General features: G+C 40.3%; 1 protein-coding gene across 1 annotated transcript; it reads right to left on the bottom strand.

Annotated features, from left to right (window-relative positions):
* Nucleotides 1–42,101: 42,101 nt before the first annotated feature.
* On the bottom strand, nucleotides 42,102–99,340 carry CLVS2 (clavesin 2). Its single transcript, XM_054822436.1, has 5 exons — nucleotides 97,886–99,340; nucleotides 87,669–87,843; nucleotides 53,474–53,584; nucleotides 50,823–51,043; nucleotides 42,102–46,343 (listed from the first exon to the last, which is right to left on the bottom strand). Exons 1-5 carry the CDS (start codon nucleotides 98,272–98,274, stop codon nucleotides 46,256–46,258), a joined length of 984 nt encoding a protein of 327 aa, XP_054678411.1. The 5' UTR covers nucleotides 98,275–99,340; the 3' UTR covers nucleotides 42,102–46,255.
* Nucleotides 99,341–134,703: the final 35,363 nt, after the last annotated feature.

Here is a 134,703-nt window from a genome sequence, read left to right as displayed (position 1 = left end):
AACTGAATTAGTTCTCCCCATATACAATTTTAATGACACATCCTTGCCAAAATCGACCTTGCACACTGTCCTACTATTTTAATTAGACTTACCTGGAGTGATGTTTCCCAGAAGATTAATAACAAAAGCATTTTTTTAAAATGGTTTGTGCATTTCCAAGATACAGAAAGAAAGTTAGCATCATTGCACATATGAGAACCTAAGGAAGGCGAAGGTGAAGATATTTGTTTGAGATCATAAAGGACAGCAGCATTAATAATGTCATAATGAGCAAATAAATAGACACAAAAATGAGCATTGATCTGCAGCAGTTGAATTAATTAATCCCCCGTGTCCCTACGTGATAGTAGTTCCCTTCCACACTCTGGTAATTTTCTTTATCCCAGAATGTCCAGACAAACCCTTATGGAGTCCCACAGTGTCATGAGCTCTCCCCTTTCCACCTGCCACATGGCACACTCCTCATTTTTTCAGCAAAGAGGCAGGTCAAGATGCTGCCTGTTGAAGATGTAATGATGTGCACTACCACTTGGATGGCTTACCACTGTTCCCATTTCCACATGATTTCTTGCAAGAGAAGCACCAATATGGGCACCTTTCCTCTACCTAGGCACCACTTCATGTGACATTTGCTAGAAGAAAGTCAATTTAAAACTAACTCCTCTGCCAAACTTGGTTGAAATTTACCTAACAATTCACAAATGTAAAAAGAAAACAGACATGAACAGACATAAAGTCTGATCAGCTCATTTCTTTAAGAAACTGGTCTCAATAAAGTGTTCACACAACTCTGTTTCATGGAAGGCTTTCCAGTAGCTAAGTTCTGTCTATGAAAATTGCAGACCTGTGGTTCAGTAATGATTCTGCACCAAACTGGACAGTTTTGCTGACATAATATATTACTGTCACTGTTACCTCATTGCTTTCACATTGTCTGTCTTCTGTGCATAGCTCTCTTTGGATTAGAATATTTTGTCAAAAACTAATGTAATACTAGGTTAAGTTCAGATATAACTTGGCTTGAGCTATGACACGGCACATGTTTCCCATCAGAATGGTTTAAATTTTTAATTCCTTAAGGAGGGTGACCTCTACTTTCCTGTACATTATTGAAGTGGAAATGCCTTATCCTTTGACTTGCTGCCATTTATTTTGGGCATTTGGTAAGTTTCCAATTTCCAATTGCATTAATTCATATCACCTTTACATTCTCTTCCTTTAGTCAATTAATAACAAATAGATTCCAACTCTCTAATTTAGGATAACAAAGCCAACTCTGCTATTTATCAAAGGAGCCTTTCACCTCAGAAATTTTCTTGAGACAATTCCTGTTGATGGGTGTTTTTAACAATATCTCATTTCCCTTCTTTCCTCCCATTATTTTCCTGCACCTTATTTAGCAGAGTGGCAAACTGACAGTTTGTAGAAACATGCAGCCATTCACTATATTGCTACAGCTGTTGATCTGACCTGAAAAAGCAGATCGAGAGGTCACCTTCATTTTCAGAAGCTCCATGAATCATGCTGAAAGAGCTGAATAACAAGCTCTCATCCTATTTGGACATGAGACAGTTTTAATGTCCCATATAGTATGTCTTCTCAAATAAAGCATGGAGCCTAGCAGGGAATTTTTTTAATGAACTATTAGATTTTGAAAACTCTGCCAGTCTAAGACTGGAACAGACAAAGCCAGTGATGGAGAAAGACATAATGTATCTATAGAGACACTGCTGGTCCAAAATTGGGTATATGTGTTTCACTGATAAACACAGCAGTTCCTTCTTCATTAGAATCCTAATGGCAGACATGTCCCAGGCTTACTAAGTAACAACTGTGATTGTCTTTCCTAATTTAACTTAATCTTCTGAGTGCTGGAAAGAACTGCTTCTATGGAGAAGACTCTTTATGTCACTTTTTCTTCAATAAACTTTGGTTTTGAAACTACTCCAATGTCAAATTTAAATCCAGTTCAAAAATTATTTATGGAGTCTGTGAATAAAATGAAAAAGATAAACTGAAAACATACAAGGAGATATTAAGTTCTTTAAGGAAAGGATTCTGAAATAACTTCAGATTATAGCACAGGAAGCTCTGGACTCAGGGCAATATGTAACATTATCATTCTGAGTTCAGATATCATATTAAAGATCAATGAGTAGACAGTATATAAAAGTAGCACTATTTGATTGTTAACAAAATAGATAAGTTTTCCTTCTTATAGGAACACGTGAATACTAGATTTAAAAGTCCATACCAAAATCATCTATTATTCTAATAAAGACAAATTTTAGATATGACTCCTGCAGGCTAGTTCAATGGAGTTTTGGTAGCATGGAAGTGGCATAACCCCACTGCAATAACTGGAGAAACAAAGTTTCTATATCTCATAATTCAAGGGCCAATGTTTTCAAACTAAAACCATTTTTAGTCGTTTTAGAAAAACTCCACTGACTTTAGTCAAGTTACTAATTACTTTTGCCACCCCATATAAAGGTGAGATCATATCCAACATCTACAAATGCTGAAAGGTATTGGCGCTGTGTAATCAGCATCAGAGGCATAGTATTTGCCCAAACGAGCAACTCTTTCCTATCTATAGAATGTCAGAGAAACAATACCAACAGAAGTGGTATTATTTGCAAGGTACAATATTGTATCACTAGAACAGAAGCCTGTTCTCTTCTTAAGAATGAAGAAATTGATATCAGCATTATTTTGATGTTATACTTTGTGGTAGGTAATTGGTGAAAATCAGCAAAGCTGGCTGATCAGCCATCATCTGATGTTTAGAAGATTATTTTCATTCCATTTGGAATGAAAGCATTTGAACATGCTCACCAAACAGATTTATCCCACAATGATTTTAATCAGATTGAAAATGTCAGCATTTGGGAGGGTAATAGTTCTCTTTGATTCCTCTTCTTTCTAGGTTGTCCCTCTCCCTCTTTCTGCCTGCCCTTTTTCTACAGTCTCTGGAAATAACAAGATAGCCTCCTTGGATTAAAAAAACTCCTTTTCTCATCAAGAGCTTTGTCAAATTCAATGATTCTCATGAAATATAGGAACAAAATAATTCATTTAAAGGATAACTATTGTAACTTTAAAATAATAGATAATTTCTCTAGATAGATTCTTCTAATCTTCTACTTGCTGAGACAGGATTTAAACTGAAGGACTTGGGGGGTGGGGTCTAAAATGGCAATCCTCATGCCATCGCATCCATCTGGGGAATAAGCCAGGCCAACCAGAGCAGTGACAAATGTTCCTTAGCTGTTTCCCAAGGTGAGAACCAGAAAGCCAACCACCTCAAGGGTGTGTATGGCTCTTGCACCCCCCCAGGGAAACCTGCATGCTCGATTACCTCGCTGAAATGCCTGTACACTAACACGTGCAGCACAGGGAATAAACAGGAAGAACTCGAGATCTGTGTGCGGTTGCAGGACCATGATCTCCTTGCAGTTACAGACACATGGTGGGATAGCTTGCATGACTGGAATGTTGTCATGGACGGCTACATACTTTTTAGGAAAGGCAGGCCAGCAAGGTGAGGTGGTGGAGTTGCTCTTTATGTGAGAGAACAACTGGAACGTATCAAGCTCTGCCTAGTGGTGGATGAAGAACAAGTCAAGAGCTTATGGGTCAGAATTAAGGGGCAGGCTAATATGGGTGACACTGTTGTGAGTGTTTACTACAGGCCACCTGATCAGGAGGAAGAAGTCGATGAAGCCTTCTACAGACAGCTGGAAGTAACCTCATGATCACAGGTCCTGGTAGTCATGGGGGACTTAAACCACCCTGATATTTCCTGGAAAGGTAACACAGCCAGACACGCACAGTCCAGGATGTTCCTGCAGAGCATTGATGATAACTTTTTGACACAGGTGGTGGAGGAGCCAACAAGGAGAGGGGTGCTGCTGGGCCTTGTACTAACAAACAAAGGAGGACTGGTTGAGGATCTGAAGGTTGGGGGCAACCTTGGCTGCAGTCACCATGAGATGGTGGAGTTTGGGATCTTGCATGGAAGAAGCAGGGCAATAGGTAGGACTGCAACCCTGGAATTCAGCAGATCTAACTTTGGCCTCTTCAAAGACCTGCTTGGAAGAATCCCATGGGTTAGGGTTCTAGAAAGCAGGGAGGGTGAAGAGAGCTGGTCAATATTCAAGCACCACTTCCTCCAAGCTCAAGATCCATGCATCCCTATGAGTGAGAAATCAAGCAAAGGAGGCAGAAGACCTGCAGGGATGAGCAAGGAGCTTCTGGAAAAACTCAAAGGGAAGAAGGAAGTTTACAGAATGTGGAAAAAGGGACTGGCCACTTGGGAGGAATATAGGAATGTTGTCAGAATATGCAGGAATGCAATGAGGAAGGCTAAGGCCCACTTGGAATTAAATCTGGCAAGGGATGTCAAGGACAACAAGAAGGGCTTCTTCAAGTATAATTCCTGAAACCAAACAAAATTTTTGCAATCCAAAAGGGATTCAATAGCATTGTGTAATTGTCCCCAGGATAAATCTCAAAAAGCAGGGCTAAAGCACAAAATCTGTTCTCTCATAAGGTTACTTTTCTTAGATTTTTACGCCATGAAAAGACTCCCAGCTGTGCCATATCATTGCTACTTTTTAGAAAGGTCCTGTATAGTATATAATATTTCATATATAATAAAGAAATGTTTATGTGGCATGCTGCCTTCTAAGATTTCTCAAATACTGTGCTGCCTGTGACTCTACCAGATTGGTTTCTTAACTGATATCTCTGCTTATGAAACATTAGAATAAATCACACTGTGAATTTCAATTTCGAGTTCCAGATATGAGTGACTGAATGATAGCTTTTTTCCTAGGAGCATGCAATTGTTTTAACATGTGGTGTATTTAAATCAGTAGTCAGCTTATCCAAACAGGAAAGATACTTACTTGATTTTATGTCTGATTTCTTCAGTGTTAAGGAGACTTTTTCTTACAAATTTTCCTGCAGTAGTAGAAAGGACTTTGATGGAACCTAAAAAGAAACTGTAATTGTCTTTCATGTGGGAAAAAGATTTTTTTTGTAACCCATTGGAAATCAGTGTGCCAGGATGGGGAGTACATTTCAAGAAGGTACAGGAGAAAGTTCTTCAGCAAAATTAATTTAATTGCCAAAGAACATCATCAAGGACAAAATAACTAGAACTGTAATAATGAATTTTTTATAAGACCTAATAAAGAATAATATTATCAATTCAGGGAGGATAGGAAAGAACTAGATGGTCTTCAAGACTGAGATAACAGGGAGGGATGAAACTGAGGGCTACAGAGTAGAAGGTTGTTCACAGAGGGACTATGACCTAATAGTTAATCGTTTCAAAATGAAAGAACATGAGAATGAGGATTAATGCTTGAGGGACTGATGATCTGTATGATGCAGCTATGAGAATATACACACAAAAACTATCTAGGCAAAAATACTGATGCAGCTCCCTGCAGATGAAAGAGCAAGTTATAAAGCAAATATTATACTTTTTTTGGTAACACTCTACCCCTTGTAGGAAAGAAAAGGGTTCAACTTCTGGATTCATATTTTGACACCATTGTTTCTCCTAACATCAACATCTGTTGTTTATCTGAAATACTAAGTGACCTAACTGGAATACATCTTTGTTTCAGATTTAAAATTATGACAGTAAATAACATATGTCCCAAAATACATTGCCTACTCTACTAAAACCTAACTATCGTTTGCTGGAAAGTCACCCAAATTTGTTTGTGTGATTAAGATTTCAGCTCCTGGGGGCAGGGCAATTTGGTCATTGAAATAAATTGCTAGAAAAGTATTTCTGTCACCCCAGTCACATCATTCAAGTCAATTTCCCCTTAGCAGATTTTCAGAACATCTTTCCTAACAGTTCAGTTATTAGGTATAATGAAATCCAAATCCAATCTGAGTTCTCTAAGATATGAACCTGTCCTTTTCCACTTCCTGAAACTAGAGAAAATATTTTCAAAATGAGAGAAAACAGCACCTTATTCAGACCAAAAAGACACACTACATTTGTCACAGTCTCCCTTAAAAGTGTCCATTAAAATTGCTAAGCCTGCTGAGAAAAGAGAATGAAAGTTAACTTAAATAATTAAACATACCTAGGGCATCTCACCTATGTGCTGCACTGGCTTGCAAAGTAGTTATTTGTGAAGAGCCTTTCACAAGTGAAAACTGGGGTCATTGTGTCCTCTGTTGAAAAATAAATAATTCAACAAGTAATGTCCTGGCTACATTGTAAAAAACTTCCATTCAAACAGTGGAGAAACAGGGACACATCAGCTGTGAACAGAGTCTTTTTTCTTTTCTGATGAGAGAAGAAAAAAAACCAAGCACATTTAATCCAGCGAGACCTTTTCAGGATTTTAGTAAGGATCTTCCTCTGTTTTATTGTCTCCCAGAATGTGTTAGACATATGACATTACCTGAAAAAAACCCCTCTTTCCACTTGCCTCATGAAAACTCATAAATTCTCTATAAATCATTCAACATTCAAACTATTCAGTGCTGCTTCCTGGCATCAAACTATCAACTCTTAACCTCCAGCTCCTCAGCTTCTTGTGGAGTCTTTTTATGCAACCTTATTCGTAGCAATAGCAAAAGCAGGTGAAATGACCCATTGTCTCTAGCGTCAAGGCTCAAGATAGCAGATTATTCTGTACCTTCTAGCTACTTAGTATTTAGGTGGGGAACGAGACACCTTTAGCTCGAGAGAAGCATAGGTGTCTGTCAGTAGCAATATTCTGGAAGAAAAATGAAGGCACAGGGTAGGCAAGACTGCAAAAGAGAATGATGTTTGGTTCCTGCCAAGTGACCAGTTCACTCTTTCTGCATCAGTGATTCCTTCTCCAGCCCAAAGCATGAAAGAAGATGGTGAGTGGAATGTTAGCATTGGCATCTGGCCTGCATGAGATGCACAAGGCTCTAAACGAGAACATCCAGTGCTTGGGTCTAGTGAGTGAAAATCGTATGAAGAGCATACTACTAAGGTCCTTTTGGGCAAAGGGTCTGGTAAAATCCTGCTCACTCACATTTATCTAAAACTCCACATTTTCAGTCCCTAATGCATCAGGCCCAGGGCAAGAAACCAAGGGAGACAGAGAGAGAGATCTCGCTGTTGTTATCCCTGCATCAAAGCACTTACATGCCGAGCATCAGGACAATAGAGGAAAGGTTGTTTAATCTATGTCTTTATATGCATTGGTGGTTACATCTGATTTTGTTTCATAACTAATCAAAGGAATAAAGAAGTATTTTTTACAATTTAAGCTCAGATCCTGTTCCACATTGCTAACAAAAGGAAGAGAGCACACAAGTCCATACAATTTCCTTAAGGCTTACCAGTGATTTGCCAGTAGGAAACTGTATTGTCTGAAACACTATTTGTAACAGTTCTGACATTTTAATTACATCGTTACTCTCTCGTTACTTCTGAGCTGCTGAACTTCTGCACAAAATTTGAGAGAAAGGAGTTGTAAATCTGAAACTTGGCTCCTAACGATTTTTTTTCTCTAGGAGCTGTTTACATTCTTTGTTCTGTGAAGACCATGTGGTTAGTCCAGCACTGGATCTTCAGCATAAAACCAGACATTTTCTGAGGATAAAGTGTCATCAGGAAAGCTGTAGTGTGGAAAAGAATTAGCATATTTCCTTAACTTTGCTCAGTGTTATATCTAAATCTGTGAGATCACAAAGGAGGCATGAACCTCTAGATATTTTATAATATTTTGGATCTTAAATTATAACTTCTCATGGAAATTCCATCCCAGACAAGTCAAGTAGGAATCTTTTAGCTAAGCAAAATACATCAGTTTGATTCAAACCATTTTATGTGGTGAAATGAGCGTTTTCTCAATGAAGATTGAACTGTAAAAGATATAAAGAAGAAGCCATGCACAAAACTTCTTTCAGTGTTAAACACTCAGACTTCTGAAGACAATGAAATCATGAGGAGGACAACTGCTTAGCAACTGTCCATAGGTAACTGAAATTGAAAGAAGGTGACATCGGTAACCTTAACTGAATAAGGATCTGAAACAGGCCTTCCAAAGGTCATATGGTGAGAGGGGAAAAAAATCCTAACTAGTTTTAAGATGGAGTTTGATATGTTTATGAAAAGGATTTTATGCTGTAGTTATCCCCATGATGCCAGGACACTGAACTCAGTAATTACAATGACACTTTCTGTCCCAGTTTCATATGAATTCTGACACTCCAAATGCTCGGACAAGGTATTTGTGCAACCCCTTCATTTGTCCTGACACTATTTCAAAGCTTCTGGGGCTGTAACTATCCTCCAGGAGTTTGGAGAGATGTGTGAAAGTGAAAGTGCATCGGGTAGCAGTTCGGCACAGGAGAGAGTTTGTGCTTCATTTAACCTGTCCATCACCCCACTGGCCTCTGGAAGGCAGGACCCTGCCAAGCTGGCTGCTGACCGCACTGTCCTCTGTGGGCAATTGGGTTGTTCAGAGGCAAGGGGTGGAATGTGTCTCCTTCCGACCACAGCAATAACAGATTGCCCTGAGGAGAGAGGAGATGCTTTAGTAAAGCTGGTCCCGGGCCAACAAATTAAACAAAATCCTATTTAGCTCCTACTGTGTAGATGGTACAAATACAGAAACATTAGTGTGTGAACTCCAGAAAGATATGCTCTTAATGAGCAGAGACTCGAATTCTGTTACACTTTCAACCTCCAGATGGTTGTAAAGTATAGCCCTTAGTAAAATTCATTGCAAAGTCTGAACTGAAAATAATAGCTACCAAATCCATGACTTAAAGAAATGACCCCAACTACATAACTAAATGAGAGTGAAAGACAAGGAAGGAAACTAGATCCCTTGCTCTATAATATCTCTCTGATTTTTTAATACCAGCAGTGAACTAACCTAATTCCTACTTGCCACTTCTGAGTCAAAAGTAGCAGTATTATCTTTGCCATCTGTTCCTGCTGTTTCCCATAGCCAGCGCTTTGATTCCTTTCAAATCAAACATCAGCCAGCCAGCCCTTGGCCCCAAACCCACCCTCATCTCAATAATAGATGCAGTTGCTGTGTTTTGGATGGATACAGCTGAAGGTCATGGGCTGGACCACTCTTATGCCAGACCCATGTTCAGAGCAGACAAAGGAAATCCCGATACACCTCATCCACAGAAATGGAAGATGCACCATGTCCTTGCTGAAGTTCTCCTCAAGCAAAATATGCAAAGACTAGATAAATTAAGACGGAGGCTCTGAGAAAAACAAGCACTTCTTACAGCTGTTACAAAATTTATATGTTTGTTAGAGATTTTTTCAATTACATAGCTGTACAGTAGGCTAATATATTAGAAGAAAATATCTGGCTTTCAAAATTGTCAAAACTGTCTTGATCTTTTCTAACAAAAACCTTACATTTTTCTGCTTTGAAATAATTTTGGTTTTCAATTAGGCTAAACATAGACAACTTAAGCACAACCAATTTTTGTAGATCTCGGTGAAAAATTTAAAAAAAATGGAAAATATATTTTATTTGAAGTAAAGACATTTTGGTCTTCCATTTTGCAAAGCCTTAGATTTTGATGCTTTGTTCTAATTTAAAGTAGATTTTTTTTTTCCTTCAGTAAATCCATTTTCAAGTAAATTGAGGGAAACTTTCTTCCTCATTTCCTCCCCAGATTGTCCTTGCAGCTGCAATTCAGAAAGTATTTGTGTATAAGACTCCATTCGTGTATTATTCAGGTTATGGCTACTGGGACAACCTTGTTCCAGATTCCAAGTTACTGAAAGATGTATTATTTTATTACCCAGTCAGGGACTTTTACTGAGATGCATGCTTCAATTTCTTTTTCAGTCTTTGAGAAAGGCTCCTACATTGTGTGCAAACCTGGAAGAAAACAAACAGCATGTTATCAAAATAAATCTCACTCAGCTGAAAAAGGCTGAATAGAGGTTAATCCAATTACTTAATGGTTGTCTCCTTTTGCCTTTTCCTTCAGGCAGCCGTGCTTTTACATGTTCTGCTTCCCTCTCCTAACATGATTCTTTAGAGTTCTTTCCTTCACAAAGGAAAAAATACTTCATTGTGCTCTCTAAATAAAATCTTTCTCCATTATGGAGGAATAGAAATATGCTCAAAAAATTGTACATGTACTGTTGAAATTACTCATTTACAATGAGAAAATTACAATATTTAATTTTCATCTAGAGAGAATAGGCCATTGCTCTTAAATCTGTTTGACTTATTCTTGAGGTAGAACTCTTACTGAATTAAACACATAGTAGGAATAGCACTGAAAATTTGATCTATAACATTAATTGATTTGATTGATAACATTAATGTTTGACTCCAGTAAATACAAGACTCCAGAGAAAACAGAATAAATAGCAGTAGGAGTCAAATAAATATGTTTAATAGAACTCTAATGAGAATAAAATTTAATGAACTGCATGGATATGTTTTCAACATTCCTGCTTCAGGGAAATTGAATGTGCTAACTCCTGCGAGCATCATCCCTCTGGGAGTTTAATGCACAACCAGTAAGCTGCACAAAATAATAACTGACCTACAAGGAGGGAGGGCAGCAACTGAACAGGGAATGAGATGGCTGGGACAATTAATCTTTGGCATCCACTTGTAGTTTGTGGAATAATTATTCTGCTGCATTTGGGACATGCCAAAATGTTCATACCTAGAGTCCCCAAAACAAGACCTCCTGTGCAGATGGTCAGCACTCCTCTGTCACCCTCTCAGCCAGAGCCATCATAGTCCATCCTTGGTAGTGCCCCTTCGCACTAACTGAGGTGAGCACTATTTATTCCCCAGTATTCTTCTCTCCCTGCAAGAAAATTGCAATCTTTGTGCTATAGACATTGTCCAGGACAGCTTCTGCTTGATACCATATTCATACACTAAAATTAATACTCTTTATTGCTAATATGCTAAATTTCCCCATGTGTTTTTACTGTCATTCACTCAGTGCGCAAAATTTTAAGTTATAACAATGGGACTAAGAATTCAGAAAACTAATTAAAAAAAAAAAGTCTCTGTAAGATTTGGGGAGATGAACTGGATGACTAAACCACAATGTGGGTGAATGAATCACTTGCCATACCAAAAACTAGCTCAAAGTTGTGGTCAACAATTCAAATTTCAACAAAGATAAATTTTAGTCCCTCAGGGCAGAAAAAACCCATGCAACAGTACAAGCTAGTGACTGTCTGGCTAGATAATGCTTCTGCAAAAATAACATGGGTATTACGGTAGGAAAAGAGTTAAACATGAGGCAGCAGTGCATCCTTGCAGTGATGAAGGCTAACAGCAGGCTGTGCTGCATTAACAGGAGTACAGTAAGCAGGTTGGGGAGAATGATTATCCCGCTCTGCTTGGCATTGGTGAGGAGGTACGTGGTGCCCTGGCTCCAGTTTTGCCACATGACCTGCAGACAGGCCAGAGGAGGGCCAGTAGCATGGTTAGGGGCTCGCAGGACATGGGGGGAGGCTGAGGGAACAGGGATTTTTCAGCCTGGAGAGGGGAAGGCTAAGAGTGAAGACTAACTGGGATCTTCCACAGCCTTAAGTGAGGTTGCAGAAAAGGCAAAACCAGGTTCTTCTCAGAGCTGCAATGGTCACAAGTTCCAGCAAGAGAAAAAAATTCACCATCAGAGTGGTAAGTATCATAACAGGCGCCCAGAGAGGCTGTGGAAGCTCCATCCTCAGAGATTTTCAAAATTTCACTAGCCCAGTCAGTTCCAGAGCAAAATGATATAGCTTTGACAACAGTTCAGCTCTGTGCAGGAGGTTGGACCAGATCACCTGCAGAGCTCCCTTCCAACCAGAACTGCCCTGTGATTCCCCCAGCCTAAATCCCAGCTCTGGTCCCCTGCTCTGTGTAGCATTAAGTAATGCAGAGTCAGTTCCTACCATAGTTAATCAGCAAGATGGTCATCCAAAGCTGGGCTATATAGCTTCCTATTCATTGCACAGAGGTTGTGAAATGCATAAAATGACAGATGTTTCTTCAAGGATTTAGCAAGGGTGATTTACCCATTTACCCAAGGTCATGCAAGTCTATGGGAGATCCGGAAAATGAACTAAACACAGGTTTCCAACCAGCTCACTGATTAATCAGCTATCCGCTTGCACTATGGTAGCTGCAGCTTCTACAGAAACAGGCCTGTTGAAGTGATGCCTTCCATCTGCACACCAATTGTTTTTACATGGACCAATAGTAATTAAAAACTTAAATCTTCAGTAAACTGAAAACTTTACAAAAGAAACCCTGATGTTATGCCCAATCCTTCCTTCTCTTTGAGTATGTATTTATGTTCTTGACTAAAGGTCAGCAGAGTAACAATAATGCATTCGTATCCCCTTCAGCAGATATCTGTTATTTTGATTCAGCAAATCACTATGATCTTAACTGTAGACAAAAGACCCTGACCAAGTAACAGAGAACTAGAGATAAAAATGATGGGTTGTTTTTGAATGAAAGGAGCAATATAATAATAATTAAAGTATTTTCTATTTCTGTCTTTCTTTATATGCAAAAGCATCATGATTCATGATCTGCCTCATTAATGCTTAATTAAAACCCTCTTGCAGATTCACATTGATTTGTAGATTATTTTTTTTAAGCCCCTTACATTGCATCAAATATTATGGACTTATTTTTTAAAAAGGGTGAAATGTATTACTGGAGAAATGATGCATCTGATGTAACAGATAAGAAAATCTTTGCTATAGAAACATATCTTGTGAAGGAGATCAGAAAGAAATCTTGTCTATACCGAACTTGGATCCAGAGTGCTGCTTAATAGTCTAGGTGCATTATCGGATTTTTCCTTGGTTTTTTAAACCCTAAGATATTAGCTAGGGCAAGAGGCAGACTATAAGATATGACGAGCCAGTGGTTTGATCTGATACAGCAATCCTATGTTACTGTGGTGAAAAAATAAACAAAACATACACACGTAAGGATCGTCTTCTGAAATGAAATATGTTCCTCAAAACATTGACACACTTGTACAGTTCCAATGCGATATGTTGATGTGTTGAAGAAAAATCACAAGGCCCACGTCAAAAATTATTAAGGAGTGCTCATCATTTTATAGCTACAGAGGGAAATAAGATAGGAGACAAGAGCAGCCTTCCCATTAACAATTTTGCATTGAGACCAGGTTAGCCATGTCTGTCATTTCACTTCTCCCTGTCAGTTCAAATGTAAAGTACTGAACATACAATTAGCAATATGTGTAAGCTGTCCCTAAAAACCTGATTGTCTTTCAGTTTTATTTGACCCATTTACTTACAAAAGGGATGAATAAAATGCCAGAAATCTTTCTGCAAGTTCATTGTGAGAGAAAATTCCTTAATCTGCACAGACTTCTCTGCAGTGGAGAAAATCATTGCTGGCAGGGCATGCTAATGTATTTCAAAGAACACCTCCATGACCTGCAGTAACAGTCAGGGTTTAAAGATAACTTGTGGTCTGTACAGGCGAATTTGAGTTTGTAGAGCCACCCACAAACCTTCTAGAGTAGGAGGGTGGAAGAGGAGATTCACATGACTAAGTGGATATCTTTGCTGCAAAGGATACCTTTCTCATCAACAGAGAAATTGTCTGCATTGTCAAAGAGGACAGGGACAATTTATAAAGCAAGCATCTGAAAGAGGATAGATGAATTGTAGTTTTCTCCATTGTCTGTTGAGCAAGTCTGCATTAACTAGTCCATGCATATATCCCTTCCCTCTTCCTCTGTGACACCACTTCCACTACTGATAGTGCTAGTCCAAAAGTAATTCTGGTAAATATTGTAACTGAATTTTTTCTTTTCTTTTTTTTAGTATTCTATATCTTTACACTGCTGTTCAATGGCTGAGAAAACTGATGCTAGTGGTATATTTCCTATCGCTCACATATAGTTGCTCAAATCTAGATGAGGTAGAGTTAAGTGATCACTAGCTATCTAATGCTTTTTTTTTTTTTTTTGTAATATTGCCCATTATTGTTACCAGTGGTGCAACTGAACTTTTTGTTTGTTTGTTTGTTTGTTTTGTATGAGAAAGGCCAACTTTCTTAAAATGTAAGGCAAAGACATTTCTGGGAAAGACTTATCAGGTGGTTGCATGAGTAGTAGCCCATAGTGAAAAGAAGTCATGGAAGTCCTCTAGCATTTAGAGGCAAAAAAGCATCCCAATACACAAAGTAAAGACCTCCACAACCTTTTCAGAATCAACTTCTTTACAGTCCACCGAAAACATCCATGTGCTGCTGTCTACACAGATATCCTCGTAAAGGTGTATCCACCTGAGTGAAATACTCAATGGTCATTTTATTGCCAGATAAATATTTGGAGTTTCTTAATTTCTCAGATCTCAAATTAAAAACCCTGAGTGAATTTTTCCTTACACGAGTGACTACCTCTTTTGATGCAGAGAAACAGATCCCATCCTTCCTTCGATAACAAAACCTTCGTTTGACCATTCCAGAAGGGACAGATATTTTACTATTCACATGGAGAGGACCATAAAGGAAGTTTCAGTCACAGAATTATTGGATTTGTTGGCTTTACGTGTTTCAGATAGATTGATTTTTCCTTCCTAATATAGATAATTCTGGCATCAACATATGCGGTCTTGTCCCTAAATTCATCTTGTGAATCTTGAGGGGTGTGGTCTGAAATCAGTAAAAATGTGGGAATACTACAGTTAGTGATGGTAAAGAGTACTAATACGCTCTGCCAGGTTATTATTAGGGTCACAGGCAGCTCAGGCTGGAGGGAGCTGGGGAGGTCCCTGCTCCGTCCCTGCCGCAGCAGGCTCAGCGCCGAGGTCAGACCGGGCTGCTCAGGGCTGTGCCCCCTCGGGGCTGGGAACCCCCCAGGATGGAGCTGGCACAGCTTCCCCGGGCAGCCTGCCCTTCGGTCCCATTGGCATCACAGAGAAAAATATGTTTTCAATTGCTGTAGAAGTGAAAGAAGACAATGCAAAGAAAGACCTGACCTTGTCTTTCCACATCATCAAATTTCCTAGATCTGCTGCAGTACCTGTACAACAGTGTTACTCCACCACAACATATAACTGTGGTGGGAATAAATAACTGTGAAAAAAAGGTAAAAACCATTAAGGAGAATGCTTGTTTGAATATAAGCAGGTTATATAATATATATCCACACACTTCTGTAGAAGAGAAATTTTTAATCTAAATGCAATGTTCAAGTATCAAAAATAAGGACAACAGATAGTCATCACCTTCAGGGGAAAGAAACATTTCTTTCTCATTGCTGGTTTTGAGATGCATGAAGCAATGTCATATCACACTTCAACTTCCCATACGATATTCTATGAAATCCCAAGCTTCATTATCATATACTCCATGTCGGGACTCACTCTACTTCTCCAGTCCAAAAGGAGATGACAGAGGTTGTGATGACAGTAAGTCCCAACTTCACTGCAAATAAGAATGTAAGCTTTTTTCTGGCCTGAGGGCGACCAAATCCTACTGACAATAAAAAGTCAACATGAGATTAAGGATAAGTGTACAGACGTCAAAGCCACTATAATTTTCTGCTGTTTTAACTATAGAAAAAGCATAGCATTGACAAAATATTATTTTCAGTACACTCAGTCTTCAAATGTGATTTGCAGGATGGCCTTTGATGATAGGTTTGTTTCGTGCCTATTTTCTACTTTATACCTGCAACCAGAAAACAATAGATCACCAGTAAATGTATAAAAATCCTCCCAGTTTAAGTCTTAGAGCTATGATTTCCAGACCTGGCCTTCTAACTGGATTAGGTTAGATGATCATAGCAAAGTCACAAATCCCTCCTGCTGTAGAGTCTTTGAGGTTTCTTTCCTGTCATATTAAATCATAGCAGGGAAATTTAAAAGATATTTGAATGAATGTCCTTCAGCAATATTACCTTTGAGTAATTTTATGAGTATTATTTCTGAGCCTTTAAAGTTATCATTTCACAATATTTTTTTAGTTCATTCTGCAAATGAATATTTCATGTATATGCTTCAGGTTAATACAGTATTTTGTCTGTTTAGTTATCAAAACCAAAATTCTACACACAAAACAATTTAAAAGTTATTGCCCTTAATAAACTACTGTCAAGTTATTATTCCAAAGACAATCTTTGGTTTTATAATCACTATGTCCAATGAAAAAAGAATCTAAATGCATTTAAAAAAAAAAAAATCCATAGCCACTGACAAAACAAAGGAATTCTAACAAGAACCAGTAGCAGTTTGTTTTGTCCTTTCCTGAGAGCAGGTGGTGTAAATGCGTACAGGCATATTTCTGAAACATCTCCTGATATCAGAACATGCAGCTCTCCCGTGATTAAATTCTTAATCAGATCTGCAAGACATCTTTTATCAGCTTTGAAATAATTTATTTTATGTGACTTGGAACCAGTCATAGTTTCCTCAATTCCAGAGAAACATATATTACTTTACCAGAACAATTCTACATCACTGGGGTTAAAATGAAAGAGTGGAGTTACATTCCTGGCAAAGAAAGAGGCTTGTTTAAAGCAGCCAGTGACAGTGCTTGCAAGATATTAGGTTGTAGAGTTATTTATTATAAAGCACTTTTTGTACAGACCAGCCAATTCCAGCAGTTCAAAAACAATGAGCCAGTTTTCAAAAAACATCATTATCTTTAAAATTGTAAGATTTATTTTATCTAATTTAATCGAGACTTCAGTAATCATGCTGTCTGTCCACCAGTCTGTCAGAGTCACTTCTGGGCACTAACAAATATTAACCCAATTTTTACAGAGGTACTGAGCCCCCACAAAGTTCCCACAAGCGCAATGAAAGCCACCAGTGGTGCAGCTGGTGGTGGAAAGGTAGGGGCGCGTGGGTGCCTCTGTATCTTGCCCAACAGCAGCAGCAGCCAGTGAGTCACCATCTCCACAGCTGTGTGAATCAACTGACGCTTGCGCGAGCAGCATTACAAAGAGACGGGTAAAGAGAATGAGGTTCTTGGGGAAGATTGGTAATCTTTTGCTGTGTGAGAAAAATGAAGTTCCTATTCTGACCGACTGAAGAGGGTTTGTAGGAGAATGGGAAGTATCATGGCAGGGGGCATAGAGTAGTTGCAGGTAGTTGGGATTATGATGGTGGAGAGGCAAGAAATGCTGTGCAAGAATCCACAGGCTGCTGGGCTTCCTCGGTTCCACTGTTCACAGAATGATTTGTTTTAAGAATGGGGTTTACTGTTAAATCCTTCTTGTGTTGTGTCCTCAGGCTACCTTTGAGTCAGTTATTTCAGCGTTTCTCTGCAGGTAGGAACTTACTTTATTTTTTTTCATTGACAGGTTAGGTTGTCACAGTACTGGAAGACAGAGCTTAGAAAACACACACCCCCCCCACCCCCACCCCCCCCCCCAAAAAAAAACCCAAAACAAAACAAAAACACACAGCTTGAAATAAGTGATAAAAATCAATAAATAATAGAAAACAGAACTGGAAGGGATCTTGAGTAGGCAAGATAAGCTGTGCCTAAACTATTGCCAACAGATTTTCACCTGTCTTATTTTTTAAAACTCTCCAATACTAGAAATGCAAAAACTTTCCTGGGTGCCCTGTTCCAGTGCTTCACTATCTTTACATCAACCTTACCAACGCTTCCTGCAGCACTGTCATTGCTCATGCACTACTTGAGAATGGCAGGAAACTTCTCACCAACAAGGACTAGATGATCATTGTAGGTCCCTTCCAACTGAAATATTCTAACAATTTAGAGAAAGAGAGGAGCTATGTTCCTTAGCCATCATACAGAGGACAATGATCTTTTCCATTTACCCTAACTTTTGATTACACTGGGAGGAAAAGACCTCACAAAGCCATCCTATCAATGAAACATTTTTACAGAAACATGACTCCAGCAACATTAATGCAGAAAAGAAACAGCCTTGTATCAAGTTCTTACCATCACTTATACAGCTACAGAAATAATACAAATGTGATGTGCAAATATTCTTATCAGCTACTGTTAAGTAAAATATTTTTTAAGGAGAAGATCTGTATTGCTTCACTTTAATCTTGGAAGAATACTCATTGAAAAAGCTTTAAAATTTAAGTCCATCATATTTTCTATCTATTCTGGACAGATGCTACTGGACACCCTTCTGTAGAAAACTATGTAAAGGCTCATTCAGAGACACCTTCAAGATGCCACCTACCTACAGCTTCCCAGCCTACTTCTTTTCACTGCCTACTATTAAGAATTTTTAGAGGTCTCATGCAATGCCATGTCTTCTTTGACTATCAAGAAATATAACTCAGGATTTGGCCACGGGCATATATATACATATGAGAGATTGAGACACAAGAGCGAAAATTTAATTCATAGCAATAACATCTGAAGAAATTCCTTGTTAAAATATTAGAAGGAAAGCAGCATCTGCATGTGTTTTCATAAGACATAGAGCAATTTTGTTCTGTAGATCTTCCTTAAACAATCAAGATTGCTGCAAGTGGAACTGAAATGCATCTACTAAGACATCATTTCACTGTGAATCTCTGAGGTTTGAATATTTGTCCTTCTGCAGTACTCTGAAAGCAAAACCATCATTTACATGTAATTACTTGGTGAGGCACTGGAACAGGTTGCCCGGAGAGGCTGTGGCTGCCCCCTCCCTGGAAGTGTTCAAGGCCAGGTTGGATGAGGCTTTGGGCAACGTGGTCTAGTGGAGGGTGTCCCTGCCCATGGCAGAAGGGGTGAACTAGATGGTCTTTGAGGTCCCTTCCAACCCAAACCATTCTATGATTCTATGATTCTATGATGATTCTACTTTAGCCCAGGGAATGTATGCACTTATAAGGAAAAATACTGATAGCTGTAAACAGGTCTTATGGCAGCATTCACATACCAAATAAAATGATCTCTCTAATGGAAATTATGCAACTGAGTTTTCAGTATCAGTATGTTTTGTTTTATATTTTGAAGAGAGTGCTTGTGTGAATGCATGCCTGATCATTTAATACTGCAGAGGTCCTCAGAGTTTTAAAAAGCAGCTAGAATAATATGGTTATGACTTTGAGTCTGAATTTGCAAAGACCAGTGATCTTTTCTGTAATCAACATAAATGGCAAATGTGTTTGACCTCCCTTCCCCTCTCCCAAAGGAATCTGCAGCCCCAGCTGAGTTGCCGGTACAGGACCCTGGCTTGTGCCGGGCTTTGCCGCACAGAAATCCTTTGGAGACCAGGAGTCTTACTAACACCTGCTTGATCTGACTGCACAACAGCCTTCGGTAAGGCAAACCTCTGCATAGCACCGCTAGTTTTCACTGACTCATATCCTTCTCAAAGGTTGATCCTCACAGCTCGTTCCATGCAGCGTGGTGGTCAGCAGGCCGTGGCTCTGGGAGCTCAGGTGAGATCCCAGGCTGACAGGTACTGACTGTTGCCTGATTCCAGCAGACAGAGCTCGTCTTTGTCACTTCTAGAGAAACCTCCTGCTGCAGACTCAGAGGCTGCTAACATAACCTTCCTCGCCACTCCCTGCCATGTCTGGCACTCTGGTCCCTGGATGCCAGCCCCCCCCCCGAGCAAGTCCCCAGGAGGTGGACACCTCCGAGCTGCCAGCACGCACCAACCCATGCTTGCTGACTGTCGCTGTTGGAGCAGACTGCCTCTGTTTGCTGCTTTCACCCAGATTCATTTCACTCCCCAATACCATGCAGGCTTTGCTGTAAGACGAAGCAAAGCCTTATTTATCAGAGTTGAAGGTAATAAATTCAGAATTATACCTACAGAATTGCAAACGCTGGTGATATACATTGTTATTCTCAACAGTAAGGGGCTTCCTGCCTTTTCCTGGGTGTTTCATACAAGGCCCTTAGGTATGTTGACCTGAGAAGCTGATGTTCCTTTTTCACGAAATATTGACACAGTCAAGTAACCCCTGCCAAGTTGTGAGGGATTTCTCTCTTTTCTCCAGATACACCAAGTTTGGCTTCTAGCTTCAATTCAGGGTCATGCCAATGGCTCACATTTGGTACTACTACTGTGGTTTAGATGTTCCCCGCTGTGCCATCCCCATCTACACTAGCCAGGTGCAGACACAGCGCTCACCTGGCCCAGCCACTGCTGCTGTGGGAAGGGTGGGGAAAGACTGAGGCAGGTGATAAAGGGCTCTTGATTCCCACTGTAAAGGTAGGCTGGCTCGTGTGCATTGCTAGATGTTTTCAGGTCTATAAGATCTGACCATGAATCTTCATTATTGTTTTTACGAAATCTTCATTAAAATAATCAGAATTATTAAAACCAAGTAATATTCATTAAAAGTATAACTCATGTCTATTTTATTAGAACTTTGGCTTTTGGTGTTCTGCCAGCTTTTTGCTTGAAACTGCACATGGCTTTTATGGATATAAATTTCAGGAAAGATGGAAGACTCTGTCTGTATGGGCAGCCACTTGTGTGCCCTCCCCAGTACCTGTTTTCAGCTTTCAGGTTTCTGGATCAAAGAGCCAAAAGGAGCTCCCATCCAAAGTGCAGCATATGAGTCTGGGGGTTTTGTACCATATCAGCAGTTGCCTCCCAGAAATACTCAGAGCATGAAGTCAGGATAAGAAATGATGAAAAATAGACTGAAACTCATTTTGCTCTTGAGAGACCTTGCAAATTATCCAACCCTGACAGCTCTGACTGCTTGGATTAGCCAACTTTCAGAGGAGAAAAGCCTTCATGACTGTTTCTCTCTTGGGCACTGAAATTACCTCCAGCCTCTCCTCAGGGTCCTCTCCTCCAAAGGGACAAGCACATTAAGCCACTAAGCCACTGTTTTCCTGGAAAAACCCACTGAATAAAGAGGCCAGAGGAAGAACAGGAACTGTAGGTAGCTGTGAAACTACACACTGCTGAGTTATTAAAATTTTTCAATCTTGTTTTTGTAAAAGCCTAAGCAATTACTAAAAATGCATAATTTTAAACGCAACCATAAAATAACAGAATTATACAAAGAAAAGTTGAAAGCAACCCTGAGAATATCAGTTAGCCCAACTCTGGCAGGATCAATTATCACTGTGTCATTCAGAAAAGACATATGGCTAAATTGTTTTTAATATGTCCAGCAACTGAGATTTTACAGCCTCTGTCTGCTCATACAATGCAAAGCCATATTTTTGGCTAACACCATCACTTTCTGTTACAGGTAGGAAGTGTTTCCTAATATCTAACTGGATCTTTTCTTGCTGAAAAGAAAGCCTATTACTGTTTCTTTATCTACCAAAGACTTGAAAAATAGTTTATTCTCTCATTCTTTGTAGCAGACTTCTGTACACCTAAAGCCTGTTACTTTGTCCCAACCATTTCCCATTCTGTGTCTTACCAAGGTCCATTTTTTTCAATATTTCCCCAAAGGCCATCTTTTCTAGAGATTCTCCTGGACTTTGTCTGGTCACTTCGCATCTTTCTCAAAGCATAACGACCACAGCAACCTAGCTTGCCAATACAGGTCTGAGAGGAGTGTGGGCTCCACAGCTGTGAGCTGCATTTCTGAGTATACATCCCAGGCACGATGTTCACAGCTGTACAACCTTACTAACTTCTGTTCAGCTTATAGTCCTCCATATACTCCACATTCTGTCTCAAAGACCTGATGTTTCATCCTATTTCTGTTTTGCCATTTATTCCTATCTGTATCACCATTAAGCTTCATCTTGTTTTTTCAGACCAAATTGTCAATATCTGTCAACATACCTGCAGTCTTTCTTCCCTATTCTATTTAAGTATTAACCAGAGACTTTTGGCATACACTTTTCACTGTCAACCACCAAGCAAGTGGGTTATCTTGCATATACAAGGTAATACTTCTTCCCTTCTCCTTTGTTTGTCCTTCTTGAACATACTAGACAGATTTATGTTCATCTTCTAGTCATATGAGTTATCCCATCTCTGTTAGGCCAGTTACTTCACAACAGCAATGACATTACATTCTTGTATTAATATATAGATGCCTATATAGTATCTAGGAACCTTTGATGGGCTGACCAGCTATTCCCATTTTTATTCCTTCTAAAAAAAAAAAATCTTAGTGACTTAGTGGCTACTAAGAATAATCTTTTGTATCTAGATCTTTTTTTCTTACATTTAGCTAGCATCTTGTCAGCTATCACTGCTGATCCAGGCTAGTATCCCTCCTTCCTAGGACAGCAAGAGAACATTTTAGGATAATCTAGGCTGGCAAGCTAATTCCCCATTTTTGTGAGGTGAATGCCATTTTGTCAGTGGATCATTGAACTTCATTTCCTGATGAAAGGACCAAAGCTCATGCTCTTGATGAACCTTAAAGTAGTCAAAATTTGAGTTTCAGTTACAAAGAAAGTAATTACACATGCAAATATGTCAATTACTTATGGAAATTATAGGTTACATGACTACCTGTTCATTTGCATGCACAATTACCCAAACTGAATAAGAAACCATGACAAATTTAATGTGCCAATTGGCTGTGCAATCAGGCATTCAGCTAACTCACACCTAATTGGGCAAACCTCATTTTGAAAATTTTTTTCCTAGTTTTCTGCTTATCTTTAAGAATTCGGGTGAAGGCCCTGCAACACTTCTTTCATAGTTATAAAACGGAACAAAGGGAAATTGCATTTGTCCACAAAGAACAGGCACAGCAGCACTGCCTATAAGCTTTTGCTTTTTTTTTTTTTTTTTTTTAAGTTTTGTCTGCAAACTATAGAAGGTCCCATCAGGCCACAATGTCGGTGTCATCATTAATCAGTTTACAGACTCCATTCCACAGCAATCTATTATACTTTTGTGAAGTGCTGGTTTTGGCTGGGATAGAGTTAATTTTCTTCATAGTAGCTAGTACGGGGCTATGCTTTGGATTTGTGCTGGAAACAGTGTTGATAACACAGAGATGTTTTCGTTACTGCTGAGCAGTGCTCACACAGAGCCAAGACCTTTGCTGCTCCTCACACCACCCTACCAGCGAGTAGGGGCTGGGGGTGCACAAGGAGTTGGGAGGGGACACAGCTGGGACAGCTGACCCCAAGTGACCAAAGGGATATCCCACACCATATGATGTCAGGCTCAGAATATAAGGGGCTGGGGGAAGAGGAAGGAAGAGCGGGACCTTTGGAGCGATGGCGTTTGCCTTTCCAAGTAATGGTTAAGCGTGATGGAGCCCTGCTCTCCTGGAGATGTCTGAACACCTGCCTGCCGGCGGGGAGTGGTGAATGAATTTCTTGGTTTGTTTTGCTTGTGTGCGCAGCTTTTGCTTTACCTGTTGAACTGCCTTTATCTCAACCCATGAGTTTTCTCACTTTTACTCTTACAATTCCCTCCTCCATCCCACTGGGGAGAGTGAACAAGTGGCTGCGTGGGGCTTAGTTGCCAGCTGGAGTTAAACCACAGCAGACACCAATAGCACCAAGATGCAGAGTTTATGACTGACTTTTCTTTTAGTCCTCGGACTCATAGATTGTATTATATACACATAGTGCTTGTGCAGCATGAAGCTATGTTTTTAAGAAGGATGGCATTTAATTCACTGGGGACCAGATTTTCAGTGGCAGGCAAACACAGATGTTTGTGGATGCCTGATTTACGTGCATAAATGTCAGCTGGGTAATCACATATCAGGTATCTGCACACATACATACTCATATTCTGAGTGGCTGTGCACACAGGCAAAAAACCGATGTAAGTATACAGATCCACTTCTAAGTCAGAGATGGGCTAATACTTGGGTTGCGGTACTAGCTCCCACTTGCAGGTTAGTCACAGCTACACTGGCTGCAAATAGCTGAAGAAGGATATCATGATAAAGTGTGAAAAGATTTCAGAAGAAATTTGGAATCAATAAATGCAAAATAAATCCCATGAAGAGAAGTAACTGCAATTCTCTAGGTGCAGCAGCAGGCTTTCAATAAGATTTTATGACTCAGAAATGAGACTTTGGATATACGGTGAACAATTCTCTGCAAATGTTAGCCCAATACTCAACAGCAGTCACAAAAACAATTAGCATATGCAGAACTATTAGGAAAGGGAAGAAAACTACATAAAGTCACTGAATAAAACCTTTGTACATTTACATCTCAAATGCTGTGTGCAATTCTGGCCACCAGATATCAGAAATCATATAGCAGATATCAGAAACTGGCAAAGTAGAATCAGAAGAAGCACTTAGAAATGTGACAAGGACTATCAAGGATTGTCAGAAACACGTGATGGCCTCCGAGGACAAATTACATACAGTAGACCCCTAAAATTTAGAAAGACATAATCAACATTTATAATTTTTTTAATTTAAAAAAAAAGCAATGGAAAACATAAATAGGGAACAATGATATATTATTTTTCATAATATATAAAATAAAGGGCATACAATGAAAATTTAGGCAGCAGGTTTAACACAAACAAAAGGAAGCAAAGTTTTATGCAGTACACAGATTGTGGAGCCTTTTGCCACAAGATGATTTGGATAGCACAAATATTAATAGGTCCAGAGATTTTTTTAATAAATCATGAAAGATCCGCTAAGGTATTCTAAAATAAGATGTTGGAGATGTGACTCTGCTTCAGTAAACTCCTAAGCCAGAGTGCCAGAAGGGCAAAGAGTACATCAGGAGAGGTGGCACTCTGCCCTTCCTGTTTATTGTAGTCTTTTCCTAAGCATGAAGTGTTGTTCACTGTCAGAAACAGACACTAGTCTAGGTGCACCTTTGACTTTACCCCATATGGCTATATTTATATTTATAATACATCTATTGATCCTTTCCTTGGGAACTTCTTCCTAATTGCCTTTTTCCTGTCTTGTGTGCTGGTCTCATTTTCATCTTAGTCTTTGTTCTCATTCTTATTGAACTGCAACATAATTTTTTCAGACCATTTCTCCAATTTGTCAAGATCATTATATTTAAATCCATTTCCTCCCATCTTCTCTAGTAACAATGATTACCTGAAGGAATGGCTGATGACAGTAACTCTAAATCTTTCAACACCTGCACAGTTAAATTACCCTAAAGCTCATAAAACTGACTGATGCCACATACAAGCAAATTATGGTATTTTAAAATTGTGATATATATATCTGGATAGATCTGGAAAGACAGAATATTATGGTCCCCAAAAGTCTACATGATTTTCCTTGCATGCTGTTATTTTGCATAATATCACTATTAGTATGGAACATCCTAAGAGTTGTTTCTGACCCATTAATATTTATAAGATTTGTACAGCTACTGTTCTCAGCTTATAGGCACCTGTTGAAGTAAGACAAATTAAAAAAGAAAAAAAATGTTTAATATGATATTAGTTTGAATGATCTCATATTATGCTTTCAAGGTAGATTTTCCTTCTATTACCAAATGCTAATACTTAGAGCCACAAAAGCACTGATGTACTGAAAGCCTAGCCTTCAGCTGAAGACCCCGGAGTTTATTATTTTCACTTCTGGCAGTAGGGCTGGGAAGGGAAAGGGCTGCTAAGTGCAATATACTGTTGCTCCCTCTGAAGAGGAAAAGTATATTAGCAGAGTGCCATGCTAAAATGGCAGCTTGTCCAGTGGAAACCTACATTTACCAGGATCGGATTGAGGCAGAGCGTGTGCATATCAGTAGGCAACAGTCTGTGCAGATATCTTTTCAGGTACCTAAAAATGGGTTGCACAAAAGCTGAGTTGGGAGACATCTAAACTAATCATTCCAAAACAGAGATGGAAGGAGTGGAGGGAAGAATTTGGACACTTTATTCTGTGTTGCACCTCTTTCCATTAAGAAAGTTGATTGTCTCCTCCTGAATCTGCCATATCTCTCTCAGAAGATAAGGAAGAGCCAGTGCTTTTTTAAAAAGTAGGTCTGGAGCAGAGGGGTCGCACTGCTACCCAAGCTCAGTACTGCTTATCAAGCACGGTATTCATGGAGGAAACCGCCAGCAAGAAAGGAGCAAGAACAGGTATCTTCATTCCTTTCCACTGAAGATGCTACATCTGATACTAATTCACTTTTCATGAATTTACCTGCAAGTAGGCTGCACCTGGGTTACAGTTCAAGCTCCCAGTCTTAAATTGCCTCGGTGAAATTAGCCCTTAGGAAATATTTAAGTACTTTTCTCTTTAGAAGATGTTTTGATTCAGATTCTTTAACTTAGCCCCCAGGATGACTGTATCTATAGTTTTCTTTGATGAGATATCTAACTTGTTTGACAAAAGTAATTGGTAACTTTTGCCTTTTATAAGGTGTTTGATTTAGTACCACATGTGAGTCTTATTATAAAATTAGTATCTTATAAACCAGAAGAGAACACATTAAATGGATTAAGAACCCACATTGGCAGATGCCCAAATGCAGCTGTCAATGGAGTCATATTGAAGTGAGGAATATTCTAACAGGATGATTCCTTTGCAGGGATTAATTCAATAATGTTTTTTTAATGCTCTCAAATAATACACAGTATCACTGCTGGTAAAATGTGTGCATGACACATAGATTGCCAGAATGGCAGACGATAATGATGAAGACATCCAACTTGTCAGTCTGGGCCCACTCAAACAAATGATATTTTAAATGCCAAGTATCTCTAGACCAAAGCATCTGGACCATGCCTGTGAAATTAAATACCGCATATGGAACAGGGACTCGGTGAGAACCACACAGGATGAGCAACTGAGCACGAGCTTCCAGAGTGATGATAAGTTGAAATGGGGGTAATGAAGTCACTGTAAGTATGTAAATAATGGAGTAGAGGTTGGGACTAGAGTGTACTTCTGTATGTGACACTGATGAGGTCAGCACCCAAATGCTAGTGGAGATATTTCCAAGAATTGTCACTGTCTTCACACACAAGGAGCAACCTTGTTCACTGCTTGTTGCTCATCGCCGCCTATTCTGCCTTTGTGTAACATCCATTGGATAAAGCATATAAGTTGTTTCAGGAGCAGGAGAGTGCCGTAGCCATTGGGCAGGACAGTATCCCCATGCTTGCAGCCCCTTTCCCTCTGCCCCTGTTCCTTCGTGTTTGGTATCAGCGCTGCTCAATGCCCTGCGCCCAGGTCAGAGCAGCAGCGAGTGCCCATCTGACTCACACCCCATATCCACGCTTCCCCACAGCCTGATCTAGTGTACAAAACAGAGATGGGACATGTGTGAGCCCTCACGCCAAAGCTTAGTCTCCTCATTGTTAGGAGCATTTGTTGCAAATACTCTGTTATGCAAAGAGTGGGCAGGAAAACCAGTTGTGTTTTCAAGACCTTCTTGGTTTTTTGAAAGAAAGGGTGAGGATCATTCCCATCAGCAGATAGGGGATGTGCTCAGTCTCCTAACCATTTCATGGCTGTACAGTGAGGCAAAAAATACACAGCATTTAGTCAACAGGACTTGATGTGCCTATTACATGACAACTGGAAAAGCATTCTTTATTCTAGTCAAAATACATGCAAGCATTTACCTCACCAACGGGGCCTGATATATGGCTGCATGTTTCTGGACTTTTGGACAGAAATAAATCAGTTAAACATATATTTTTTCAGTAAGATAATTGTTTTTCAAACCCACCACATTACTGACAACTTTAAAAGAAATATTTATGTTTACATAGAAAAAAACAATAAGTTAAAAGTTTATTATAAATCTTCAAATAAGCTTTCTAACAATAAGAAAGTTAGATCCACAAGGTTTCTCTTTGTTTACTATAAACAAAATAAATGACACATTACAGATTTATGCTGTAAAGAAAAGTTCCTCTTCCTCAACATGTTATTTTCCTCAGATTACATAGCTGAAATAAGCGTATATAACCTATTATTGTTGATTAAGAATATAACAAGTTATTAAATATATATCTACTGTTTAATGTCCTTGGAGTCGCAGCACTGCTGAAAATTAACCTTGCAAGCTCCTTAGGAAATATAGAAATGTCTAATAAGGTTTTTGATGTTAAAACTTCCCAATTAACTAGTTTAGACTGCTTAGACTAACATTTCAGACTCATGCATAAAAACATCACAAGATAAATTAATCTCATTACTCTACTAATAGGAACCCTTTCACCCACTAAATTAAAATACATACTTATGCCCAAGGTCCAAATACTGTCTTGAAAACTTTTAGGTACTTGCCCAAAAGTATATCTCCTTTCTGCTTGCATACATAGTGTTTAAAAGAGTCTTAGTAAATATCTTCAAAAATATTAAAGTATCAAATTTTGACAAATATATTAATGTGGTCAGTACTAATATCCTCCCTTATATGCTTGGATCTGACAGGAAGGTTACTTCAGGTCATCCCTATATCAGAAAAAAAATCTGACTCCTGACCAGCCCAGGTGTGAGAGCAGACAGACACATGCCTTTGCGCTAAGCACACACTCTTGTCCTCCTCCTAAAGCAGGCAGGAGAAGAGAAGAACCTTCTCTGCCCAGCTGGAGGGGGCCCTGTATTCACATGCAAGGAGAAAGAGGAGTGCATGCAGGCTATGATCACAGTAAATCTAAAGAGATGTCAGGACATAAAATGTCCATTGTTCTTTAAAACAAACATTTGGAGTTGTCCTCTATAGCCGCCCAGCTCTTCAAGGAGCTCCATGCCGTCCAAGCTGGAGACTCGAGCTCTAGCCTGCTCTTCTCCCAAATCCTTTTTTGGAGAGACAATACAAGAGGCCATGGGCTGAAGAGAATGACTTTAATGTCATGGGGGATGGGGAAGATAATACAGACCCTCTCAAAGGAGGGTCTGAAGCCACAAGTTCATCTCAAGCTGTGCTGTTATAAATTTCTTCCTCCTCTTATATTCACAGCTGAATTTTTATTTATGAATAATGTGCTCAGTACTCTAGCATGAAACCGAGCTAGCTCCTAAACATACCAAGTTTGTTCCCTGTAATCCCAGAGGAAAACTATGATTAATCTACAATGTCTTTATGCAAGAATTTAAACACAGTAGGAGTACAGCTAATTAATGTCTTTTAAAGATGCCAGCCATCCTAAATCATTGGTAAATACAAGTCCAGGAGATCAGACTGCTGCAGAACTTATCAGTGAGGTGCAATAGATTGCTATGATTAACGGTTTCTAATGGATTCCCATGGAACAAGTGATTGATTTCCAATGAAAAAGCCTTGGATTCACAATAGGGAAGCTACCACCTCCTTCTGTTTAAGAAGAAGGTCTGAAATTTATAAACTAGTTTGTGTACAGCATTATCTTCTCCTGCTGTGAATTCTTTAAATTACCTTTTAACCACTACTGACACCATTTATTTTTTGTTCATTAGCCTTAGGTGGCCCTACCAGTGTATTCTCATAATGAACCAAGAAAATATTGTTCAAACCTGTATAGTAATCATTGTTACCATCCACCCCTCCACGGAAATGTGACAGGAGATAATGGTACAATGTGTTCTCAGAAGTATAGACGATTGCATGGCCGGAGCCAGAAGAATGTAGTATACCGATGTACATGAGGGTAAGAGCTATTTGATCTGTTACAAGCTCAGGCAGTTCATGAAAAGGCAGAGAGGAGGGTTTTTCAAATTGCTAAGAGTAGCAAGCTGCCATTCTGACATAAACTCAGACCTCAGAAAGTCCTGATTCCTAATGCAATAGATACTGTCTGGCCAGGATCCCAAATCTTCTGATGCTACTCTCAGTTATTCTGAAAAATAGCCAAATCCAAATACATCACCAATACACAGGCTTTGGAGATGCAGCCTGTCTCTTTTTGAAGGAGACTCATACGCATCTTGGTCCATCTCCAGATTCCTGTGTCTGACTGCACAGCTAGCAGTGGCTCTGGTTGCTTTCAACACCCCATGGCAAAGGGTGGGTATGTGCTTACAGACATGTTAAATGTAAAGGTAAAGCTCCAACTCACACACCGAGATAAGTATCCTAATTCTTTCAATGCTTTTCTGTCATTTCTTTTCTCACTTCCCTTTTGCTCTTTGTCTCCTGCAAGAGGCACATACAAGGATAGCTGTCCTTTTAAATTAGAGAACAAATGAGTACCAAAATAATTTTCTGCTGACCAATGCAAGGGGGAAATAATAATCCTTCCTGTGCAGAATGGTGGGCCAAGAATCAGAGCAACATCTCCATTCCCTGTCCACACGTGAGTCAATGTTCAGCCAGTGCTCAAACTCACAAAGTCATTGCTCAGAGCAAAGGTCTGAGTTATTGATACTATCCAACCAAATTACAGTACTGCCCATTCTGAAGATTTCCTGCACTTTATGAAAAATAAAGAGTAATCTCTATGGTTTTGGTTAGGTCTGGGGGTTTTTATTATTTTTAAGGAAAGAAGAAAAACTTCAAACTATGGTACGCACCCATCCCAAAAACTAGTTTAATGTTCAATGTGTGCTGAATGCAATAAGAGGCACTCTTTGTTAAGATCCACTGCAATGTCTTTTATTGATCCATCACCATGCAGATCAGTTGTTCTGGAAGCCTGAGCTTACATACCTCACACTTCTGAGGACTTGAATATTCACCGTAATAAAGATTAACTTGGAAAGGCTTTATGCCATAACACTGTACATTCCTTTTGCCTTGCCTCTGGAAAGAGTAGCCTGAGCACATTTCAGTACTTATAGCATGAGTCAACATGTCTTCTGTGAAGGAGAGGGCCAGACGTGTGTGCAACCGTGCCTCTTTGAAGATGAAGGCCCTGATTAAATATATTTTATTAAGCTATCATTTTCCTTTGGAGACCTACCTTTTCATCACAAATAAAAGGTGACAAAGGGCCTTCTCCTGTTGTTTAATAATTTATAAAGGAAACATTCTCTTCTCCTCTGTGCTGCCTCTGTGCAGTATGTATGTTGTTTCAGTTTCCCATTATACCTCCCTTGCCAGTCATACCAACAGTTTCCCAAAGCTAAGATTTCTGCTTTGGGATGTGATGAGGATGATTTGCCTCAGAAGTGACTCTTGCTCTTTATTCACTGGGGTGTATGGAGCTAGGTCACATATAGCTGAAGTTTGGTCAAATGAATCCCACCCATTTTTACTCAAATAATAATTGTCAGCTGGTTTTATTGTACGTTCTCTTTCACGTAAGTATCTAGTAGCTGTATCTTTGCATCAAAAGGTCACACCATGACAGCAAGTAGTTCCCTTCAGATTAACAATGCAAAACATAACATTTGGAGCATAGATCTTATGAAAAACCCTGTCTCTGAATATCTGCAGAGAAGGAAACTCCACAACCTCTCTGGGCAGCCTGTTCCAGTGCTCGGTCATCCTCACAGTGAAGAAGTTTTTCCTCATATTGAGATGGAACTTCCTGTGTTCCAGTTTGTGCCCGTTGCCCCTTGTCCTGTCGCTGGGCACCACTGAAAAGAGTCTGGCCCCATCCTCTTGACATCCACCCTTTAGATATTTATAAGCATTGATCAGATCCCCTCTCAGCCTTCTCTTCTCCAGACTAAACAGACCCAGCTCTCCCAGCCTTTCCTCATATGAGGGATGCTCCAGTCCCCTCATCATCCTCGTAGCCCTCCGCTGGACTCCTCTCCCACCCTGCCTGCCTCATCACGCAGATGCAGCGATGATGTCTGATGCTGGTGTACAGTAAGGAATCAAAACAAGGTAACATTAATCATCTGTGCTCTGAAATTATGGACCTCACTAGCTGTCATGGAGGTAATAAAGCTGAGGGATGAGTTGCTTAAATTTATATAGCAGGTGCAAGCATTAACTAAATTTTTCAGAAGACTAGTCTTACATTTTAAGATTGGACTTAATGATCTGATTATTTTTTTAGTTCGGTAAATCAGCAAGTAAGTGACTTATAGTGTCCTCTTATTCTCTTTAATCTTATTTGAGGGAATCAGCGAAGGAACCAATATATATGTTCTATCTATGATTTATTTTGACAGAAGTCAAGCAACAGAGCAGCTTCAATCTAAGAGTTTCTCTTCCATGAAGAATTGTGGTAGTTTGGCATTTGAGTTTATTCTGACACAGAAACAAATATGGCCTGAGAGGAAAACACGACATGAGACTTGCTTCAAAAAATGTAATGTTAAAAATTCTGACTCATAATCACTTTAACATTAATAACAGAATAGTGGTTTTGATTTAAAAAAAAAAATAATTGCTTTAACCGTTTTAGTTACATGTTATAAACTGTCATAAAATCGATATTAAAATCAAACCCATCTTGAGAAGCAAAATCAAAGACGAATCATTTTAATCAAAATGTTCTTGCAAATAAAGACTGCAAACTGTAACATTAAAATCAATGCCAGTAATGCTACAAGCCTCTGATAGTTTTCCTCACAAAATAAAAAGTTCCTTTGGGAAACTCTATCAGCTTGGAAAAGCTGACAGCTTTATTCTCTGCCTTCCTAAAATTAGTTCTCTGATGGCATCAATACTTTTCTCCCTAGGGTGCAGTAGTTTTGTTCAGTGAGGCTATGTGGCAAAAATCCCACAGAAACTAAAACACATATCAAGTACCACGTATGAAGAAGAGGTTTGTGTATCTCAAATCCAAACCAAGGAGCTGTGCTGTATCTGGCCTCTATGGCCCCTCATTATTTAGTGACTTCAGCCCGTAACACAAACTGACTTCTGCAATCTGAAACCCACAAATGTCACTGCAAACAAGCAGCGGTGAAAGGCGGCAGGTAGGCGCCTCTTCATTATGTGGCATCCAACAAACGCAGCTCTCCCTGATAGGCATTCGTAATAGATAAATTCTTATCTGGGGTTCAAAAATAAATAAATAAATGAAACCAAACCAAAACAGCAGTCATCTTATTAGTGCATATTTTTTTGCACAAGGGAAAGATAATGAGAAGGTAAAACTAATTATTTCCAGGGGAAAATATTCAAGCTAAACCATGCTATTTGCATTTTATTGTCTCTGCAGAGGTGTAAATTGCTGTCATCTTGGGCTTTATATTGCACTGATAAGGTGCTTCTAGGAAAGGGAAACTAGGCAGAAAATTGGCATCATTACGCATTTCTGAGATGCTTATTTTTAATCATTACAAACAACCGATCTTTGAATAAGAAACTGGGGGGGATTAAACAGTCAAAAATAAATGTCTGCAGCTGCCGGGTTATGAAAACATCATTTGATGAATTAACTTGAAATGGAAAAAAGGATTCATCTCCCCACCTTCCCAAAAAACCCCTAACACAAAAACCACCTCGGCATCAATAAAATTAGAAGACAAGTAACTGGCAATAAATGAAGACTAAAGAAATTCTTATATAGTAGATCCATCTGCTTCCTTTCATAATGCAGGGACATTAGCAGGGAATTTTAAAGGCAATGAGCTTTAGAGAACTTAAGGGAAGAAGCAATGGTAATAGGTCACATTCCCACTTTCCCTGAAAACCTCCATAAGATCCTCCACAAAAACAAGTGGCGGAGGGTGTTACTCACAGGAGTTATGACTTTAGGTCAATCTCAGTTAATACCTGAATTTTAATTAATTCACACTGCACTGCAGTCGCCTCTGCATTTTACTAAAGGCTTATAACAAGGCAGTTTTCTCATAGTGAGGAATTAACAGTAGGCTAAATCCACTTTTCTATAGCATGGTCTCATATTAATTCAGCTGATTTACATGCATTACAAGCAGATATAGTCACTTTCCCCTTTAATTCTGGAGCTCAAAGACAATCATACCCTAAAGTGACTGCAAGCCATACCTCTTGAAGACACTACGTACCTGACAGGTGTCTTTGCAAGGGTTTTTCCAAACGCTCTCTTCAGTGCTGCTGATTCCGTTGAGGGTGAAGAGGCCTTGCAGAGACATCTGGACAGACTGGAGAACTGGGCAATCACCAACCGCATGAGGTTTAACAAGGGCAAGTGCCGGATTCTGCACCTGGGAGGGGGCAACCCTGGCTATACATACAGACTGGGCGATGAGACGCTGGAGACCAGCCATGCTGAAAGGGACTTGGGGGTCTTGGCTGCCAGCAAGTTGAACATGAGTCAACAGTGTGCCCAGGCTGCCAGGAAAGCCAACCGTATCCTGGGGTGCATCAAGCACAGCATTGCTAGCTGGTCTAGGGGAGTCATTGTCCCACTCCACACTGTGCTGGTGTGGCCTCACCTCAAGTACTGCATGCAGTTTTGGGCACCACAGTACAAAAAGGACATAAAACTATTGGAGAGTGTCCAAAGGAGAGCAACAAAGATGGTGAAGGGTCTAGAGGGGAAGACGTATGAGGAGAGGCTGAGGTCCCTTGGTTTGTTCAGCCTCAAGAAGAGGAGACTGAGGGGAGACCTCATCATGGCCTACAGCTTCCTCACGAGGGGGAGCGAAGGGGCAGGAGCTGATCTCCTTCCTCTGGTGACCAGTGATAGAACCCGAGGGAAAGGCATGAAGCTGCAATGGTTGGATGTCAGGAAAAGGTTCTTCACAGAGGCTGTGGTTGGGCACTGGAACAGGCTCCCCAGGGAAGTGGTCACAGCCCCGAGCTTGACTGAGTTCAAGAAGCATCTGGACAATGCTCTCAGTCATATGCTCTGATTCGGCTGGTCCTGTGTGGAGCCAGGAGTTGGACTCAATGATCCTCTGGGTCCCTTCCAACTCAGGATACTTTTTGATTCTACGATTCTATGATTTATTTGATGACTGAGTTTAGTTTATAATTTTTTTTCAAACTACACTGTATATCAAATGTTTTTAATGGCATTATAATGAGTAAGAAGCTACTATGGTTTAACATGCTTGTACAGGGGTGCATCACTCTGACGTACCACATGGGCTGAGATCCGTGGCTACAGTGTTTTTAAAGAAGAAAAGTGACATGTATGAGAAATTAAATAAAGAAAGATCAGTTTAAGCTGTGGTATGCCAGTTCCATGTTTCTTTTCTGTTTGTTTTTTTGGTAGGGTGTTTGTTTTTTTTTTATTTCTGCAAACAACATGCTTTATTTCTCCTTGAGGTCTTTGCTATATGAGCATTAAAAGGATCTAATAATGATAAAGTAAAGCCTTAATAGCAAAAAAAAATCCAACTGATAGTATGATGCACAGTTATACTTCAAACTTTATTCTGAGCACTTCAAGATTTCAGGGTATTTTCTTGGGGTTTGGTAGCTTGATCTGAACTGTAAAATTTTATATGCATTAAAAAAAGAGAAAGAATTGTAAAGCTTTTTAATATGTTGTCATTTTTCACCGTTGTGTTAATTTAGAAACTAATTAAAAGCTTCATAATTCATATTCAGTTTTTTAAATTTTCAGTTCAGACATTGAACTAAAAGAAAAATTGGATTGCTTTTTCTTTTTCTCATTAGGATCAGCATTTTGACAGCTTCTTCATCAGGGTTAGCCTTTATGCAGTGATCCTAGGAACTGGATACAGTAATATCAGTCTGATTCTCACTTTGTTGCTTCACGAGGAAGAAATTGCATGTCTGATAAAAAAATCTATTTACTTCCAGAATTTGAAATGAAAAATGTTGCTATCTAGTAATACGATTAGCTGTTTCCTCTAGCGTTGCCACTGCTGGAAATAAAATTTAAGCAATGATATTTCATTAATTTTTTTTTCATTAATAATTTTTGTCTGTAAATTTAGGAAGAGGCAAGGTATTAAATTTTTCACAGAAGACAAAATTTTAAAAGTTTTAGCTCTGAATAGAAGAGAATGGTAGTGTAAAAAAGCCTATTATTTCCATTTTGAAGTGTGGCACATTTTTGCTACATATGCACTTTCTCAGCTGCTAATCTCCAGAGTTTTCCACAGTTAAGTTGATGGATGAAGGGAAAGAACATTGCTTGACAGCCTGGTAATCTATCCAGAGGGGAAGGGACACTGTCAGTCATGGTTCAGGTACTGGAAGGGCTTTTGACCAGCCAACCATCTGTATTCGTCTAGAAGGCCAATGTCAAGACGCATGCATGCAATGAGACAAAATACTTTATTTTCTACTGCCACAGAGAAGTTTCAGCTTGTGAACACTTACTATGTCTATATTATGCTCAACAGACACAGAGTTGTGTAAACCCCACCAGCACTATTGAAATTAATAGCACCGCTCCCAATTTCACTATCCACTCCTGTATCCTACAGTATTACAGTGCTATTGTAGGCTGTGTCAATGTTGTGGTAGCATGATAAGTAATTAATTCCCCAGACTAGTCTCCTGTACTCCTGCACGTCCTCCAGACCATGCCTCCACACTGGCGGGAGTTACATTGACACTGTCCTTTTGGCTGGAAGTCGTGTATGACCTCCTGCCCGTACAGAAACACCCATGCCTGACAGCAAGGGCTTGCTCTGCTTGCCATCAGGGAGTGAAAAGCATCGCTCTCCTCTGCCCGTGTACCTATTTTCACGGTACTACACATCTAAACTGTTTGTATAGCCCTATCTTAGGTCCCCATTGCACCCTGGTTCCCTCAGACCAAAGGCAAGTCTGGTGCTCCTTCTCCCATCCTCCAGCCCACAGCCTGGTCGCCTCTGGTAGGAGCTGAAGGTGCTGGAGTCACACATGAGCTGCAGGATGCTCCAGTCACCTCCCACCTCGGGGCCGGGCAGCCTGGGCATGTCACACTGTGCTGCCACATGTCAACACAGATGTGAGCTTTGAGGCCTCTGTCTTTTTCCCAAAGATAACTGGCATTGGTGAAAGGGCTCCAAAATGGGAAGTGGAGGGAGACAAGCAGACACGCATGCATACACGCACGCATACACGCATGCATGCACGCTGGGATCACATTGTTTTCAGGGGAAAGCAGCCTAGCAACATACAAACGGATAGTGGTTGTAACTCAAAGCACTGTAGTGAGGTATTGCAGCAAATCACACTGGCTTACAGGGGCTTTAATTCTGCTCAGTAAGAGGGATGTGAGTCAGGGATTTCAAAGGGGGCAGACAGCTGTATTGACATCTTTCTCATTACAGTTGTAATGATGAAATGCACCCTTGTGCAGCAATGGCTTATGTACTGTATACAACAATGCAGCGCCTGGGAGCTGAAGACTGCATTCCCACGTAGATGAGAAACCATCAATATTTCTTCAACATGGTAATGGGGAAATCCGTACTTCTTGGGAAGTTATATCTTGCAGAATTGGCATAAGGAATGCATCTGAATATACCACTGAGATTATGTGTGAAACAGAAAGATGCTGCAGTCTGTTGGGTTTTTTTTAATCTGTGTAAACTAAAGATATGGAAAATGTACAGAAAATGTGAATAAGTGTCCTTGTGCCTAAAGTAAGGAATACTACAGAAAGGACATTGGAGAAGCACATAAACATATGACTATCATTTACTGGGTCTCTCCCTCCCAAGAAAAATAAAACCTAGAATGAAATATGGTCATTCTACAGGCACCGCTTCAACATCACATAGCCTGCTCTGCCCTACCCTGGTTCCTCTCTCCTGAGAACAGCAAAATTTCCCTGAAGAAAAGGACATCTCTGTGAGGAGCTAATATCACTTCTCCCTGACGTGGCATGAAAAGAAAAGTCAACGAACGGGAGATGATGCCAGGGAGCACAGTACAGAAGTTAAGAGACAGGATAGTAGGAATTATCTTTGAGGGGAAAATGAGCTTTCCTCGTGCTGCATCTCTGCATGATCTTCATCTGTGAGGACATTCACGACCTGCAGACTTCCAAAAAGTGACAGCTCACAAGTATTGTAAACATGGAATATGTTAGCTCTCTAAAACTTACTGTTGGGCAGAAAGAGATGTTCAGTGTTACCAGGAAAAAAAAACTTACATGCTGATATACCACTCGAGTTATATCTCATTTTTCTTTCAAAACCTTGATAAAAATCAAATACATTTCATCCAATTAAAATATGTCCTCCATATGTATTTTACCACAAGCAAGTCAGACAAACACTCCCATATACAAACACAAAAATATATATGTATTTTAATTTTCATTTGGTCATATTTTATTTAACAGAATGTCATTCTTCCTCGGTCACCAACAATGATTTAAAGTAGTAGTACTCTCCAAAGCAGCCCATTGATCACAGAGAACTGATGATATTTAAATATACAATATAAAGAGTGACATGTTTCACAAAGTTGCTTAATCTTCAGATTTTAGGTTGGAACACAACAGACCAAAAGTAACCATCTTACTAGGTCCAATAATAAAATTCAAACTGACAACAAGTTGTGAAAAGAGAGTAGTTATTGAAAATATACATAGAGAGAACATGATTGATAGACTTGTCCTGGCTTTACAAATCTCAGACCCCCTGAGTCCTAACAGTACTAAACTGAGAAACAAACAAACAAATTTTATCCTGAGGATACAAGCACTGTTTGCAAATTACTCCTGTAATTTCATTTTTGAATTTTTGATATGGTGCTATAGTATTTTCCATAAGGCTCCAAAGTAGATTGTTGTGTGCGAAAAAAAATTATTCAGTGGTTACTGCTATGCAAGTAGTACAGATCACAAGAGCCTTAAGGCACAGATAGCCAATCTAGCAATTTTGGATGTCGCCACGACTAGCTGTTAATCATTATTCTCATAACAGAGTTGTATTAATAGATTATGTGAGTGCTTTTACATTTGCATGAGTGCAGAATCAACAGAGTTAGTGTGAGTTGTGCACAACTTTCACTGGGACAGGAGTACTTCCATAATCTGCTGTTGCTAAAATCTTGGGGCGGGAGTCCCTATCTGAAGAGTGATAATTAACAGTCAGGGGAAGGTAACATCTTAAATCACAAGAGCTGTCTCAGATGAGTGCCTATCTACACCTGTGCGGACTCCTCGCAAGAGTCTTTTTTGTATTCCTCTATGATGGGGTCAGCTGTTGCTCTCATTTTCTATTTCACCCTCTTACCAGAAATTTCTGTAAGGGAAATATTTAAAATAATGGTCCTCAAGCTCTAGTCTGCAGGGTGTTGGGTTTTTTAATAGTTTTCTCCAGTTATTCATAGAATAAAGTACGTACAGAAGACAGGATGTTGAATGCAAGGGGATAGAAGAAAGGATGCAGAGCTGGGAAAGTTTTGTAGGATACATTGCACACAACAGTCCATAGGGTGAAAGAGCTAGAGAACCAAACGATTTAAGAGAGACATTACTGTCAAGCTGAATGCTAGTTAACTGCAAAGCATTTTGATTTTTTTTTTAATAATGTCAGTTATTTTATATGTGCCCTTCTGAACATAGTCATAGTTTTAGAATCACATGTTCTACTATTTAAGTCCTTCTGCCACTGATGCGTGAAAGATGCACACGAACCTTAGGGAAAACCTATTTAAAGGAAAGTGATTATACACTAAGTCCCATCAAGGATACAATGCAACCAAATTCTGAAACTCTTTAAGTTATCATAATCTTAGGCATTACTTGTAACAATCACCAATTTAATATTTTTAGACATTCAGCGTAATGCTTAAAGTTGTCGGTTTCCTTTAAATCATCTCCACTCTGGGTGACTAATGGTTGCACTTAACATCACCCGCAGAACTGCTTGAAGACACAGGACACAGATCACCAGCTACAGCTGGAAGGCTGGATAATTAGCACAAGACACCGAGGCGCGCAGGGGAGGTTCCCGCACCGCTTACACTCAGCCTCCTACACAGAGGAGGTGCTCATACTGATGTCAGGGCAAGACAGGCTTTAATCCGAGCAAGCGCTGAATTCTCCCATGAAATTCTCTCTGCAGCAGGGACTTGCAGAGTACATCCCTTCTTTCTCTTCCCACGGACAGGTTGGTGAACATTAGCTTTCCAGCTCCTGCATGCTACGCGATACCTGCAGCCCAGGGCCTGCCGTGGAAACAGCAGCACCAGAGGCAGTTCAGGCCTGACATATACATCAGGATTAAATATATCGAAACCAAGTTTGTGTTGGAAAGAGAGAAAGATGTTCTCTCTCCGTTCTGGTGACAGATGTGTGGTGGGGTTTGTTATATTACAGAGCAAGTGAAAGCCTCCCTCACCATTACATTAAAATGATTGACCAGTTCACTCCAATTCCCCGTTGTTTTCTCCATAGGCCTCCCGCCTTTCCTTACGGGTGCGCGGCTCCTTTCCTTCTCTCCCTGCATGAGTTCTTCAGCCAGGCGGGACACGGCATATCACATATTCCTTCGTGTACCAGGCCTGAGCCAGCCCAGGACCCATCTCCAGGTGAGGATCTGGTGGCATGCACTGATCCATTAAACCATGTTCACAAGCTTAGCTACTGCACCTACAATTTTGCATGGTGACTCAAGCATTTTCTAAAGATTTAGGAAACTCTACCATGGCCATACAAGGCAGACCATGTGAAAAACGGAAACTCTGCTCTTAAAGTAGATGAGGGACACAAGATAGGCTACTGATTCACTTCTTGGAATGTTTATCCAAGTTCACACACATCATATTTGCCATTCATATGGCCTTCCACTGCAGGCTTGCTTCTGGTTTTTAAGTATTGTGTTTTACCATCTTCTATTATATTTTCCCTTACTTTTTTCTCCCCTTAAATTTTTATTAACCAAGGGATCTGATTTGAGATGCCTGCCTTTAGGCACTGCTGTGTGTTGCTGATGATGCGACAGCCTCTTTAGGGAAGCACAGCAGCATTTCCATATCAAATACAAATCCTAATTAACCCCCGCCATTTGGCTGCTGCAAATTGACAGATATGCCAATTCTCTGGAAGTGAATTCTCTGCTAACAGCAAAAGGAAGCTTTGTCACACCTTTTTTAGAGAGGACTTGCTGTAAGTGACTGATTCAGAAACAACAGAGCTGGCTGACTACGGTCCCCCTAGACAAAATACTTTGGCCATGTTTTAACAAAAATGTGCGCCATAAGGAAGCGTCAGCATCTTCCCTTGGAGGTCTCTCTATTTTGCCTTTGTGCAGTGCTTCCCCTCCATTTGGATTCTGCAGCGATACCGTCAACTCAGATTTTGAGCTCGCTGTGGAAACCTCTCTTTTGTCTCTCTTTTTAAACTCGGCTGTGAGTCTGACCTGTCTGTTATCAAAGCAGTTTACACACACAAAACACTGGAGAGAATGAGTGACAAAGTAGTGGGAGCTTGTGACCTATGTTTCAACTTCACCGCTGCCCAGCATACCACAAGTTGCTATTTTTTAACAACAAAATCACTTTGCAAATTGTGCAATCCAACAGGGGTCAATGCCATTTTGTGGCAACAGACCCTTATGAAGGGAACAAATAAAGATCCCAAAAGCTGATAGGAAAAACTTCCCACACAACTGAAAGCTGAAATACAGACTGAAGGGTATGTCCAAGTCAAGGTGCTAAATACAGACCCTTGAGACAGGATCATTCAAGGTTACGAGGCATTACAGGTTGTGGGGTCCTATCTATCCAGCTTGCACTTTCATTTGTGGTCACTTAAGCATGCATCTAAATAAAATGTCAATGTTCCTCGTACAGTTAATGGGAAACAAGTATCTTTCAAGGACCTCAAAAGGATATCCGTCCTAACCAAGTTCAGAATTCTTTACTGGGCAGCCAGGATTTCCTTTTGGGGATCTTCAGAGTATACTGCCTCTTTCCATCAATTATACAGGGAAGAAAGGCATTTCATTTGGGGGACATACTCCCTTTTTACCATTTCCTCAGCAGAAATGGTAAAATGTACATTCAGATTTAACTCCACAGGAAAGCAGATCGCCCCTGGTGTGTAAAGGTCTCATGGTAAAACATTTATGTAGGTTTCTAAAGAACCTAGGCATGACTAAATGAACAACCAGACATTCTTCTCCCACAAAATAGGGACATATTTTCTCTCCTGCAGTTCAAATCACACTGAGTGATCAAAGTGTCATCTTTGCCATATATAAACACAACGTGAATGTCTTCCATTGAGATTTTAATGTCTCTAACTGGCTGTGTTTCTCGTTTGCTACCTGAGAAATGGGATAACTATTATTTTCTTGATTTCATAGTATGCTTTGAACTTTGTGGACAAAAGTACTATTCTCAGCATCACAAATATTTGCAAAATGCTTTTCTTTAGAAGGACATGATACAGCTAGCCATGTGATTAAGTGATTTTTCAGTACAATCCTTTGAGACCTTTGTGCCAGCCTTTCACATTGATATTTATCTTCCAAATTCGTCCTGGTAACCAATGCTGTCAATAGCTCAGCAGGATATTCCTCATAGGCAAATAAAGATTATCAAAACCAAACCAAGTGCCTCTCCTCAAATCCCATTTTAATATTCTAAACAAAATCCTGAAGCCTGATTTTGAATTTTTCTCTCTTCCATGCTCTTCCAAACATGAGATTTCCAAAAATCTTGACGAATACATACACTGATAATAACAGAAACAATGTAATAACAGGAACATGACCAAGGCTTATTGCAAAGTGTTTCCCAGGTAATTCTAAATGGTAGTTCTTGCGATGCTTGGCAAACTTTTTAATTTCCAGACAGAACAGGTAAATAATAAAAGACATGAACAAAATACTGTCAGGTTACAATTTTGTCAGGTAATGTGCTTAGGCTTTGCTGTGAGTGTGATTAAATAATACAAAGAGCATTCCATGCAATGTACTGAGCTAAACCAATTCCTTAAGAGAGACATTAAAGCAAAACTCCTTCACATAACAATGACCTCTTGAGATCTCTTCTATTTTCTTTCATTCCGTGTTTAGTTTATGTACGTCTCTACAAATCTTTTGTGACTAGGCATAGCATGTTTGTAGAGTGCAAAACGTATTTTTAAATATGCTATACAGTAAATCTACATTTCTGTAAAGACATCTTAAAGCTATTTTACAACTAATAACTATTGGGAGCCTGTGTATTTGTCGGAGCTTAGTGGGACTGATTACCTCTCTTTAGAAAGCCAAGCGACTGTTGACATCTCTGATTACAGGAGGAAGGCTTTGGGCATGGAAGTTTCCATAACTTTTCAATAGATTTTTAAACGTTCATTTCATGGAAGAGACATCATGTAAAACGACATTTTTAGATCTTGCCAAAGGCCTGAAACTATCATTTTTTTACATTTTTTTTCCTCCCCTTTTTTCACCTAGTTGCTTGGACAGGTGTATCCAGTTTTTCCACTAAGTTCCTCATATTGCAGGATTATTTTTTATTTATATGCATATTGGCATGCATAATTACAACAAGGTTTATTCTACCCAATATACAACAAAGGTAAGAAATTAAGAGGAATTCCTCCCAAATATTTGAATTCTATTTTTAGCACTTCAATTCTGCTATAAAAATTAGACATCAATTCCTATGATAATAAAGATTGGAAAAAGTTTTCAGTCCAAATTTAATCTATTAAAAATTGACCTACCTATAAAGATTTTCTACAAGAAGCAAGGGAAAGGTGGAAACCCTTTATGTACCCTGATGTGTAAAAGAGAAATGCCTTCAAAGAATACTGAGAGCATGTAAAGGATAATTATTTTTCTCACTCATTTTCACATTCTTATCCAACCAATGTCACAACTGCAGTTACCACTGCCAGACTTTGCTTGAGCGAAATAAAAGCTGCAGCCAAGAAGACCTGTAGCCCAATTCTTTAACAGTGAGGATCTTATTGAAAAAGTAGTTTTGTTCTTGGTGAAAGATGAGGTCCCAGTTACACAAAATTATAATATATCCTACTTTCACTTTCTGGAAAGAATATATTAATACTCACTAACTTGAAGCTGAAATCAGGCATCAGAAAACATCACATAAATTACAGCTCAGTGCATAAATAAAGGATTTGCAAACAAAACAAATTCATAAGCTGCAAAACAAATTTTAAGCTTCATACAGTTAAGCAGATACACTTTCCTACAAAGATGCTCTGTGGGGATGTAAGAGGCATTTGCATTTTCTGACCAGACAGCTGGTGTACTCTAAAATCAGCGTTGTGCTGGTTTACACCAAGGTTTGGCCCATGCATCCAGAAGCATCCATGAAGATTTTGATCACCACTGTGTCACAGATTGCATACATATGGAATACTGACTAAATCTGAAGCCCTTACAAGGAGAAAATTTCTACTGATGTTTGAGTTTTATCTAATAAGGATTTAAAAATCAGTTTGATGGTAATATACTATTCCATTAACCATAAGTGTGGGCATATATAACATACATTCAAATGTGGCACTTTTATACAAACCCTAGAGACATATCTCACCTATCCAGCATGATGTTACAAGGTACGTGAAAAATAAGACTGAATAAAATAGTATATAAAAATTCATCAATCTTTCAAATCTCTCAAACCATAGAAGTAGTATTACAACAGTTTCTACTACTGAAAACTTGTAGGACAGACTGAAAAGATGTTCAGGCACCGTATCTGTTCTCTTTGTATTTCATAACATGTATCATGAAAATAGAATTAGGAGAGCAGAAAGTTGATGACTTGTTCAGACAAGTTTCTGCAATGCGATGGCATGCTGGGGCATACAGTATTTATCAGCGCTGCTAATGAACTGCGAAGTGGGAAAGCTTTATCTATCTGCTGCCTGGGCTAATCAAGAGTGATGCTAGAAGAGACAGGCTTGTCTCAGCCCTGAGAAATGCCAAAGCTGCTACCACAGGAGTTACAGCTAAACTCTGACACAACACGCTTCCAAGATTGCACTCTCCACTCTCTCTTAACTCATCCCAGCCTACTAAGTCTTACAGCTGCAATCATCCCGGGCGAAGAGAGGTGACCTGCAACCGGTGACTTTGAAACTTCAGTGACCACTGGAGTGATGGAAGAAATTCTTTAAACTTGGTGCTTGGGAGGCAGGGTTGCTGTGAGCTATCTCTTCCTCTGTGGTCAGTGCATTCTTAACTAATCCCTGCCTTGCCTGGACATGCTCTTGCAATACCTCTAACTATTCAGATGTCTTGGTGGACACCCTGTGTCTTCTCTGATTGCAGAGTTAAGTCCTAATAAGAAATGACATTGTTGCCTCAGCATACAACATGCTGCACACATATCAGCCAGCACACAACAAAAAAGACACAGCCCCTGCATTTCAGCTGATTGACCCAATCCCTAGCGAAACCTGTTGCCCCTTTGAGGTAAAATGTATTTATCTATTATGGCACATGTTCAATATATACAGTTACACTACAACCAAACCAAAAGTGTCCTAAACACATAGGCTGAGATGTTTGACTACAACTTATTCATATTAATCCTTGCTTGGAGTGGGATGCTGTTGTTCTATGGAAAGTTTTACTATATTAATAATGACATTGTCTCAATATACAATCTATAATATATCTAAGTACATCGAATAGGTATGATTTCTTGTATAAACCTTCAATTAAATATACCTGTCTAACAATGCCACCTTGTATGCTTGTCAGAGATTGGTAAAAATATATATATATATCCAGTCTCCCACTGCACAGGATCCAGTGATTAACTTTTAATCGCTGCTGCCAGCCTCTATTTTCAAATACCGGTTGTTACACTGTATTTAGAGGACTATTTTCTCATTCCAAGGGAGAACAGAGTTCTGGAAAAATTCTTGACGTGCACCCAAAATGCAAGAGAAGTAACTCCAATGTGTCCCACATGACAACACCCAGACTAGGGTAACAAGCCAGGTTACTTGCGAACTGTAAATGAAAAGTTAAGGAAGAAACCTCACAGATCCATACAGCCAAACAACAAAGCTGTCAAAGAGTTGGTTCCAGCTCATCTGTTATCGTTTTCACAATGCTACATGGTTTATGCTAAATCACAATCCTAAGCCACAACATTATTTGGGAAATCAGTTCCTACAGTTAGGAAATATTTGACTGATTACAGCATCTCCAAGTTCTTACATTCCCTCTTTATCTTTGCACTCTACATGAGCATCGCAGAGAGAAAACAAAACAGCAGTCAATACACTAGCTGCAATATGGCTTCCTATGGTAAGGACAACATTTAATTTGCTTTGATATTTTTCCTTGTCCAGTATGTGTTTCTCTGTGTGTATGTGTGTGCATGTGTGAGCGCGCACATGTTTTCTTCTCTTTTCTACGGTGCACTTCACTGACATATTTAATAGTCACTCATTTCCATAGCATTTGTTTACCATAACTTACAAAGTCAAATTGGAGGATTATATTGTATTTACAAACAAGTTGGCACTTACAGAATAAATTATTGATTCCTCTTTATTTTTTATTTCATTTTATTTTCCTTTTTCCTCCTCTTCTTTTTCACCCCAGGGCATCCAGAATTCAGGCAGAATAGTAAAACCTGCTGCCTGCTGCCATTATGCTACATTAACATGAGTAAATAGGATTCCAGCTGGTACCCTCTTTCCCAATGGTTTGCTTGCTGCTGAGAGGCAGTGCCTTCCACCTCAGTTCATGTCCGATTCTCAGGAACTGTTAGTCAAGTGATAGCAAAGGCTGCATGTTTTCTTCCTCATTCTTATCCATGCGTTTCAGCACCCCAGGATCCACAACCGACTGAGACCTGCAGAGGGATAACATGTTTATTTGACATTTCTAGATCAAGACAAATGAGGGTAAACCTCAGCTTTCTTTTGTTTGTTTTCATTTCTGCTAGGGCTTAAAAATAATGATACAGCATTACCCAAGCATCTGGTCATTGCAAATGGTCAGAAAATACCCTCACGGAGTGATTACACAGCTTTAAAGGGCTGGTTTGTGGATACAGGAGCAAAAGGTGGAATAAAGTGGTGCATCCTCAGCACACAACAGAGGGCAAACTAAGCTGTCTTTTGTACTGACTCAAGCACTGATCCTTTCTATCAGAAGGTTACATGGCACCAGGCTGGTAAAGGAGGTACAATTCGGCCACCCAGCTGGCTAATGGCACACTGCAATTAGTGGCACGTGTTAGCTGGAAGCGCAAGTTGCTCCTTTTCTGAATAGCACTTAAATGCAACAGCATGAGCTCCTAAGCCAACCCTAGGGCATCCTGCCATGGCCAGCAGGATTTCTGGAGCAGTGGACACATCTGTCAAACTCACTTATCAGCTCAACTAAACGGAGCAGAGAAGGATGGTGAGGGCAAATTCAATGATGATCGTAACATTTCTCCAGATTCTCTGATTCAGCACAGAAGCGTAACACTGGTACTGGGACCCTGCAACAGCCACGTGTGAGGGAAAAAGAGGAAACCCCAACCTCCAGTAAAATCAAAATTCTCCATTAACAACAAAGTCCAAAGTGTTAAGATGCAGTCTTACATCACCTATGTCTCAGCTTGCCTAAAAGCAGACACTTCTGGGATACAGTAAAAGCAACCCTTGTTTGATGTTCCCTTTAGTAAGATGAATCTCATGCTAGAAATGCCTATTTCTCTTCCTTTCTCTAAAGATTTGAGCATATGTACATCTACAATGTAGGTATCTATTTTTGGTCAGTGGAAGCACACTGTGACTGCAGCGTTGCTACAGATTTGCCCATTTGGAGGGCTACAGCACAGAGAAAAACATTTACAAATTCTGACCTCTCCTACAGAGTCAATCCCCCACTCTTATAAACCGGCATCATCCACTGAAATCAATGAATGAGGCTGCTGGCAGGACACAATTTGGTCTTTCTCAAAAAAATCTAAAGAAAACCTTCAAAAACACAAGAAAAAACATCTGAGTTAAAGCCTAGGAGAAAATTTTAAATACAAGGATATTATCTAATAATACCACATTCTCTTACGAATGCTAAAATCAAGAAAATTAGCTTTAAAAATCTGACGATCTCTCTTGTGATGAACATAATGAAAAAATTTTAATTAAAACTGTACAATAACCCTCATCTAGAACACAGGTCAGTTCCTCAGGCAGAAAACTAAACCACTGAATTAAAAATGCTTTTTTAAAATATTCACAAGGTACCGTGCCAGTGCAAAGCTGGTTGAAAATTTGCTGGCGGGAAGCTGTACTCCTGGAAAATCAAGTTCATCAAGATAAAAAGTGCTGTGGAAGCATACTAATTTCAAAAGATTCCCAACTGAATGTAAGTACTAATAGGAGACTGAGCATTTTCCTAGGCTGCCAATGTCTGAGCAGCCAAGGTTTCCAGTTCTCACCTGGGGAACTGAAGGGGAGCTGGAAAGCCTGCAAACCTGGTCTCAAAGTCCCAGCGAGGCAGTTTTGGTTGCAAATTCCCAGGGCCCCCAAACTGCCAGCACCAAGGCAGATGTGAAAATGAAACTGCACAAACCCTGATCTATAGCTTGTAAGCTCAGGAGCCTAATTGCCTTAAAGAAGGAGAAATCGTTTTCATTCTGTTTTAAATCAACATTTACTGTCATGCTTCATTCCTTTCAGCAGCAATGCATGAATGAAGGTATGCAAAAGGAAAAATATTTGTGTAAGTCTATAGCACCTTCTATCTACATCTCTCAAATAACTTTACGGACGTTACTGAACAAATTCTCATGACACACAGTAGGACAGGGCTGTGCTGCAAAGCCCCATCGCAGAGGTGAGGAACCAAAGCCACACACAGATACTTTGCAAAGCTGATCAACACAGACATCTGCCCTGGGGGGTTAGCTGAAAACAGGATGCACATCCCTGCAGCTCCAGCTGGGTGCCTCAGCCCTGACAGCCACGGATGGACGCATCAAAAGTTCAAGGAGATCTGGAGGAACACCACTGGTTCACATAGGGGCAAAAATGAATAACAAAGAAGTGAATTCTAGGCAGAATTTTGGTTTAGGAAGGATATTCTTTCAGAGCAATAAACTAATTTTAAAATGGCATGCCAAATTAAACAAGATAATTGTTGCAGATCTGCTAGACGCTTGTGAAATTTGTTCCAAGAAGTTAAGCACTTTTTGTTGATCTACTATCGTGGGTTTTTATATGTTAAAAACCTTCTTCTGGACTAACATACCACACTGAATATGGTTTTAAACTGAGAGAAAAAAATCCATCAGGTACCAAAGTCAAGTTAAATCTAATTTTTAATGAAATAGAGTTTATTTTTTTTACCCTAACTTTTCTATTTCTGTTTTAACACAGTCTGTGCACTTAATACATCAAAGTCCTGGGACTTTCTGTCCATCTTACTACCATTCCCTTCTACTTGGTACTAGCACAGTAAGTCCACTTAGTACTTTTTATATCCAACAGCAGGGAAGGAGGATTCCAGCAGGTGCTGCATGAAAGCTGGTGCTACATGCTAACTGAAAAAGGATGCGAAGAAGGGGAGGACATTTCAGCTCAATATTATGTAGCTACAATTTTCAACATGCTTATTTCCTGCGGTGTGTCTCCTACTGTGTCAGCTAACCCAGACTGAAAGAATGTCAATTTGAAGTTTACACTGAAGTTTAATTCTGCATGAAGGATTTTTCAAGCACAAGTTAAATGAGAAGAAAGTAGGTAAGCATGAGAAAGCATCCTTCGAGAAAGAATCTGGTCAATCCACTGCTTTCCCATTTAATAATGATGTACTTGCTCATGATAGTCTGGAAAAGTCTGCTCCAGAGGGTCTTGTCATAGGCCTTCTCATGGTTTTTCATTGCATCCTTGGATGAAGCTATTTAATCTCGTGGCTTCATTTTGCAACAGTAAGACATATGCATTTCAGCTCCTAAATCCTACCCTTCTCTCCAAGACAGCATCTCTATTGTCTCATAATTCTTATATTATGTGCAAAACATACCTAAATGTGTTGCTCACTTTTCTCCTTCCCCTGGCTCTTTGCTGTCCCATTTTCTCCACTACTTGTGTTAATTGCATCTTTGTCATATGGCTTCAGGACCTATTTTAACTTCTCCTTATCCTAGTTCATTCCCATCCACTCTCTTGCTATTTCCCACTTTCAATGCATTGTAGGTTTTTTTCAACATGAAATCCTTAAACTTCACTGCTTTTTTTCTTTTTTATTCCTGTGGCAATCTCCTGTTGTCTCCTCTCTATTTCCCCAAAAATATCTCCCTTTCAAACCACGCTGTCCTCCTCCCCAATCCATGCAACATTTTCCAACCAAAATCATCTTCCTGGCTAAGGAGTCTGAAAATATTTTATCCTGTTTGATCTGCTTCAAGAGTCTCTCTCCTTTTTTGCATCAAATGCTATCTATCTCCTGAAACTGAATTCTCAGCTTAGCATATTCTGACTTAATTTTAATTACTTTATATATTGTTTTCTGCCCTTTTTGTTCTCCTCTGATTCATTGCTAGGCCTAGCCCTTATGAGCTGCGCTCTGACTTTTGCTGTCCTGCTCAACCTTTTCCATCATCCTGCTCTAACCTTTCCCCTTTCTCTTCTACTGCCCTGGCAAGGTTGGACCAGGTTTACCCCTCCCAAGTGAATTACCTCACTGCTTCCATCGTTACTGGAGAGGTAACTAACCTCTCCCTATACTTCACTGTCTTTTAAATGGTAAAATGCAGCAAGCAATTACACTGTATCTTCTCAAAGAGAAGAATATCAGAATGCCAGGACGTTTACCAGACTCGAGTATAATGATTGGTGCTGATTTTTGTCCTGGTTCTCATCATTACATTTTCTCATGTCACATGCGGTCACTGTGACTGACAGTTCAGATGCTGTAAATGTCCTGGCACCGACAGGCTGGTGGATACCAGGCACTGGGTTATGAGATGAAGGAAGGTAAGAGTTATCACCATCCAGCTGGACAATTGGCCCCAATTTACCCTCTGCACCAAGGCTCACTCCAGCTAGCACTGTCTCTCTAATACAGACTGTAGGCTGGGGTGGGATATCAGCTTATTCCAAACACAGTACTGTATACGCCAGCTCTATGGCACCGCAGAAATAATTAGCTGCACTGAGCTTGCAACTCACATAGGTACTAATCAACATTATGGTCTATAAACAACAGCGATCATGGGAAAAAAAATGGTCCTCATATAATAAATTGAGGGAACTACCTGCAGCTTCATAAAAGAGAAAAAAGGTAAATGTTAACCCTATGGCAATACTAGAAGACCACAGTTCATTTAACCCACCTTTTCATGGATTTGGGAGAGAGGTCCTTTTCTATATCCTTTGCAGGAGCGTTGTAGGAGTCCGCATTGCATTCACTGTCATCATCATATTCATGGTCAAGCAGTGTTCTTGCCCACGTCCCCATGTCATAGGGCGGCAACATTCCTCCAAACTCTGAAGGCAGGATCTCAGGGTGTATTAGCTGATGCAGGCTGTTGAGGTTATTACCATGCAGGAATATCTGTATGTACACATGCAGGTAAAAACAAAGCAGTACCACAAAAATTGTCAAAGCCCAAACTACATCATCATTATTAGAAGATATTGTACAGTTTCAATATTCTGGCCACGTTGGGCTAACAGAGATGGCCACCAAGGCACACATCGTCTCTGCCTTAAGCATGGTCATGCTATGTTCATAAACCTACAAAGTAATTAAAGCATAAATGACTTCTTAAAAAGTTTGCAGGACAAGGGGCCTAAGGAGGGTAAGAACTGATGTCTGGTAACTAGATGGACTGAAGATTATACAGACAGACTGCCTATCTCTTGTTGTTTGCTCTTCCTTATCCTGTGAATTAAAATAAGTGAATAGATTAAGAACATAATAAGTAAAACTAATATTCACCGTATACATTAAGGAATATATATTGACTTTCATCATCCAGCCATGAGTCCTATAAATAAGATAAATAGTGCAGTGTAATGAAAACTCTACTGGAAAGATTTTCTTCCTTAATACAGTGGTACTAGTAACTACCATCCATACTTGACAATATATGAAGTAAGTAATAAGAGTAAAATAATTTCTGTGACAACAATGAAGGACTAGTTGATGGACTGTTTGAAATTTTCCATCAATGTTTTGGTAGACAGATTTTCATATAAGCTTTACATTTATATATATGTATATTAATATGACATATATGTATATGAATACTTGTGTTTATGTTTAACCTTATTGTTTCTCCTCAGAGATCTGGAATGTGTGATGAGCACTAGAAGCACAGCACCTGTGGATTTGGACATCCTTCTCGCACAGATCCTAGGGACCTGCAGACCTTCCACTGTGAGGAAATGCCTGCTCTTGGGAATGCCTACACAGATAGCTCACAGCAGCTATTTCTAGACAAGCAAGTAAGATGGGCCAGGATTCACTCTTTGGGACTAGGAGCGAGTGCCATGGCATAGTTCACATTCATATGGTTAAACTCCTTTCATCTCCAGAACAAGCTCACCTCATCCATACTGCTCATTGGTCTGTGCCATTCCCAAATTGCTACTGGGCAACGTCTAAGAAAGCACCAGCTGGCACCAGTCAGTGCCCTGCCAGAAAGTGCCCGTACAATTAAACAGTAGGAACGGCAGTGCTCAGTCCTTTTTAAGTGACTAGCACAGAAGCAGATAAAAAGGGTTGGGTACTGCCGTTCCTACTGTTTAATTGTACAGGCACTTTCTGGCAGGGCACTAAGTTTTGGACTCTACATTGATATTTAATGACCTGAGTGCTTCTTATAGGTATTCAGTATTGGCAAAAGCAGTTGTAAAAAGTCAGCGTTTCTGAAAATATATGCCACTGATTCAGGTGTCTCAATAAAAATGTAGATGCTAACTGATAAGCATCCATGTTCAACTGCCTTGTCACTTATTTTTAATGCTGTAACACAGCCATGAGCTATACTTTACTCCCTGGTTATGCATACACAGCACTTGACTTAAAAAGGCCTCAAACATATCTGGCACTATAATACTCTTTGTTGAAGCTGCAGTCAATGGAGTGCAACCGAATCCTGCAAAATGGGTTTTCATTTGCATATTTATAACAGATATTACATAAAGGCTTTGTGATCTATAGTTCAAAATCTGTGAATACCGCAGACCTCTCAAGCACAATCTGTCAGTAAAAATCAGCTAAACAGCAAGGATCATTGTGGCCTTGTAGACTGTGTTTGAGGAGAGAAAATACAGAGTTGCCTAGAGACCTGATCCCACTGAAAAAAAAAAAAAAGATCATCACATTCTTTGTAGTGGCTTTGTACATGATGCTGATTGTGTTTTCCTGGATGACAAATTTCCTGTTACAGAAATAATATCATTCTATGTGCTATCACCACCAAGCTCTAATTTAATTGCACGGATGCAAATGCTACAAATTCAGCAACATCTCAGAGACTGCTCGTACTTATGCACAGATGCACGCACACAAATTTCCTTTCATTGGCTTTCATTGAAATCAGTATTTGCAAACTACTATATACCAGCTGCATACTGTAGTTCATGCTAATGTCAAGGAAATCACACTAGCAAAGGACCTTGTACTCAATACTTTTGTTCTTAAAAGCAAGACACAAATAATTTTAACAGAAATTGAATATAATTGAATTGAATAGAATCTTAATAGAAACTGTAATATTGGCAAAATTTTTATATAACATAGGAGAAAGCATATGCTTACATATTAAAATACACTTAAATGCACTGCTTGACTGTGTCCTTAAAGGATAACGCTGTATAAGTTTCTAAACCAGTTAAAGATACTCTTTACAATGCAGATGTATTTAAATACTTTCCACAAATAGCAAGCTGATATACTGTGTATATCTATTTTATTAGAGTATGACACATCTGCTGACTACAACTGCCAGGTAATGTACAATTAACAGAAGAATACCCTTTTTCGTGTCTTCTCCTTTAAAAAGGGCCGTATAACCGTGTAGAGGGCATGGATATACCACGGCTGATTGACAAAATGTATTCCTCCAAACCGAGCTGGAAAACTGTCCTGTATGTGACAAAACAAATACATACAATATGAGTTGACTCAACAGAAGTTGCACATGCATCAAATCATTATTTTTATGCTGAATGCTTTCAATTTAATAATAAACCTTAAACAAGAAGAAATGTTCTTTAAAACTGTGTCCTCTCAGTTGAGTTCCAACCTTCCACACCAAGCAGCAACACGCCCTGGACAGAACGATGAAGCAGCATGCTGAGACAGCTATGGTATTCAAATAAAGGCATGGCATTTCTAACCTCCAGAAATGCTTTTAATATTTATGATTTGCCCATAATCCATCTATGCAATATATTTTTCTTTTTTCCATGTCTATAGATTTAATTCATTTTTAATAGTAACCATCTCAACTGTTCCAGTGTCATTGAAGAGCACTAGAAATGTCCCTCTTGTTTCCGCCTCAAAAAGAAAGTGTAAATCTAAACTGCTATTCGAAATGTCTCCAATATTATTCATATTTCATAAAACTGAGAATGCATTAAACATTATGCATAAACTGTTATGCAATATCCACGACAGTAATTCTTGTCACATAGTCAGAGGCCTTCTGGGAGCTTAAATGTAAGGATAGCATATCTGTATTGAAGCAATTACTTTTCTTTTTTCTTACTGAAAAACACCAGGAGCAGACAACTCACTAGGAAAGATTCTGATCTGCATTTTCAATTTCTAAGTCGAGAGAATACGCCAGAGGATTTGGCAGTTTGAAGAGGGCAGCCACGCTGTCCTAGAATACTATCACCAAATTCATCAGGTGTCCTTGTTTTGTCTTTGCCTGGTTGATCATTCGCTCAGACAATGCAATAAGCTGCTGTCGTCTCTATGTTGCCTAGAGTTGCAGTACTGAGCAAGGAAGCAAGAGGTGTAAACAGGCATGTAAACTGACGCATGTCCCCTTTTGGTTTCATGGGTTATGTCATGTCAGAACCTTCTCACTGTTTAGGTATACAGACTTATTAAATGAACGGCTTTCATTTGAACCTTATTCAACAGGTGGTCCACTCTAGTGAGCCGTGGTAGTCATTTAGATCAAAACCAGATTCCTCACAGCAGCAGCAATTCCAATCTCTGGCTTGACAATACAAACAAGTACATGCTACACATCCTCCTCCTGTGTGGATGCAGTAAAGGCAACTTCAGGTGTGTGTCAGAGGGATCAGAGGCTCAAAGGAAAGCAATCAAATTATTAGACGGGGCACTCTGCAAATGGACATATTTTGTCCTTTCTGGAGACAAGACAGCAGTCCATATAGAAGCGTCCACAGTCTAGGTATAATCCATAAGGCACCATTTGAAGCATATTGATTTGAGGTCATACAGCATACAGTAAAACAATGGCCAAGAAAAAAAATCATCTATCTATCTATCAACCAACTGTCAAATAAGGAAGGCAGGAACTATAGGAAGGAAATCTTTAATGAAATGTTTCCAGGTAGGAATATACTTTGAAAAAGTGCATGTGACAAGTATCCTCCTCAGCTCTGTGAATGGATACAGAGCTGTGAGAATAATGAAGCCAGAAGAAGTCACTTGTTCCTCTCAAAAATACAATTCAAATACTGGTGGGCACTCCTAACCCAGGGGGTCTTTACATCAGGGTGCCACCTGCCTCCAAATTGCAACATGTCTGTAGATTACCAGACGAAATATTTCCCATCAAGGAGGCAATGCATTAACAATAATCTTCAGGGAGGATGACAGCTACAACACACACCACTAACATCTGGCTGGCCACAGCACAACAGTCAATGCAATTAACAGTCTATTTTACAGATTTTCTCCAGAAACATTTGATTAACAACAGGCTTGAAACAAAACAATCTTATTGAAAGACTGTGCTACAGAAGCCTCATCTTGCTAAATGCCCAGTTCCTGTCAGCGCTGACTAAATGTCAGACAGGATGGTTGATAATTTGACATGTAATTCACCCTGTTCAATATCGTAAATCCCCAAACACCATTTTGAGAACACAACCTCTGATGTACAGAAGGTAGTAAATTATGTCCCTATCACGGCAATCCAATGAATCCATTACGAAGGATAAATCATTGGATGACATCTTAACCTTTAGTTGCAGGAAAAAACATTCATCTACAGAAGGTTGTGTTTATTTGGTTTATCATGGGCTGCCGCTCCAGCAAAGACCTGTGCAGCATGCTGTGTACCATGCACAGAAGAGCATACACTGGAGCTGCAGAAGACATCTTTTGCTAGTTTCATCTAGATGTCTTTGAAGATATCTTCAGAGTTAACTCTGGAATGGTAACTGTGTCAAGCCTCGCAAGGGTCAAACACTTTTTCTAATGTAGGCACCACAGAAGACAGCAAAGCAAACCAGCCATTCCTGGCTGCATGCCTTCTTGCATGCTTTTATATTTTATAAGCTTTTAAAATAATACAAATGCTCCAAAACTTACACACACCAAGTTATGAAATGTTTGCTCTTTATTGCTCAAAAAATGTCTCCCACAGAAACTGAGGATAATTTGTGAATGAGAAGATCTCAACAGACAAACAGCCATGCACACACACAGATTCAGAGCAGAGCGCCAAAGGTATTTGTATTCTGCCGTAGGCTCAGAATGGATGACTTGTCAATACTTGGTTATTTATAAAGATACTAAATTTCCAGCAGATAAAAGGAGTATCTTTAGAAAGTACCACTTTGACACTTCCACTATCTTTTTCTGCATCTTGGAATCCATTTACATGGAAGGTCATGAATATATGTGGAATGATCCTCAAATAGGAGACACCACTTGATATTAAAAGCCAGTTTGTCTCGGTATTTTTCAACAAGTCTAGAGGCGTTTTCCAGAACTGACTAAAGAAGTTGGGTACTTAACAATTTCTGTGAATGAACTGAGGTGCCCAAATGCAGGAGCACTTCCTAAGGTGTAATTAGGAACCCTCAAAATTTGGGCCTGGAAAGAGAAAGGGTGATTTGGTCAGAATGATCCTGCATTGTACACAGTGCTGGGACTAGAATTCAAAAGCTGCCAAATGCAGATCCAAAACCCAATCTCAACAGCACCTGGTTAGAAAATAAAAAAGTGGAATAAGCAACTACAGCTGCTGGAGAAACAGGTGTCAGAAGGTTGTCTGGTTCTTCTCAGACGTATCTGTCTTCCGCATAGGGATTTGCCAGACAGATGGCCATCCTACACAAACAGCAGGTAGGAATTTCTTCCAAGTCATTGATTCTTGTGGGTTTTTAAGTAGATTAAGTCACAAGCGTGGTGGCAGTCACAACTGCCTCTGTAGACATATTGCACTTCAACAGAAAAGCCTATAACCCATGAATCACATGAATTCTAAGTAAGAGGAATCCCACGCCAGAAAACAGTAAGAAGTGGAGATCAGCCATGAGGTGAGCTGTGCATTTGACTGGAAAAGTAATAAATCTGATGGAGTATTACCAAACCACTAAAAAGAACTAATTATATATACACAGTGCGTGTATTTTTTTATCATTCACAATAACCTCTCTTTATGCAGCAGAACACAACCTAAGCGTGCCTGTGATGAACACAGTTTGGAACATGTCCACACCACAGACACAGGCAAACAGGTAGTTACTATTAGGGACCACAGTCCTTGTGATATAAGGCTCACAAGTGGCAATTAATAGTGGGCTGCCAAGGAAGAGGCAGACCCCTACACTACTGTTTGCAGGACAGGATGACTACCAGTGCCTGGCAGTTAAGTGACCTCTCCTCTAACATCTATAAGTCAGCGTTGGAGAATGAACCCAAGCAAATCGATTCACCAGGTTTCCATCTCTGATTACGTGGTTCTGCTCACTCACAGCACAGCAGTTTTACCTCTCTGACACACATAATTTATATGACCTGTCTCCACAAGCTTCCTCTCCAAGGACCCAGCTGGTGTTGCCTGCTACCGCACTTTTTAGCAGATGCTAAAAAGCCAGGTTTCAACTTGCTGGGCACCACATCCCACCCTGTGCCAGGCTCAGTTATCACCTGAGCCAGCTCTCAGGGTCCTGCTCTCCACTGTGGCCAGCAGAAACTCTTACAGCACCTCTAATAACAGCAAAACCAGTATATGACATTTTCAACAGCACCTAAGAGAGAAAAGTGCCAAATTCCTACTGGAAATCAGTGTGAGTTTTCTTAGTGCTGTCAGACCTCTTATATAGAGATAATAATAACCCACCCTTTTCATTGTTACCAAATGTGAAAAACTAAAGTACTTCTTAAAGCCCACAGCATTCTTCACTCCTTGGGTATCGTGTCTACATTTAAACTTCTGAAGTCTACTTTTAAAGAACTAGCCCCCCTCAGCAGAAATCAGTACTGGAGTCAAATCTGTTTGCACAGCTCTTAGAAATGCCGTCTTAGAAACTGCAGGGAGGGCTGTGTGCCCCCAGATGCATTGTCGGCCCAGCCACATCAGGGCCTCACAACCGTGCTGCACATCACCTGCAAATCGCCCGTCTGGACACACCTTGCCACATACTAACGCTGTGAGAGTGCTTGGGCACGTATGCTCTGGGCTCATGTTTGAGGGTTTGCTGTTCTCATGGGCAGTGAAACCGGTTCTGTGGACCGTCTAGTGGCATCCCTCAAAGGACTGTCTGCACAAATATCATGAACACACTCACACGCGTTACTTAAGGCTGCGCTTGAGTGCTGTGGTGAATTCAGGCTGTAGCATCTCCAGGCAACAAGAGGCTACAGAGTCAAAACCGTGAAAACTGTGTCTTCATAACAAAAATTACAAGTTCAAAGATAGCATGTTAAATTATTAGTATCTTAAATGTCACTTAAGAGTTATTCCTAAAGATAATAAATTCAGGTCTCCTCCAGCTATTCCAAAAGTCACTTCAGGGGAAAAAAAAAAAAAAAAGAAATCATTATGAAGAACCAAAATAGTATCTTTGTAATGGAAGGCTCCACTAGAAAGACACTGAAACATTCTGTCTGATGCAAGATGCAGCATGACTAAACTTAATTTTTAGCATGTTAAAGAGGAAACTATGGAAAATCACAGAAAGAAAAGGCTCTGATTAGAGGGAATATTTCACTTCCTTAGTACTTCTAGAGTTCAATTACCAGAGGAACCAAAAGCCTCTGCCATCCACATCAGGAAAGAAAACCCAAGTCTTGCTCCCAAACTGTAGCTTTCACTGAATGTATGGAAGAAAAAGGCGTTCCTAATACCAAACTTCCTGCAAGCATCCATCCATGACAAGGGTAATTGCAATGTCTCAAAACAAAGTAATTTGTGTGTCAAGACAAGGCATGATCTTAGACTGGGACCCTATCCAGTGGTATGGTTGGCTGACAGAGACTGAAAAGTGAATCTGTGGAGGCTAAAAGAATTTGGATTGTTTCGTTTATGAAAAAAAATACTGGAAGGCAGATGTTATCTACAAACACACTAGGGAGAATAAACAACAGGTAAGGAAAGACCCTTTCAAAACAAAGGGCAACGCTGACACCCAAACAAATAAGAAAAAGCTCGCCATGAACACAGCTAGACTGGAAAGTGGTAGACAGTTTTGAATCATCAAACATCCAACAACTTTGGGGAGGAATAAGCCACCTAACTCATTTTTGAGACAAAGATTACCAAATTATGACGAAGCTAAGCTTCAGGTTGTCTGTAACAACAGGAGACTTCACCTCTGTGTTAAAGCTCTTTAAGGTTCCGATGCAAAAACATTTTCACGTTTCAATGGTGGTGAAATTTTGCTTGATCCCTGGAATAGCTGTGTTAATGATTTCCTTCTGTAAGACTATGACATTTTTCTCTCCTAGCTTGAGCTTTTCATAGAATCATAGAATCACAGAATGGTTTGGGTTGGAAGGGACCTCAAAGACCATCTAGTTCCAACCCCCCTGCCATGGGCAGGGACACCCTCCACTAGACCACGTTGCCCAAAGCCCCATCCAACCTGGCCTTGAACACTTCCAGGGAGGGGGCAGCCACAGCTTCTCTGGGCAACCTGTTCCAGTGCCTCACCACCCTCACAGTAAAGAATTTCTTCATTTTTATTAAACAATGCTGAATCATTTCTAATACAAACAAAAAGTGCCCAAATAAATTTTTGTTACTGTGTTCAACCAAAAGAGCACTACCTAAAGGCAAATTAACATCATTCAGTGACATTCCTACAAAATAAGATCTAATTATCTAGAACTGGATGTTGTCATTTTGCTAAGAAGCTTCCAGTGAAGCAATTTGACTTTTGGCAATCCTCCTTTTCATTTCTATTAGTCATTTTATCTTACAGCTCATATAGAAATATGTTAAATTGAATGAAATGAGAAGAGGGAGAGATGGTATCCATCCAGTGAGAATATTGCTCTTTTTATTGAAGTATCTGTTTTAATTTCAAGTAATCTTCTATCTTTCATTTCAATATGCTACTCATAAAAATTATATATTGGTTAAATTAATTAGGTGGATAGGGATTTAAAAGCCATCTGACCACATGTGTCTGCATGTTTATATATAAATATAATAAAATAAAAAAATCTACATAGATTTTATGCTTCCACTAGTTGGATAAAGGGCTCAGATCTCTCTCATTTTTTTAATTAGATGGGCTTGATAAAGGAAATATTTTGTATGAAATCTCTCATGTTCATTTGAAATTACTTTATTTTTGCAAATTAACTTCAAGAGGTTTTGGCATAATTTTTTTCTAAAGTTTTAATTAGAAATTGTGTGAAATTCTTTTAGCAATTTTTGCTTGTTTTGACAGGGACTTGGGGTTTGGGGTATTTCTTTCCCTTGGCTCATTCGTTTAGTTTGAAGCTGGAAAAATGAAGGCTTTAATTTTAAAGAGGAAATGAAAAATGCTGTATTCCAAGGACAATTCTGTCTTCCACTACCAACACTGTCTCTTTTTTAATTCTAAGTAATGCTTCATTTGGAATGTGACATATTAAAAAGGAGGGGGGGGGAACCCAAAACTTTTTCACAGCATGATGCTGTTTTCCAAATTGGCAAAGCCAGAAAAACAGTAAGAAAGATGGTAGAATTAGGTTCTTCTATAGTGTTTTCTTTTCCTGTGATGAAAATCATTCTTTACAATAGACAATTATCAGGTGATGATTTCTTCTGGGGAAATTCCCATAGGGGGGAAAAAAAAAATCCATTTTCCAGGCAGCTTGTGAATGTCTTATTAGATTAAGATTACAGACAAATGGAAAAAACACTATACTGCAAACTGTTGTGCATAAATATAGTAACAATACTTTCATAATGCTGATGGAATAAAAATAATGTGGGAAATTACTATTCATTAAAATGCCATACTCAAATTCCTGAAGGCAGAAGTCTTTGGCCGGGGATTGTATAGGAGGAGATGAAATGCCACACCAGCATCTCAGCTTGTACCACCCTCGTCCTGAAGTCACCCTCTTTTAGTCAGTGAGGTCATCCTGATGCCCAAACAGCTCTTGGTCTCTGCCGAGACCACTGACCACAGATTACTGTCATGATGCTTTTCATCATGCAGAAAGCCTCCCACAGCCCTGAGGCCATTTCAAAGAAGAGGATCAGTAGTTACCAGAGTGCCCCTCCCCACCTCCCCCCACGACCACTTCCAAATGTGAGTAGACTAAATAGCACCTTACCCAGAATTGCCTTAGGGGAGCTACACTACTTTGTTCTGTTTTATTCAACCAAAATGAGATCTCTTGTGCTAGTTCACATTTCCCTCACAGCAGAAGGAAGGAAGGGAAACCTTAGGATAATGTTAAACAGGGACTGAAAGAAACAATGACAAGGCAGAAACCACAGAAATAAGATAAAAGTGAAGAGCAGAGGAAAACAGGAGTGATTAAATTAAAAATAATTCAGGGATGAATGTAGCAAAATTCCTATGATGCACAAGAGAAAAACATATTTATCATGTTCCTTTTCTAGCCCCTCTTCAAAACTGGCACAGACAGGCAGGGAAAGAGAAATGTAAATTATTCTTGCATGGAGGACCCATATTTTACAGTCACGTATCAGGACTGATTTTGCAGACCTAAACTAAAATAGGGCAAGTAAATACCAAATCTTAAGCCTTCCATATAATTTCTGCATATCATCCCAACTGATAATTTCCCAGAAGAACCAGAGCCAACCTATGGATTTTTAATTCTGGATTGGCTTCAGCCAAAATTTGCAAGAAGCTACATCAAACTGACTGTCTTTAATTGTACATCAGTATACCTATATAGGCAACGGGGTGCACAGGTCTGCAGTTGGATAGGGTGAACAGAGATACTGCACAGAGGCAAAAATGCAAGTTTCCTTGTTGTGCTAGTTTCCAAATACCATTGTATAGTTTTGCAGTGCCAATAAGTTACTGAGTTAAAAGATACCAATTCTCCAGCCAGAATACTCTCTTTTTTCCCTGGAATTGCAGAACTTCTAATTTTACAATTTTATTATGTAAAGCTCCTCCAAAAATGCAACTCTCGGTTTCAGACAGGGTGCATTAAAATTGGATTACCATTTTATCAGTTTCAATTTACAATAATACAATAGACTGAAAACTATAGTGATTCAAGAGCTATTTCATGAGCCAAATGTTTCCTCATACTATGAGGAATCAATCTCCATCACTGCAGTAGGCACTAAGAGCAGTAATCATTTTAGCCATCCAATTTTAATCTGTCACTCTATGCAAATGAGAGTCCTGAGAACTGAATGGAACTATAAAATTGGAGGAATAGTGATTTAAGAAAAATCAGCTGAGGACAGACACTGAGATCTAGAATGAAGCATAATTAAGCTTTAAATTAGTGGAGAAATTGAATAACTGACTTGAGATTCATTAATAAGTATTATATTTTATTAAAAGTAGAGGTATCATGAACTATGCAGCATACAAATTTTCAAGAGGTCAGTTCCCGGTAGTACAAAACTATTTCCAGTTCGAAAAAGTGTTCAAATGTCTTTGTCATAGTACGGAATGGAGATTTATTTCAGCCTTTCAGCTTCGAGAAAACTTCAGCCTGAACTGCTCAGCTACACTTTATCTTTACAAAGGTGCTTGAACCATACGGTTTCCTACGAGGTAACTCCACCTCAGCTTCTCTTTTCTTCTGCACTCCTGAACAACTGCTGGTGGTACACACATGTAAAATGCTCCTGGGAGCCCAAGGATTTTCAATATTGTTTGAGGGAGAACTGTCATTATGGTTATTACTACAGAGGGTCGTAAATCACTGTTGTTGAATTCTAACTTCAGACATCAATCCCCTGTCTTTTTAAAGCCATATAAGCATGGCTCTCTGTGTTAGCTGCTACGGAGGAAACCCTGCCCATAAAAAACAGAGCTTTACAACAACTGGGCAAATAAATAATGATTTGTTTTATCAAACATATCTAGAACAAAGCTAATATGTTTATTGTGCTATCAGTATGTGCCAGTAATGAAGAAATGTGATGGTAGGGTCTATCCTAAAATCACACTTTTGGAACTCTTGAAAATTCATATCCAAGGAGTTGGAAGCTCAAAATCAGAAATGCAGATCTCTTCTTGCTAAGACAAAAGTGGAACCCATGCGAATCTCTTCTCAGCAAGAGAAAATAACGGTAGCCTCAGTCCACGTTACATGGATACCCACAGAGAAAAAGAACTGAATTCTGAAACCATCTGGAGCGCCAGGTCCAGTGCTGGGCTCCCCAGTACAAAGCGGACAGAGACACACTAGAGTGAGTTCAGCAAAGGGCCATGAAGATGACTAAGGGACTGGAGCATCTCTCACATAAGCAGAGGCTGAGACAGCTGGGACCGTCCAGCATGGAGGAGAGAAAACCTCACTCCTCCATGGATCAGGGAGATCATGGGGGATCTTATCAATGTATATATATAAATACCTGAAGGGAGGGTATGAGAAGCTGGAGCCAGGCTCTTTTCAGTGGTGCCCAGTCACAGGACCAGAGGCAGTGGGTGCAAATCAAAACACAGGAGAGTCCTTTTGAACATAAGGAAACCATGTAAGAGTGCAGTTCTGAATAAGTCAGACACTGATGAAAAATACAAAATAACTAAGGTTACATGAGGTCTTTTCAGCTGATATTTTCCAAAAACACTTCACTTCCCAAAGCTGTGCTATTTTTGAAGTTCATCATCAGCCAAAGCAACTAATGTGATGACAGACTTCGCAAACTAAATAAAAAAACTGATTTGCAGGTAGATGCTAATATTTACCCTATGTAATGTACTCAAGCTGCTTGGCTTGCTTGAGATCGCTCATCTTTTCATCAGAAGAGACTGCTGAAAATGTGCACAACTTATTCCACCTAAACAAAGGCTTACCTTACTTGAAAACACTGAAGCTTCATGCATCATACTCCCTGAACCAGGATTTACAAAACGTAGCCGTTGCCAAGCTGTTTGCACAACACTGAACAGGCACCATTTCCAAAGGCTGGGAAGGAGAGGCTGCCCCAGTTCTGGCTCAATGCCCACCTGCGAGCCCAGCTTTTCGGAAATGTCACAGAGGGCAACGCAGGCAGCTCGTAGCCCAGGGAAAGCCTGCAACACTCAGATTAACTCCACTCGTTAGCAAAACCTCTAGGAAAGAAGTTCAATTTCCATTTTGAGATTGACTGTTTATTGCTACGCTCTTAGCTCTACCAACCTAATAAAGGATGGTTGCATCTGAAACTACGTCTTTTTTCCAAATATAGCATTGTTTAACAAAAGATATTTCTTTTAAATAATACTAAGAATGTAACATCTTCAAATGTTTGTAACTACAGTTTGTAAAATGTTTATTGCTCTACTGTTAAAACTGTTAAAATTGTAGCATCTGAAGTTCAATGCAGTATACTAAAACAGCATAACCTGTTTTTTATAGATGGCTTAAGAATGTGCACAAAAAGGTCCTACCTCCTTCTCCTTCCTTTCCACTTCTCTGACTTTGCCACCTTCTGATTTGCAGCCCTCTTCTACAGCATGGCTTATATTTTCTGCTTTCTTATATTACTGTCACTCCAATGTTGGTGGTTGACGCTAACAGGAGAATTAAATCCCCAGTACAGGGACGATGACATATGGTATGCCTGAACGGACTTAATGGAAGGGAGAGACACCCTGTTGGCTGTCGCTTGCTTCCCATCCATTAGCACCACACACTGCACCAAGCCATGCCATCCGGCACATACATGCTATCAGTCAAACAACCGCGCAACCATCATCCACTTGTCATTCATGCTGCAGCTGCAAATGCCCCTGCTGTGACCACCATGCGTACCTCAAAAGGAGCCTGAAAATACAGAACACTCACTTCAGTGAGACGATCATTAAACATTAAACCTTAAGCAAGCTTCTACCTCCGCTTAACTGAACAGTCAAGAGTCATTCCTCAGCAACTAAGAAAAGTGACGTATGACAAGCTGCAGCAAAATCAGAGCCAATGCTAATGTAAGTAGACATGCCCTTTTCCAAGCTGTCCATTCGCAAGGGGATGCGGTTGTTGAGGGTATCTGGAGAGCATGTCACAAAGCTCTTGCACCTCTGCAAAAAAATAGTTTGAGCAAGCAAAATCTTCTGTTAGGTACTAAGAGGTGTGGGGCCACAGCAAGAGAAAAATACAGACCCAAAGAGTACAACATTTGCTAAACATAAGGTATTTTCAATTGCCAATGAACAGAATGGCATCGAAATCTAAAAAGAATGTGTCAAATAGAGTGTGTCTGTGTCTGTGTATAAAAATCATTACGCCTCAAACATCAAATTAATCTCTTAAATAATTTATTACCATGGATAATTTGTCCATTTCCAGTAGCCTATTCACTTTAATTTAAAATAGATTTAAGAGCTCAGACTATCAGCGTAGGACAAAAAAAGGAAGGCATTTCCTATCTAGGAACCAGAATCAGTTCTTTGTGTCCTACTGGTAGATCAATTATGTAGTAGAGCTGCCGCTGCTTGACTTTTAATCCACATTAGTTCACAGACCTTGAGCAAATTTGATGTTACCATATTAAAAAGGGAAAGCACTAGAATAAGCTATACAGAAAAAAAAAAAAAAAAAAGGAAAACAGATCAAGCAAGGGGCCAATTAATCAGCCAAATGCCGGCAATGAAAAGACAGACTGCCTACTGCCAGCACGTAGGGAAATAAGAAATGCACAGATAATTCATTTAAATTCCTTTAAATGTAATAAATCCCACTTGGAATAACCAAAAGATCATTTTTAATATGTTGCAATGTTACTCTTCTTTTTGGCAATTCAGGCAAAGAAATCTGCTGATGTGTATGTATGTGTACATTGTAGTACTATAGATCTATAATACCTGTTCTCATCCTGAATGAACCACATTTTAAGCCACATTCTAGATATCAGACACCAGCTGTATGCTTAGCCATTTAAAGATCCTGGCTGTGTATTTACTGAAATAGATAATTTAAAGCAGTACTCCAGTCAGCTTTGCTCATTTTGGAGCCCGACTGATAAATCTTCACACATAGCCGAAGCATTAAAGTCTTCCATTTTCTGAACCCAAATTCCTGCATCATCATACCCACTACAGCCTTTCAGAACTAAAATTAAAAGCAGCATGAATATTTAAGTGTTTTGTGGTAAGAATGCAGCAGCTAAATCTGCCAGTATACAAAACGCAAAGGCAACCTTAGAATTTGAGTTCACTGAAATACAGGATGGAGGGGAAGAAGGTAGATGTGGAAAAAAAAAAAGGGAAAAAAATTATCTCAAAATGCTTGCTAGCTATTACTACTGCCCTAGGAGATGTAGTTTGAGTGTTCTAAGGTTCCATTTCCTCACAAAGACAATGTTATTTGGTTGAAATATTTTTCCTACGACGCACAGTAGTCTCTCCTGGACACAGGAACAGATACAGCCTAGAGGTAAATGGGGACGTGAGGTGTCTGAATGCTCCACTCAAAACTGGCAGCCTTCCCTAACTGAAACATTTCAGTTTTGACCCATTTGTCTACAGAGAAAAAAAAACTCTAGAAGGGAGACGATTTCTTTTAGTCTTAATGGAAAATCTGCGACTCTTCTTAGACAGGCTGCAGTGTCAAAAGTTATGTTTCTGCCTAAATTTTTAAAAGAACTACAATTCCCCCGTTTTTGTGCCTATGAATGCAGCACCTTGGAGCTATACTAACAGATACCACTCTGTTATTTGCCGTGATCATACAAAATGCAAGCTTACGCCAGGATCAGAAATTGAATTTCATGCAGATCCAATGTAGAGAGTTACGTGATGAAATAAATTACAGGCAAGCACTATCCATGTGTCCCAAGACATCCTCAGTATTCACACAGATTGCTTTGTTATTTTGAGCTGTCAAACTGCTGGAAACTTCCTTGCCCCGTTCTGTGACTGTGACAGACCTCGCCTGCAAAGCCAAGCCATGCAGGTTCATCTCCAGGTGGAAGCCGCAGTGCCGCACAACGGTGGTTGGCACCTCAGTAACTGGTTCCCCTGCTTTGAACTCAGCTCTGCCCCAAAGCTCTAGCAGAATTGAACAGGCTTGCTGTGCTCACTGCAGCTGCCAGCTTTCAGCAGAAAAAAAAGCAACTGAGGTCTTGACCACTTCTGGTTGCATAAAGTCCCATGGTGCCATTGTAGAAGTATTAACCCCAATGTATTGGACAAGTAATAACTCGAGTAATCTCATTCTGCCTATCTAAATTCTCTCTATACTTTCAAATGACTCCAGTATTTTTACTGCTGCATTCAGCTGCCTCAAAGTGTCACCAAGCATTGAAAAACACCAGGCATGACAATTTATTCGATGCAATATGTGGTTGTGTCATCACTACAAACACTTAACACTGAAAAGATCCATGAAAGTTAATAGCAAGTGGGTCTGCTCAGCTCAACTCTGTGACATTCCAGTCCTGCCCCACCAGTCTGCAAAGGTGAGTGCAAAGATCTCTAAAGCAATGTTCTTCATATACAGCTCGCTCACATGAGCTCACTGGGGACTTGCACTGGTTTGACTACTTCAGGTGTACTTCACAATCTCTGTCTATGGAGACAGGCCTTGCTCTATTAAAATGCACCAGAGGAAATACCAAGATACACAAAATAATGTTTTACAAAACCCACGCAGCATCTATACTGGGCATTTAACAGTACCCAGAAGCATTCATGGAGGAGAAACTCAATTATCTATACCGTGAAACTGTTAGAGCAAGTCAAAGCCACCTAGCACTCTTCCAAACATTTTGGAAGGTAGCACAAATCAGGCATCATTTCCAAAAATCCTCTTTGGATGTAGTTATCTGTTAGGATAGCAAAACTTTAACAGCCAGGATGTAGCCACTCCAGCACTAGGAAGCAGCCCTGGGCATGTCTAGTTTGTTAGTACAGACATAGTTGTTCTCTCTTAGAGACATTCTCCACCGGCAGCTGCCCATTATAAAACAGCAAGAAACCCATGAAAATATGAAGTCATTTTAAATTATGTCTCATGCAAAGCAAACATATTCACTTTCAAATGTGAGCTACAGACCTTTTAAATTCTATTGATTACACAGATTAAACCTTTTAAATACCACTAATTAAACAGAGTGGCTACTCAAGCACTATGAAGTCTATTGTGTAAATACGTATTAAGGAGTCCTCGGAGCTGTTTCCATCCACTGTAGTGATCTCTACTGAATAGCTTTTTTTAAGAAAATTAGTATCACACAAATGCTTCTGCTAATTTTGTCTGTTGTTTAAACTTCTGTTGTCCACATTCTGTATAGTCTGAAATACACGGTAGAAATGGCTGCAAGATATAAACAATTCTCTAAGCAAAATACTTGACAATTATTACTCCTTATCCATCAGGTCTTCACATCCCAGTTCCTTTTCTACAGGACTGAGCGATGTACTGCATATTTAAGGCAAGCGTTAAGTAAGAAAGTTCTGTCCATATTCCCATTAACTCAGTACGTAACTCAAAGGTTTCAATCTTAAAAGACTGAGATCAATAACGAAATTGATACCTGGGGCAAGCGAGGAAGCAGAAAGAGCCCAGCTCTGAACATCAGCTGCAAGTGAGGGACACCAGTGCTTAATGCCCAGCAGATCTGGTGAGAGCACGCAGGGGTTTTGGAGAACCTCAGCTACAGCAGCATCACTAACTGCTTCCGAGGAGCTAGACTCTGCATCAGATGAGAATCAGACCCAGTCTGATTACACAATTAACAAATACAAAGTAAATAATAATCCACACATAGGGTTGTAAATGTTGACACCAATAGTTATTTCTGATAGTCTTAAAGAGTAACTCATCTGGGCTGTAAGATTCTCCTTTTTCAAAGCAATGTACCTGTCTGAAAACAGTTCTCCACTACTGAGTATCTACTGAATGCTTTTTCTGTATAAGAGGCTTCATAAGCATAATAATAAAAACAATTTATCCTCTATCATTAGCAGGGTGAACAGCATGGCCCCGATGGGAATAGGAGCTAGGCTCACAGAGAAGCTGAACTCGTAGTAAATAAATAATGTGATCAAGACCTTTTCATGGTTTTGTATTTCACAGAAGGAAATTCAATTTACAAGTATTTTATTTTTTGGAATAAAGCTCTCCCTCATTGTGGTTTTTGACACAAAAGTAAATACAGATGTAGATGTGCTTACAAAAAATTAAATTATCTTTTCTAAAGTGCTATTGTTAAACAAGTGGTGACAGATTAATATAACCCAGCATCAATGCAAAAAGCTTGCAATGTACATTCCACTAGAGCACCATGTTTATAAACTAAAAGTAATGTGGCATGATTAGCAGGCTGTATATAGTTTTATATAGTCCACATAAAATATGATTCTTCCCTGATCTGTATCTATCATACTGGGGTGTGTTTTTCAGTACTACATAAAGCAGTAAAAATTACAGATGCTATTTACTATCAAGGCATGTGGACAAGTAAGTGCATCATCTAGCATTGCTGCAGATGAAAAGTATTCACGGTGAAGATCATACCGCGTTGCCCAGGACATGGCTCACAGCCAGGTAGAGCAGATATTTTTTCTTCAGATGTGGGATCTGAAATAATGCCCGAAGCAAGAATCAAACCGGAAGCCAGAATTTTGAAATTCAAGCAAGTAACTCTCTGTCCAACCTGGCATGCCTAGCTTTGTTTAAATCCACATCAAATTGACACCAGCTCTGGTGATCTCCATGGACAGGCGACCGCCGCCAGCTCTCCAAAGCTGCAGAGCTTCAGGGGCGCAGGAGGCTGCACCAGAGCTCGCAGGAGCCTGCAGATGGGCGTAGGGGAAGAGAAAGCATAAAGACACAGAAAGACATCAGCATTACGGACGGGAAAGTGCGGACCCCCTGCACTGGAGCACCTTGTCTAGCTTAAGAGGATGAAAAGGGTGGCAGAGGTTTGGATCGGTTTTGGTGAAAGGCACCTGCACGCTCACTGCAGGTAACCTTTGAGCCTTTTCAACAAGGATGGACAGCGGTGTTCATTACATTAAATGTGTTAACTAGAAATGTGAACTAACTAGAATGTTAAAACTAATTAGAGATGTTTAAAAGATGGATTTGACTCGCTGTTATGTAATAGTAAGGGAAGCAAGATCTATTTTAGGGCTCTGAAAATGAGGGCAAAACAAACGGCACCCACAAACATGAACCTCTACCCCCAACTCACACTCCACAGCCGGGCCTCACCTATCCCCGATACGATCACCTATTAGAATCATAGAATCATCATAGAATGGTTTGGGTTGGAAGGGACCTCAAAGACCATCTAGTTCCAACCTCCCTGCCATGGGCAGGGACACCCTCCACTAGACCACATTGCCCAAAGCCCCATCCAACCTGGCCTTGAACACTTCAAGGGATGGGGCAGCCACAGCCTCTCTGGGCAACCTGTTCCAGTGCCTCACCGCCCTCACAGTAAAGAATTTCTTTCTAACATTTAATCTAAATCGACCCTCCTTCAGCTTACTACCTGGGAAACAAACCAGAGATTTGACTTTTCAGCACCAACTCCCCTAATTGTACTCCTGATGACATTTTCTTGCAGTGATGGCTCCTATTTTTACCCCTCCTTCTCCTTTTCTTTAGCACATAAACACATTACAGTATCTTTCACTGTGAAATAACTCACTGTTCATCCCATTCTATTTTATTGTTAATGCTCAAGAAATAGGACGCTCTCAGTTGTTGCATTACTGTCATGGTTTAACGCCATGTAGTAATAGCACCACGCAGCCTCTTGCCCACCCTTCTCCCCGCCTCCCGCCCCCCCACAGTGGGATGGGGAGGAGAATGAAAAAAAAACCCTCATGAGTTGAGATAAAGACAGTTTAATAGGATAACAAAGGAAGATCATCATCATCAATCATCATCGTCATGATGCACAAATGCAATTGCTCACCACGTGTGAAAGAAAAAAAAACCCCAATGCCCAGTCTGTTTCTCAGCTGTGATCCCACCTCCCAGCCAGCTTCCCCAGTTCTGTCCGGAGCATGACGTTCTATGGCAGGGAATATCCCTCTGGCCAGGCTGGGCCAGCTGTCCTGGCTGTGCTCTCCCAGCTTCTTCTGCACCTGGCAGGGCGTGGGAAGCTGAAAAGCCCTTGACTTGGTGTAGACACTACGACTACATAGCAACAACTAAAACCATCAGTGTGTTATCAACATTACTAAATCCAAAACATACACTAAATCCAAAACACATCACTGTACGAGCTACTAGAAAGAAAATTAACTCTATCCCAGCCAAAACCAGGACAATTACCCATTTTCTCTGCCTCCTCCCCAGTCTCCCCGTTCCATGCAAACTGTCCTCCCCAGCTCTCAAATGCTGTAGGTCACCTTTCACCACCCCAAAGACTTCAGCCCTTACTTCCCCTGTTCTCTTCCCACTGAACATCATCCCTGGAGCGGTCCCTTCACTTACGTGCATTTCACTGTCATCCCTGTGCCGAAACGCACATCCCTCCACTTGTTCTGCCTGCCACAGCCAAGCCTCACTCATCACATTACTTGGCTGAAAGCTCATTAATAGCATTGAGCTCAAATTCTCCCAGTTTTTATTTTCTGTAGTGTTACAGCGAGGCCCAAAAAGCACTCAGCTAGTAAACTCACATCCTTGGGAATACCTGTAAAGTCCTGTTCTCCTCTAACACCATGGCTCCCACTGCAAGATCAACACTTACTGAGTCTTCCCACACATAGTGTTATGGGGAACCCGACCCCTTTATCTTTACTAGTCTACTGGCACACTTTCGTTGCCTAAAAATTGTTCAGTTTAAGGGTTGGGGTTTTTTTGATCAATTTGGTTTTGATGAGGCCAGGGCTGTGAATTTAACTCCATGTTGAAAGGATCAAACCCAAAAGAGAAAGCACAAGAACGTGTCTTCCACCAGTAAAAGCAGAGAAGGAAACCAGGCTGACACTATTTGGGTGACCAGAATTGCAGTCTATGTGAATCCAGACTGAATCTGACTGAATCCACTTTTTAGTTTTTATTGTTTGTTCAAAAAAAAAATCAAACTTCTGAACAAGGAGGGGTGAGAAGCAAGCAACACCTAGCCGAATGTGATACACTAATAGCAAAAGCAATCATTTTGAAACAGTCTGCTTTGCAGCAAGACATGTCTCCTGCAATACAATACGTGAATCAAAGATTATGCCTGGGGTTTGCTGCGGAACATGGAACAAAACAAGTTTTCCTAAAGCAACCTCCCCATCAGCCCGCGACTGCCAAATACAAAGCTGAACAGCATGCCAGGGCTCCGCTCGCTCCATCCGGCCTTACCTCAGGAAGAGGGACAGATGGTGCCAGTGACTCAGAAGAACTCCAAAAGGCTCCCATCTCACAGCAATAACCTATGTCCCAGCCCTGTGACAGTCTGTCATCCATGCAAATGGTATTTTTCAAGGACATAAGCGTGGACTTGATGCTGGTAGGAAAACACGACAGAGTGCTCTCACAGACAGCTTCTTGCTTTGCGACCTGGGCACAGATAATTCTATTCTGCAGTTTCACCAGCGTGCTCCTACGCATAAGAAGGCAGGGCCTTGGGAAACAATGCTTGGCAACATGAATTACAGCTTAGTGTACTATTTTTGACTAAGTTAAAATTGTCAAAAAACTTTCCAGGAAGGAAAAGCCTCAGGGAAAGCAGAAAAGCTTTGTGAGCAAGTCTTCATGACTTTAAAGGAAATCAATCCCAACTTTAAAATCTGTAAAAAAAAAAAAAAAACAAACCACCAACCAAAAGCAAACCCAGAACAACACACACAAAAAAAACCCCTTCCAGATTCTGCTTTTCTATTTTCTGTTTTTTTTCAATTAATGTATTTTTTCAAAATAAAACAAAGCAGTTGTAGCTCTGTTCCCTACTGCCTCTTTAAAATCTTTTCCATTTCCAAAGTGTAAAATTATGGCTTTCCCATTTCTAGTGTAGGAAAACAAATATGAAATTGGAATTGTACTTCTTTTCCCAAAAAGTAGCCACACCACAGAATGAGCAAACACAGAGAAGCACTGGCTCAACACCTAGTTCCACCCAGGGGCCAGAACTGATTGAGGACAAGGAAACAGGGAACAAAGCTTTGGGTTGGTAGACCAAGACCTGGGTGGAAACAAACTGTTGAGAAGACCCAGGCCAGTAACAGCTACAGTGATGGTATTCTTAGAGCCATAATGCTGTAATGACATAAGCATGTTAAGGTTCATGGGGAAAAAGAGTTTTCTCTTAGCAGACCAAATAGCACAGAATGACACAGTTACATATTGACCCAAACTGCTATTTTGGGGGATTGTTCCAAAATGAAAGCTTTAGATGGCACATTATGCCCTAAATAGTGACACAGATGATACTTCCACTCTTCCAATCTCAGTTCAGCGCACCAAAGGCCCAAAGGGTTTAGAGTCACAGAAACTTAAGCCAAATGTAGCTAGAAAAAGAGCTGCTAAACTTGGCACCCTTACCTCCATTCTCAAACACTGTGCATAACAGAGCCGAGCCATTCATCATACTCAGGCCCTAGTCTCATATTTGTTTTTCACAGAATCATAGAATGGTTTGGGTTGGAAAGGACCTCAAAGATCATCTAGTTCCAACCCCCCTGCCATGGGCAGGGACACCCTCCACTAGACCACATTGCCCAAAGCCCCATCCAACCTGGCCTTGAACACTTCCAGGGAGGGGGCAGCCACAGCTTCTCTGGGCAACCTGTTCCAGTGCCTCACCAGCCTCACAGTAAAGAATTTCTTTCTAACATCTAATCTAAATCGACCCTCCTTCAGCTTAAACCCATTACCCCTTGTCCTGTCACTACACTCCCTGATAAACAGTCCCTCACCAGCTTTCCTGTAGGCCCCCTTCAGGTACTGGAAGGCTGCTATAAGGCTGCTATATTTTGACCTCTCTCAAGCCCCACACATCTCACCTCTGTTTACAACCTGTAAATTCTTTTTTCATGGTGTTGCTTAGACGATGTATGTGGCTGAGAGCGTGTGCTCACCAATACAGGAAATTCTTTTTTTCCAAAAACACAGAGGCATGACTTTTTTCTTTTTTTTTTTTTTTTTCAGAGAAGACATTGATGCTGCAAATGTATGGGGTTTTTTCATCTCAGTCCTCATGTCTGCTTTCCTAGCCTGTGATTTAATGAAAGATTAAAGACTAGCTTATGAAAGTTCACCACGGCATCTGCTGTTGTCATTGGGAACTGGATTCCCAATTGGGGCTTAATGAAAGATGAAGACCATATTGATAATTGACAATATTTCTGACATTATTCATCTAGCTAATTAAGCCACAACTCCATGCCACTACATACGCCCAAAACTGAATGAACAGAAAATAAGTTTAGCTATTGGTGTTATATAAATTATATACAGAAATTAACTCTTCATGGAAAGTACAGATTATTTACTCCTGTGCCATTCAGCAGTAGAAAAACAGAATTATTCATGCAGCTACTTAATGATGCCATGCCTTTGATTATCCTACTGGAAAAAAAAAATGTGCATTCTTCCTCAGAAAATAAACCTAAGCACTGTATCCCACATGCCATAAAATGAAGCAATGTTTTTATCCATCTAATTCTAAGCACATTTAAGCATTGAAGGAAAGGAGACACACGTTACTAGCTTGGACAGCTTTGCATGTATGGCACAAGTAGCGATTCTCCCACTAGCTGTGTCTGCTATCTTTTTCAGAAGAGGTAAAAGTCTTGCATATGTACAAACACAAGAACAAAAAGCCCATTTAAAGTCACCAAAGTGTATGTGTGTTCCTCTTTTGGCTCTTTCTGAGGCAAGTTACTGCTAAAATGCCTTTATGGGAGCTTATTGTTTGCTCCATCCTCCCACAGCAACCCAAAAGCAGGGTATTGAAAGGCAGTCAGCCCTATGGCACGGAGATACACCCAGTAATGGAGAACACCTGCCACGAAACCAAAATTCTCGGGGATGGAGCATGGGAGGTTGTACAGGGCTTTAGCAGATATCATGAGGAAAAAATGCAGTTAGAGGAGGAAGCAGGACTGTGCCTGAGTTCTGAACGCACAGCCAAGAGGCTGAGCAGTTCTGCTACACAGCATGGCTGCCATCCTCAGGGAGGGACATCAGCGCTCATTACAAAAAAAACATAAGGTTGTCAAAGGGGAGCCCTTAAAAGAAGACATTTACAGTCATGTAAATTAAAGTAAAACAATTCATCAAGAAAATTTAATGGGACAGAATATCAACAGGATGGAGAAGAAAATATATAGTAAAGCTCACCTTGCCAGTTAAGATGCTGCTCAGTCTGATTTCATTCCTACAACTTAAAGTAAGAACACACATGGTCCAAGCTGTTCCCATGGATCGTTGAATGGATTCATTCTTAATTGGCTTTCCAGGCAGCTCTCTTTAAAGGCTTGAGTGCTACTTTCATTTGATACTGCATTGATTTTCTCTGAAGTTTCCTCCTATCATGGCTACCCTGATCAATTAGTGTGCTATAAATAGAGTGGTCAGATTCCTTTCAGCGGTCTCATTAAATTGCACCCCTGCTGAATTTCTGTGGAGAACAGAATTCAATCACACTGATAGCAATAGTATGAAGATGCCCTCAGGTTTTCCAGTGAAAATCAATTGCTCAATATTCCTAACAAAAAGCTTTGAAAAGCATGATCCAATGGAGCTCAGCTAATGCCCAAAACATATGTCAAACCTTGCTTGCAATTCTGCATCTCTAAAACCCCCAATGATAAAGGATGGGAAAATAAGTGGTTAAGGGGCTCAGCCAGTTCCACACTGATATATAAACCCTCACCAATCATGACTATTTGACTGCATCCCCTCATAACGTAAATATGTTGCTGGAGGTATGCAGTTAACCCATGTAATTCTTCTGGAAAGTGGAGTAAGGATTCAAGGAGGAACACAGTTGCAAGGCACATTTGGTCTGTCAAAGTCACCAGGTAATGGTGGTGAGCTTACTGACTAAAGTTAGAGGAGACTTATAATATTTGGTGGTATGACATAGGCTAATTAGTGCAGGTGCATGTCAGCTATGACTTCAAAAATGTTAATCTTTATTTTGTAATAGTATGGCAGTACAGCTTTTAAAAATTTGTTTTAGAAATGACTTTTATTCAATGAGATTGGAAACAGCCATAAAATAGGAAACAGAATTGTCTACTTTGAAACATTTCAAAATCTAATCTGAAGGGCAGCTTTTAGATATCCACTCTGCCCTACACCCTGCCCTATCCCTTCACAATTATCCCATCTTCTCCTAGCAAACTTTCTGTACTCTTTCCTCCTCTGCTAAGCACTAGCCTTCAAAATCTTTTCCATCTTCTTCTCAGAGTAAAGCTACATTTTCACCATAGACTCCCCTGCAAGCTGAAAATCCCTACTGCAAATGCTGGACTTCTAATTGCTGCAATTGAATTACTGAATGCATCCACTGTTTCTACATGCTCTCACTGGTGTCTAGAGTATACTCTGGGTTTTTTGTATGCAGGTCTGAAGGATCCATTGGAGACCTCAGAGGACTGGCTGTACCTTGCAAAGAATTTGCAAGAAGAACGCTGGAGAACTACCAGTACTTGATGATTTATCCTGTATCCTCCATACTTAGCATAGTGGCTTTCAGCCAGAAGATGCAGTGCTCTAAATGATACTTTCAGTCAAATAGCTTCGTGCAGGATGACGGCACCTCCCAACAAGCTCAGAAGATTTTGAGGGTAGTAAGGCACATTCAGTGCAATATCAGGTAAGAATTAATGACAACTGCAGTTTAAAAATACCTTTAGGGAGGCCCTCTCCTGAATCACAGCAGAACCACTTTGTCCTTCCAGAAAATGTTTTCACTGGGGAAGTGCAAAGGGTTCAAATCCAGTTCTTCTCAGATGGACAGCCCTCCCCAAAATTATTCTAACAGATACAACAGATGCTTAAGAACCAACATAAAAGAGCAAGAAATTAACAAATATACTTGAAAATACAATCTTCAATCACTGATTAAAGATTGCATTTTCCAGTGCCACTGTGTGGTATTGGAGTCAGTCCCATAAAATAAGGGGGCTGAACACACATTTTAGAGTCAGAACTCAAGTCCGTACTGTGAGGGACAACATAAAATGTAACCCATGAGAACCAGCAAGCACCCCGACATAGCCAGAACTATTCTGGGCAAGATGCTGACATGAGACTTTCTCAGAGTCAGGTGCTGGAGTTATATTCAATTTTTTGGTTTGAATGTACACCCAAATTTCCACCAATAGGATGATATGTGCAGCCTCCTCAGATTTCAGCCCATATCCATGTTTGGATATTCATTACATATAGATAAAACATTAGTGCTTGATCCTTTTTATTACAGAAGACACTGGAAAAGATGATAAGCGCTATTTTCCACATAAGAAGAAGTTAGAAATGTTCTTTAAGAACTTATGCTGATCTTTGCAAAATGTGCAGGAAATGACTGGAAAAATGCATTTTTCCTGGGGTTTTGAGGTGGCTTTTTTGGGGGGGAAAAAAAAAAAGTATTATCCAAGTTGGAATATGATATTATAGAAAGTGTTCGTATTTAATTTTTCCTTAAGAAATATAATTTTCTTTATATGTTATAAATCTAAAATTTCAATTCCTGAACTACTTTAAATTACCAGAGTAGCACTTATATAAACATAGTTATGCCTATTAAAACATATGAGAATTGAATTGTCTTAATTTTTTTACGAAACATGAAATGAGAGAAACCATCACCAGCCATATAATTTCACATTTTTATGGCTCTTCTCCCTAGAGAAGTTTCCCACGTTTGTTTTTCAACATTAGTGAAATATCACAGCCGTGTTTTTCCTGCATGGCAATCACTCATAACCAAAGTCAAAATTTTGCTCATAACCAAAGTCAAATTGGATTCATAAAAATAATTGTCATAGGAGCTGAACACTTGCTAAGGAACATAAACAAAAACCACAAAACATTACAGTGTGTTATTTTGCAGAACGGGCACTGAAGGCTTAGCTGGTATCACAGGGTCTGTGCAAAGGCAGTATGTACTGAAGAGAGTAAGATAAGGCCAACTGTGTGCGCTAATAAGATCACAGAGGGTTTATGAGCATCACAGAAAACAAAGGTAAGACTGATTTCAGAAAATAATTCCAAAAATGATCCAGCATATCCTTATGAGGTAAACCTGAAAGATGTGTATATAAAATGGATTGATAATTTGGACAGGCAATTTGGACAATATCAAAAAAGGTAAATTTAAGCTCCCCAGTTAAAGAGGATCCCACTGATTTTCACATCTCACCATCTCCAGTGGCAAACAAGACAGGAAAAATGTCTCCAGGTCCTGATTCCAGATCATTGCTGTTGCAGATAGATACTCCATCAAACAATTCCTTTCTTTGGGTTACTGGGAGTATCACACAAATTCCTGCTTTGGACCCAACAGCATATGATGAAATAGCAAAGGGTATAGGAGGTGACATTTTGAAACAGAAAAATTAGGATTGATGCCGAGAGGAAATCTGAAGAGCAAGCAGTCATAGAAAGGTTTCCAAAGAATGTGCCAGACCTGCATTTGAGACTTTAAATTAAACTGTGTGAAGTACTAGAAAATATAATGCACGAGATAATCTTGCCTTAGCAGGAAGGTGAACTATGATCTTAAAACATGTCTTCTGTCTCTGATGTTACGATTTAGAAAAAAATAGTTTTATTTCTGAATGACCTTACAAGGAAGAATACTATTTATTCCCTTCATGGCCTTAAGATACTGAAGCAAAGGGAAATATTTAGACCTTGACTGAGAAAAATCACTTCCAGAAATAATTATATATTTTGAAGCTGAGAAATGGTCATAACCATATAGTTGTTGAACTGTGGCCTACCAGAGACAACAGAAAGTCAATCACAGTGCCAAGAGTTAATTTCCTACACCGAGCTTGTGCTACAAGCCCTTCTTTTCTCATGCTGGTGCCACTCATCTTAGCATAATAGTTTTTCAGCTTAATCAGAGCAATTTAGTCACTATCTTTATTTAATACAGATAGATTCAGTTTCCTGATAAAAAGAAATAAAGAGAAGTGGTTAGCATTTAGTAAAAGTTCATGAAAGAGACAGTCTGTGTGTACGAGAAGAATCTCTTCTATTTTCTTCCTCTCAAGCTGCAATAATTTTAATTGGATGTTTTTCTCTGTTGACAGAACTGATGGAAAAATGTTACCTACGAGCATTTTCATTGGCTTCTATACTAACCATGGCTACTTTGTTGAAGTAGAAGAAAACTTTAGATACAATAAGTCTTCTTTTCCCAGGTCATGCCATGTCATTCCACTACATCCCCAGAAGCTCCCAACATCTCCTGCCCAGCCTCATCAGCACTGAGTCCAGCTCCAGCCTGAGGAACCACAAGGACTGTCCTCGACAGCCTGGTGGCCAGAGGACTCACTTGATATGTGAACAGATCAGGGCTCACTCTCCACTGCTGCTTTCCAGAGCAGGATGAAGAGCAGTGGGAACACTGGTTAAGAGGAGATTTGAAGTTGGGAGATTTGAAGCTGATTAGATGCCAGATGTGGAGAGCATTTGGACAGTGAGACCACAAAAGACTGAGATCTCCTAAGGAGTCTAAGATGAACTTAATACGCCATGCAGTCACCCATGGCGATTGAGGTTTTGAAGCATGACATCAGGACACTGAGACCAAAAAAACACATCAGTGAAGACTAATACAAAGTAAAGCAATGTTAACAGGAGTGGGATGAGGAACTGGGGAAGCAACAGGACTGGGGCAAAGGCTGCTCAGAGGGAAACGGGCAGGAGGAACGGGCAGAAGAGTCTGTGCCAGTTAGATCAAAGAGCCTGAACGAAAGCCAGGCCTTGCTTACAGCAAATATCTGCAAAACGCTGGCAAAGTGCCTGCTCCCTTTCTTGTGCGGGTTCACATGGAGGATGACAACCTACTGCAGGCAGTTACTCCGCTAGCTCCAGTGGCAGTGTTTGGGTGCTGGATATTTAACTCCATTAAGCAGCCTTGCAGGTTTCAGTAAGATGGCACATGGCCGTTTCCAGGGCTCACAGAGGTGGCAGCCCACACAGCTTTACCTGCTTTCAAAGAGCAGCTAATGAGGAGTTCTAAATTCAGGGTCCTGGCTTGGGGGGTTCAGGTTCAAGACTTTAGAATTCTTGAATCCTCCTGATCAAAAAAAAAAAAAAATGGCAGCGGAACTCTGAACATATAAAAGGTGAGTGAAAATCAGACCATGGCCTGTCACAGTGGGCACCCCAAATTAGCAAACACTTTTAACAGTAATCTTTCAGTGGAATAGCTCTTGCCTGGGAAAAAAAAAAAAAAAAAAGAGGAGATAATAGTATCCCCTTGTGAAAATAAATAAATTACCATTTGAAAGGCATTCAACAATTTTTTTATTGATGAGCACCATGAAAGAATTTGGCAAGGAAATTAATTATTCTGTCTGCAGATAACAGGTTAACAGCTGGGACCACACTGAATAACGGCTATGTCTACACAGACATGCCTGTAAGCAACTGAACGCGAGCTCCAGCCATCAAGTCCTTTCTCACCTGGCAGGTTAAGACCATCCAGACAGCAGGTGAGGAGCTAGAGCAATCACTTCCAGTCCACCTTGTTTCACAGTAAATTGCTGGCAAACCTTTTTGATGGCCTTTTTACAAGTGGAGAAGATCAAATATATGCAAGCTCTTGTAAAATAACAAGCTCTCAGGAAAAATATCCAATTCTGCTGCTGCTAGAGAAAGAGTTGAACTGGTACAAAATTGTGCTGTTTACAAGCACATTCCTCCACTCTCTGGGCTGGTCCTGGGCTCAGGGGACTGTAGCATTTACAAACAGCTTAATTCTTTGATTAAAAAATGAATGAAAGCAGCTACATGATTTACTAACCTTCCTGAAAGCAGAAGATACTCCCATTAAAAGCCTGAGCCTGCTACTTTTTAATATCCTCACAAGCACTACGTGAAGTGTCAGGACCCTATTCTCAAAAACTGGCAGAAAACTCCAGCACTGAATGAGTGGTTTTTATGGTTTTACGTTTGGATGCAAAGACACTTAAAGGTCTTTTTTTGTGGTTTGCTGCTCACTGATACTCATTGCTAGTACTGAGTAACTGTTCCTTAAGCTCATTATCAGCAATCTTATGCACTGCACAGAGCATATGACCATGTAATTATATGAAGTCAAAATACTGTTTTCAGAGGCATCCTTAGTTCTGGAAGTTCTCGACTTACAAATTCTTGACTCTGCAACCTGCTAGTTGTATAGATGTAGTCCAGAACTAGGTGGCGAAATTTGAGCACTGTCTGTGGATATCTAAACAGAAATGTGAGCCAGCCACGATGTTCAGATAAGATTCCCTGTAAGGTACTGATGAAGCTCATGCTTAAAGAAAATGGGAGTAGGAAGTTCTGTCCCTTTCATCACCAGACTGTACATGCTCTGGTCTCTGTTACTTCCACTTTACACTGCTGCAGCAAATCTGATTGGGGATATTGTCCTTACAACTCTCAAGAACAGCTGTTTGAAAGATGCTTTAGATAGTGATAGTAGCTGCAAGCATGCCGTCTTCGTGTTCTTTCTGTTTTGCTTTCATGTTCACAGTAATGAGTTTGTTTTAGCTCATGAAGCCTTCCTTTGTTACAAAAAAAAGTCACCATCAGTTGAAAGACCTGCCTTGTCCCCCACAACAGTACCGCTCTCTCCTCCTGTAAACATCCTCAACCCGAAAGCAAGACTCTTCTGTCTTCTGCAACAATGCTGACTGTAAACATATGTTCAGCTCCCAGTTTAAATGTGTATCAGCTCTTTTCCCCCAGCTTTTTACCTATAGGAAAAGCATTAATATTCAGCCACCAATAACTACACAGTTTTGCAAAGCATTTGGAGGTACAGCCTGCCTGAGTGACAACATGCAAAACAAATCTGTCATGTATGCAACTACTATTATGAGCTAAATAGAAATCAAGTATTTAAGAAGGATTTAGTGTTCCAGGTTTTAGAATCCTAAATATCAGTTAATCAGTTAAAGTGTCTTATGCATACCCACAAATCCATTTTGCAAAGCTCACTTATAATTACTCCCAAATCTGTCTGTCAGAGTTAATAATAAGCCCCAACTTTCAATATAATTTTCAAATTGAATTTTTGGTCTTTGACACTGTTTTTACCTGCTTTATGAAAACAATGCTCTCTTGATACTTAATAAAAAGCCTATATAGGTAGCTATAAAAGGACTGTCACAAAGAAAAGAATCATACCCAGAACCTCCTCTCTCCTTCTGCCCAAGTGTTCCCAGCTCAGTGTTCAGGCAGAAGGGGCCATGGGAGCGCCAGGAGCAGTAAAATGAAAGAAAGGTTATTAAAAGGGGGGGGAAGGGGCATGGAATATACACTTTGTCCCACCAAAAGTCCATCTAACCCTATATCCTGTCCTTAACAGAAGCCAAAAATGAGACCCTAGAGCAGATACAGTGTGGACAATATATGTGATATTTCCACTCAATATTCACCTCATCTTCAACCATGTGCAGCCTGAGGAATTCTGATCTTTAATGTGTTTTTTATGTATTTACTAATCCTCAGTTCATTTCTCTTCCACAAACCTATCCTTTTTCCCTGAACACAACTAAACTTTTAGCACCTGGAATCTCCCATGGCAAGGAGTTCCACAGATTACCCAGATACATAGAATCACCATGTCATCTAAAGAGCCAGGCCTCTTGCTAGTATCATCTGATCGTGCCCATTTCTTAAACTGGAGGTAACAAATAACATCTGCAGCTTGCCCACTTGCTCCAGTCATCCATGACCTTGTTTGTATCCTGGTCTGACTTCATAAGGGACCCTGCTTTAAGAAGAACGTTGGACTTGCTGATCTCCTGAGGTCTCTTGCAACCTGAATTATCCTGTGATCCTATGGTTTTATAGATATCTGTAGTTTCTCCCCATAGTTTTTCTTCTTCCATTCAGAAGAATCTCAGACAACTTAGTTGTTCCTTATACAGAAACCAGCCTATACCTTTCAGGGTTTTTTTTCCTTCTCTAGTGCTACAGTAATCTTTCTGAAACAGAAAAACAGAATCATCCACAACATTGTGGCTTCACCATGTTCCCTGCTGTCTATTCCTTTCCCCAAAATTCCTAACATTTGATCTGCTTTTTTGACCAACATTATGTATTAAGATGATATTTTCATAGAGATATTTATCAGTGTCATTCTTGTGTGGTAAGAGCTTAGAGTTCATCACTGTCTATGGAAAGTTAGGGCTGTTCTTTTTTCCTGAGCTCTCCAGAGTTCTCCTTTCTATGGGAAACTTAGCTGAACTACACAGATTGTAACCTCTTGCTGGTAAAAAGAGGCAAAATTTTGTAAGGTTTTTCAAAATTGAAAAGGCACTTGGGTGTTGCAACACACAATGTTGTAACACTCCCTGCTTTCAGGAGCCCAGCTGCTGAGCAACATGAGCTCCTTCACAAGCCCAAAATCAGTGTTTGGCTACAGAAATCAATGAATGGGGAGAAGTGGGCACCTGAAGACTGGGATTCACAAACACCCGCACATTCAATACGCTGGGGAGAACCAACACAAGGTGCTGAAGTCAGGGCATGGGTTTTGGTCTCACATCTCAACTAATGTTTTCCTGCTCAGGTTTCACAGCTCTGAGCTCTTAGGTACTCCTAGGCACCTGATCCAGATAGACCATTTTTACAGATAATCACTTGTCGTGGTTTAGGCCCAGCCGGTAGCTGGGTGCCACGCGGCCACTCACTCACCCCTCCCCCAGCGGGATGGGAGAGGAGAAGTATAACAAAAGGCTTGGGTCGAGATAAGGACAGGGAGAGATCACTCACTAATTACCGTCACGAGCAAAACAGACTGAATGTAGAGAGGAGATTCATCTAATTTATTACTAGGCAAAACAGAGTAGAGCAATGAGAAAATATAATCAAGTCTTAAAACACCTCCCCCCACCCCTCCCATCTTCTCGGGCTCAACTTCACTCCCGGCTTCAACCTCCTCCCCCCTCAGCGGCACAAGGGGGCAGGGAATGGGGGTTACGGTCAGTTCAGCACACATTGTCTCTGCCGCTTCTTTGTCCTCAGGGGGAGGACTCCTCTCAACATTCCCCTGCTCCAACATGGAGTCTCTCCCACGGGCTACAGTCCTTCACGAACTGCTCCAGCGTAGTCTCTCCCACAGGGTGCAGACCTTCAGGAGCAGACTGCTCCAGCGTGGGGTCTCTCCCACGGGGTGCAGACCTTCAGGAGCAAACTGCTCCAGCATGGGGTCCCCCACGGGGTCACAAGTCCTGCCAGCAAACCTGCTCTGGCGTGGGCTCCCCTCTGCACGGGTCTACCGGTCCGGCCCGGACTTGCTCCAGCGTGGGCTTCCCACGGGCCACAGCCTCCTTCAGGTGCCTCCACCTGCTCCGGCGTGGGGTCCTCCACAGGCTGCAAGTAGAATCTCTACACCCCCTCATCCTTCCTCCATGGGCTGCAGGGGACAGCCTGCCTCACCATGGTTTTCACCACGGGCTGCAGGGGGATCTTTGCTCTGGTGTCTGGAGCACCTCCTCCCCCTCCTTCCTCACTGACCTTAGTGTCTGCAGAGTTTCTTACCTCTTCTCACTCCTCCCTCTGGTTGCAAAAGTTTTTTTTTTTTTAACTGTTTTGTTTTCCTTCTTAAATATGTTATCACAGAGGCGCTGATTGGCTTGGCCCTGGCCAGGGGCGGATCCATCTTGGAGCCGGCTGGCATTGGCTCTGTCAGACACAGGGGAAGCTTCTAGCAGCTTCTCGCAGAAGCCACCCCTGTAGCCCCTCCCGCTACCAAAACCTTGCCACACAAAACCCAACACATCACTGTTCTTTAACATTAAAAATTCCATGGCCGAAAGGCTCTTTTCCTGAAAACAAATAGCTAGGAGGTTTTTCTAATGTATACAAGTCAGTTAGGGGTACGATTCTTTTCATACTCCCATTTAACACAGATATGCAGACAAACTGTATAGCAGAACTGGCCTCGTGTAGAAAACTGTATATATTTACTTATTTCAAAAGCAATTTCCTAATAAATAAGCAGTTGTGAAGAGCCCGGAAATGCCATAGCTTGTAATCAACTCTCATTGGTACATACCATATTGAATATTCTGCTCACCATGGAAGCTAAGCAAATATAATGCAAATTTACTAGATTTCATTCAGAAGGCAAAGGAATTTGGTTAACATCAAATTCAGCGGTCACTAATCCCACTTTCCCTGTCCCTTTCCACCCAAGTAACACAAATATTTAAATTCCCCAAATGGTAAAGTTCAACATCTTGAGCCCTGTTAAATCTTATAAGCCAAAGTAAATTCCATTTTTCTGATTAAATAGAGAGTATTTACAAAGATTATAAATAAACAGTGTGTGTGAGTTGTTCTTTTTCACATTACCTGACTAAGCACTTTTTACTTTGACATCATTCAGAATGCACCTTTTTGTCCAAAATAAAAGAAAAGGCAGTCCCTGTTGAGGGTAAGGGAATGTAACATTTCAGGCATGAAATCTTGCAAGAAGGTGCAAATAAACCTGTGCCTTGCCCAAGGTCTCTCTGTACCACCTTTCCCACCATGCTTTCCTCTGATTTCCTTCCTGATCGCAATTGTTTCTGAAGTGAGGTTGTCCCTCCAAGATGCTCAGTTGTCTTTAGTCCCTTCCATTGATTCTAACATATCTTTACACAGAAAAATGTCTAAGTAAAATAAAAAAAAGAAGACAAAAAAAGAAATTAAATACAAAAAAACCCCCAAGTAGTATAACTACTGGGAAAATATCTACTAGAGAGTCAGTCAATTTTGCTAGTATAAGAACATTAGCCCTCATTCCCTCAGTGGTTCTCCACAGAAAATTAAACAACGTATTATGAGAGCTCAACTAATTTATTTCTTCAAAAGACTTGAGGTAAAAGGCCTTGTAAAAGTTGCTGCTTACAGATAACAATACCTGTCACAGATTAGGACAGATTCCTCAAGCTTTGGGAGAGTTTTATCTCACATTTGCCATTTCAGTGCCTTTCCATTCCCTCTTCTGGAGCATTTCATGCCCAGTTTTACATCTCTGGATGTCCTGTTGACTGAAGACAGTGGGCACAAAATGATGCCCTGGGTGCCAGCCACTATCAGACTTAAGACACTGGAACATACAAAGCTGGGCGCATGGGTAAGTTAAGCCAGCGGACTTCACCTCAACTCAGTAATGAACCAACCGATGTCAGGAGAAGACAGAGTCTCAGAGCCCACCTGAAGTTTGGTAGGTCATCCATCATATTTTCAGATGCAATTATCCACTGCAGCTCTCCTCAAAATAACCATCTCTGATCAATGTCCAAGGAGAAACATCACCATTTAAAAACAAAGACTACTAAAGTATTTATTCATGTTCTAAACAAGAAAATAATGGCTAATTTTGAAAAACAGCACAAAAAATAACTTTGAAAGCAATAAAAGGAAATGCAGCACTATTAGAGCACAGATCTCACTGCTGCCTTCTAATGTAGTTCTCAAGACCATGGAACCACACCATGAAATGAAAATTGAGATCTTTGTCTCATGACTGTCACTACCCTTCTGTGTGAAACAGCAGGCTGAATACTGACTGGTTAAGCCATTTCAAGATTTAGATCAAAACTCCACACTACTGCAACCCAAGTTTCTTCAAAAATAGTAATATCAAAGTGAAGAAAGTTCAAAGATAAGGCTGTTATTTTGTTTTATGAGTAATAAAAATGTATAAATGATAAAAACATCACAGAAAAGGAATATATGTCCTTGTAAAACCAAGGCACACTGCCACAGGAGTGAATTACTGGTATTTTTAACACAGCAACTCAAGTTTGCACAGAAAACAACTACTTTACAGATTCTAGTTTTTCATTTTAATAAGCATTAAAGATCATAGGAGACAGCCAAGAGTTATGTAGTATCCTTTCCACCAATGTGCCTGTGCCATGTAAAGTGCATTTACAATGACCAGAAAGAAATTTAAATCACTGTGTACTCAGTCCCAGAAGCTACTGCTCAAATTAATCCTGACCCAGCAAAAGAGCCAAGTACATGCTGAACTTTGAGTCAGTAAATAGTCCCAGCTAACTGTTTAATCACAGTGCTCCACACTTTTCAGGACAAATGATGTAGAGCCTGTCTCCAATGGAATCAACGAAAAAAACCAACTGCTGCTGGTGTGGCAGCAGCAACCCATATTTCATTAGCCCTGTGCAAAATGACAAGATAAACTGATTACTTCTAACTTGATGCTGCAGAAGCTACGGTCTGAATTTACAGGAAGCCAGCCACTTTGGAATAAAGACAGAAAAGTTACCTCTTATTTATGGCAAAGAAGGAGCCTACACACCGGGAGTTACTGCAGTTAGTGACTGAGCTCACGCGTTAGCTTGTGCCACTGTAGCTTGACTGATCGCCCATACCTTAAGGCGTTAATAGCCTTGCTGTTCAGAAGTTCTTGGATTTTTGTCTTGTTTGGGTTTTTTTAGCCACCTGGATTTGTAATTAACTGCAAAACGATGTAGAATTGGGAAAAGAAAGAAAAGAAGGTTACCTGAAGGCCCTCTATGGCTAATCTAAGCATGCTTGGTGTGAGCTTGGAGGCCTGCTTGAAAGTGAAGTTGCTCCAGTCTATAATCAAAACAAATCCATTCACTTGAAGCTCGGGGTCTTCTATCATGGCTTCTAAAGAAAGAAGTATGGCGCGCAAAATATCCACCAGTGTGTACCTGTGAACGTTAAGGGGAGACTTGGTTAGGAAAGGAGCAATGACCACGGATGTGGAGAAGCTCTGAGCATTCTTCCTTTGTACTGCTTGTCAAAACTTTAAATCAAAGGAGTACAAACGTATCCTCAGGAGTCATGGGTACGTAAATCTGGGAAAGTCTCAAAAGCTCAATTAGTCAAAATCCTCTGGAGCAGGATTATGTACATCTAAACCATCAGCCAGCCCAAACAAACTACAAGAATATAACACACCAAAAACAAATTTGAACTTTTCTGTAGACTCCCAAGCTGCTTTAACATCTATGCATTTTATTAAATGTCTGTACAAACATATCTATGCAAATTGTATTTTTCTAAAATCATAATGAAACCAAAACCTGAGTCTAACACCTGAAGCCTAGACCCAAAGTTTCCGCCTATATCTTTCCAAGGGATTGAAATAACAGCTAAATTATCAGCTAAAATAGGCATTTCCACATGTTCCCCTTGTCCCTCTCTCCAGGTAATGTTTTCTCTTAAATCTACAAATGGTTTTACAGAAGGCTGATTACTCAAGAATCTTGAAAGCAGAAAGTAACACACACTAGGGCTTTGAGGTGTTTCTGGTTAAGAGCAATAGCAACCTTTTAAGAGTTACTTAAGTGCCTTCTGAGTACTGAGTACTTTGTATAACCAAATTATGTGGTTTCAGGAGTAAGTTTGGAACGTCCTAGAATTTTCTACGTTAAATTTGGGGTTACAAAGATGCCACCTACAATATCTAATTACGTGTTTTACATACATGTACATAATCTTCTCTTAGATCGATGACCTTGTGAAAGAAGACATAATTCCATATTGCCAAAGCCTGTTGAGTATAATCTGTCTTTTTTTGAAGCTAAAACACCTAATACAGCAGCTGAATAGCTTAAATATATACACCAATGTCATCTTTAGACTGCCATATAATAGAGTTATTAATCAACTCGCAGTTTAGCTTATTTTTTTTTTTTTTTAAAAAGGCAAAACATCTGAATTATCCGGGCTTTTTTAAGAGATACGAAAGTAGTAGTTTAACTTTTGTTTTTTTCCAGGCTAACTATGTTTCATATGTAACATTTTTTTTTGAAGGTAAGATAAATAGTTACTGAAACAGATGTAAATTTGCCAGTCCACACCACAGTATCAGATGCTGCATTAGACAGCTAAACCAGAATATTCCAGAATAAAAGTGTCCCTGATGGCATCAAACATAGAAGTTCTCAAAATTAGGAGTCCCCAGGGAAATCTTCACTATACTGCATATGTAGCAAAGAGCTTGTGTGCCTATTTAGAAATTACATTAAATTATACTGAATTCTACTTGCTTTAATACAATACACACTGTTCCATTGAGTACATAACTATATTTTAAAAGTATCTGCACAAGGAAATAACACAAATGAAATTAATCTGCTCTAGCTGACTCCTCCCATCTTTCCTTTTTTTTTTTTTTTTTTTTAGCCAGTTAAACCTCAGTGAACTTCCCAACTATGCATTCCTAGGAAAGGGACTAGCAAAGGACTCTGTTAATGTCAGCCTAACACAAGTGAACAAGAGAAAGTGTGTTTTCCCCAGAAAACATTAGGGGAAGCATTGTTTTACATGATTCTTCTCTTCATTTTGGAAACCCTTATTTTCTTTTCAATTTGGTTTTGTTGACTGAGGTAAAAGTTTTCATATTCACTCCTCTCATCATCACTTTTCTGAGATTTAACTTTTTTCTAAGGCTTTACTTTTCTGAGATCTAAGGTTTACAGGAAGTTTGGCATGCTCAGTCTTTTTTGTTCAGTTTTCTTCAACTGGGAGAGGAAACAGCACAAGAAAAATTCTTCTCTGTAATTTCCCTATGGAAATCCTCAGAACACTAAAATTCTGTATTTCTTTTTGGCATGGAGGAAAAAAAAAAAAAGACCATTTCTGTAAATGGAATTTTGTCCATTGGGGAAAAAAGGATATGCCTTAAAACCTGTTTTGAAGGAAAACGTTCAAAACCTGGATCCTTACAATCGTTAGCGCGATTTGATCATTAAAGAACTGTTAGGCCAGGTCCCTGTTTTTGGAGTAGGCACAGTGAAGCAAACCTGGAGCGCCCTGCTTGCCCTGAGCAAACCTGCCCGGGGGCACAGGGGCTGCTGTGGCAGAGCCAACGCCTCGGGTACGGAGCAGCTGATGCTCCCCCTCCCCCCAAAGCAGAGCAGCTCCCCCAAGCCCAACTGCTGGACGCGCGGGGAAAACGCCACCGCCGCAGCCGAGGCCTCTGAGTAAGCAAACGAACAAACAAACAAACACCCCCAGTGCTGCAGCGCGAAGAGCAACCTGAGGAAAAATGAAATTGTTCATCGGCTCTTTCCCAAATGAGGTTGTGCATGTAAAATGGGATGTGTAGGGAGTTTTTGGCAGCATGAAGACTATAGACGGTTTTACTGGCACTAAAAAGGTCTGAGTTTGCCTGGTGCATCTGCACACCAGTCTACCTAACCAATACAACATTGGTGCACGGACAGCGGACCTAATCAACATGGGAACTAAAAATCCCCTGTACGACATGCATTTTGTACAACTGCCAGCATCAGGATTAAAACACGCACTTAGCCTGAGAGAAGGCTTACAAAGTCGTGTTCAGGGTTGGGGCTGGGATCAGAGTGCAGCCAACTGCCTTCAAACCCCTGGTTACCTCCACAAGGTGGTAGAGGTCTCTGAAATATTTTTTTTTTGTATCGCTTCATGAAATTAGATGGAGATACACCCTGTAAGAGGTCTTCCCAGGGGAAACAGTGCACTGGGAAGGAAATTACATCAAGTGAGACATTGGGAGAACAGCTAATGCCTCAGTCTGAGGAAGATCATCTGTCAGAGTTCATACAAGAAACAAACATTAGAAATACTCAAATCCTAAAATTAGCCTCAACCCCACTTGACATTTATGTTGCCTCATTCAGAGGATCTCATTCTCCAGAAGAGCTCCACAAAGCAGAAGCCTGCTGCAAGCACCCTATATCCAGCCCAAGAAGATGGGTCCCAAGTTCCTGATGTAGATCTCTAACGTCCTCCCTAGGGAGTTCCAAAAGACATCACAGGCCTTGGATTAACAGCTCCCTAGTGGCACAAGGCTGCTAGAAATCTGGTGCATTAGACGTAAAAATTCTTTGTTTATGAGGCCAGTCAGGTCTCTAAGACTGGCCATAAAATGCTTTTATATATTCCTAAGTGATAAATATATAGATGTATACATGTAAACATAAATACACCTAATCAAGTCCTGAATTCAGTCAAGTCAACAGGAAAACTGTCAGGCATCAATGAGACCACGATTTCAGCCACCACAGAGAGTAACCAATGGTCACAGGGCTGGACTGTGACGATATTGTACGTTTACCCACTGAAAAAGACAAAAGGTTGTTCTCCCGGTGAAAACAAGTCCTGAAGAACACAGGGCTAGCCAAAAGCAAGCAAGAGTATCTTCTGCCAGAGGAAGGTATCCAAAGTGCTATTTAAGTCTAAAAAGCCACATCAGGAGTATACTGGGACACGTCACTCACAACCAAGCCTCCCACCTCAAATCCCCTTCAGGGCAATTAGTTGAAGATAGGAGCCATCCTTCATTCTGTAATGGACCTCTTCTCTTGGTTTTGATACCTTACTTAAGTACAGTACAGAAAACCAGACAAGAAAGACAAATCCATTAGTGGATATTTAAAGCAGCTTTTACTCTGGACACATGCCGAGGCAAGCCAGAAATGTAAACCCAGTGTGATGGATGAAATCTTAGGTGGTGCAAATGGCAAGCTGAGTATTGAAAGTATCAGCCGAACAGCACAAGCAAATGAAACATTATTAAATAAATTATACTGAAGCTTTCACACACCGTAGAGTTATCTGCAGAAAGACTCATCTTTAATCCACTCTAGCCCCATGTTGTCCAACATTACACCTCACTGCTACTACTGCTCATGTCAGCACCAGGATTTGATGGCTCTGCCATAAAATACACTCCATCTTTGGCTGGACTTTAGGGAAGTTAAAATACTACATAGAAAGAAGGTGGGAAAAATTACTCTAGATTGTGTTGCTGAAAGTTTTCTTCCACACTGAAATTAATTACTTTCCATAGAGATACAGAAATATAACCAATCAAAAGTGAGAAAAATGGGATAAGCTAGTGAGTGTGAAATAAATTTGGTCCAAGATGGCTTTGACTGCCTTTCTACTTTAAAGAGAAAAAGAAAAGAAAAAAAAAGAAAAAAATCAACATATTAGCCTTTAATTTTAAGAGACCATGGTGTTCAGTCTGAGGAGGAAGATGGTATTGTTTTATTCTTACCAATCTGTGTTAAGTAACAGTGTGTATTTAGGGGACAGCAATCCCCTCATTTTGCCCTGGCCCCAGTTTTGCAATGACTGCTCCAGTGCTGTCAGGTACATAGGGTGTGCTGGGCCAGATTTGCTGCAGTGCACATTCTGTAGTAGCCTCGAGTTAGGCTGTGCAGAAATAAATTCTTATTTACTTATGGCTAAATTCAGTTGCATTCACTTGTTTAAACAGACTCTTATGGGGCATATTGTAACTAGCAAGGTATTACTAATTGCTACGATAATCAAGAACTCATGGTTAATTTAAATGTATTTAATGCCCTCTATTTATAGAGCCATGCTTAATTCAATGGAGAGCTTAGACAACATTTTTAGCCCAGTTGTTAATGTGAATAACAAATGCTGGAAATATGTTAAAACATATATAATGCACTCTTACTGTTCCTCGTCTATGTGCGTCCCAGCTTGAGTTCAAATGAGGTGGGGACTGGTGTGCAGACACGTTCTGCTACCTCTTGAAATTTTTCATTCAGGTTGACTTTAAAGCAATGAGCCTGGGAAGGCTTGACAAGTTAATAGCCACACTGACAGTGATTCTTTCAAATGCTTTGGGATGGCTACCATTACTACCATGACAGCAACAGAGCTTTCTAGGATAATGCCTCACTGAGGTCTCGATTTGTCAAGAACAGAACAGCTCAAACAATTAACTAGGTAGGTACCCCGCTCTCTCGTAATTTAACAGTGGCAGCAATTTCCCCTTTAAAGAAATGAAAAGTTCTTTGAGAATTTTTTATGGGACATGAAAAGATTCCAAGGATTTCCAAGGATTTCTGGGAAAAACAGTCTGGCAGACACTGCTATCAACTCTTGGTAGTACTTCACTATGATCTTTCAGCTTCACCTCTTGGTCTTGTGGTATAAGCATTCTCTTCACTCCCAGAGGCCACTGATTTCCACCAGGCCAACAGAAAGAGAAGAGACAGGGAGAATGCAGGATACAAGTGCCTCATGTCAAATCCAGCTGTGTTGGCCATTTTCAATATTTTATGTTTGTGACGATGGGTGGCATCCACTGTATCATCTGTTTAACCAGATTCTGGTTCCAGTCAATTCATATTTGGCAGAGTTGCCCTACTATCTCTACTGCTATTTGTCATCTCCCCCCCCCAATATCAAGAAATTCCAAGTTATTCTGAGAATTAAAACTGAGTGGCAAGAGTCTGCCTCTCAGGATACAAACTGTTAACTAGGAGAGACAAATGGTAAGTCGTCTTTGCTTGAATTTAAGCCACATGTCTCCTGAAGGTCCCAAATATGTAAGGAATGCACAGTCTGTATTTTAAGCTCATCACCATTTTGACAAGTAAAGGTTTCTGTCAAATGAGCTCTTGTGCCGTCGTGGTTTAAAAGAGAAAGCTGGTCAAGTCTCTGAGCCATCATCCCATTTCTAACCTACTGCTCTGGCTCAATATTTTTAGAATTTCAGTGAAACAAGAGCCCTCAAGATACACAAAGGAGTACCTAGAAATGATGTCTCAGATCTCCTTGGTTTGTCAGTCTGGGTACAGATTTGAATGCTGAAAAGATGGAGGATCAAAACTTCTCTTATAGCTATTCTGCTTCAATAGTGGCAGTATGCCCTCAGCGCCCTTATTCTAAAAACAAAAAGCATCACCAGTATTACAAAAACGCATAGAAAAATAGAAACTGCTTCAAATATTTTACCAGATTAGCTTTTAGATTCAGATGTAATACCATTCATTACTCCTTATGTTAGCCCATTGTCTAACAGATACAGCCACGGATGAAGATTCAGCTGACCTAAATTTTACATTAGCATTGATCAAAAAGATCCCTAGCCAAAACACTCACAGTCTAAATACAAGTGATAATAGGCAGATACAGATACCTGGGGAAAAGCTAGGAAACAATAAGACAGTATCAGTCAGCAGGAGAAACTGTAGAAAAAAATGAGTGTTTGCACTAGTTAATAATTATTATTTGAAATATATTACTTCCAAACAAAAATTGACTCTATTAACCAGGTATTTTGTTATTGTTAATATGTTATTATTGTTAGCATTGTCTCCATCAGAGCTTGAAAAATACCCTGCCAACTCGCCTGTGGTTAATAGTGAGCTGAGGAGCAGACCAGCCTCCTAATAGCTACAGAATTTAAATTTTCATTTAATGGGCGGAAAAAAAAAGTTTCTAGCACTTCTGTACATGAAAGCATAGTTTTGAAAGCAAACCAGTGGACTCGGTCTTTGCCCTGCTGTAAATCATCTGATGCAACAGCAGAGCTAACGGTAATGAGCGCAGTGGATTACCATATTCACTGAGGATGGTGTGAGCTGACTGGGTCACTGTGACACAGACAGGAACTAGGTATCACTGCTCTCTTCTGCTGTGCTTTTTTCTAGGAAAAAAATCTGAGATAATTAATATTGGGAAATATTTCAAAGAAACAGCATCAAAATGGACTGATTTTCCTAGGGAATTTGTGTACAGGTGCCACAAAGCATACAGAAGAACATGCATGACAACAGATCCTTCGCTGCTGAGAGTTAAAGTTAATTGTACCATTAACTGAAAAAAAAAAAAACTTCACCAGCTGGACACATTAAGAAAAAGGGAGTCTTCAAATGCACGTACACACCTACAAGCCAAATGTAGTTAAGAATCAACAATCTGGAAGCTAATAGGGAAGGTTGATGCCTCCCGAGTGCTACCCAGCCCCCTGGCAGGAATGCCACCCGTCTTCACTTTCCCCACAGGACAGACAGGATGGAGAGTTAGGCAGGGTCCCATTGAAAAGCTGCCAGGCTACTTGATGCATTATCCTTCACCTTTCCTTTGTTTGTTTGTTTGTTTTAAATACTTGTCTGATTTAGTTGTTCAGATGGTAGGACATCTGGTACAGTTTTCAGGCCCTGCTTTAATTTAATGATTTAACATCTAGTACACAGGCTTGTTTTACCATAGGAAATTTCTGCCTCCCACGCTTTTCCTTCTAATTGGAACTATGTAAATCATAGGCTGCCGGTGCTATATAAATCATCTATAGTATGTCTGCTATTCATTTAAATAACAAATTGGAACTTTTTATTCCTAATTGCTACATACTGGCCATAATAAGTCGTACACACGATAAATTTGGAGGCTTACTGTGCTCTATTAACTTAGTTTATGAAGCATACGAAGAGGCCCTAACAAGAGAGACTTCAAAAAGTAATCCTCCCAGTGTTGCTGTAAGAGGAGCACAGGTTTACGTACTGTAAGATCTCAAGTCAGTTAAGGCATAAGCTTGAGACATATTGCGTAGCAGCTCTAATATACGTTCCATACACAATGCTCCCCAGGTTCAGTTGCTGAACATCAGATAATGGTAGATGCTAAATTAATTAGAAAAGAGTGACCTAGCTCCATTCCCAGATCTGTCACTGACTTGTCATGTGCCTTGGAGCAAGCCACTCCCCACAGCTGGGCTTCAGCTCTCTCCCCTTTGTCTGAGTGGTCTATCTGAAAACAAATCCCTCGCTCTGGAGGAGAGGCATACCGTGGGTCGGCAGCGCTGAAGAGCAATAGGAATCCAAGTACAAACATGGCCATTAGGTACCCCTGTGTACCCCAGTCCCTTCTGTATTATATCATAAATAATAATTTTACCAATAGGACTTCATGAAAAAGATCATAATGACTGTTGTGTCAGCTGATCTCATGTAATTTAAATATCAGCATATCCAAAATTAAGAAGAAAATAAACCTATTCTTTTCACATGGCAATTATTTTTTAAAAGCTGCATTATCTCTGAATTCTAATTCTTGGTGTTCTTTTAACTAGGAAGTAATGATCTGAAAAGTGTCACGTAAAGCTTTGGGTTTTTTTCGTTAATAAGAAATAACAGTACAGAGAAGGTCACACTACCTTTAACAAGGGAACTTCTTCATGGCAGATGTATGACTTAATAAATGGCCTAAATATCCATGTCTTTGATAATTCTTCGTCTGGGGATTTTTAAGATTTTGTGGAGCTGTTTTTAAAATAAAAAGTTGACCTGGTCCTTATGTGGGAAATGAAGCCCACTCAGAGAGTCCTTAGCCTCATCACCACTGCTTCCTCACTTGGCTTCTTTGGCTCCATCTGCCAGAAAACTGAAGCAGGAAAAGGATGCTGGCCCCAGCTCTGCGTATGTTCATCCACCCTTTCTAGATGTTAGCCTGGTCATGGGCAGTTTTGGTTTGTGCCAGACAGCTTTCTCCCAGTGCCTTGGCATGATTCATGGGTTAGCAAGGGCCAGGAAACTCAGCACGTAGGCAGTGTGGATGTGGCCACCCTGTCTGGAGAGGAGGAAAGCCACGGTGGGCCAGCAGCCCTTCGGGCAGAGACCCATCCCTAGCTGCAACACTGATTGCTGCAGGGAGCTGTGGGATCACTCCCTGCAATGGCTATTGACACAGCCTGCAAGAGGACAGCTACACAAATACTTAAAGGGCAGGCTTAAGTATGACAATCCCCCAAATTTTATCATTTCTATCCACACTGCTACCTGTTTGTGCCCTCCTCATGTGTCAAAATAGCTGAGCTTGGCATATCTGCACTGAACACGCCGCACTGCCTGTGCCCGGCCCACACTGACTGCACAAAAGACAGTTTGGGTTCATGTGCAGGCAACTAGCAAGATTTTAAGTTTTCTCACTCAGAAGTGCTTCAGATCCTAACCCTGCTCTCAGGTTGGGAGCCTAGGGAAGCCATGCAGTGCTCACAGGAGTAGGCTTTAGAGTTCACTCTTAATGGAGTCATTCATTTACATGTACTGAAAAGCAAGCAATTTTTGTGGATGTAATTTTAGACTGCAGAAGAAACTGGGCATGACACCCAGTGAGATACTTAGAATAACCAAGTAGTGTCACACAGTATCAAGCCAATTGCTAAAAGAAAGGGCCTTGATGGGAGACAGCTTTTGGGTCAGCGTGCTAAGTCATCTTCAGGCTAGAGCAGATCCAAAAGGGATCAGAAATTGTTCTAGGGACTGCACTAGCCTCCTTCAATTTGCTACCAAAGCTTTGTGTGCTTGGATCTTATTATACACAGACTTCACACTCGGAGCAGTAGGAGTGGGGAAAAGAAGTGGTTACTGTAACTTCCATCCTGGCATTTCCAGGCAGCTCAGGAAGCGCTTTCGTTAGCTGAGGGAAAGGATTCGGAGTCTCAGTTTCCTGCACAGGCAAACTTTTCAGCTCAAAAGCCATGATGGATACTCCTGTCCTACATACAGCATCTCCCACTTTCTCCTGTGGCACCTGAGCAGCTCTGTGTGTGCTGAAGCAGAAAGACCAGCATAGAGAGCGCAACCAGCCTTTGTCAGGGGGTAAGTGCATGATCTACTGTGCCAGCTCACTTTGGCTAAGGGGAGGCAGAAGGGTGTAAACCTCATACTAGCCAGGTGAGAAGAGCACCCGAGCAATTCCCACTTCCCTCCCAAAATTCAGAGCCTAAAGGATGAGAGGGTTGAAAAGGCCCTAAGCTACAAAACACATTTCTGCTTTCTCTTCTCCCTCTGCTTCCCAGGCTGCTGCCCAGCCCCCGTGGGCAGAGCCGGGTGTGTCCCTGCTGCCCACCCATCCTCGCCCTGATCTGTCACAGCTTCTCCCACGCGTTGCCCGAGGAAAGAAGGGGTTAAGGCGGGTGGGTGTCTCTCCATTTACCTGCTCTGGTCCCAGTTGGCAGCAAAAAGGACGAGGATCTTCCTGCCATAGTGGTCCAGGTTGGCCAGCCCGCCGGGGAAGCCATCCTTCAGCGCCTGCTTGATGCCCGGGTCTGTGGCCTTGAAGCTCTTGAACATGTCCAGGTTCTGCTGGCGATATTCAAAGTACTGGGCCAGAAGGCGAAACGCCTCGAAGTGCTGAAACTTCCTGGCCCGTAGGAACCGCAGGATGAAGGCATCGTCGGTGCGGAGGAAGCCGATGTCCGGCCGGGTGATCACCATGTCCCGCACCTCCTGGATGTCCTGGTGCAAGGTGTCGGGGTTCTCGTTCAGCTCCAGCCGGGCTTTCTCCAGAGTCTCCGGGGAGAGACCCGCTTGCAAATGAGTCATGGCGCTGCCCTCCTCCTCCTCCCCGCCTCTGCTGCCTGCGCTCCTCAGCCTCCCGGGCGCTTGCCCCCCGGAGGCGGGGTGCCCCGGCACGGCCAGCCGCCGCTCCCCCGCCCCGCCGGGCCTCGCCCCGCCGCTCCCCGGCCCCGCCGCCGCTGCCAGTCCGGCCGCCGAGAGGCGAGCGGCTCCCAGGTCCCGGGGGGGGCTGGCACCGAGACTGCCCCCGGGCTGCTGGCGGAGGCGCGTTATCTCTCTGACATAGCGCCCTCCCCGCCGCGGGGTCCGACGCGCCGCATCATCCCCGCAGCCGGTCCGCGGAGGCGCCGAAACCCGCCGAGGACGGGGCTGGGGGCTCCCGGCTGCCGCTCGCCGCCCGCCCCCGCCGGTGCCGGTGCGGATCTCAGGCCGGGCTGCAGCGGCAGCGAGGGGCCCGGCCGCTAGGCAGGGCGAGCGGCGCCCGGGGGCGCTCCCCTGGCCCGGGGCTGGCAGGGGGGCTGCCCTCCCTGGAGCAGCACCATTTACGTAAGATCAGCGCTCGCCCCGCTTCAGAAGCGTCTCCCTGGATTTGAGGGAGGGTTAATTAAAAAAAAAACCAAACCCACCACCAAACAAAAAAAATAACCAGCGAGGGGGAGGCAAGCCGATCCGCAGGTACTTGGCCAGTAACGGTACCGAAGAGCCTCCCGCTCGCCTGCGCGGAGCTCGGAAAGACAAACGGAGCCTCGGCCTTGAGGATGCTCGTCCCCCTCCTGCGCCCTCCTCCGCTCCACGCCCCGGCTCCCAGATGGCACCAGCCGGCGCGGGGCTGCCTGCCGCGCCGCCCCGCCTTACACACACACACACACACACGCACACGCACACGTACACGCGCGCACCCGCCCAGGCGCGCAGCGGCACCTGCCCTCCTCCGCCGCGCACCGGCCGCTGAGCACGCCACGCGGGAGCCGCCCCCGCGGGAGATCGGGGAGCGGCGGGCGCGGAGGCAGCGCACAGGCGGCCGTGCTCCGCTCCCCGCCCCCCCGCGCAGTGCCGGGCCCGGCCCGCCCCGGGGGTGGGGGGACTGCGGCCGCACCGCGGATCTCCGCGGTGGAGGGGCGATGCGCAGAGCAGCGCCGCGGACGCTTGCGCCGGGGCTGCGCGGAACAAGATGGTGGTTGCCCTGCGGAGGGGGGGCGGGGAGCGGAGGGAGGCGGTGGCCGGGGGGCTACGGGGTCCCTCGATCAGCCGGGCCGCACGTAAGACCCCGCAGAGCATCCCGCGGAGTCAGATCAAGGGCCCGCGTAAATCTCGGGGTCGTGCCAGTGGCGAGATGTTATTCATCGAGTGTTGTCTTTATTTGCAATCCTCTCTTTCGACTGGAGTTCTCAACGTGAAACATTGCAAGTTTAAAAACCTGGGAATAAAATAAAGCCACCCTCATTTTTGGCCTCATGTAGGAGGCAGCGTGTCTTAAGTTGCATTATATTGCAAAGGGCAAAAATATCCTGCTTCTGTACATTGAATATTTCGGTGAGGAAAGATGGCATTTTTCATGCAGGAAAGTTTGATTCTGCAGTCTGCTTTCAAGAAAAGTTCCCACTGAAGAACGTTTGACCTTTGTCTGATGGACTCGACCTTTCCGATGCAAATACGCCTGTAAATCAAGTTTACATGAAAGATATGGCAAACACGGGAAAGCCCATAACATGTACCTCCTCCTCCTTCGAATAGGAAGAGCATTTCTTTGCATTGGGCTTCTTTCCTAAGGTGACATAGCCAGAGCACACAAGCCTAATCATGGAAAAGGCACTGAGATCACTGATCCGTACTGAGAGGATATAGGGGGAATACACCAGTAGGAAGTATCGTGTGCATTCTCAGGCAGATGAAGATACCCATAAAAACATTTAAATGATACACTGCATTTTCTGCAGACCATCATCAGATGAAACAGATGACCTCAGCAGCAGGAGGGAGCCCTCAGCAATGAGCATGTTCTGAGCACGAGTCTATGCAGCGAGTGGTAGTTAGGTGGCAAAATCATCATTCTGGGGGCTAAAGGTAGGTTTTGGTTTTTTAGGGCTTTATAGGGTTTTGCCATTCTTCACCAGATCCTTTCTTTGTGCTAAGTAATGATCAAGTTTTACCCATTTCTTCATAGCTGCCTGATCTCAAAATACCTGCAGTAAGGGTGGCTGGAAGGGCAGACAGAAACACCAGTCCTTACTGAGCTGGGTGCCGGATCTCCAGTGGCATAGCTAAAGGCAGAACCTGTTGGAAGGACCGGTCTGTTAGTGCCCAGTCATCGTGGCCCAGCTTTATTCCGTCTGAATTTCACTATGTGCTTTGAGATGCCTCACAAGGGAGAAAGATACGCAGTCTACTTAAGGACTGAATCACTCCCTAGAAATGCTTATTTCTCTTTGTCTGATGAAATGCCTTTAAATTAGCCCCCTTACGTAGATGTGATTCATCTGGGTCGATAACTTTTTCTTAGAGCAGTTATTTCTCCAGAAATAGTTTGTGCTTTTTTTTTAATGATTATTTTCTATTATTCTTAAATCTTTGTTTTGCTCTTGCTATGTTCCTCTATATATTACTTCTATATTCCTCAGCAGAGACCCTTGGAGAATAGCTGTTTCCATCACCCTTAAGGAACCAACAACCAGACTTTTCCTGCCATCGTTTCCATTTCTGATGCTACTGCCCTGCCTTTTCCACTGCAACTAAGCTAATAAAAGAGTAGGTCATGTGACAAGTGCCTTAAATTCACTTGGTGCAAGGCGAGCTGCAGGCATTCAGTGTCTTGCAAAATCAAGTCCATAATATATCCTGTCTGTGACCTCCAGTAACACATTCCTTAATCTGCTTTATTTTTCTTTTGCAAGTGGAAACACAGACATATATTAGATTTTCTCGTGTATTTCAGCACATAGATGCACTGAACAGAAAAAAGAAGTGAGCTGGCCAAAATTAGAATAGTAATAATTTTGAAACTACAGAAAAGGTTAATTCTAAAGATTCTTAATTTAAAAAAAAAATAGAAAATACGTGGACTTTTATCTGAAAACTTTCAGTATTGTTCCATTTTTTGGTTTTCCCCATTTTGACCATATTTAATCCATTCCCTTTTTTACTCTTTTTAAAATAAAAAAAAAGCACAGAAAAACACAGGGAAAAAATGTGGAGGAAGAGGATTAAAAAAATCTGGAAACCAAATATATGAATTAGTTTTATCAAAAACAATGCAATTTCTGTACGCTTCCTTTTCAAAGCAAAGTTCAGTGTCCATAAAAATAGATTTAATAATTTAACAAATTCTAACTGGTACTTTGCCACATTAAAATGAAATTCACTGAATATTAATAGCATTCAAGAAAATCATTTTGCAATGAATTGTAGAAACATAGATCAAAATGCTCTCATCGTGAAGGAGATGGTTTACTCTGTTCCTGAACTGCATAAATTTAGAAGGTGGGCATTATGAAAAGTGCACAAGGCAAGGCAGCCCGAAGGTAGAGTAGGTCAAAGAACAAGATTTTGGTCGTGTTCTACCCGAGCCACAGATGGGGCTTATTATGACAATACCATTTTTTCAATATTTTGAGATCTTGCATGTAAACACATGAAATATTTCTTTTAAATATAAATAACTTGGTAGGAGCAATAAAAAATGTTTCTGTCATCTATAAGCAGATTTATCAAACCATTTAAACAGTATAATGAAGAAATATGTATTTTCCAATATGTCATCTTACCTAGGTCATGAGGGGAAAAATGGAGCCACTAATGCAGTTAGATGCAACATACTGATGGCACAGTGTAATTTATTTATTGTGCACATGCACTTTTCCCTCTATAAAACAGTAGGGGTGTCTGACTAAATCCATTATGTAAATCTCAGCATCTTTTCACTTGGACTTACAAACTATCATTTTTTCTTTGATCCTTTTATAGTCACTTTTGCCTGAACTTCACACAATTAAAATCCAAGTGCCCTGCAATCCTACAAGCACTACAATTAGGCACCTGATTTCAAATAAAAAGAAAACACAAATAAGACACAAAGGTGTTTGTGTAGATGTTTGATATCAGAGATGCTAATTCACATTTAGAATGAAACTGTTTAAAATCAGCAATAGATCAGGGCATTCAGGGACAAAAATGCAACACAGGAATAAAACAAAATAAAATAAATAGTAGATGATGGACAAGGAAATAGCTGTATTAATACCAATGTTGGTACCGTACTTGCTGGGGAATGGTTTCAGACTGTAGAAGGCTCTTGCTCTCGTCTTCGACTTCAGTTACGTTGTCCTCAGCATCCTGCTCTCCCAGAGAGACAATTCCTTCAGGACATCTGTGCATATAGAACCAAATTTCCAAGAGAGTTTGTCTTATTTAGCTGTGATATAGCTAAAGACATGAGAAATACATTTGAAAATACATATCACGAGCAATATATGCTCTCATCCATTCCTCTTCAGCAGCGTTTATGTAGGTGCATGCAGTTAAGCGTGTCCTTGAAGATTTTGAAAAGGGCTAAATATAACTTTGTCAAAATCACCTAAATGACACCTAAATCAAAAGCAGCTAAATTCAAAGTCTAGGCCTTATTTTCACAATCAATTTAGAAACTTCATTCAAACATTTTAAAAGCATAAGAACAACTGTAGGGCATCAGAACAAGCATCTTTATAGCTTCATAGTGTGCCTCTGCAGTGGCGTAACATGGATGCCTAAGGTACAGTATCACTTAGTTTTAGGGTCCCGGTCTCCTGAAATATTTTCTTCAACGTGAGTTAATCTTTGAAGTCATTCATTGACCCCAGTGCTGTGACTTAACAAGTTCCCGTACAACAGCTGGGACTTAGCAACTGATCTCATGCATGATCTTGTCTCACTGCAAGTGGCTGGTAAAACTTCTCGGTTTAAACGTCAGTGGAAGCCACAAGAGGTTGAGGATTCACCTCAGATGTCACTCTGTAACTAGGTGAGTTATGGGAATGCAGTCATATGTCTGAGTGTGATGGTGATGTTTACTTAAGCATATTTGTAGAAAATCTCAGGATGCTTGACCTAGAAAGTCCTGTTGTAACTGAAACAAGGGAACTTCTAGAACTGAGCTCTGTTGGAAATCTGTCTGCAACTTCAGATGCTGACCAGCTGAAAAATTGGCTTCTGAAGGCAAACTAGACATCTGTCTTTTATTCATCATCATAGGTCTCTAACAACATAAGGATAAATAGCCTTACAGTAGACAAGGTATAGCATCAAACCCTAATCAGAGAAAATTTTCAGTATGACATGCCTACTCACAGAATCATAAAAAATAAAACTGGAAGGCATTTTTAAGAGATTGAGTAGTTTACCTATCGCCCATGCTGATGGATGTTTGTCTGAGTGATATTTAAACACCTCCAGCAGCAGATACCCCACAGCTACTCTAGACAGTTTGTCCCAGAGCTTCAGTATCCACGCAGTATGTTTTTCCCAATGTTTGGCCTTGCTATCAATTGCCGCAATTTAACCCATTGGTATCTTATCTTATCTTATCTTATCTTATCTTATCTTATCTTATCTACTGTAGACTGACAGAATAAGTTATTTCTTTATTTGGAGACTGGTATAAAGTCTCAGGTAAAATCTCTTTTCTTTTTTTGGCTGCACAACCTCTGTTCTTTCAATCTCTGGCATTTAAAACACTTCAGATGTACTGTATGAAGGGATGGGTGTGAGCTGGACATTAGCATCGTGGGGACAGTATTTTGGTGGGCTTTCCTCTTATATCTACAGGAGGTCTTTACATGCCGTTTTTACTGTTGGAATAGAAAGTCTTCCAGAGGTGAAATTCTAGGTTCAAATAATTAACCTGTGATTTAGAAAAGTCAGCATCTCACAAACAGATTATACACAAAATTAAAACTTTGACCTGGTATTAGTGCCACTAAAAAATATCTTAACAGCTGTACTAATTTGGAAAAAACTAAAGCCAACCCCAAAAGCAAACTTAGGCAACTGCAGGAATCTATCAAGCGAGTTCAAACATTAATTCACTGTAAGTAAAACGGTATCTGGAAATGTAATGAAGTTCATTGTTATATTAATACTGCATTAACTGGGAGCAAAGCAGTCAGACATATTTCACTGCTATAAAAATTTGCATATAAGAGATATGTAGGAAATAAAAGATAATGAATTCATAACTGAGCCAATAGTTTCAGTAAGCTTAGTCAAATGATGAGTTAGGACATTAAACATTCCAAAATTTCAGTACAGAATTAATACAGAATGCTGAAGAATGCTAGGTTTGGAATAAATGCTCATTTTATTAAAAATGGATGAATGCAGGCATGGAACAAAATTATTCATTAAATCATTTTTAATGCAAGTGTGAGAAAGACCTGTAAGTCTGAAAAGCTCCCAGTGATGATCTGTGCCTTGGCTTTCCTGAAGTCAGTATCCAAACTTGCATACCTAAGCAGAAGGTGATCAGTTTTGTCCTTGAACACATGCAAGCACATGCGGCAGATGGATGAAAGCAACATTTGGATGCAATGTAGAATGATGAATCTCAGCTGGTTTATGGTATCAGCATTACCAATGCCATAATAACTGCTAAATTCAGGCATTGGAAACCAGGTAGTGGTTGGTTTGGCTGCACAAAGTAAAGGTCCCTGTGAATTTGGTAAGACTCATTTAGTTTACAACTCAGGAACCTAGGCATCATCCAAGATAGTATCAGCTATTTTCTTCAAATCCTTATGGGAGAGATGTTGCAGAATGGTTCCCTGCTGTGAAGGTTCTTCTGAAACTCCTTTGCCAAATCTGGGCACGTTTTCATCTTTTTAATAGTGATTTTGGGAACATCAGTATCTCCAGCTTTAAAATCTCTCGGTGGATTTGCTTTTAGAATAAACTGCAGCTTTCATCTGACTAGACAGACTGCAGTGCTTTGTTTCATAAAGAATGGTCTTCTGTTGCTGAAAATCCAGCCTTTGCAAAGTTTTCTGTGGCTTATTACTCTCCTCGACTTATCTTTCTGTCAGTCTGTGTGCCCTTCTAACTATTTATCATGTTTAGAGCTCATTTTGTACCAAGCAAGTAAACATTTCCTATTTGAACTATTATATCCTGTCTTCAAGCTCTCATTTCCTGATATTTCTTTACAATATTTTTAAACTCCTACTTTGTCCTCACGGTCAGGTAACTCTATAGTTCTTCACTGGAAGTCTCTTTTACTCGCTGGGTGACGTGGATGCCTGCTGGCCTGGCACACACAGCATCACACGTTTTATCTCTACATGTGGCACTTTGTACCATATCATATTTCTTGATGAGACACATAGGAATTTTTTTCTCTTTAACGTAGCATCTCCTTTAGGATACTTTTCCCATGATATGTGGTTTCATAAGCAGTTCCAAAGGTAGTTTTTAGTACAATATTATTCTCAGTGTTCTCTGGGCAAGCATAATTCAAATCATGCCCACAACAATAATGGTATGTGTAACTCTGCCAGTTGCAAGCTGGATGCGATGTCTGATATTAATCCTACAACATCACCACACCATTTCTGACAGTGATCCCCACATCTAGACACAATAACAAGTCTTTCATCATTGACTTGGTTACAGCCACTGATCAGCAGATCACTTGGTACAACCTACAGGAGAGCTCTTCATGAACATTCATGTCACCTTCCATACAAGGCAGCCATAAAACCACCTGCTCCCTGTAAAAGTCGATTATTTTCATCCATCATAACTATATAGTACTTTCCTGAAATTTTCTCAGAAATATCCATCCGTATCTTAAAGGTCATAATTTATATAATTTTGAATGACTGCGTTTGTGAATTTGGCTTGATTCTGTCAGTCACTTTGAAATATCAGAAATGGCCTGAAAGCAAAGCAATTGAATAAAGCTGAAGTCAGCCTGTGCTCCTAAGGCAGCATTTTCAGCTTGTTCAGCAAAATGTACTTCTCCTCCATCATGGCAGGAATACTTATGTGGCAAGATAATGTAACTAACATGGGCTATGTTTGGTGATATAATTTCATTAGTGTCTTCCAGTTTTCTCCGTTTTTTGAAAACTTGGCACATGATCCGTATATTTTGTGATTTTCTTTTGGGACAATATCAGGAAGCATGAAGAAGCTTGCTGCCTGTTAAGTTTGTCTCTAGCCTTTTTTTTTTTTTCTTTTTTTTTCTTTCAGTTAAAGGATTCAGGCTGTTGGAGAGCTTCATCTATTTACTAAGTCAAAAACAGATTGCACCCAAAAGCTATCGAGTAGCAAAATTGCCTTATGCTGTAACTTGTTTCAAAATAAATGGAGCCATTGAAAGTCATTAAACCAGAATGGGCAGAAAGAGCCTTATTTTCTAAACTTACACACATGGAGAGCTTGTTGTCACAGCATTTTACAGACAGTAATGGTAGCAGGCAACAGAAATTCAGTTTTCTTTGAAAGCAATGATGGAAGCAGCTCAACGATAACAAATGTAGACACATTTGGGTTTGGAAATGAAGTTAATTCTGCCACTGCTGCAGGTGATTTGATTTTAGCACCTTAAAAATGATAAGTTTAAACTTCACTCAGTCACTTAGGATTCAATTCAGTTGCCAAAGCACAAGCATTTAGAGTCTTTTGAGATGTTTTCGGTAATCATACCTAGTCTTCAGCTGCTGCTCTGGAAGGCATGGGTCGCCTATAGCTCTTGTGTTCCACCTGCCAGCCCTGTGCAGGTGCTCTCAGTATAATCTCACGTAGTGCCAGACACTCGCCTTCTGAAAAACAAATTAAGCCCTATTAAATGGCAACAGTGTAGTATTACATGTTTACTTTCAGTCCAGGTTAAACATTTAGCTGTCTTTTGGCTGTTGCACTGTTTGTGGAGCTATGATGTAGTAGGAGGTAAAAGGATACCTACACTTGATCTGTTAATTATAGAGGCAAGCGACTGCTTTTAGTTTTGCCTGAGTCTTAGGTCCCTTTATCACTGAGAAATTCAAAGCAGGAAAAGTGCAAGCTAAGACAGTTGTTGAACACTTTTCATAAACTTTCCTGAGATCTTTCCAGGCACAGTTTGATTCACACTAGATGCTAACCAACCACTAAAGAATCATAGGTTGCATATCTAAAAACCACGCATGTTGCACGGTTCTTCCTCAGCAATAACATTGCACAGAAGAAGGGAGCAAAGGAGAAGAGGTGAGGCACGCGCTGGGGCACACAGAAATGCTTGCAGCAACAAAGAGAACCCTGCTTGTTGACCCTAAGCAATTCAAGAAGAAACCCCAGCACCTGCTATGGTTGTTCTTGGTGACACAGAGCCCACTGGGCAGAAGAGACGTGCTTTCAAACATCTGAGAATATCAGAGGACTGGGCTGAAGAGAAGAAATCGTGAGCTAATTTCCCTGTCTTCAAGTTGGAAGTGTAGGAAAAAAATGGAATCAAGAGGCAGCACCCTGATGTGGCCAGGGCAGAGCAGGGTTTGCCCTCACCAAGCCTTTTCACACTGCCGATAGTGGAGGATGCGGGCTCTTCACGGTGAGTCCTCACACTGGGGAGGTACCTCAATAACTTCTCTTTCAGTGTCTCCAAGTTTACCAACAGAGCCTAGAAAGCACCTGAATCCTCACGCAGTAGGTCTTGTAAACAAAAATAAAATATGATTTGTGTTTGACCAGTCTCTTGTTTAGCCAAAAAGTGCCCCAAAACTGTTTTCCACCTCTGTAAGTTCCTTTGAACACAGATGTTCTCTTCTGATCTTTACCTCTCAGCTTGTTTCAGTGAATTATCTTAGTGAGGTGATAGCACCAAACCTGGAATCAATTTACTTGGTTTTTTACACATCAGTTCAAGGAAAATGTCATGCAGGCATGAAGTCTGGATCCACAAACTGAGGGGAAGTTTTCATAATGCCCTTGAGAAGTAAGGGAATTCACTCAGTTCTCGAACTTCTTTAAGGAAGAATACTTCTTGCAACACAGGAGGTCAGCTTAGACTAACACAGCAGTCCCTCTGGCCTTAAAAATATATGGATCTATAAAGCATAATGTTCACTAAAAGGTTAACTGCCTCACTGTTAATAGTGAAATAAAAAGAATTAATGATATACCACAGTGCTGACTAAGAAACCTACTGCCAAGGAATTGGTAAAAATCAGAGAAAGGCAGAACCTGAATCATCAGATTAAATGAATGTGTTCCCAAAGTCTGAAAATTTTGTCAGAAGTTCATAGAAAATGCAGCTGAATGTATAGAAAATGCTACCAATGAAGCACCAGGCATACTTCCACAGGTTCTCTGCCTTTCAAGAGAAATGCTCTTAAAAATGAGCATTGTATCTTGCAAAAAGGCACTCTGCTTATTGGACAAAAGGTATTTGATATTCCAGCACCATAGAAGCATTAAGTAAATCTTTGAACATTTCAAGTCAGAATACCATCAGGTTTTAAGCCATCAAGAACACATGAGTTGAGTCCAGGATATGCCCAAGCCTGTTGTAAGAGAACTTTGCAAAATGAGTTCTGAAAGCACATTTAGTGTTAGCAGTTCCTCTGACTTTCATCATATGGCCTCATAGTCTGTGGCATGGAGGCACATTTAAGTTCAGCAGAAAAGGATTCTGACTACCACAAATGTTAATGAGAAACTTTTGGCTAAACCTCTTCCCGCAAATTTGAAAGTTTATATTTAAAGGTCAGAGAGTTCCCATGGCATTTGAAGACAATTAAATATATTCTCAGGGCACTATTTATTCTGCCACAGAAAATCTAGTTGTTAAGACTCAAAAGTCCTCCCAGTTACATTTATTATGATTTATAAAGAACTACAAAAAGAAAAACTATACTGGCTGTTAAATTAGCAAGAATCCAGCCAGATTCTCCTGCACTTTACCCTGGAAATAACCACAAAAGCAAACTGAGACTGTATCAAAAATGACTGATTTAGAAGTATTTCTAAGCTTCCAAGTTTGGGTGAGATACACGTGTGGTTTTGAACAAGTTCCTACCTGCCTAGTTTGTTTCTACCGTGAAGCAATGGCAAAAACAACACATAAAGCTAAGAAACTCTTGCACATCCCAATGCTGTTACATACATATAAGCGAAAAATAAAAAGAATATGTGGACCTAAATGGGTTTGAGGTTTTGGGGTGTGTTTTTATCGAAAACATTGGTTTATCCTCGAAACCAGTCTGAAATACATTGCTGTAGAGAAAAGGGCGACACACAAGTCTCCGTCCTCTCAGGAGCTGAATGTCTCCTATAACTTGAAACTCTATGGCCATTTATCTGGTTTTGAAGGATTTTTGAAAATTGAGTTCAGAAGAATTGTGAAAGGCGTGTAATAGTTTACTCTTCAGAGAAACAATTATTTTGTGACAGGTAGTTCCCATTTGGTGTCATTCAATTCACAGCAACCCTCCTAAGATGAGCTGGCTGGTCCAAAAGGACTGGAATGAGAAATACAATGGCATATTTTCTATGATTTTTTCACAACATTATCCTACAGAGTCTGTCCAGGCACAGATTTAATGCTGTTTTCTTCAGATAGCTGCAGCAGCAAATTGGTTCTGTCTTTCACAACTGTTACGAAAAAGTTAAAAAATATAATTCTCTTAAAGACACCCTACCAACTTCTGTATTGTATGGCCAGACACCATATTAAAAATTGAAACATTTCCTGAAGAAACAAGAACGAAAAGTAAATAATTGGATTTTCTTCTGCTTGTCAGGAACATACCACTCAACACCAGGCACTGAATGGAAGAGATACCGCTGCTTAGTAAGTCATGGTAATTCGACAGCTGACCTAAAAGGCCATTTGACTGTGAACAATAGGTATCTGTTAAGGATTTATCACTGCTCCTGATTATATTACCAAAGCCTTGCTTAGAAAAAGTCACAAATGCTTAACAGGAGCAAGCACCTCCTTCCGTTATCTGGATTTACATTCATGTAACTCCACTAACCTTAGAATTATCCCTGATTTATAGTAGTAAGAGACAAGAATCAAGCCAAAGATTTCTTCTTTAAGTTAGATATTTGCCCCATCTATTTCACAGGGCTATTTCAAATTTAATGTAAGAAAACCCTGTATGTTCTGTTTGGGAATAAATACAGATTAAAGACAATCCAGCACATGTCATGTTGAAAACTGACACAAGGAAAAATGAGCTGCATTAACTGGAGGTCTAAGATAATAAATGGTGGACAGTGCTGAAAATTATTCCTTCATTTGCCAGACAGAACACAAGTGGAAGAAATCTTATTCTACCCACTAGCATTCTTGTTCTAAAAGAGCAGATCCTTTTGTTAAATTTTGGATATCTAAACAAAATTCCTGGTCAAAAAGCAGTGTCTATTCTCCAATAAACTTGTACTAAAGATGGAGACAAGGAACTTGAAAAAGAAACAGTTATTTTTTCTGTTATTTGCATTCTGCTGATTTTAAAATAGACAAATTTTCTATTTCTTTGTAATAGTTTCTTCTGTGCTGTTTATCAAAGAGAGTTGATTTTGAAATGTGCTGCTTTCTTGTTTAATATCTCCTTTTATTCTTTTCCATATTTTTGTTCCATACTTCTTTCTTTTCTGCGTCCCTGTCTCTCACCCCATTCATTCCTCCCCACCCCCCTCCCTTTTTTTTTTTTTGCCAGCTAGACTGGCAGCTGGCACAGGAAAAGAAGGAATGAAGATGAAGGAAAATAAAAAGAATGAGAAAAGGAAAATGGAAAAGAAAGAAAAAGCTAATGCATGAGACAATATTATTGTGTAAGTTAAGTTAGGGAAAAAAAGATCTTTTTTAAAAAATGCCCATTCTTCTGAAAAGCTTGGTCAGCTGTATTTTTCTGAGGTTATTTAACTCTGGTTTCTTTGTTCTGTGTGTCACTATAATAAGTACCATAACTATCAACTGCAAAGGGCAGTAAGTGCTGGATTAGGAAAACGGGGAAGACCTGGCTTTTGCTGGCAGCTGGCTGGGCTACCGGCCCCATTCCCTTCGTGGCAGCATATCCCACACCAAGCCCACTGCACCGTGCAAGAGCACTGCCAGCTTACGACAATCACCATGACTGTGATAACTATACTGAAGTCAGCAGCTGCGAGGAACTCACCTATAGGTAACAGGAGTCAGCGGCCGCAAGGAAGTGTCCTGTCTCCAGAGTCCCGGAGCATCACCCTGAGTGGGTTGAGCCATTTGCATTCAGAGTGCACAAAAGCCAAATATTCCAAATCTCTCCTTTCCAAAGTGACCAGCTACTGCGTGAGAGCCACTGCCAAGACTTTTGCAGGGAATCTGACTCACTGCACTCTTTCCTCCTTTGTGCAGTTCCCTGAGAAGGCATAAACTATTAAATATTACATAACATTAAATATTAAAGTATTTAATAACATTAGGTACATCGGATCATTCCCACTGAAAATGTGCGCCTGCTATCAGTTACTTAGACAAGCTCCCATTTAAGAATTCTGTGGCCACTCCAACCAACTGCTTCTGACTGCCAGGGTGTGTTAGCTCTTTTTACCCAGTAGGGACTATGTTTTCCCCAATTTTGCTCTGAATTCATATCTTCAGTACTGCAAGTTATTTATATGACAAGTTTGTTCAAGTGAATTTTATTTGCCGTTGAAGTGTTGAAAATAAACTTACAGATGTTTGGAAAATTAAACTTGACCTTTCAAACCTGTGGAACATCATCATGCTTCGTACTACAACTCCTGCCCATGCAAGATCCAGATACTGATGATGTGTAAGCAGAAGTAACATCAGCTAATTTAACACAATGCTCACATTAAAAAGTGAATATTTATCGTCAGTTTGTTTATTTGCATCTACCTTAATTTCACTTGTTTTGTCTCTATGACATATCTGCGTAGACAGCTGACATATCCACATCAGCGTTCGTGGCAAATGGCAGTGAAGGCAAGCAACCATGATACATGAACATCGAACTGAGTGGATACAGATGCAGAATGTCAGCTCTCCGTTTCTGAAGTGGAGAGTCTCTGTTTTAAAACAAGAAGCGCTCAGAATGGTAAAAAATCAAAGAACTGTATTAACTAAATGCTGCAGTTTGATTTCAGTTTTATCAAAGTCAGTGGATTATCTTTGCATAGTTACCCTTTTTTCACAGTATGCCTATCTATACTTCCTTTAAACATTACTGCTTGAACTTAATTGGCAATATAACTGAATGATCAGGGTTAGTGATGCCAGCGACCATTTTCTTAGAAGAACTACATAAAGCAGTATTGGATCAGTAACAGTAGAAATTACATCAGCAGTAACCGCAAAAAGCTTCTTTTATTGTTATATAACAGCACATATATGAGCTCACATGCTTCTAACCAGCTTTACTGAACTTGTGTTTCTAATACAAAACTTCAGAATGTCCCTTGTTGCCTCATTTTTCCGTGTTAGTGGAACGAGGTGTTTTATATTGATCCTTTACAAATGCGCATCAGTAGGTTGGTTTTATATAGAGCTCTCACGATGGAAAGCAGGATCAACCTTTAGCCCTCTGAAGTCAGTATAAAAAGTCTAATTGATTTCAGTGGACACTGCATCATATCCTAAACGCAGACATCTCTCCAGCGCAGCTATGAAAACACTTGGAAACCAATTAAACCTATCAAGGCTTAAGGAGCTAACAAGTCTCTTTCCCACGATTTCTGTTTTCAGTTTGTATAGTAGTGGGAGGTCATGGGATAGATTTGACACTTGGCATTTTCTTTTCCTTCTCCATGTCTTTGCAGAATTATGCCTGACACCCTCAGGCTGTTGCTGAGGTGTGTGCAGAGGGCAGAGCAGAAGAAATGCACAAGGGAGAAATGAAAGGTGATTCCAGCAGACGACAGACTCCTGTTAGGCTGTCAAAAGAATTTGTGCATTAGGTATTTTTGCCACCATTCTTGTCAGCTTCAGGTTGGCATCTTGGGAGTTTACAGAAGTCCTTGTCAGAATAATACAAGCAGAATTATAGAAAGGAAATGAAGGAGACAACGCAAAAAGAGAGACTTAAGCTTAATTGTGTAACTGCGCTTTTCCATTTAGATGTTTTTTCTGCTAGCCGGTCTCAAGCTGACACTTGACTCTTGTAGGTGTCCTTTAGCACAGCTAGATTACAGAAATAGACGGAAAACCGAGGGAAGAGAATTTCAAAGGCATGAGGAGTAGTTAGGCTCTTCCTTTGGCAGAAAAATCGCCTTTCCTTGGAAAATATTCCCCAAAAGGATACAGGCTAATTAGAACTTCTTTTTTTTTTTTTTTCAGTTCTCTGAAGAAGTCTGGGAAAGGTCCTTCCCCCACCACCAAGAACGGTTTTTGTTCATATGTTTAAAACTATAAATTACAGGCATATGTTGATCAGAGGTGGTAATCATTCGAAGGAACCTGAAGGGTGTAAGTACCCATGAGGAGGAAGGCATGAAAGGGCCCTAAAAAAGAGCTGAAGGCATTTTTAGAACAGGAAAGAAAATGTGGGCTGAGAGCCCAAGAAATGCTTCCTGACACACACTGAAATGGCAAGTTCCCTAAAAATCTACAATTTTGGACAAGATGAAAAAAAGCAGCAAAAGCAGATTTTTCAATGGTAACAGTTTCTAGGATGCATTTTACAGGTGAGCTGTTTTGTTTTTTTTTTATGGTGCTTATCTGTAAGTGTTTGTCAGTCATTAATTCCTGCACACTCACATGTGAAAACATTGTCCTCTCTTCTCTGTACTTACATAGCATCCACATACTGATAAGAACAACGAGCAGTATGGGAAAATATTACTACAAAACTCATACTTACAGGTTTCACCTATCAGCAATTATTCCATTAATCATCAATAGTCCTTGGGTTATCTTTTGAAGATCACCAAGGTCTATGCTTCAGTGCTTTTTGTTTCTGTAGTTTTGGAGTTAAAAAGTACCTGTTTCCCTCTTGGGAGTGATATGATATGATATGATATGAGTAGAAAGATCACTAATAAGAGCAATTGACCTTCATAACTAATGATTTTAAAGAATATGTTTCCATATCTATTGACAAAATATTCAGTGTATAGCAAACTTAAGCCTCGGTCACTTTTGCAAGTCTTACAAACAATAATTGATATTAACCACATCAAATAGAGATTTCAGCTTGTCTGTTAAATAGTAAGAAGAAAGTTAAAATTATATGAAGAAAAAAGTTTGTTCAAGTGTCCACTTCCTCAAGTAGAAAAGAAAGTGTTTACAAATCGGACTTTTAGATTATCTATTTGGCTCATGTTGTCCTATAAGATGCATGAAATCTTCCTCTCTTTTCATATTTGTGCAGGTAATTGCTTTATAAGTCCCAGCAGGCAAACTATGTAGGTTATCCCAAGCTCCAGAACATTTGGCAGGGAGCAACTGTAATATCCTCTTTTTGTATAGGATCCTTGGGATTTTCCCAGCAAGCACTATTTTAAAGTCAGTACACGTTGCAAGGGCAAGGGGCAGACGCAGTCCATATTCAAGATTCTTAACTCAAGGTAAATGGAAAACAATAAACTCTCATGTAACCAGAGGAGGATGAAGGCACAGTATAAAAGTGATTGTAGCAACGCTTCCCCACGTTCTTCCAAAAATTTTGTCTCAAACTAGAGCTTTAAATTGAGTTTACTTCAACCTTTTGCAGGCAATATTGGGAACACACATTCTGTGATTTTGATCGATCTAGGACATGTTTATCCATTTGTCATTGTAACACCTGAGGATATGAACCATAATATATAACATTTTGTATGTTCAAAGTGACTTGAGGATACCGTACTAGACTGCATTGCAGTGCAAGAAGAGAAAATGAACTGTATGCAAGGATGTGTAGTTATTTTTTTATCAAGGCACATTAGTAGCATTTCATCTGGAATCAAATCCTTCTGGTGGTAGAGGCTCGAGGTCCCCTCTCACTTACTTCTTGTCAATGTAGGTTTGCCAATGTCAGGATATTGACATCTCTGAAATACCACTGTGGGGCCTGAAGAAGGAAATTTATTGAGCTTCTAGTTACTAGAAACAAAACAGTCAACAATGTCTACATTCCCATTTCAAATGCCTGTGACTTGTTAGGAAGGGAGGTCTACACAGGTCATTAGCTGTCTTTTCCTCCAGAAAGGGCAGGAAAGGTTACAGCGTACTACACTGCAAGTAACTTTACATTAAAACACTTGTCATTTCTAGGAAAGAAGAATTTCCATTTGGGTGAGTTTTACTGGGGTCTGGCAGGCATCACCAAGATGCCTTACAATTTGTAAAAAGAAATGGGGCAGTTCATTTCAGCTAAGCAATATGGAAATAAATGGTAATATAGTCAGGAAGGATAAAGTGGAATGGGTAAGTGTATAAAACAGAGCTGACAAAGATGATGTTAAAAGCTCTTCAAGGGGGGTTGAGGGCTTCTCTTTTTGCAGGCAATAGTATAGTACAGTGGGATAGCCGATAGTGGTACTCAATAAGGCAAAGAATAATTCACCAAAATCTCTTCATTAACGTGAATAAACACACTTATATGACTATTGCCAACTAATCCAGAAATGTTTATATAATTGTCCATGAAGAAAAACTGACCGCATGGCATCGAACTCACATTTAGTTCAAGTTTATTTATTCGGCTCAGATGTCTAGGAAACAAAATGCCCCATCACCCTGTCATTTAAGTAGCTACATCTAGCTGGGACTATAACCTTGACTTTTTCTCAAACTAAGCTTATTCGATACAGGTTTTTTGGCTATTTAGTTTATCAAATGATAGACATACCTTAGTAGTAATATATCTTATTAACCCACTTCTAAAATTTGTGGGGAAGATGCTAAAGTTATTTCTCCTGTTCACAAGTGGCCAAACTGTAAATTCAGTATGTTTCAGTTTTTCCAGCACTCTAGTCTACATAAGTGAACACAAAGATGGATGTAATCTCCAACTTATGCCAGCCTACAGGCTGAAGAGCTGGGTTAGAATGGGCTAATACACGCACTATTGCACTAAGAGTAATTTATGTGCAAGAAAAGCAAATCTCTAATACAGCTTAACAGTGCTAGAATTAGAGTTTTCTTCCTCAGGCTAAAGGGCAAGCAAAAGCAGCCAGGTCTATCTTTGGCTAGCCATGCAGGCATACCCCAAGGATTATGGGGGAGATTATGGGAGAATCTGTCATACCTTTTCTGGGAAATCAGTAGAACTGGGTGCCTCTGTGAAGTGCCTGTACACAAACATGTGCAGCAAAGGGAGCAGGAAGAACTAGAAGTCCATGTACAGTTGCAGGATTACAATTTTATCAGGATAACAGGGACCTGGTGGGATGACTGGAACACAGCCATGGATGGATACAGGCTCTTTAGGACTGTTGTGATTTAACTCCAACCAGTCACTAAGCACCACGCAGCCGCTCACTCACCCCTCCCTCCCCAAGGGGATGGGGAGGAGAATGGGAAAAAAAACCTCATAGGTTGAGATGAAGACAGTTTAATAAGATAACAAAGGAAGATGATAATAATAATAATAACAACAACAACAACAACAATAAACCATAATAGCAATAATAATGGAGCATGACATTCTATAGTGGGGAATATCCCTCTGGCCAGGCTGGGCCAGCTGTCCTGGCTGTGCTCTCCCAGCTCCTTGTGCACCTGGCAGGGCGTGGGGAACTGAAAAGTCCCTGACTTAGTGTAGACACTACAACTACCGAGCAACAGCTAAAACCATCAGTGTGTTATCAACATTATTCTCATCCTAAATCCAAAACACAGCACTATGCCAGCTACTAGAAAGAAAATTAACTCTCTCTCGGCCGAAATCAGGACGAGGAAGGACAGGTCAGGTAGGCAACGAAGGAGAGTTACCCTTTACATGAGAGAGCAGCAGGAATGCACGGAGTTCTGCCTGGGGCTGGACAATGAGCCAGCTGACAGTTTATGGGTCAGGATTAGTGGATCCTCACAAGGGTGAGGTTGCGGTGGGTAGGATGCAGACCTGTATCAGTAAGCCTGATTGGGGAAAAGTAGATGAGGCCTTCAGACAACTGGAAGAAGTCTCACGTTTGCAGGTCCCGGTCCTCATGGGGGAATTTTAACCACTCTGATGTCTGCTGAAAGAACAACACAGAAGGGCACAAGCAGTGCAGGAGTTCTCTGGAGTGCATTGACAACAACTCCCTAACACAGGCAATTGAGGAGATGATGAGGGAAGACCACTCTGCTGGACCTCATATCTACAGAAAGGAAGAACTGGCTGAGGATGTGAAGGTCAGGGGCAGCCTTGGCTGCATTAACCATGAGATGGTGGAGCTCAGGAGGAAAGAAATGAAAAATCAGGATCACAACCCTGGAGTTCAGGAAAATAGACTCTGTCTTGTTCAGGTACCTGCTTAGAAGAATCCCATGGCATTTGACCCTGCAGAGAAGAGGGGTCCAGGAGAGCTGGTTGATTTTCAAGACTGCTTCTTCCAAGCTCAAGACTGGTCCATCCTGTTGAGCAGAAAAATCAAGCAAACACAGCAGGAGTTATGCATCAATGAGCAAAGAGATCTTGATAGAACATAAACGGGAAGTGTAGAAGAGGTGGAAGCAGTATCAGGTGAACCAGACAAATATAGAGACACTGTCCATGCATTCAGGGATGGGAGTAGTAAAGCCAAAGTTCACATGGAATTGAATATGCTGAGGGATGCGAAGGGCAACAAGAAGGGCTTCTACAGATATACCAGCAGCAAAAGTAGACTGGCAAAAATATGGGCTTGCTGCTGAATGGCACAGGGAACAGGGTGACAAAGGACATGGAAAAGGTCAAGGTTCCAAAGGCCTTCTTTGCCGTGATCTTTACAAGGAAGACTAGCCTTCAGGAATCCCAGGTTCATGAGACCAGTGGGAAAGTCTGGAGCACAGCAGAATTGCTCTTGATGGAAGACGATCGGGTTAGGGAACATTTAAACAAACTAAACATGCACATATCCATGGGACTGGTGCTCCCACAAGCGCTGAGGGAGCTGGCAGATGTCACCAAAAGGCCACTCTCTTTGCAAGTCATAGCAATTGGGAGGGGCTTCCTCAGAACTGGAAGAAAGCAAACGTTACTTCTATCTTCAAATAGAGCAAGAATTCTATGTGATTCTATGATTCTATTAGGACCAGAGGAAATGGCCTCAGGTTGTGACAGGGGACATTTAGTTTGGATATTAAGAAAAAATTCTTCACCAAAAGGGTTGTCAATCATTGGAACAGGCTGTCCAGGGAAGGGGTTGAGTCACCATCCCTGGAGGTATTTAAAAGATGTGTAGATGTGGTGCTTAGGGACATGGTTTAGCGATGGACTTGGCAGTGCTAGGTTAACAGGGACTTGATGATCTTAAAGGTCTTTTCCAACAAAAACGATTCTACGATTCTAAGAAGGAGGATTATGGGAAGTAAAAGCTTGCCAGCCTTACCTCAACCACTGACTAACTAATCCTGGAAACCATTTCCAAAAGGACAAGAAGGTGATTGGGCATAGTCAGCATGGATTTATGAAGGGGAAATCATGCTTGGTCAATCTGATTGCCTTCTACATGAGATGACTGACTTGGTAGTTGAAGAGAGAGCAGTGGATGTTTTTTATCTCAACTTTGGTAACACTTTCAACACCATCTCCTGTAACAACCTCATAGATTAACTGATTAACTACAGACTAGATAAATGGACAGTGAACTGAACTGTGGCTGAACCACCAGACTCAAAGGACTGTGATTAGTGGCATGAAGCCCAGCTGACGGCAGAGCAGTGGTGTACTCCAAGGTCAATACTGAGTCCTATACTGTTTAACATCTTCGTTAATGACCTGTGACAGAGTGCACCCTCTGTCAGGGGGTGACAAGGGGAAATGGGCACAAATTGAAATAGAGGAAATTCCATTTAAACATAGAAAAAGCTTTTTTACACTGAGGGTAATCAAACACAGGAACAGGTTGTCCAAAGAGGTTGTGGATTCTCCATCCTTAGAAGTAATCCAAACCCAGCTAGCTGGACATGGCCCTCAGCAATGTGGTCTATCCAGTCCTGCTCTGAGCTGAGAGGTTGGGGTAGATGATATACAGACATCCCTTCCAATATCAATTGTTTTGTGATTCTGTGATCTTTGGCCTTAGGATAATATTACTTCCCACAAGTTCTCTTTCTTAAAGAGAAACACAACATTCACTGTTCCAGTCTTGTCTTAAAAATTGAAGGGATAATTCTCAGGTGTTATTTCACCTGGACAAACTTTAGTTTAATCTTTCGATGAAACTGTATCTCATAGCTCTGTCAGAAGAGATGGTCAAATGTATTGTTTTAACCATTCCAATACAGAACCTGCACAAAACCAAATATGAACAGGGAAGAAAATCAGACAGTAATCAGCAATTCTACAGGATTCAAGGAAATAAAGACATCCTCTAACCTAGTCCAAAATCTCATTATGTCAGGAAATCTCAGAAGATACTCAAATGCCAATAAGAGTGAGACAACTTGCTGAAATCTACAGATCATGTTCTCTCAGACATGGGTTTTATTCTTGTTCATGTGATTTTAGGAGGGAAGTGTAATTTCTGTCTATGATTATTCTCATATTGCCCAGAGACACTATTTTAGTGAGCACAATATTGGAGACATTCTTTACATACTACTGAGAGAGCAAACTTTCATTAGTTCAATCTTATTTCCCTCTAGGTTGCCCTCGGTGTGCATCTCTTTCTCCACCCAGTGAGATTTAATATTCCAGCTTTTGCAACAATGTCTGGAATTACATTATGATGACCTCTCACTCTTACAGTAACCTGGTTCATTCTTTTCTCTCTTCTGCTGCTCCTCTGAGTTGATATTTGTCTCTAGAGGAAATGAAACTTGAACATTAACTTTCCTGAAGGCAAGTGTTATTTTATACATTTTTTAACTGATCACAAGGGTTGTTTTATTACTTACACATTCCAAGAATGTAATCCCTATCCCCCTCTGAGAGTCACAGCTACTGTTTCAAAGAGAAAATCAAATTCTTGCAGAGTCACCAGTGCTGCCCCTTCTCTCCCCAGTCTTCCTGCTGTCAAGGAAAAGATACAGGCAAGTACTCCAGGCACTTTAAAGTCAATGGAACTTGAGTTCTTGGATCAGTTGGATGCTTATAAAAAGTCGCGTCTGAGAGAGCTGAGCACAAGACTGGAGACAATCACATGCTGTGGTCACAGTCCTCAACCTGGAAGTTCAAAAGTCCAGGACTCCATAGTTTTCTATGGAGCATAGATGCTCTTGGTTCAGCTGTAGCTTCTACCCCACCACTTCCCTCTCCAAATCTGTAACATGCCTATGGCACTACTGAAATCTTCAGAGATGCTCTGTGAAGTACCAACTGCTCTTGAGTTTTAAAGTACCTCATAAACTGTATGATGCCATATGATATGGTTGAGCACTGACTATAGGCCTCTTACCACACAGCTGTCAAGACATCCAGATACACAGCCCAGGCCTTCACACTTTAGTACAGACCAAGCAGTGCTCCTGCCTGTGGGGTCTCTGGGCAGACACTTCCCCTGTGGCCTTCTGAGAGCTGGAAACCCCAGCCAAACTGCCGGTACGAGCTTGTTGGACTCCAGCATAGCTTGTTCACTTCCCAAAAACCCTCTCCATGGAGGCTGCCTGCTTACAGCTTGACTCTTTAGAAGGCATAAACCACAGAAGTTTAAGCAGGCCTTGCACAATCCCCACTGGCCTTTGGTTTTTGATTGTTTCTTTGCTTATTTGCCATACCAGTTGCTTGTGATCATTCCCAACCATGATGCTGTCCATCAACCAGCTTTATAGTATTATTTCTTCTCTCCCACCGCCTAATCCAGGTATGCATCACTTACCTCTTTACCTGACTTGATGTGCCAGCACGTGGGAAAGTAACTTTGATTTCATAGGGTTGGATCCCACATTGGGCTGCCTGCAACAAGACACCTTTCTACGTACGAACTGCCTCTGTTGATTATCTAGAATAGTGTCCTATTGTAGTTAATGGCAAAACCCACTCTGAATACAACACAACCAGCCTAAGGGAGGATCACACTTATTTAAAAAAAAGGGAACAGATGTGCTTTGTTGAGAAAAGACAAAAAAAACCTGGGAATACTATTGCTGTAAAGCTTTGTACCCTTTTATATTGCTTGCAAAATGCCTGAAGACCTCCAGAGTCTTTGCAATTATTGGAGAAGAGGACAGGAAATAAAAATGTGTTGGTTAGAAAGAGCAATGTTTTCTTTACCTTTATAAATAAACTTTCTGTATATTTCAACACTTACAAGCATAATTTTCTTGGTTCCACATATTGCAATATTTCATGCTTCCCGTTAAGCTTTAATCTGCATGAAAACACACTACATAAGCAAGCTAAGAAGATATAGTTAACAATCAATATTATTATTTTATTCTCTATGATATTAATTTGAAGAACTGACAAAGTGTAAGAATAGTTTTTAAATATTGTATAAGCAATAATGTAACCAAAATGCATGGTACGAGAAGTTATTATGCATGCATAACTAAGAAACACAACAAAATATGTTCTGCTGTTTAGACAGATAGCACGGGGTTCAATTTACTTAACTTTAGCCAATCAGAAATTAAACATCTTGCCTAGAATAGCAATCTAATCACTGAGAAATGAGAGGCACCTCCGGGTCAGTTCAAGCACTTGGTCCTGAGATGGATGTCTAAGGTATGTAGGATAGATCACCTTGTGGAGAATGCTCTCTCGCTCACTGCCTGTCCTGCTGATAAGAAGGAGCTCAGACAACAAGCTTAGGTCAGACACTGACCTTTTAGATTAGCTAGCATTAGGTGAAATTAATTCCCCCTCCACAAGGTCCCACCTCTCCCAGGGTCTTTCTCCAGTGGAAAGAAGCCACTGTCTCTGAAATCATACTGACTACAGTCCTATTCATTGCTCAGCTCCCCCAAGAGCTGCAGCCTCAGGCTCTGAACCTTACCACTGTACGTCCATCCAGGTTCACTTTGTGTCCTTTGTCTTCTATGACTAACAAAATAGCTGTCAGGATCTTTCACTCCAGGTCATGAATATTGCACACTGCCTCCAAAGTGGCCAGACAAAAATATTCTAAAATCCAAATCCTTGTTGCTTCTTCTAGGTATTGTGAACGGTAATGATTTTTCTTCCTAGCAAGTTCTTTGGTCCCTCCAGAAAAACATATGGTATATGTAAATATGGACAAGTTTCCTTTACTTGAGAAAATCTGCTTATCTGTATCTCAGAAAAGGGGAACTGATTGAGCTGCTTTTATGGCAGCAAACCTAATCACTCTTCCCTGACACTGCAGCCAAAATAGCACACATTAAGCCAAAGTGGATCTGCCTGGCCTTGCTTGGGGTAAAGCTGGACCCTGAAAACAGTGCTCAGTCTTTAAGTGCTAGTCTTTAAGCATGAAAAGGTCCTGGAAAGACTAAGCATCATTTATTAGACACATGTTTTTTGTCACAGCTAGTACTAGTTAGTCCTGCAAGTTATTAGACGAGACCCTCTGAGCTCGAGGGTGATTCAGCTCGGCCAGCCTGCAGGTCAGTATGCCAGCAGCGTGTTCTGTTTTGAATTCCCCAATTTCACTGAAAACTTAACGCATCCGACAGTCTGGCTTTAAAGCAGTGCTCCGAGGTACTTCCCCTTAGCTCTTTCAGTCTGATCCAATACATTCACCAATGTTTGCTCTTACTGCAATTTTGTGTTTCATTGGTAAAGAAATAGAGTGACTTTGCTCTGACACTGATTTTTGTCTGTCATCGTCAGCCAGGCTGAAGTTCTGAGCTTCTCAGAGAGGTTCAGCATTTGAATAGGTCAATGGAAAAAGCAGGGCCCTCAGACTGACAGCAGCTTAACCATTTTTGTAGGCTTTGGTAGTCACCACTTGCAAAGGAGAGCCTGAAGAACAGTGAAGATGCTCTGCAGACAGATCTGGAAAAATGATTTTTAAAAATCCTGATACATTCTAAATACCCAAAAATTGTATCATTCCAAGAAAAAGGGCAGCACAAGATACTTATAGGTAAATTTAAAAAACAAGTTATGGAGGCTGTAACTGTGGGCTTAGTGGAAGCAGTTTTTGACTTTGTCAATCCAAATTGGTCGCACTTGTAAGGGACTGGCTGTAAAATGAGTGGTGTAAACCTGATGCACAAGAAAAGGAGTAGTACAACACATGATTTTGTCTACAGCAAAATTTACATACACAAAATATTGTGGTGATATGGTGGAGAACTGATTCCTTCTAGCTCATTTATTGGCTGATATTCTATCATACAGAAAAGAATTAGAAAGAACTTAAAAACTAACAGATAAGTTATAAAGTTAAACCATTCATGAATATGGCATACACAAATGTATCCCAATATCACTTGTATTTCATCATTTCTTGTAGTTTCAGTAACGCAAAAGACAATAATTAGAAGGCTGCTTCACCATTCTTCCTTCTGAAGCATTATAGAAAAATACAAGCGATTTTAAAATGGAAGTTACAAATTAATATTTAGCCTTTTCCTTCTATCAGAGAGTCCACGAATCCTGAAAATGAAGAATGCCTAAAATAATATACTACAAAGGAAGGCATTTGCACGCCGTATTTGAATCATCTTTTTTTCACAATGCTGTATATGAACCAGGAGAGCTTGGAACTGGTCCCATAGAGCAAAACAGCAAAATAGCTCATGAATCATTTCTTTAATGTAGAAAAAGTTTCATGTTCACCAGTGTCTTAAATCAGTGTTCCAAATCAAAGTCATAATACTAAAGACATCCAGGTCTGTAGAGATAAATTTCCTTCTAAAACAAAGAATAAATCTGGAAATGATGGAATTGATGCTACACTTGTCTTTTTCCCCATTAGGCCAGATAGTGGAAGAAAGCACAGAACTTAAGAGCATATCAAATTACAGTAGATCTCTTTGACTGAATCCAGTGCCATATTATGAAAAAACCATGGCCTCCATTTGTAATTTGATTACAGGAAAACAGAGACAGAGAAATCAGTTTGTTAGAAGTGGTAGCCGATACTCTGCAACTAAGAGCTTGGTAGGTTGATATTTTTTTAGGTTACAAATGTCTCTTTTACACTGCTTTGTTCTGGGTTTTTTTCATTAAAAATGGAAGCTAAAATATTTAGACAAAATCCATATTTATAATTTATTTCATTAATGTGCCTATTAGGAAAAGTAGTTTTTACAAAAGTACCCAGAGTCATTTGTCAGTAATTTTGAAAATGTTACACACAGTGTCCACTGTAATGCTATCAATTTAAGTGCATTATTTTGTCTGTGTGAGTGCTTATATACATGTCATGATTTTGTTGACAATCATAATTTATATTTAGGATATAATTTGAAATGTGCTTTTCCTGAACAATTTTACACATTATTACACCAGGCAGTATTTTGTTTTTACTAGGGAAACCTTTCTCACACAGCTATGGTTTTGCAGCTCACAAAGATAACAATGGGAGATGTTCTTTTACATACATAAGGATCAAAATACAGGTATTTGAGTTTCTTCTGGAGAGCCTGTGGAAGATTATAAAGTGAAATGAGCACTGTGACATGTTCAAGTTGCATCCCCCTTTTGCATTTCCTAAAGAACAGTGCGTGCTTGACATTTTCTTATCTTTATTGTGTCTCAGCTGTAAAGCTTCAGTTAAATTATAGTTTGAGATGTTAGCATTAATATGTTAATTGCTTGAACATCAGTTTTTAAATATAATATGACAGCTACTGAATAGCACAAACTATGTATGTATACTAATGCACTTTTTCTCAGATTCCTGTATTCTTCTAATCTTGCCAGTATCTTTGAACAAAAAAGGTTTATTTTTAGACAGAACATGTTCTTCTACATGTTCTGCTTGTTTAGGAAGGTATCGACCTCAGTGAAACTTGGAGTCCTTTCAGTTTCAAAGAAGCTTTATCGGAGAAATTTTATAAATCATATTTGCTATTTCGCAGGTTAAAGATATATTCATTACAAAAGAAAGATCTGTGCACTTATTGACAAAGCTCTTAGCAAACTCAGGCAACCTGTACGTGGGCTTAATTGAACTTTGCTTTTATATCTGTGCAAAATAGCTTCTAACGCTATCAGGGCTCTGTGTGTTCTACACAGTCTAAAATAACCCGTGAGTATTTTACCAAAAGCATTGCTGTGGTGAACTGCCTTGTCTTGTCCCTGTTGTCATCTTCCTCTGTGTAAATCTACTACTTCTCTCCCTCTCTTCCATCCATATAAATCCTCTGCTCTTCTCTTCATCTCTCCCACGTTATAATGGCTCCTGAATGCAGCAAGCTGTTTCACATGGAGAAGGAATATAGAAAATAAGAATTCTTGCCCATCCAGCAATCCCATGGCTTTGGCTCCCGGACCAAGACAAGAATTACCCTTTTGAAGCCCACCATTTCCATGTAACCTTAACTTTGGAGGAGGAAAGAAAAATCTTTTTCCATCTTCTTAGTGGGAGAAAAGTAAAAGAGTTGTTATCTCTCCTTGCTACACATCTACAAATATTAGACTGGGACAGAGGAGAACCCATTTTCAACATCCAGTGCTTCAAAGTAAGACACCTGGGACAAAACAAACATGCTGATTCAAACCGTATGATTTACTACCACTATGTAGGAAAGAGATGCTGGGTCACAGTATAGCACTATGAATATGTCATCCCTGCTCAGCAGTAGTCAAAAAATCCACAAACAAAAGGATCACAGTCCGTGACAACTTCACATCTTGAGTACTGGGTGCCCCCCAGCTATAATCTCTTAAAAATACATAGTTGACTTGAAAAAGAGGACAAAGAAAGACAACAAAGATAACAGGAAGTGTGGAATGGCTGTTTAGGGGAAGAGTTTAGGAGAAGAGACACATAGACCATGACTATTCAGCATGAAAAAGAGACAAGTGAAATAAAGCCTTAATCTGAGGTCTGCACAACTTGAATGACAACTATTGTGTCTTTCAACATGACAGCCAAGACCCCACAATCTACTAATTAGACAACAGTCGCACTCCACGCATAACTAGACTGGGAAAATCACTCCTGGTGTCAAAATTATTAATGGGTTTACAAGTAGATGAATAATGGAGGGTTAATTTAATGTGTAGTTACTAAACCCAGTGATCTCTAATAAAACCTCAGGAAGACCCCACGCCACAAACTGCTGGGAACTAGGAGAAGACCGAGGGCAGAAACACTGCACATTTGCTCGGCCCCACAGCATCTGCTTCACGGCGTTGCGGGAGGCAGGATTTGCAGCTGGATAGAGCTTTGATCTAAAGGAGCAGGACAAATATTGCACTCTTATGATAAGCCATAACTGACAAAGTGCTTCTGCTGAGACTTGTTTAAATTCAAAACAGTATGTAAAGCAGCCACCTGCTTCCCTTTTCACCATAATGGTTCCGGTGACAATTGGAAGACTCAAAATGAGCCAGATTATGTTTTATGCCTTTCCCCAGAGGCCCTTCCTTCTCAGTGCAATAGTACTCTGCAGCCTATTATGATGTTCCCATCTGTCTTAGTCATCGCACAGCCAAGCTATTTGTATTTAGCTCCTTAACCTTTCCTCATGAATCAATTTCTCTAACTCGATGATCGAGACTGTCTGACAGGGAGGGAAAGTAAATCTTGGATTTGGAAATAGCAGCAACTCCTGCAACAAGAGATGTAGAAATTCTCTAGGTTCCTTATACTACCTTTGCTTGGGTAAACGTGTAGACTTACAGGGGGAAACAATGAAGCAAAAAAGATTGACCATATTTGGAAAAAAAGTGGGCACTGGCTAGGAAAGACCATTGAAAAATCTAAGAACAAAAGGCAGGGTTAAGATGTGTTTTGTTCTTTCCTGGTGGATTATGAAAAAGCATCCATCCATCCTTCTGTCCGTCCGTTCGTCCTTCCTTCCTTCCCTCCCTCCCTCCCCCCCCCACCCCCCTTTGTTTGTGCTATGGCTAGTCCATGGCTTTGAGACCTTTCAGGAGCACTTTGAACCTCTAGAGATTCATGCCCAAATAGGCAAATGAGATTGAGACAGTGCAAACCTTTGGTTATTCAAAAGAAGTTACCTGTATTCCAGAATGTTTATTTCTTCTTCTTTTACAGCTTTGTTGACTATTCCTTTGAAGTTGTATTTTAGTACAGATTTCTAAAAGAAGTCAGTAAAAATATTATATGTAGCTGGGAGGAATGTAATTCAGCCTGTGCCCCATCTTTGGAAATGTTCTTCTTTGTGGTCAGTGAAATGGATTTTTTCATTGCTGATTCAAACTAGACTTTCACAGATGCTGAGACAGAGAATTTCCATGGAGCAAAGCCCACATAAACTGCATTTTGTGATGAACAAGAACCTTTACGCACTGCATTTTCAGCATTTTAAGTGAATTTACAGACATCTTTGATAGCACTCATTTTCGTGCTCTGTAGATTACTGACTGTTTAATGATATTGAACTAGAAACTGTACCAATAGTTGGTATGGAGGTGCTGATTCTTACACCATGATATTATATTTTGCCAGTTAATTTTGTCTTTTTAATTCATCGATTAAATATGACTTACATTATCCCCGGAAGCTTTCAGTTGCAGAACACCACGAATCCTGATTTCCCATACATTTTAGGGGGCTAAACTGGAACAAAAACTTTTTAATTAGGAAGGACATGCTGTTACTAACTTTGATTTTGACTTTGATCTAACCAAAAATATACTTGGGATATTCAACTTAATGTTCACTCAGTGAATGTGTACGGTCTAGTCAGTTATAAAGGTTACCCTGTACAGGCTCTTGTTTAGCACCATGCTGCCTAAAAATATGAGTGGCAGCTTTCAGGAAAATTTTTGGAATCAAGTTTAAAGCCACAGACTTCTCATGCGAATGAACCAACAAGTATCTGTTATTGCCCCATAGTGAGAGTAGTCACTAACGAAGCATTAATGAAGCTCGCTAGCCGTTACAGTTCCTTCTAACTTTGTCGAGTTTTAACCTTTCATGTTCATTTTCTTAGTACTTCTCTGCTTGAGGATTGCTTTTATAAAACTTAAATAAAAAAAATCACCTTATTGAGTTCCAAAAACAAAGATTAAGGAAAAGATATAAAGTTGCTCTGAAGCGATTCCTTAAGTTTGAAGCAAGACTTCCTCATGGTTTGCTCTCCATGGACTGTTTGCCTAGGTTATGTTCACGATTGTCTCAACAGCCTGGTTTCAAAGCAGTTATAGATGCCTTGGAGAACGGGGTTATCGAGCCCCCCCTAGCCCCAACAGCTAGTGCCAAAGTAGGAGATTAATGTAACAAGACCCAGGGTGAGATTTTATGGAAGGAGAGGTGATATTGTCTCACAGGCTGCACTTGCTCGTCTTCTCACAGGCAGCAAATCATGTGTGTCCAAGATGTGTGTCCAGGATTTCTTTCGTGCAGCCCAGAGGGCAAAAGACAACAGCTACTGAGTCCTCACTATGTCTTCTGGGTTCCTCTTGCTCAGCAATGGCAGGTTGGTATTTGTGCAGGCGTTTTAAGGCTCCCTTTAGGAGCATTGCTTACCTCATCCTCCATAAATCTTAGACAAGGTTGCTGGGCACTGCCTTTGGTTGCTTCTTCTGGGTATCTTTGTGGCTACCATCTGCCTTTTGGCTTGGAAGAAGAAAGCACATGAGATGTGACCTACGGCCTGTATGAAAAACTTGTTCACTGAACAAGTTCAGCTGAAAATCATTACACAAACATCTTGGCAGAATGAAGACTAAACAACATAAGCTCTTGCAGGGTCTTCTCAGCTTCTATAAATTGATCATCACACTACTAGGACTGAGGGACTCTAAATAAAAACTTACAAGGTGTGCTGCAAAGTTTATTACACCCAAGTAGAATAGATATGCAAGAGACTTCATGCCTTGTTTTACTGTCTCTTAGAAACTCTCACTGAGCAAGAGACTATGAACCAATGATGTTAAAGACAAAATAAAAAAGTTTATCCCAGTAGGAGTCCATCTTTCTTTACGGACTCTCTCGCCTCCCTTAAACAGAAATAATCCACAAATCTTAAGGATTTGATCCCACCTGATATATATTTCTCATCTTTTTGAAACAGGCAAAATTTCTGGCATTCTGAAATGAAACAATCTTTTATTCTTAAACCTTTTATTCTCCAAAGAAATCGAAGGGGTGTCTTGAATGACCAAGAAATAAAATCCCTTTTAATGATGGAATTGGTTGGGGTTTGGGCTGTGAAAACTGGCTTTTCTCTATAACATGCTATGCTGAAGAGAAAGTTGGTATCTGCACATAAATCGATGCTGCTGCTGGTCTGTACTGCCTCCCTCTCTTCTAATAGCGTGATCACTGCCATAATCTTGGCAACTTTACCTGTACATTACTGGCACAACTAGTTCTTCTTTAATGCACAGAATGAATTTGTAAATGGGTAGCTATTAGTAGGAAGCATACTGTGGACAGAGTTAATTTAGTTTAATGAAGCCTTCCTGAACTGTATTTTCTATGCATTTCATGTGACATAAACTACTCAACAGCTGAAAGTCCCTTTATTTTAATATTAGGAAATTTTCCCATTACTAATGATTTAGTCTGATGAGAAGAAAAAAATGGTTATATGAAAGCCAGAAGTGAAATAGAGTAATATTTTCTTGATGATAAAACCAAAATTTAAATAGTAATAAACTTTGATGACATTTTGTGCATAACAAAGGAGGGAAAAAATGTGTATCAAAGCCCTGAACAGAAGGGAGTGGGGAGAATTATAATAAATATGGCTTTATAAAATAACATTTTAGTAATTCAACTTGTGACAAATTACAGCTTTAAAAATCTCTTAATATTCTGCCACACTTGCATTATTTAAACTTTACCTTTGCCACTGAGCAAACAATACTGTACTAATGGATACATAAATCTTTTTTTCAGAATTATTTCAAGACACAAGGATTGGAAAAATCATTAAATATTTGATGACAGTTGCAATATCTGCCTGATTTAGAAGCAGATCTATTCCCAGGAAAATACAGAGAGAATGATAAAAAGGAGATCAATAAAATTCTGCTTATATGTATCGTATGAAGGAAATAAAATGAAGATAGAGTAGATGCCATGGAGTCATAAATGAAACTGCAAATGGAATATAATTTGTTTGTTTCCCTCACATTTTTGTTCCATTCAAAGAATAAAACCAAAACAAATTCATTAAAAACATTCTAAGGTAAAAGTTTTACCCCAACGAAGTCAAAGGGCATTTTATCCCTACCTTCAGCTGGGATGGATCATCAGTTATGCTTAGCTCTTGCTATAATTGGATCTTTATCTTTGTGGATGTAAAAAAAATTGTTGACATGATATAATTCATCTACAGATCTCTCAACACAGTTTTCAATCACTTAGCCCACGTTCAGAATAGAAATTACTGTAGCAAATTTCACCTGCTTTGCAGTGGCACAGCTGGAGAGAATGAAAGTTGTCCTATGGATAGGATGAAGTCATACCTGTTGTTTCATCTCATTCTACTGATGCAGCTAGGTTAGATGATTAAAATTATTTGTCAGAGATGCCCGTGCTTCAAATCTGTTAACATTAAGCCTCGCACATTATTTATTTCAGGTTTTATTTAGTATTATTTTTTATTTAATATTATTTTAGTATTTATTTACTAATAGTAAAACCTGAGGTTGGAAAGCAGAGCGCCACAGAGCAAATTAGAACTGGGAGAGACTCAGAAGTTGCTTGATGCTTCCATAATAAACCCAAACTACTCATCTCTTTCATACCTAAAGGCCCCAAGATACCATTTTCAGAGTGGTGCTGGCTTGTTGGGGCGGGTTGCATAAGGAAATATGGCTTGAAATGCTACACAGTAATTGGCCTACAAAAAGTTTCAGTTGCATATTGTCTTCCTCTCTGTTTCCATTCCTCTTTGTCTAACTGACCCTTCTTCACCATAATGTCTGAGTATCTTCTTATGAATAACCAGAAACACAAAATAATTTTTTATCCTACCTCTTATAAATAGCAAGATTCTCTTCTTAAGTATACAAGCAATTTAATTTCTTTTTCAAGTTCAGAGCAATTTCATTTGGCTGCTTTGGTTCTCAGATAATTCATAACTGACTTGGAAAAAAATCAAACAGCTTGGATCTAATCCATATCACAAGAACCAAAATCACAGCTGACACTCTTGTTAGCACAGTCAGCAGAGAAACCCAGAGCCCGCTCCTATGAACATTGCTCAAGCAGAACTCCTGTTCTGAGGAATTTATTGTTAAGAGTTTTGCTAGCATGAGGACACTAAAAATCGAGACATCCTTCCCTTGAATGATGCCCTGTCTGTTCCCAAAATTGCACCAGTTTAACCAAAAGAGTGGGTTTTTTAACAATTTTTGTTCAGCGATTACGTAGGAGTTGGGTGGGGGTTTTTTTGGTTAAAGTATGACTTACTTAGAAATAAACAGAAACTAAACATTTGAAATAATTAGAAAGAAAATTAACTCTATCTCAGCTGAAAGCAGGACACCTGCTTTCCATCTGAGTAAGAATATTCACAGTGGTTCTTGTACTAATTTTAATTCAGTTAAAATAAAAGCAACCCACTTAGGTAAGCTAAGGCAGGACCACTTCCTCAGCAGAAAGGTTAATCCTGCCAGGAAAAGGATGATGCTTGGCCTTGTGTCTAATCAAGGCACTGATAAGCTCTCATTAGTTTTACTTAACCTGTAGGACAAACTGGAAAGCCACAGTTTGCAGTGTACTTAGCTGATAAATTGATTGCTTTCCTTTCACTCTCTGGTGCCTGGGTCTACTGTGCAGTTGCACAAGCTCGGCTACATCAGATGTCACAGGAGCATACGCGCAGCACCAGTTGGTGCTAATGCAGTGGGCTTAAGCTCCTTATCTCCCTTTGATCTCTAACCTTAAATCCACGCTGGATTTTTTATCATTCATGTTCATTCATTTTAAAAAGTAGACTAAAAAGTGGCTTTTTTCCAGTAATATTTCTTGTTTCATCCCCTCCTCTTTGGTTTTAGTACAGTGTCCCTTAATTGCTGTCTTTCACTGAAGGTTTCCAGACTTCATCATGCCAGTAAATAAATTATTTTCATTTATAACTCCAAATATTCTGTTCATAGCTGTCAATAGCTAATGTATTCGCTTGAATCCTGAAAGGGCCCCAGACTGCAAAACCTAATTAGTATTTACTAAGCAGCAGAAAATTCTGTGGAAGAAAGCATTTCTCTCTAGCATGTATAATATATACTTGTTCATTCCGCCTTTCCTTTTTCTCTGTCCTTTACCCGTATTTGAGTGGATTTGTCATGACGCCCTTGTCTCTAGGCATGGCGCATCCAGAGCCCTTACTCCCCTGCAGATGCCACTGAACAGGCATCTTCCTGAGAGCCATGAGTATCCTGGTGGCACGGGAAGGCTGCCCACGGCTCTCGGAGTTCACTGTGAGCAGACACGGAGAGCCATGGCCCACGCCGCGTCCCTGTACTGCTCCTGCTGGTCCCACGCTCATTTGTGTGAGGAGCTCATTCACTAGACCAAATTTAGTAGTTCAAATTAAGATCTCATTTGGTAGAAGAGGAAACTGTTCTCCGGTGGTTCAGACCCTTCGAAGCGGTGTTAATTCCATTCTGGGGGGCAACCGTCTAACACGCCGCAGCAGGTGTTTGGGTTTTTTCTCCCCTGGCAGTGGACAGTAAACAAGCTAACATCCTACCCTAAACATCGCAGAGATACAAGCTAAGTGGATCGCATCCCATGGGGTAAATGCATCCACCGCAGATCAGCGTGCCCCCTACCATTCAGCTGAGACCTACTCCATCTGCACAGTTTCTCTACTTGGGCCCTGGCAGCTGGAAACTCAGCCTGTCCCCTCTCCTACCCCCCTCAATCTAATCCTAATAGGACACATTCTCTTAGCATTCAATACAGGAACAATTCAGACGGGCCTGCAATAATTTGGCACTAATTTAATACCATCTCTCTTTGTTGGAGGTGCCTGGAATTCCTGTTGTGATAAAAGATTTCCCACGGATTGAACTTTGTTCTCCTGCCAGTTTTTTTTTTTGTTTGGTTTTCCTTTTCGAGAGTGGCTTAGCCAGAAGAATTGATGTGTACACACACCTACTCTGCTCTTTCACAGGCAGAATTTGCCCACATGAGTGTGAGAAAATTCAGTGATCTCTGTTCGGTTTCCAGCACCGGTGCTACCGTGGCTGAGCGCTGTGGAGGCACAGCCTACAGGAGAACCTGCTTGCTGTCATCAGTTTTAAAAAAGTCAAAATAAAACAGTTTTTTAAATTAAACAAAGTCTTCCTTTTTACAGCATGGTCTAGCAGAATGGTTTTGCAGAGACATAATCCTCCAAGTGCAAAATGTAAGTAACTGCATTCCTAGGTCCAGGCCCTGGGGACTTACCTGTTGTTACTTACAGACATTTGTTTGGGACACTGTGGTGGAAGGGCAGGTAATAAGATAGGAGTCTGTTAAGTTGAGGTAGGGAACCTACAAGTACTTTATGAAGAAATTAAGCTCTTTCTGTGAGTTTCAAAGCTGAATTTAGTATGCACAAGAGAAAGCAAACATTTTTACTGAAGTGAGTTAATGCCCTTGTCCATTGGAATAAGATAATTATGATACATTTTTAATTCTGGAAAAAGGAACTATATTAACAAATTATTGATTATTTTAACATTTAAATATTTCACCATCTTGTCTTGCTTAAGCTGGAAATTCACAACCATTTAGACAGCAAACCACAGCTGAAAAGTCCTTCCTTGCTTTTCAGTGAGACTGATCATTGAATTGTCATAAACCTGTGAAATGCAGCTCTACTTTCTTTATGAACCTTGGACAAATGTAGCTATGGCACAATTATGATTTAGGGTTTTATTTTCACATTAAAAAATTTTTTAAAAAAATACTTGCAGCTGAATTTTTTCTTTCAAAGGTCTAATCCCAGAGTGATTCTCTTTGTAAATGTTTAGAAATTAACTGCTTGGCTATTTTTAAGATGCAAGATTAAAGAAAGAAACTACTATTTTCATCAACTTAAAATATTTTGTCAGATGTTAGTTCTAAAATAATAGAAAACCAAATGTTACAGGCCATTTTTTGATCACTGATTTTACTACTGTAATGTAGTGAAAGGGTTCCGTTGAGATGGATAACTTAAAAAAACCCCAAAACCAACAACAACAACAAAAACCTCCACATTTCTCATGCTACGTCTAAATAACTCATAGCCACCTCAGGCCTGAATCATCAGTCTGCATACCACAGGGCTGGCCATCAGCTGCACCCTGTCTCTGTGGGGCTGTTGTGACAGGTGTAATTCAGGTTGATGTGGTAAATTGTTTTAATTTGTAAGCTTGAACACCCTTGCCTTAATAATCCCTA

The sequence above is a fragment of the Grus americana genome, chromosome 3, assembly GCF_028858705.1.
Source record: "Grus americana isolate bGruAme1 chromosome 3, bGruAme1.mat, whole genome shotgun sequence".
NCBI lineage: Eukaryota > Metazoa > Chordata > Aves > Gruiformes > Gruidae > Grus > Grus americana.
This window is presented reverse-complemented; position numbering and strand designations above follow the sequence as displayed.

Bases quoted from the DNA above. Each gene is read 5' to 3' on its own strand.
- CLVS2 (XM_054822436.1), bottom strand. From the start codon at position 98,274: ATGACTCATTTGCAAGCGGGTCTCTCCCCGGAGACTCTGGAGAAAGCC. The intron at 87,844-97,885 runs GTAAATGGAGAG...TAACGTTCACAG, and splicing joins GCCAACTGGGACCAGAGCAG to GTACACACTGGTGGATATTT. The intron at 51,044-53,473 runs GTATTCTTCTGT...GTGTACATACAG, and splicing joins AGGAGAAGACACGAAAAAGG to ATATTCCTGCATGGTAATAA.